General features: G+C 43.7%; 1 long non-coding RNA gene across 1 annotated transcript; it reads right to left on the reverse strand.

Moving 5' to 3' along the window:
* Window positions 1–35,533: 35,533 nt before the first annotated feature.
* On the reverse strand, window positions 35,534–100,789 carry LOC144772457 (uncharacterized). The gene is made up of 4 exons (XR_013599752.1): window positions 100,651–100,789; window positions 97,712–97,855; window positions 75,609–75,755; window positions 35,534–35,785 (listed from the first exon to the last, which is right to left on the reverse strand). It is a non-coding gene; the product is annotated as an uncharacterized LOC144772457 (long non-coding RNA).
* Window positions 100,790–144,179: the final 43,390 nt, after the last annotated feature.

Here is a 144,179-nt window from a genome sequence, read left to right on the forward strand (position 1 = left end):
CGTTGTTCGTTGTGTTGAATGCTGTATTTATCGACGTGAAATGAAAATGAGACAATAAAAGACAAAGACAAAACTGAAGAACTCTTTCTTCTGGATATGGACACTATCCTTGTTCTTATTGATAAAGTTCTTTTGAGTGGTGCACCTTTGCTTTTTTTGTCAATTGTTAAGTTCCTGTTGGGAACAAGTACTGTGACGGTGGGTACTAATCAGTGTGCACACAGCTCCCACTCAATACAGAAGGGACATTACTCAGAGTGTAAAAACGGGTAAGGTGCTGGAAGCCAGAAGGCTCCGCTGTCAGTTCTTTTTGCAGAAAACAAATAAAAGTTGATGCTAATATTTACACCGTTTTAAAATGCCCATGGTGTCCTTATTGAGTAAGGGATGGAATCTTGCTTACCCTTTGCCCATGTGGTTGGTGTTCTATGAGTGAGAGAAAAGCTTGCACTGCTGAACCTGATGCTGTGCCTGTTATATTTGGGAGGAAAGCTTGCAATACTGATAATGTGTTTCCTGACATGTAAGGCAGGTAAGTTTGGTAAGGCAGTGCTGTTCCTGTTCTAGGAGGGGAAAGCTGGTACTGCTGATGTCCATGATGTACTTGTTATGTGTGTGGAAATGAAACTTGCACTGCTGATTCCCATGCTTCCCCAAAGAGAACATGTACTCTGAGGGAGGGACACTCTAATAGGAGAGTCCCCATGTTGCATCTGTTCTCTGATATGATGAAGTCTATAGTGTTCATGCCATGCTGTACCTGTTCTGTAAGAGAAAGTCATCTTCACTGCTGATAGCCTACTGCATTTCTTCTGAGAACAGAGTCAATATGCACTTATAGCGGCCATGCAATGTCTGCTGTGTTAATGAGAAAAGTCTGCTCTACTGGTACCTGAAATGGTACTTGTTATATTAGAAAGTAAGGCCTGTGCTGCTATCAATGACGCACCTGTTCTATGCTTTTGAGTGACACTTGTGTTGCTGTGACCCCTTGTTCTCCTGCGCTGTGATAGATGGAAGTGTGCAGTACTGGTGCCCATGTGGTAAACTTTCTACGGGGTGAAGAATATTGCTTTGCTAATGTATTTGTTGTATCAGTTCTGTCAAAAAGGGAATCCTTCTCTCCTGATGTCCATTCTGCATTTGTTGTGATAGTAGGGGGAACATGCACTGGTGAAGCCCACGCTCTGTGTGTGTAAGAACAGTGTTGGAATGGGTAAATACAATGTGAATGAGTGCCATGATGTGTGCAGGTCATGGCAATACCAATAAATGCAATGCCAATGTATGCCATAACCTGTGCCCATATGATAATGTCAATGCTCATAAATTCAATGTCAATATATGTCATAATCTATGCCTGCACAACAGCGATGATACTGGCAGTAGCAATGTCAATGTATGACATAATCCATGCACAAACAACAATGTTGTTACCAGTATAAGCAATGCCATAGAATGTCATGACCTAGGAATGCCTAACTATGTCAATATCAGTAAAAATGATACCAATGTACACTATGATAACTGTTTCCAAGCTATTGCGAATGTCGATAGGAATGAAACCAGTGTCTACACTTGCACCATTGCTGTCGAATTTACCCAAGGTGGCCTCCCCATCAACCCAGAGTCAGAGATACGTGATCAGATAGTCCCGGCGACCCGCACCTACGCCTGTAGAGTAAAAGGTTATCGTGGAATCACTCTTAACCCAAAAATAAACGCACGCCAAGGGAATACCTTGAATCGATCCCACAGATAGCTAGTTGCACCACAAACAGTTCTGCAACAATTGGCCCCACTAAAACACATTTGGCCAAAGACTTTCATTCCACAAAAATACCACAAAGATAGATGCCACATGTAGATAGAGACACTCAGCCAATTAGGACACCACATGCACACCACACAAAGTTATCAAGTGTGCCTCATGTCGGACATATGGATACAAACACACTGGCCAACACTAGCTATACCTGAGGTCCTTATCAGATGACCAAACTTGTTAAAACTGTAATGCCTTTTAAAAATCTAGAAATCTTTTTATGGTACTTCACAAGATGTGTGTAAAACCAGCCAAAACTTTGTACACCAAGTGACTTTTCTCAGACACATTCTACTGAAACTCTCCTGGGCGCTGCGTTTAATTAAACCTACGTGTTCCTGTTTTGCCAAACACCTCTTGTTTTTTCATTTTTTTAAGGTAAATTCATATCCGAGCAACAACAGCATGGCACTGCTGATGCCACGGTGTGCCTGTTTTCTAAGGGATAGTAGCTTGCATTGGTTGTGGCTGAGTGCTATCCATGCGGTGTAGGGTGACTGCTGTCAAACAGTACAAACCACAGCCTGATTAGGGAAATTCATAGATGCATCGGGTCGCCCTCACAAATACAACCAAAGCCACCAGCAGCAATTAGCTGGCCATCTAGCCAGAATCACAGCAACTCCACGGCTTACACAACAAAGAAGAAAATACAATGAATCAGCTTAGAAGATCAATCATGCACGTTAGACCATCCAAATCCCTAGAACTGAGGTTAATATCCATAAACGCCGGCTTTTTCCATTGAACCCCTCATAATCGTAGGTTGGAAAAGTTAAAAGTGTGCATAAGAAGCGAACATTCATTCACCGCGTTAAAGGGCCTGTCCAAGTTATAAATGAACTATAGACGCAGTTGCTATTTCAATGCACTAACATTTCAGATCCAGCTTGGGCTGCTGTTTTAACGATTTTATACATTTTAGCTAATCCAGACATTTTAGGTAGAATCTGCATGATGGTTATGCATTTTACAACTTTAATGTTTATCCCTCATTCCTTTTTTACCCTCCTCTCCTCTTTCACTCTATATACGAAAATGCAGCAGATTGTAATAATGTTAATGAATTGAACAATAAAGAGTCTCTCTCTCTCATTAGTTGTTGACTGAACTTTTGTTGAATGCAAGGGGATCTTTGGGTGAGAGGCTGAGACCAGTTAGAATAATTATAAGTGAGGGAACCCTATCATGTTTTCTGTTTCCTTCCCTACAACCAACCACAGAGTGAGATGTGGGCTCAAAAACTGCAGACTGTTTTCTTATCACAGGAGTGTAGGTAAACTGTAAGGAATGGTAATAGGGAACGGACAATCTAAATGTAGCAAGCACCCCCAAAAGTGACTGTAGTCCATACTATGTACGAAAAATATGGTAAACACACATGCAAATATCTATGAAGAGTGAGTGGGGCTCATTAATGAGGAGTGGACGAAGCACTTTTTGGAATACGGTACCTTTGATATAGAAATATTAGCTAACTTAAAAAAAATCCTAAACATGGGATAAATGCTGATCAATGGCCACTCTTCATACAATGGAATGAGAAGGCACACAAAAGTAAACATGAATCCCACTCTGTAGCACTGTATTAGTGTACCACAAAAAAGGAGAAAGAGAGTGAAGAGGCGAGGGGGGAAAATTTATTGGAAGTGTTCCTTTTGTGGTCAATGGGGATGGGGGTACATCTGAAGATACGTCCAGAAATGGAGCAAAGCATTCAGGACTCACAGTGGTGGAGCCCAAGGAGGTAAGGAACAAGCAAGCTCAGCTATAAGTTTGGTTGGCAGTACAACAACCAGGGCAGAGGCTAATTTCACTGCTTTGAATTGGCGTACAGTATGCAGACGTTCTGCCTGGGATGTAGAGTCTGATGAGAGCAGTGTCCCACTATTACCGTAGAAAGCTTGAGATAGACTGAAGGATGGCTACCTAGAAGTTGCCCCTTCCCTTCATCTAGGTGATGCTGATAATAAAAAACCCTTCTATTTCCTTCATTCTCCCCTTGTGGGTCTACCCTGCCACCAGGGGTAAAGTTATGGTACATATTGCAGAGAAATGCAGAGTTTGTTTGAGGTATACAGACCTAACTAGGCAGATGGCAAAAATTGTCCTTTGGAAATAATGGGATATTGAATGCTGTGAAGTAGTAATTGTAAATAATGGTGAACTATAAATAAATACATGATAAAGCACCAGTTGAACATTTGGACAGCCTTAAGGAGGGTTTGAAAGGTGTTCAGGCATAGCTCTCCTGGCAGAGATGGCTCAGGAAGCTGTAGGTGCTGTTTTTGTGCAGGACATACAACAATATTTTAAAATTCAGTTAACAACAGTATGTATTGGAAGGCAGTAGAATTGGAAGATATTGGCAACCACAGTGTATCCTCGCAGGAGAGAAAGAAAGAAAATGCTGAATAAAAGGTAATGACTACAGGTGGCAGAATAATACGTGAGCAGTTAATGGGATTGGATGTAGAGCCCCACAAAAGGAGAGGTGGCAAAGGAGGGCACAAATGCATGAGAACTGCGAGAGGGAATGGCAGACACTAAGGGGAAGTCCCCATAATCGGGGGCTTTTTCTTCATGTGATCAGCTGGAGAATTAGAAAAAAGATTGTCCCAATACTACGCATAATGCATCAGGTCTCAATGACCAATCTGGGTATCATCAAGTTACTCAAAAATGTTACCCTGAATTCTAGGATAGGCCAAGAGGTTCTAACTGTGTTATCTTTATTCCAATCCCAAAGATTAGAAGGGCCCATATGTAAATTGTGAACTTAATCATAAACATACTACTTACCATATTGACACGAGCCCAGGTCACTCGGCTCTCAAAACCTCTGAATTTCCCTCTTTGCCTCCTTCAGGCATATCCATAGATGCAGGCAGGATTTCCAACCAGCACGTTCCCTGCCTAGTGATAAGAATTTGTTGCATATATTGGGTAAATTAAATTTATTGTGTTTTGTACCCTGTACTGTGTGTTATTAAATGTACTTCAGCAACAAGAGATTATGGTACTTGCACTATTATGTGAGAGCTTAAGTTGTCCACAAGAAGCCAACATGGTTGCCATGTCTCCTGAATTAGTTTTCACAGGTATCATCCATATTAGAGCTCACAGGGGCCATAGATGTGTGATTCATCTCCTAAATGGAACCCATGAAGGTATATCCTCCGAAGAACCTACTTAGAAAACCTCAGTACCCATTAAACCTGAGGGAGTGGAAGGGGTATGTTCTGTAATAGCAGGTGTATTTGAGCAAGGGGTTTTAGTACCTGTGTCCGTAAATGTAATACCCTAATTCTCCTAATACACAAGGAGGGGAAAGTCAGCTTATACTTCTTCACTCATAGGGCTGTGAATAAGGTGGTAATTTATTGCTTCTCTCTCATCCTCCAATCGCACCATTCTTTCTTGAACCCTGCTAATGTTTAATGGTTCACAGTGGTTGATCTCTGTTCTGCTTTCTTCTTTTTATTCCACGGGTCTCAACATTCTGCGACATGACTCCCTCAAATATTTACAGACTCTCCTTCAATCTGGTGAGATGAGTTGGCCTAACGGTTAGGGCGGTCAACTTCAAATCTGGGAAACCGGGTTCGAGTCTCAGCAAGGAAGCGCTACATCCAGTGATTCTGGGCAAATCACTTAATCTCACTGGGGCAGATTTACAAGCCCTTGCGCCGTCATTGCGTCATTTTTTGTGATGCAACGGTGGCGCAAACAATGAGCCCTATTTACAACGTGACGTATCTAGGGAGATGGGTCACGTTGTAAAGCCCTGTGTCACATTGTACCTGCGTCAGGTATAATGTATGAAGGGGGGCATTCCTACGCAGGAAAGCCTTGTAAATGTGACGCAGTGAAATCGACAAGATTTCACTGCATCACTTTTAGGACGCTACTGTGTCAAAACCTTACGCCTGCTTGCAGTAGGCGTAAGGAGTGATGCAGTGTAGTGGGAATAGGCCACAAAATGCATTGCTGGAGTTGGGTCGTGCTTGCGACACAACTTCAGCAATGCGTGACTTTTGCCCCAACAGATGCGTCAGAATTGCTGACGCATCTGTCAATCCTTCCGCCATGGTGCGCCGTATTGTAAATACGGCGCATCCATGGTGGCACAAGCATTTTTTAGGGTGCCAAAAGGAAAGTGACGCATCTCTATACATGTGTCACTTGCTTGTAAATCTGCCCCACTGTGCCTAACAAAAAATTAATGTGTCTTCATGTAACGCAACTGGTGCTTCTGTAAATAGCTCTTATACCTGATACCTTCAGGTTAAGTTCGCACTAAATAAAACTCTATAAAAAAAAATCTTTTCCTAATCCTTAAAACAGGATTTTGAAATGTTGCTTCCCTCGTGGCTCTACTGTAATCCAACATGTGGATAATTTTTTGTTGGAAACTGTTACTCTTAATTAGGGCAAGAAGGACTCAGTCTACCTTCTCAACAAATAGGCTAATAAGGCCCTAAAGGAAAAGATTGCAGTTCTGCTTTCACTGAGTGTGAGACTATGGCCATAAAATATCTGCTGGCAAGCACCAACTCTTTTCCGAAAAAGTTGAAACCATCCGTAAATTGCCCTAGCCCTTAAATGTGTTCCAAGTATATACATTTGTGTGAATGGCTGGGTACTGTGTACAGTTGATTCTGGGTTATGCTGAAATAGCCAAGCCTTTGCAAAAATAAACCCCTGAACCCTTGCAGTGGTCTAGTGAAACCGAAAATGCATTAGTAAAATGTAAATAATCACTGACCTTTGTGCTCTCCCCTAGGAACTCCTGATTATGCCAAACCTTTTACTTTGTATTGTTATGAACATAATGGATTTGCATTTGTAGCGTTGGTACAGAGTCATGTGGATCTGGAAAAGCCTATAACTTATTAATCTTCAGTTCTGGACCCTCTCGCTGTCGGGTTCCAACCGTGTTTATGGTTTGTGGTGGAGGTGCAAATCTTGTTGACACACTGAGAATATTGTGTTGAGTGTCACTTTAATTCTGTCTGTAGCCCATTCGGTGGGGGTCCTCCATCTTACTGCATAAACCCACCACCTCTCCTCTTCCTCACAGTCTCCATTCAAAATATCGCTGTTGTCAGCTTCCCATGTTAACTTGGATTATTTTCCCACTTTGAACCCTGCCTCGCTAATGCCCAAAAGTTCAGATAGAGATAACTATGAATGTATCCTGACCACTCCCTATGTTACTAAACCTTGCTTTGACTTGACTGGCGTGCCCATTATTAATTAGACGTTAACATATGTTGTGGATGTATTGCCCCTCAGAAACAATGAGTGTGTCCTAGGTGCTGACTATGCGGTATACACTATGTACCAAGTTGTGGAGAGATGGCATTTACCAACTGTGGATTTAGCTCAAGTTACAGAGCTTATTTCTTTCACTCAGGTTTGCATCCTAGCTAAGTAAAAGTCCGCTACTGTATACACAGACTCAAAGGATGCGTTTGGTGAGATTCATTTGCAAAGCCATCCCAACCAGCACCCCTGCTTATCTTGCACACAAGCTCACCATCTCTGGTGGTTCGCGGCACCCTTGGACCAGGACAACATCAGACTGCACACTAAGAAGTGAAAAAATAAAACAAGACAACAGGCCTTTTTTGTACCACTTTTGTACCAGGACTATGAAGAACATCCCCCTATCCGTGCCCAATGCTGCTCCAATTTTGGAAAGACTCACTTCTTTAAAGAACAATACATCACAATGTATCAACTGTCCATATTTCAGATTTACTTACAGTAGCTAAGCAGTTACTCAAGAGATTTTATTGGCCAAGATTTGCATACACATTGGGGCAGATTTATGAAGGCCTTGCGCCGCCGGTGCGTCATTTTTAACATGGGAAAAAGTGACGCACCGGCGGCGCAAGGCCTTCATAAATCTGCCCCATTGTGTCTGGTTTGCCTTACTTTTTTACTGCAAACCCAAAGCAAATTGTTGTAGTGGGATTTACAATCCAAAGCAAATCGTGATTTGCGTTGAATTGTAACCCAAAGTAACACAAAGCTGTGCAGTGCACTGCCTCGTGTTAGTTTGTATGAAGGGGGCATTCCATGGGTGGTGCATAAGCGTTCCCATGCAACCACACATGGGTTTTGTAGACAGCAATTTGAGTCAACATCCTGTGATTCCTTGAGGAAGGCATAATAAGGTGAAATATTTTAATTTCATCTTGTTTTTTCCACTTTGCATATGTGCTCCATTGAACACTAGACATGCAAACTTAGAATATGTGTTGGTGCATGGCAGCCAAAAGTGTGACAGTCAAGGGAGGGAGCAAAACTCTCTCCTTTTCTTTTTTAAGTTTGAAAAGTAAAGTTTATTAAGTAGGAAAAGTAGGAAATACGCAGCCGGTTCACAATGTAATATAATAATAATATGCTAAAAACATTTGAATAGTAATAAGGCAGAACAGGAAAATGTTTGCAATTATATGCAGAAACAGGATAAGAGGGGGAGGGAGAAAGAAAATAGAAAGGGCAAAAATAAAAGCACTTCTGACATAATGAAATTAGCATATTTTGAAACAGTAGTGTGATTACAAAAATCATAGAGTACATATTATCGGGGAAAGCAAAATCAAAACACATTACTATTAGAATAGAAGCTCTAATAAGATGTTCTCAAGGAGGTTTAGATACTTCATCAGGAAACACTCTAAAAAGGGTTTTTAGTGGCCAGGGAAATTTCTTGGCGCTCTGCTAATTAATGGAAATTTATTAAATGAAAAACAAATCTGTATGGTGCAACCAGGTGAGGGATAAGCCCTGTTACCCCTCAATTTCATGTGAGTAATTCCCTCACAATAACAAATCAAACCACAACCTAGGCACACATAATAGTAGATAAACAGTATGTAGGTAAATACTGCGTTGCGGGCGCCGTGAGGGAGACTCAATTATGAAACGAATAATTGCAAAACCATATGAGATCTTCAGCGTGTAAGCCAGGACTCCTCACGGCCGATCACTGTGTTCCGGGTTGTGGCCCGCTACACTGAATTACCGATACATGAATTCCTAATTAAGTTTACAAACAACTTTTGTCCATCAATCCAGGATGTGATCATAACGTGCCGGATGTTCATTTTCATACCAGATGGCCTCGCTTCCAGAGACACAGAGTTAGTGGCACCCATTGGACTAAGCGGCTGTGCTGACTGCGATATTTACGGGTGCCCTGGTATGTCCTATGCCATGGTGTAATCAAGACCCAGCACCAGCCGGGAGACCTGGTGGCCTGCGCCGCGTGGCTTCATGATCTTGAGGGTGCCATGTCTGCAGGCATGGGCCTGTGGCTTGCAGCGGCACTTGGTGGGACCTGCTGTCTACACACCGGTGGTGGTAGGTGAGCAGTGAGGCCCGTGTGTGCATGGGCGGGCATGCTCTGATGGATGGTGGGAGGGGCTGGGATGCCTCTACCTGGGGTGCATGGGCGGGCGGGTGACGTTGTCTTGTGCAGGTGTGTGTACTGTTCCAGTCATGTATCTGGACTCTGTTTCAGAGGATGGCTCTGACTCTGATGTGTGACCTCGTGTACTGCTGTACATACTGGCAAGTGGTTGGAGACACACCTGTGGCAGCAGGTGAGCCGTGTGGCCTGGGTGCGCCGTGGCGGCACTCTCTCTCTCTCCTCCTCTCTTCTTCTCTCTATCTCTCTTCTTCTCTCTCTCTCTCTACCCCTATCTTCTCCTCTCTCTCTCTCCCCCTCTCTTCTTCTCTCTCTCTCCTTTGCTCTCTCTCTCTGTCCTTTGATGTGTGCAGGACACACCTTCTCATCATGTTTTTTGTCTAGCAGGCTGTAACCTACGGATTGTCCCGAGGGGAGCCACCATGTGTCTTCATTGAATTTCTGTGTTAATTTCATTAAAGTTTCTTTGGTTGCTTCGAAAGTGAATATGTGATGCTAATGTCTGTGATGACACAGTTGTGATTGTGCGACATCAGGCAGAATATTTTGTACATGTTTAGGTGTAGCTGATGTGGCATGTCTTTTGTCGGGGAGCCACGGAGGGGTGGTCCTGGGTGTGGTGTCGGTGGGTGCTGTGGCCCTCTTGGGTGTCCGTGCTGCATGTTCGGTTGCTCCATGGCATCTGGTTGTCTTCAGGGGTGGCTGTGGGCTGGGCTCCCTTTTGTGGTGCAGGCTGTGGTCTGACTTTACACCAGGTCAGAACAGGTGTTAATTTCCAGCTGCTAACGCGCCTTATGGCGTGTTGTTTTCTTATTGCCGATCTGGCTGGTCATTGTGAATGTTGAGGTTTCGTGTTGTTGCTGCTTTATGCATGAGAACGCCTAATCTGCATCTCATTAGTGATAGTTGCAGGGGTACTCTGTGGCGTTATTTTTTGCGGCTGCTATCACAGGAAAACTGGTGCTGTGGGCTGTTAGCATCAACTTGTGAATGGGGGTAAATTTATCACGACTTTGGCTGCGATAAAGTGCTGTTAATTCGGCGATAGCTCCTTGTGAATATGCCCCTTAGACTTTTGTCTCAGTTAAACTTACGTTTTGGTCTTAAGTTTACCGGAGACCAAAAGTAAGGACTTTTGGTCTCAGTTAAACTTAAGACCAACACGTAAGTTTAACTGAGACAAAAGTCTAACTTTACTACTCGTAAATGCCCTTTGTGAAATACCGAAAGTTGTAAAGTTAGAACATTCGTCTCAGTCTACCCTTGTGAATTGGGCCCTAAGGACTTTTGGTCTCAGTTAAACTTAAGACCAAAATGTAAGTTTAGCTGAGGCAAAAGTCTAACTTTATTACTTGTAAATGCCCTTTGTAAATACCGAAAGTCATAAAGTTAGACTTTCGTATCAGTTTGCCTTTGTGAATCAGGCCCAATATTTGGAGCACATACCCAATTGGATCAAGTAATTGCCTCATATCATATTTCCTCGTATTGACCGAATTATTTGGAGCAGGAAGTCATTCTTACCAAGGGAGCTTGAAGAAATTATCGGGCCTGATTCACAAAGTAAACTGAGATGAAAGTCCAACTTTACAACTTTCAGTAGTCACAAAGGGAATTCACGAGTAGTAAAGGTAGACTTTTGACTCAGTTAAACTTAAGTTTTGGTCTTAAGTATAACTGAGACCAAAACTGAGACAAAAGTCTACCTTTACTACTCGTAAATGTCCTATGTGAATACCGAAAGTCGTAAAGATAGACATTTGTCTCATTTTACCTTTGTGAACCGGGCCCATCATTTATTGTGATTGTCTTAAGCTAGCACAGTTTAAGTGCATTACTATAATAGTGACACCTGTGTCTAGAGAAGCACACATTTCTTCACATCTCTTAATGACCCTCCTAAACTATCTACCAGCTGAGAGATTCAAAGAAGCTACACATAATTGTAAGCATATAAGTGATCAATTAATCTGGGCTTGCTGCCTTGTCTGCCCTGAGAACAAAACAGGCAACAAGACTTTCATGCCTACTCTTATGGAAAAACCACTGCCATAATTCTCGGCCCATGCTCTCCTCAATATGCCAGATGGGTCTGGGGAGTGCCATCTCTGAATTCCTGAGGTCCTCTATTGCAGTGTGTGTAGAGTGTGGGTACCGCTTGGAGTGATACTTTGTGGCTGCAAAGTGTGCACCACACAAAATGCACAATTGAAGTTAACAAACATTCTTCATAATTAAATGTTTTGCACACAGAAAGATATGAACATACTACACGCAAATATATTTACTGTACGCTTTTCATGTTTTTATTGACTGTAAATAACATAGACCACATATTAGAATGGCCAACGTTAGTCTGCCATGTTTTCCTTTTGTCATGCATCTTATTTTATTCAGTAGGAGAGATGCTGTACCAACAACTTTTGACAAAGTATAATTTATTATTATTTCATATTTGAATGTTTATCTTTATACAATCCTCACAGCACACAATAAAGATCACCTGCGTGAGAACATATTGGAAGAAATGTATCTTCTTATATTGTAGGCAGCTGAATTTTGAAGGACGCTGAGAGAGATTTCATTGTGCCATCATTTGTGAAAATAAGTCTGCCTTACCAACGTGTACTTTAACCTGATTAGTACCCTTCATAGAACCATGTGTAGGAGTATTGAAATGTATACAAATTATTATTTAAAGTAATACAAAGCAGAGTTAGTTCAGAGATGCCTTTCCATTATGCCCAAACAGCTTTGCTCGACTCTTAGAGAGAATTTCTTTTCCTGTTGCTTATGAACAGATGTAATTTACTTTATGCTAAAAGGAACTTTACCTGCCTTTCAGAAGTTTTTATGTTGACACCTTTATATTGGTTTCTTGTCAATGTTCCCTGACTTCTTCCCAGGTTTGCAGTGTAGTAGAGTGTTCCCTTCTTGGGAAATTGAGTTTGCTTTGTGTTATTTTGAGAGAACAATATAACAGTTTGTCTTTGCATTTATGATTTTAAATTGCTTTGAATTGCATTGACGAATGAATTAATTTATTGGCTATTGAATTACAACAAATTTGATGATTTCAGTTTGTAATCCTGCTAATCCTTTAATAAAGATTCAGTTTGCAAATCTAATATTCTCTGTCATCTTTGTTGGGCCTAATATGCTTCATGTTATAGAACTGTATTATATGTCATGCCAGCCTCAGCTGGAACTAAAGATATATCTATTCAGCTTGACTCAATCCTTCCCTGCGATTGGTCAGACCACCACATCATTGCTTTCTTTATCAGGGAAACCGTGAAACTCAAAGCAGCCCAATCCACTAAACCAAAGATATGGAAAAGAGACTTGAAAAAACTCAACCCCAACAGTTTGCCCGCCTACACCCATAAACTATTCCGGCCTCCGGCCGACCTTTCCAACATACATGACCTCACCAACCACTACCTTAACGCAATGTCTGCGGTTATCAATGAGGTTGCTCCTCTGAAACTAAAGAGAGTTTCCTCGAAAAACTCTAAACCTTGGTATAATGACCTGCTGAACGATGACAGACGCGCTCTTCGAACTTCTGAAAGCATTTGGAGATCAGTCCCATCTTCCAAGCACCTTAAATTTCTAAGGAATAAGAGAAATGATTATTATAGAAAGATCAAACAAGTTTTTCACCCACCAATTAGACAAGCAAGAAATCGTCCACAAAAACTTTTTGAATTAATCAAATCCCAATCTAAGGATGAACCCCAACAACTACAAGACATCTCTCGTACTCAACCCACGTGTGACAAATTCTCTGCTTTCTTTAATCTAAAGACCAAAAACATCAAGAAAGATCTCCTCAATGACCTTACAGTCTTACAGTCATGCCCTCATACCAAAATTCCTCCCACTCTTCCAATGTTGCCACAACAAGCCTCCCCGAAATTTGAACTAAAAAACAATGCAGCCTGGTCCTCCTTCTATACCTACACTGAAGAAGCAATAGGCAAGATTCTTAGCACCCTGAAGCTGGCCAATCATACCACCGATCCTCTCCCCGCTAACGCAGTTAAAGATCTAATCCCTCTGATTCTGCCGCTCTGGACCAAGATCATCAATAGTTCTCTGCATCAAGGCTGCATGCCTGACATCCTCAAAATTGGTCAAGTGTCACAATCATAAAAAAACCTACAGCTGACCCGATGGACCTTAACGACTATCACCCTATTTCTAAAAGCCCTACCCTAGCCAAACTCTTGGAAAAATGTGTACTCCAACAACTGACAAAACACATTGACCACTTCGACCTGCTTGACAATCACTAATCTGGCTTCAGAGCAGGGCACAGCACCAAATCAGCCATGACACACATTATCGACGGCGCTTTACAAATACTCGATCAGAATGGATCATGTCTACTCATCCTATTAGACCTCTCCTCAGCCTTCGATACGGTCAAACACGAGAACCTGATTGATCTGCTGAATCTCAGAATGGGCCTATCAGGCTCACTGATCAATTGGTTTACCTCCTTTCTTCAAAACGGGACTCAAAAATTCAAGGTCAATAACTCCATGCCCAAATCCAGTAACTGTGGGAGTCCCACAAGGGTCCGCACTATCCCCGACACTGTTCAATCTATTTATGGAACCTCTTAGTGTCCTGTTGCAAGCATCCACGTCCAATTTCACATGTACGCAGATGATACACAACTTTACCTTAAGATTTATACTCCAGAAGACATCAAATTACTTAACAAAATGCTGCTGAACACCCAATCATGGTTAGCTGAGAACCATCTCAAGCAAACACACTAAAAACTGAATTCCTACTTATAGCTCCACCCTCCAAAATACCCCTCCTGCAGGACTGGTTCAAACACCTCACGGCATTCAACGTTCAACCAACAATCATTGACTCAGCAAAATCATTGGGTATAACCCTTGACTGCAATCTCAACATGCAGAAACATATTGGCAACGCAACAAAGGGAGAACATTTCCAGATTAATATTCTAAGGAAGCTGAAACCCTTCAAGATGGCAGTTCAAGCTCTAGTTATCCCCAGGGTCGATTATGGAAGTGTCTCTCTTTGCGGCCTCCCCAAAGCAACAACAGCACCACTAAGAGCGACTATCAATGCTGCAGCCAGACTAATCACGGGCTCAAAAAAAAGGTCCCAAACCTCCCCTGACTTAAAAGCCTTGAATTGGCTACCATGGGAAGCCAGAATTCACCTAAAATGACTCACAAAGCCATTCACCATAAGACACCCAGCTATCTCTCTCAGAAACTGACTATCTCTGGGGGTAATAGATGCACAAGAAGTGCAGAAAACCTATTACTGAAGCCACACAGAATCAATATGGCGAAAACTTATAAACGTTCTTTCTCAGGGATGGTTCCTATGATCTGGAACGCAATACCCCCAGAAACCAGACTTATCACATCTACTGCATTTTTCAAAAAGAAAGTAAAGGCGATTCTCATGGAAAAATTCACATGATCATTATCTAAGGATACCATGACTTCTCTATTACCTCTACTGGTAGTTCTTTTAGTACACAGGTTCAAACAGACAACCTGCATTGCACAGGTGCTCTCTCGATCCGCACCCTTCTCTTTGTTTTATTTTGCACAACGTGTTACTCATATTTGATCTACTTCCTTTGTTTGATGTATGTTGCATATTATGTACACGTATATTTGTTTCGACTTGTCTCTATTTTGTTGTATAATTTTTCATCACTGCCTGTAAAGCGCTCTGATATCCGCAAGGGTCTGGTTCGCGCTCTATAATACTTTCAAAATAAATAAATAAACAAATAAATAGATGAATGCAGCCTCAACATGAGTTTACAAAATAATTTGTGCAGTGTAAAGTGGTGCATCAGTCAAAACAGACAACATTTCCCACAGTGTCATGCAAGTCTCAAAAGACTTGCAATGTTGGTGGTCATCTTGGAAACATATAGTATAAATTTCTCATGTTTCTGAGCGTTTCGTGCTATGCAATTGAGATACTTAATTGCTACTTCTGGTATCAGAATCATTGTTACCACTTTTGTCTGGTGTTATTAAAGATTACTTTTAAGAAATTGGGTTACTGTTTGAGGGAATAAATCCCTTCTCAAGCAGCAACCACAATTCTTTTCAGAGTGAAGTCATAAACAACCCTAAATTAACCCATGCTCAATCATTGGATAGCTTGGCACAGAGTAGTCAGGTTTAAAACAGAGGCAATGTGTAAAGTATTTGTTCAACTCTTTAAGCAGTATCATTATGAAAACACATCACAAAAAGATCCCACACCAGTTTGGAAAAATAGAGTACTTTTTAATAAATAAAACAAGACCAAAATGACAAAGATCTAATTAGTAGAATGAGAGATCTACAATTTTTAATTTTTTAGTAAAAATAGTGTAAAAAAGCACATAGCACAAGCTGTGGAAATCTGGTCACGCCAGACCAGGACAAAGTCACAAGTTCAGGTGGACGGTGTTAGAGCATGTGTCGACTACAGGGACCCAGGTAGGCCAGCTGAAAAAAGTAAATTAAATTCTGCAAGACAGTTGCGTGGCCCATAGTATAGCTCGTCAGAGTATGAGATCTGCAGCCTGGTAAATCAGTGTGATCAGCACTTCTCTGGAAAATGCTTCCTGAGTCCTCACCCACAGACCCCTACTCTGAGCTGCTTCATCATTGGATCCACACCCAATGCATCTAGTGTGAGTGGGCGGGCTCAACACATTTGTAAGAGGAGCCCTTAAGCTACGGCCTAGGGATTAAAAGTGATGTAAACTTGCCTGCCAGGATCTGGCAGGCAATTTTAATTCAAGAACACCAGCATAATGAAAAGCATTCATCTGGTCATGACAAGCTCTAAGCCCTCATCAGAACTTTGCCTCCCACAAACATTATTTACCTGAGTGTCTCGTCAAGTTATGCTGAGCTTGAGGAGCCCACTGTGGACAAAGCCTGAATTTTGTCCCGCAGGACCGCTTTCATTTAAAAAGATAGCAACTAAGTCCAAATGTGGATATCATCAGGAATACCTATTATTATTATTATTATTGCAAGACTCACTTTTTCCCCTGGTCCCACTCAGAGTGTTTTCCCCCAATTACTGATATTCACAGAGGGCTTTCACTTTTGTGTCCCTGAAGACTTGCCTCCCTTAACCAGGTGCAGGTTTCAGGTTGGTACTGTTTGCATTTTCATGCTCTAAAGTTTTCTGTAAGTGCAATAGTAGAACTCGGTCTGTGCCCAACTACCAAACTGAATCCAATCTCAAACCATTTGAGTCAGCCCCATGGGCTACCAAAGTCCTAGTAAAACTCCCGGGATATACTTGAATATTTGGTTATTTTCTAGGCTTACCCTGCTTGAAACCTCTTCTCCTTTATGAGGTAGTATAAACATCAAGCTGTAGCTCATTTTATCACCGTGGTCTCGCTCCCTCAAAAGGCCAAATGATTTGGTAAAGCTGGTAATATTAATCATTGCTGGTAAGTGGCTGCTCCTGCACTCACCCTTAACCCAGTCATGCAAGTAGCTAATATGAAGTATGGTTTGTTTCACGTCCTTTAATTTGTAAGAACATTTCATCTATGATTTTATTATCTGACCATAAACTCCCTGGATCAGTTGTTGGGACTTTTCTCAGTATTGTTATGCGCTATTCAGTGGCTTTAGACTAACCAATCAATCAGCACTTGTATGTAGAGTGCGGCACTGTAACTGCTAGTGGTATCTGTGTGCTGCAGTGCAAGGTCTCCATCTGCCAGCTCCCACTGAGATAGATCTTTAGGAAAAAGTGGCCAAAGGGAAGAAACAAGTAGAAAAAGTAAAAACAAAGGGCAGAAAAACGAGAGAGCACAAAAGGCAAAACAGAGGGCAGAAAAACAAGCAGGATAGGCAAAACAGGGCAAAAAATGAGCATAAAAGGCAAAACAGAGCATAAGAGCGCAAAACAGAGGGTAGAAATGGCCAAACAGAAGGCAGAAAAATGAGCAGAAAAAGGCAAAACAGAGGGCAGACAAAATTAGCAGAAAAGGCAAAACAGCAGAAGAGGGCAAAACTGAGGGCAGACACAATTAGCAGAAAAGGCAAAACAGAGGCAGAAAAATGAGTAGAAAAGACAAGACAAAGGGAAGGAAAAACAAGCAGAAAAGGCAAAACAGAAGGCCGAAAAACAAACAGATAAAGGCAAAACAAAGGGCAGAAAAATGAGCAGAAGAAGCAAAGAGAGCAAGAAAGAAGCAGAGGAGGCACAAACAGAGGGCAGCAGGTAAACAGGTAGCAGAGGTTAGCGGACTGCAGGCAAACTGGAGAGGAGAACTGTCGCAGGGGGAGACGGCAAAAGGACCCGGTCAATGGGATTGCGCTTTGGCCACCATTAAGTAGGCGCTGGGGGGAGGCCGGGGCATTCGGTGGCCGGAGAAAAGGGCAAAACAAAGGGCAAAATAACAAGAGAGTAGAAAAAGCAAGACAGAGGGCTGAAAAACAAGCAGAAAAGGCAAAACAGAGGGCAGAAAAGGCAAAACAGTGGCATTAGAAATGAGCAGAAAAGGCAAACCAGCAGAAGACAGCAAAACAGAATGCAGAAAAATGAGTACATGGTGCCTTTTCTGAGAGTAGTTAATTCTTTACTAACTGATAGTGACTGGTTGAGAAGGAATTGAACCAACTCAAACCTTAACAGAAATCCATGTATCGCAACAATGTTAATCCTAGCCTACAAAGATCAATTACATTAAAGAGTGAAAACGTTCTAGGAGTACTAATCATCCAGGGTGAGTGAACTCCATGCACCCTGAGCGGTTCTTTGTTGATGAATGAGACCAGTTGGTTTTAAAGACACATCCCAGTTGCATATCAGCATGAGCTGAAGAATGGGCCTTCTGCTTGTCAAATAATAATTATTATGCTGGACAACACCAGCCCCAGACCATAGGTTTTCTCTGTTAGAAACTGTTTATTCTTTGTAGGTGAATACCCTTTGCACACCATTCCATTGGCATGTGATAGCAGACTGGGTTTGTTTTATCTCTATCTTATCTTTGCACAATGTCGAGCCTGACTACACCAGCTTTATGAACTAATGTTTTAATCCCAATATTTCCGTTCACTGCAAAGCCTACAACTTGCTAGGAGCCTTTGCTTTTAGTACTTTAGACTACTGCAAGTAACGAATCCCATTGGACTTACGTTGTCATATTTGTATATATTTTGTCTGGAGTGGGCTCTTGTACGATCTGGGATACTGAATGGTTCTATTTTTGTCCTGTGCCATTTTCCTCTATGTAGTCTGCTAAGATCAGCTTTGCATGTTCTACAGACTTGGCCAAGCAACACAAGAGAGATGATTCACTTTATTTCACATTTTCAGATCTATGCAATGTAGGGTGCGTCCTACTACAAGCATTAAAATGTTATATTTTTCTAATATTCCTGGAATATAATAACATTTCCAGTAAGATGGGTTCTACAAAACAAAGGGATGTGCATGCATAAATGTAAGCAGAAAGAGGAGATATGTCCATCTAAGGTTCTATTTGATAATTTGGCAGGCTTACCACCTAAAGCAAGAAAGATGCTAGCTGATCATCCGTTCCCACTGCTTCTAACCATTTGTAATCAGTCCTTGGAGGAGGGTCAGGTCCCACGTCTATGGAAAAGGGCTGTAGTACTTCCACTCTTAAAAAAGTGATGGTGGACCTCTTAGTCCTCAGCAACTACCGTTTAATCTCTCAGCTGCCTTGGCCGCGGACCGTGGTCATGTAGCGGCCTTAGCATTACTCAATTCATCAGCCGCCTTTAAAACGGTATGTTAAAAATGGGGTTCCCTAGTTGGCTGAGGTATGCACCTTTTCCACGTAGGGACCCTTCCTTCTAGTCGGGGAAATGAGCATTACACTTTAAAATAACCCCTGGTAGCTTAGCATTAGAAGTCAAGCTTATCTCAGAAGCAGCGGGTAGAGCATTTGCACATAACAAACAGTAATACAGTGCAAATACTACAAAAGGACACCACACCAGCTCTAAAGATATCAATATTTATCTGACTAAAACAAGTCCAAAACAATAAAAATCCAACAAACAGTTGTTAATAAACAAATAATGCAAACAAAGACCTTAAATACTGTTCCTTGAAGTCAATAGCTTTGTCCGGGGCTATCACGACGTTGTGAATCCCAAAAAATCCAACAGTTCAGGCCACCCACGAGGTAGCTGGCCGGCTATGGTGTCAGGAAGACCCACAAACAGTACCTGTGGAAATGCAGGGCATTTTGAGCCTTGCAATGAGCTCTGATGATCCGGTGTCAGATCTGGAGGCCGGTGCAGGAGTCGTTGGGACCTTGAAGTCATACACGTTGCAGATCGAACTCCTTGAGGTTGAAGTCAGGTGCACAAACGTGAGGGCTGCAGTGTGAAGTGGAGTAGTGCAGTGCCCTCAGGTTGCAGTGCAGGCAGCGGCTCAGTGACGGCATCCAGTCATGCCAGTTAGAGCAGGGCTGTGGTGTGAAGTGGGCCAGTACTCGTTGCGGGGCAGAAAGGTCACTGTGCAAGCAGCTTTATCGTCGTTGCTGAAGTGATGTCATTGGTTGACCCAAAGTTGCAGTGTGAAGTGGGGCAATGCGATGTGTGGCGCCCACAGGTCATGGTGCAGGCATCAGCATTAGTTAACGATCTTGAGTCGATGGTGCTGGCTGCAGTGGGCCATGCTGCAGTGTGGGCCATGACAGTGCATCATATACCTTACGAGCTGTGCCCCCAGGCCACGGTGCAGGCAGCGGTGTTGATGCCAGCTTAGAGCATCGTCATCGGTGACATCAAGGTAGGTGTTGTGAAGTGTAGTGGTGTGGCATGCAGTGCCCACAGGTCACGGTGCAGGCAGCAGCTCAGTGTTGTGCCAAATGTAGTAAGTGGGACCAGGGTTGGAATGCAACAATAGTCATTGTGGTGCCAATTGGTCACGGAGCAGGCAGCGGCATCGTTGATGGCATCAGGTTGCTTTTTCCTCTGTGGCAGCTGAAACACACAGTTCCAGATGTAGGTACGCAGAGGATGGGGACGTCTTTGGTGTGCCTGAGATTCCAACAGGAGGTAAGTTCTGATTCAAGCCCTTGGAAATACTTTAACAGCAAATTCAAGTCAGTCCTTTCACTGTTCAAGACAGAAGCAGCAACTGCAAGCCAGCTCAATAAAGAAACAACAGCAAAGGAGCTGTACTCCTCCTGGCAGCTCTTTCAGCACTTCTTCTTGGCAGGGTCCTTAGTCTAAATGTGTTTTACAATTCTGGGGTCAATATTTAAACTCCTTTTCACTTTGAAGTCTTTGGCAGAAAGTATCTTGGCTCAGTAAAAAACAGGTCTGTCCTCCCTGGTCCAGATTCACTACAGGAGGTGGAGACAGCATTGTGGAAGGAAGCCAGAGCTTAATCAAGTGTTAGTACCAACTCCTACCACCACTCTAGGCAAGGATGCCTCATTAGCATATGCATGGCATAACTCAGCTTCCTTTGTGTGATTGTCTGTAGTAAATGCATAAACCAGCCCCTGTCGGTCTAAAACCAGACAGTGAATCCACAAACAGGCAGAGGCACACAGCACAAAAATCCCCACTTTCTAAAAGTAATACACAATAGGTATGTATAAAGGCAGGGCAAAACTAATGGTGCAATGCAATTGATTTATTCATTGCATAATATTGAGACATTTTTCTGTGTGCATCAGGATCTAGTGGTCACAAATAAGTAAAGCAAACATGCAGTGCTAAGTCAATATTTGAAACATGCAACAATTCAAAACAACAAGTTGCTAATTTTATGAGATTGAAACGCAGTCGGCCACAGATCAACTTGACTCCCTTTTAATTATACAAATAAGAGCATAAAAGAGTCTAGCATCTTGTTGTTTTGAATTGCTGCATGTCTTAAATATTCTCACTGGGGTACTGAAGGAAGTGACCCGATTAGTGTCACCCGGGTCACTCACGACCACCTCTCAGCCTTCCGTACCAAATGAAGAGTTGGTCAGACAGTAGAGAATACAAACCAATAACAGTTTATTCAAAGTACAGGAGTGCTGTGGAGGAAATGGCATCAGCAAGCATAACGATACATTATGTGCACTTCGAAACCAATGAAAGCATGCCCACCATGGATTTTTCCAGGGAGATGCAGCTGGACAGTAAATTGCAAAGGAGTAAGTTTTGATTCTGAGGTGGGCACACATTATCTACTATTCAAGGTCACTCTGCCTGTACCCACCACTAGACAAGTGGGAGAAGACCTATATCCAACAGGAAAGGTATGCGCTAATAAGAACAGTGCATTCATTATTGTAGCAGAACTCAGCTCCGCAGAAACATAACCTAGAGAACGCCATTTCTCGGTAATGGCAAAGGATTGGTTTCGATCATGATACAAAATGGCGCCCATACACAAAATGTCGTCGCAAATGCTAACTTACGTAAAAAAATACAGAAGCATAATTTTTTATTCCAACAGTACTTTGGGCCTACCTTGGGGGTGACTTACATATAAGAAAAGGGAAGGTTAGGGCCTGGCAAGTGGGTGCACTTGACAGGTTGACAGAGCAGTTAAAACTGTACGCGCAGACAGTGCAATGGCAGGTCTGAGACACCTTTGAAAGGCCACTTTTGTGGGTGGCACAATCAAAGCTGTAGGTCCACTAGTAGCACTTGATTTACAGGCCCTGGCACATTCGGTGCCTTTTTCCAGGGACCTACAAGTAAATCAAATATAGCAATCATGGAAAACCAATCATAACACAATTTACAGTAGGAGCACTTGCACTTTATCACTGAACAATTTGAGAATGTGAGCCACTAAACCAGCAAAAATGAAGGCCAGCATACCATAAAAACAGGAGTTCATAAAGCAAAAAGACAGGGGAAACACGCTAAAAGATGCCAGGTCTAACACTGTAAATCACCTGATCTTAGCCTCCATTTTATTGGAGACTGGAGTAGGCGGATGCACGCTTGAATGGATCCAATCTTATTTGGAAGACATAGTACAAGCTATTCAAATTTCTTGTTTTCATTCTGCTTTTAAAACTAGTGAACATGGAGAGCTGCCGGGGTCAGCGCCAAGTCCAGCACTGTTCAATGTCTATTTGAGCCCCCTGTCGACACTTATTATGTCAAATAGCATTAATTTAATTAATCAATGCTGATGACACTCAGCTGATTCTATCTCTGGATAGTGTTTGGCAGGTACTTTAGAGGTGTTTCATAACTGCTTGAGAGAAGTCTCAATGAGGCTGATTTATAATTTACTAACATTTTATGGCGATAACATGGATATTCTCTGCTGCACAATGGGGAAGCCATTGTCCGGGCTACCTCCCACTTTATGGCAATGGACAGGCAGCGCCTGTCCTGAAGAAACTTTAGCAGTGTGTAATATAGGTGTCAACTTTAACAGCAACATCGCTCTTGATGTCCATATCAACAAGACTGATGCCACCTGTTTTTCCTTGATCTGTATGCTCCTGAAGATTTTGTCATACCTTACCTTGCCCACTAAGGTACTTGTCCTGCAAAGTATGGTATTGAGCAGGCTTGATTATTGTAATGCTCTAATTTTAGTCTCTCCTAAATATTTATTCAAGAGCTTGCAGCAAGTTAAATCCTCTGGTGCCAAGCTGACTTTAAATATGTCTAGAAACCCATGAAACACTCGAGCCCTTGCAGAGTTGCACTGCCTCCCTGTTAAAGAAAGGATCAATTCTAAATCTCTTTGTATTACTTTTGAAGAAGAGCAGATGAATGGTGCCATTTTCCTGCAAAGGAAATGTAAATGCTATGTGCCTCTTAGAGCCCTGTGCTCCTCAAAGCAAATCTTTTTTGCATCACTAAATTTCGCAAAGTGAGGGCTTTTTCATTGAGAGCTGCACAACTTTGGAAAAGCCTTCCACCTTCAATGAGAGCATTCCAAGATATGCTCTTCTTTGTAAGGCTTTGAAAACATGTATGTTTTCAGTATAATGCATGCTAAAGCTTACTCTCTGCACCTGCTTTTCTAGTGGGCAAGTGCCAGGACACCTTTCAGGTCTTTGACGCACTTTATAAATATTATTTCAATTCAATTGAATTCTAAATCAACCATTGGGTGAAACATTGAGCAACATTCAGTAACATTAATATTATCGTAGCTGCATACATTTTTCCATCTAAAGCTACTGTAACAACTCACCCTTTTTTGGATTTGGGGAAAAGAGTTGTTAAGTGCACTGTTGGCACAACTTGGATTTTTGTAACTCATTGTTGTTTTGTATCACTAGCAAGAACATTACAAAGCACTCAGCGGTACAGAACTCAGCGGTATAAGCAGATACCGCTCTTGCTTAATACGACCATCTTACACCGGCTCTTGGAACTACACTTTGGTTGCCAGTCCATGTTAGATTTTTGATACACAAGGAAATGTATGACGATACACTTGGATATCTGAAGAACTCCATCAATAGTTACCAGCCATACTGGAACGTATGCTTTGGTCATAAGCTTAACCATTTTTTATTCCACAAACACAAGCCACCTAAGCTCCAGAGGGAGGGTTGTCCTGCTCAAGTCTATAATCTAGGGAACCACCTACTAAACCAGTTATACGCAACAGAGCAGCTAATGCCAATTTGAAAAGCAGTGAAATAGAAAGCACCTGGATTTCTTGGCTGCTCATTTTGTTTCTAACTTGTCATTGACCAAGCAAACGCTATGCTCAAGAATTGGATGTTGAGAAGTAGACCTGTTGAATGCGCTCCTAGAGTGCCCCATAAATGGTGACTGCTCCCAGTAGCCACGGTACCAGTCCGTACAGAATATTATACCTGAGATGTTATAAGGGTCTCCTTTAGCGGAACACAGCTTTAAGGAAAAACTCACAAAGAAGAAAAAGCTTCTTTGGTGATCTTAGTAAATTCTGACCTAAGATAGAGTTGGTGAAAAGATCAAGGTACCATATTCCCCCTGAACATCATACGTAGCCAAAGAATGATCCATGAAGAAAATGATTGAATCGACTAGAGGAAGAAATCAAGAACAAAAATGAATAGCAAATGGTGATTGAGTGCAAGGAAAAAGCACCAAACGAACTTTGCAATGCATCAGTACATTCCACGCTCTGCCTTCAATGTATGGTTGAAACAATAACTGGCATCACATTTAAAAGGACACGGCATTTTTTTAAATTCAAGGCATTCATTCCACCTCAAAGAAAAAGCTACAGAATTCTCTACCCCTATGGCTGCTGCCAGTTCCGCCACCACTTTGCAGGACTAAAGTAACCAAAGTGCACTTGAACCCATCAAAGCCTGTGCACAACTGTGGACTCCTCCGCGATCCTACGCTTCTGGGAAAATAACACACAATTAACTAAATAAAAGTGATTAAAGGATCGAATTAAATAGGGAGGTGCTGCAGCTCGCACATAAAGCTCAAATAACAATATTGATCATTAAAAAACACACCAAAAATAACAGAAGGATTTTTATTAGGGTCTGGCTGCCCAAACCTATAAAGATCATATATCAGCCAATGAGGGGTGCAGGAATGGTCACCAATATTTTTAGCATATTGAAAAAATGTTTTACTTGACATAGATTTTCCGCAGAAGTGAGGGGCATATAAAAACAAGCGCAGTGACATCTCACTAGTTTGATCTCTACAAATAAATCATTTATTATAACATTGTTTTCATTCCATTAAACCCTTTCCTACCTAAAACACCTGAAGATTTAGCTTTACTTTGGAATGTAGGTGTCTTTATCCCCTTTGTTATGTACTTACCATAGTTGCTTTCTATTGCTTCACATATATTCCATTAGCCAATCATACTCTTATCTTCCTGAGAACCTGCTCTCTCATTCATCGTTATCAAAGTACTTTATTCGATTTTGATAAACAATCATAAAAGTATGCAATAAATTATATTGTCAGAACTTTTAAAGTAAAGCAGAACAACATTGCTCAGGTGAGTTAAAAGTCATCCAAGGAGATTTAATAGCAATATTTTAAAAATACAGCATGGCAATATTGTACTTAAAAAGGGGTGCCACCACGCCATAGCCTGGTTAACACCCATAGACCAAAATTTTCCTAATGAAAATAATGGGCCATAGGTACCTAGATACATGCCGGCCAATTGGCAAGGATGTCAGTTGTTGCAGAAACAGTCAAGCAGGGCGACATTACTCGAATTTGTGGTCAAGTAGAATAAACAGAATAAAATGTACATTACATGCAACGTAATTGATCAGATAAGCCATCACATGGGCGTTTTGCTCAAGTGACAGATCAATCAATGGGTTTCGGGAAAACTTGCAAGTCGATGAAAGATATAAAGTCTGAATCTTGTCAGAACAAACATGTTGGTGATTGTAAACGTATTTGGAAATAGGATTGCATACCATCAATGATAAGCATCATTTCTTTGTTGATGACACTAGGTTTAGGTAATAAGTTATGACTTTAAACAGAGATAAACATCACTTTTTATAACTCCCTCCTGCCTATATGATAGAAAGAGCCAGGGTTATCAAAGTATTCAAGTCGTCCTAGTTCCAGACACGTTGTCTTATACATTTCAACCATGGCATTTGTGAAGACAGTGGCAACTTAAGAGAGGCATTATCAATCTTTCGATTTAGGACTGAACTTATGTCATAGCAAAATTGGTTGGACTCTAATTGTCTGGGGTGAAATGGAACACCAAGTTCATTGTGGCAAACAAAGGAGGAGGTACTTTTTAGGAATGGCAAAGAGTCTTTTAAAGAAGGTGTTCTCATCCAATTGGAGGGGTTTGATGTTACTGTACCCCCACATTCCCGCCACATACAATGCTACCAACACACCCTCATAAATAGTATCCACTTAATTCAGGGGTCTTTTGCCAAGTTTATAAAGTGCATTGTGCTTGTTTGCCTGTTTCCATGAGCTATGTTCCTCCATCCAAACTCCTACGTGAGAAAAAGTGGAAATAAAACACATCTTACCAACACCAACTTTAAAATCACAGCACTTCATAGCTTTAGTGTTTCATTATAAACGTTTTACACAAATTTATTTTTAAGCACTAATCCTGTAACAAAGTCGTTGCCATAGCGGAGGGCTGAAATCGGGCAATGTCCAATCTGAGGGAGGTCCACCCATCGTTCATTCAAGACTGAGTGAGAACTCAACCCTGCCTAAGCCCTCTCTCTGCCGCCATATTTGTGAGTAATTTCACCGCTGAGTCCATAGTATGCCCTAGCCCCGCTCTCTGTATACGTCTCTCAAGAAACAAATTATCGGCGGGTCAACCTCAACTCCGAAAATACTTTCCACAGTTTGTCGCGCACCACACAATCACACTCGCTCAATAGGTCAACAAATTCTAAAACCAATCGGCCCTGTTTGATTTGAAAGTATTTCCCAATTAGTGGGTTTAAGTTGAGGACCTGTACAATTGTCCCCATTCTACTATGTAAGCCATACTGCAGATCTGACAGAATATAGGGCCATATTATCAAGAAAGGGCGATACATTATCGCCGCTTTTATCGGCAGGAAACTGCCGCTAAAGTGGCGATAATGGGCTTGATAATATGTCCTTGGGAATTCCCATAGCAGCCCAGGTTCTGGTGTGAACCTGGGCTGCTATGGGAATTCACAAGGGCATATTATCAAGCCTATTATTGCAGCTTTAGCCCCAGTTTCCTGCTGATAAAAGCGGCGATAATGTATCGCCCTTTCTTGATAATATGGCCCATAGTTTTTTCCATCCATTCTTCGAGTCTTCCTAATAGTATTCTATTTGTGACTTTCACCAGAGAATCAAGTGGGAAATGGGGTGGAACAGGCTGGATTAGAACAGTTGGCAGGGTATGCCCAGACGTGGGTCCCTTGCTCACTTTGCCACTGGATTCAACCTAGCCTGGCTGATGAGGGCTGTTAGCCCGAAACCGGTCGCAGGATTCTTGCTTCCAGTCCAGGGAAGACATGGCTTGGCAGTTTGGGCTGGACTGTTCCCATGAGGCACAGGGTCAAGACGTATTTGCAAATAGCTGTGGTTGAACTGGGGTGGTAAAGTGAGCTAAAGAATGATGATGGATTGAACCTAGAACTGTGACTAGGGGTGAGTGTTTGAAAAGTTTCAGCACTTCGTCCATCATCTCCTTGTGTTTGCCTTGTTCAGCCTAAGTTGGCAGGGTATGCCCAGACATGTGTCCCTTGCTCACTTTGCCACTATATTCAAGCGAGCCTGGCTTATTAGGGCTGTTAGCCCGAAACCGGTCACAGGTCCCAGGATCCTTGTTCCCCGTCCAGGGAAGACATGGCAGTTCAGGCTGGACTGTTCCCATGAGGCACAGGGTCAAGATTGATTTGTATATAGCTGTGTCTGAACTGGGGTGGCAAAGTGAGCCAAAGAATGATGATGGATTCAACCAAGATCTGTGACTGGGGGTGAGTGTTTGAAAAGTTTCAGACCCCCAACCATCATCTCCTTGTGTTTGCTTTGTTCACCCCAAATTGCAGGGTATGCCAGACGTGGGTCCCTTGCTCACTTTGCAACTGGATTCAAGTTAGCCAAGCTGATGAGAGCTGTTAGCCTGAAACCAGACCCAGGATGCTTGTTTCCGATCCAGGGAAGACATGGCTTGGCAGTTCGGGCTGGACTGTTCCCATGAGGCACAGGGTCAAGACTGATTTGCATATAGCTGTGTCTGAACTGGGGTGCCAAAGTGAGCTAAAGAATGATGATGGATTCAACCAAGATCTGTGACTAGGGGTGAGTGTTTGAAAAGTTTCAGCACTCTATCATCTCCTTGTGTTTGGATTAGAACAGTCCCACTTCTTATAACCATGTGTTCAAAATACCTTATTTACTACAAGCCCCTAGTCTCTTGGTCAGTAATGGTCCTGAGAATGGTCGCCTTAAAAAGGTCAAGAGGAATACCGCCTGGACCTGGGGCTATGAGACATTGGGTTGTTGGTTGACTAGGGTGTGAGCCCTTGTGGAGCAGCAACTACAATCCTTTATCAGTGTAAGGCACAATCTGACCATATATTAACTTGTGCCTAACCATCTGATAGCTTGGCACAAAACAGTAAGACTTAACTTAGAGGCAATGTGTAAACTATTTGTGCCACCACTTAAAAAAGAAAAGTGAAAACACCACCCAAAAGGATCTGACAGCTTCCGGCCTACAGCACACACCACGCCAACCCGGCTAGAGTTCGTGTTGGAATGGACTATCGAACCTGTACGGTGCTAAGGAATTAGGATACACACTGACCCTGAAGTGATAAAACACAAAAATTACTCGAGAGCAATACAACATTTAACAGAAGCTATAGAGAGATGGATCTAGGTGCCCCTTTCACTAATAGATTGTTTTTCTCTCATGAAAATTGCTATTCTTCCACGATTCCTATTCCTGTTTACCTAAATAACTATATGACTGCCCAAAACAATGTTCTACAACATACACACCCTACTGACTCACCTGGCCTGGGCTGCAAAACATCCACGTGTTAGATGGGCTACGTTGATCCTACATTATACATCTGGTGGACTTGACACATCTGACCTCAAGATTTGTTATAGAGCAGCTCAGAGTATGCAGGTGCACCACTGGATTCATGGACCACCAGACCTCCCTCATCTATATTTTGAGAGAGAGGATGCTAAACCTTTATCACTCCTACGATACCTACTAAGTAACACCTGGCGCAAATATCAAGTAATTGATCCAATAGGCACCACAAGGTACCTTTTTAGGAAATCAGTAGATGGAACACTGTGGGATAGGCCTTAGTAAGCCCACTGGTGCAAGGGTTCGCCCTTCTTATTGCACTAGTCTTCCAGACTATCAAGGAAGAAGTTGGCACGGAAGCTGCAATAGTAAACAAAGTATTTATTAAACCTCATGAGGTGGAACTACATCTATACACAATCCTCAGGCACACGGAATACAAGAACCATGGCACCTTTATACAAAATATCTGCAGTGTAACCATTGAAGCTCAAAGGAGGTGGTACAAGTGTTCACAAGAATAGTTACGTGTGCATATATGGTCAAGATAGAATTGCTTGGTCAACAAGGTAGGAGGAGCTACAAGACTACTGACTTTAGCTGGAATAGTCTGACAGTCACAATTATAACGGGTTTATACTAGCAACTACACATTGTTTCGAGAATGCGCAAAACTCTAACTCAGTGCTGACTCTAGGGGAATACACGGGCAAACAACAGTGAAGACGGAAAAGTACGTGGCAAGCACATGGCTAACTAAAAGGGTTGCCAAGAACAAAATTGCTTCAGCTCATGCTAATGGCAGCCACTGCCAATTTTCCACAGACAACCCTTTTAGCATTAGCTGAAGACATTTATACATTGTAAGGAGTAGGGTATACATCTTGTACATCAATAAGCATCAAATTATTGGCTTCTTGATTCAATACATATTGAGTATTTACAGGCTTGATTTTACGTTTGGTAGGTATACAAGCAGTAATACAAAGAGAGCAAAGCATCAGACCACATTGCAAACTAATCAACATAATAATAGAACTGTACAGATTAACCCCTTCCATGCTGCAACGCTACCTCGCTGGTGCTGCCGTCGGCCAATGGCCAACGCAGCCCTGCCCGTTTTGCGGAAGTGCCGCACTTCCGCAAAATCACAGGCACATGGGAGGGGTTAAACATAATTCTGTAAAGAGCTTCTAGCCCCAAGTTACAAGCAATGACCATATCCAGCTGGATAAAGTCCATGTTCCAGTGTCCGGATGGATCTCAGCAGCAATTTTATGTAACTTACAAATTTCACTATAAACAGATGGAGCATGGTGAGGGATGAAGATGCAGCAACTGTTCCCGATGATGCAACATGCACCACCTCGGTCAGCCAAGACAACATCAAGAACCATTAGATTTTGGAACGCCACAATTCTTGCTATTTGTAGTTCTTCTGTAATGTTCCCAAGTGCCATAGCTGTCTGATTGGCTACAGCTTCTGCGACACACATTAAACGTCTGATTTTTCTGCTGTTTAAAGCGGCACCAACAAAGAAGAACAAACCCAAATTAAAGTCAATGTATTGCTGCAGTGCAGCGTCAGTTTGATCTACCTCATCATAATTTATTGTTGTTTTGTGTCTGTTCTTGGAAATGTCATTAAATAGTCGGTAATCCTTATGATATGATGCAGGAGCCGAAAAAGCAGGTGGCAATAAAAAGGACACGTATCAAATTCCAGACCATCCAATAGTTAGATGGTAATATCCCTTATTTCCGCAGATAAAATACGTGTTATGCGAGGACGTGAAGCTACTATTGTTGGCTCCAGCAATGTTCAAAACCAGAGCACAGTTGCTTCACCCCACAGGAATTTTCCCAACACTACTCACACACAAATCTGCTCAGGCTCTAGTGACAGCTATAACAGGAGGTCCATTACCCTTAGATGTTCAAGTATGTGAGTAAACATAATGCGTAGAAAGATTTCCTCATCGGTACTCCTCCATCTCCTATATAGTCCATTTAGCCTGCAGATCTCCTTCCTCATCATGATTACACGATTTATTAAGATAGTAGTTTAATATCATTACACCAAAATCAATAATATTAGCCACCTCAGTAGACAATAAGAGTACGAACCAGGCTTGACAAGAACCATTATGAGAGAATGGAAGAGGAATTAAAGGTGTTACACCCTTCTTCTGATGAGCAGGCATCATTCCACACACCCAACAATTGGTCATATTTGTAGCATTGTCGGTATGATGCAACATCTGAATGAAAGTATTGTTGAGATAGGACATTCTATGCTGCTGCTCATAATAGTAAAAACCACAGTTGATGGACAGAATGTAGAACAATGTCTTACATTCACCCCAGTACAAAGATCTGGGCCTAAATCCATCGTTTTTTGCACTCCACACCACCCTAGGTCAGACAATGGCTATATGCAAATCAGCCTTGACCCTGTGCCTCATGGGAACAGTCCAGCCCGAACTACCAAGCCATGTCTTTCCTAGACCGGAAACAAGCATCCAAGGACCGGTTTCTGGCTATCAGCCTTCTTCAGCCTGGATAGCTTGACTCCAGTGATCTGAGCTGCTCATAATAGGGAAGGGATAAATAATGGTGCTCAAGGAGGTGCTCAGTGAGGGCTAGAGTAGCGGCATTCAGCGTTTGTCGAGCAGGAACCACTTCCTCTACAACCCAGGTTATTACTGCTGCGATAATCACGAAAAAGATAATCCCAGCAATGAACATTTCTAGTGACATTTTAGGTCTTGTGTGACTTAAAACTCAGGACTGTTTTGTCAATGTGGGCATTGACATGTTTTCTCGGTGGCCTGACATCAAAATTGTTAATTGTTGATTTAGTTGAGTCTTCTGTGGTAATTGAGTTCCTAGAAGAACTATTTGAACGTGAAGGTTTTCCACTAACGCTTTTATCAGACAATGGAGTCCAATTCACGTCAAGGGTCATGGAAGAGTTTCTAAACTCCAAGGGAATTAGGCACAAGAGGCTTGCTCTTTATCACCCTGAATGCAATGGTGTTGTAGAGAGATTTATTAAAGTTCCCAAAGAGACCATGCAGCAAGCTGTTGACTGTGGTGAAAGCTGGGAGTGGGCTGTTAAAAAAAGTGCAAGAATATTGGTTCACTTCCCATTCTTGCACCAGAGATGCCCCCTTATGATTGTTTAAAGGAGGGGTTCCCAAAATAGAAGTTGCCTCGTTGTGGGTTACCTCAAAGAGGTTGCTGGTGGACAGTGCAGTAGGAAGAACTGAAGGCTGGAAGGAAAAAGAAAGAGAGGTGATGAATAAAAGGAAGGCTTGGTATGATGAAAGGAAGGATGTGAAGAGTACCTTTGTCAATGTGGGTGACTGGGTTAAGAATAAGTATCCCAGGACCAGTGGTGGTACTTCCAAATTCAGTAGGCCCTTTGAGGTGATTGGAGTTTTAAAAAATGCAATAAAGACCAGTGACCATAGAATGTGGAATTTGGGAAGAGTGGCAAAATGTCCGGTAAGATCCACTGCTGCTACTACCTCTACTTCTTGTGCTGCAGCTCAAAATCCTGTTGCAGAAGAGGCCATTGTGAATGAAAGAGGTGCTAGGCCTTGTCGTTTGAAGCGTACTTCTTGACACTTGCAAGATTACCTTTCCTAGTTTGTGTGCCCTATACACCATGTGGTCATGTGTATCAGATGCAATGTTTCGCTTATTTCTTTGGATTGTTTTTTTAAGTTATGTTTGTTCCTTGCCTCTAACCTCACTTACATGTAGTTTTGGTTTGGTAAAGCTTGTACAAAGTTTGTAACTTTATTTTGAATGGTGAAGGGGCGAGGAAGGGTGGAGTCCTGAATATTACGGTGCCTCACATTCTTCATGTTCTGAATTGTGGTTGTGTTGCCAGGCACTGGGTTGGAGCTGCTTGTGTGACAGTTAAGCTGGTTCTCTGACTGTCTGGGGTCTCTGCAACTTTGTGTCCTAATAAAGCTTCCTTCAAATCAACATTAGTGTCTCCTGCTGACCTACTTCCACATTTCTCTCCTAAGAGCAGATCTATTCTGGCTACACACTAAAAGAGTATCAATGCATGTGTGGCCAGAAACTAGTATAGGTGAAATAATGGTCTGGTCAATTAAATGCGTATATGAGCCTGATGTTAGAATGTAATCGAATCTTGTATACATGTTATTGGGCACAGAGAAAAATGTGTATTCCCTGGAGTTGGGGTGTTGAAGGCGCCAAGTGTCTTTAAATTTAAATTTGGAGCAGATCTTTCTTAGAATACTATGAGATTTAGTGGGGTGGTACTTGCAAGATGATTGACAATCTATTAAAGGGTCTAATGAGAGGGTAAAGTCACCCCCAACTATGAGTAGATCGTCTTGGGGTAATTCCTCCATGATTTTGGAAACGTTCTCCCAGAAGGGTTCATCATTGTTTGGGGCATAAATATTTACCACGTGGTTGAGGTTTTCACCTCAGCATAGATGTGTTATTAGGAGCCTACCCTAGTCGTCATGGGAGTAAGATTCGAAGGATATATTATCTCTTTTTGCTATTAAAGTGATCATCCCTCTCTTGTTTTTGTTGCGCCGGGGAGCATGAGACATGAGAAATCCCTTTGTGTTTAATGAATTCTGAGTCCTTACTGGAGAGTTTTGTCTCCTGCAAAAGAATGATGTCACTTTTGGTTTTGGCAAAGGAGTCTAAAATGTTTCTACATTGTTGGTATGGTTAAGGCCCTTTACATTTAAGGAGACAACATTTAGATAATCTGCAAGCTTATGAGTCATTGGGTGAGAGTGTTATAGCGGATGAATAAGTGGAACAGGGACCTTGGTATGTGGGTGATTTAAGATCGATCAAGAACCAAAATATGTTTAGGAAATGTTGAGTGGGAGTTTTGATGAGCGAGTATCTCCTCGAAGCTCAGCGTAAGCTCAAGGAGGAATAGGAGTTCGCACAGCAAGACCAACGTGTGGAAGATGTTGTAGTGCATAACAGGCCAAACATAAAAATACAGTAAGGAGGGAAAGATGAAAAGGCAGAAAAATACTGAATACAAATAGCAAACCCCGGGGAAACATCCCCACAATCCCCACTCTCCCCTCCCCAACCTGTATGCACTTGGTAGTGTTTTGAATGGCCAGGTAATAGACAGAAAAGCGTCCAGGCATGGGGGCCTTTATAGTCCCCGCTCAGGACATTTGCACATGTTTGATGGCCCTGAGGTTGTTACCAATGAATCTTGTATGAACTATGCCAATGTATATTCATATTTCTGTTTTAACATGATAGTGGTTAATTATTGTTGCACCTTGATAATCTAAATGCAGTTGATCATGTCTACAGTGAGAGTCCTGAAACGGAAAACGCCAAACACTGAAGAGTCCCTGAGCAATGTAAAATAAACAAACAAGCTTGAGATAAACTTATAAAGGCCAGAAATATGTATTCAAAGTGTCCGTAATTAAATATGTCACTGATGATGGACTACTTTCATAGGTCACTGATGGTGACATTGATAATGTGACACATGAGGTACACAGTTACATAACCAATGTTGTAATTTGTGATTCAAATAAATCACTTTTTGTTGAATGCAAATATGCAGTGTTTTTGAGAGATACATTTTCATAGCTTTTAAGCAATGCGTATAACTAATTCTGCGAGCTTTGAATCTTCCTTGCCCTCACTCCAGCCTTCGCAGAAATTAGGTATACAGAGAACTAACTTGTTTGACAAACAGTGCTCCCTACCTCACTTTTGCTGATTCTAACTGCAGTAAGCTAGCATGTGTTACTATTACCAAACTCAATGATATGCAGGGTCATGTTTATAAGCCTCTTTGAGTCGCTTTTGCACCAATCGTAGCAATTTAAACATGAAGGGCCTCATTTCCAATTTTTTGGCTTTCGGCAGCGTCGCAAGCCTTCCTGCTGTGTTGCCCTTCATCAAAAGAAAAGGGCAGGTATGCGCCATATCTATGAGATACAGTGCCTCCTTGTGGTTTCTGCCTGCATTGGCGCTCAAAGGGCTGCTTGTGCCAATTCAGGTACTCTTTCACCATGGTGCAGGAGTGTCTCAGTTGTAGAGCTAATTAGTTTTGTGCAAAAAAAGACACCTCCCAGCTCAAAAATAATCAATATAGGTGATTTTCTCTTTCTATGTGTGCTGCTGAATGCTTCATAAATCTCGAGTAATGCAACGCCATGCAAATCACTTTGTTGTATTGCTTTGCACCAGGGAGGCATCTCCATAGGTGTTGCGTGGGTGTTCTCATGCAGCATCCATGGATTTTGAAAATTCCCAGATTTACCCGAAGTTGTAGACCTGGGAATGCACCAAAAACTATTGCCACCCCAGGTGAGGCGTAACTAGGAAAAATATGTTTATTGCTCCTAGTTTCTTTCCTCTTTCAATGTGTGCTGCAAAAATGTTTCAATGTGAGCTGCAATGTGAGCTGCATTTTTCAGCAAACATCGAAAGAGGAAAACCCAATCGGCAGATTGTTTCTGTGCTGAGAAGCACTGCATGACTCTGCCGTAATATGGCCCTCGGTTTGTTGGGCTTTGACGTCATATCCTTTAGTTCACAGCAGGTGTCAGTAGCAAGTGTTTATCATCCTACAGTCTTGGAAAGAATATGAATCCACTGACAATTGTTACCTGACAAGTTGGTATTTCGTTGCGTGGATATGAACATATGAAATAGTAACATGCTTAATACAATGCAAAGCTGTTAAAAAGAAACTATTTCCAGAATATGATTTAAGAAATGAAACTACAATACAGAAACTCAGCACTGCCATTTTATTGCTGTAGACTGAAAACTAGCTATAAAATATGCATTATGGACAAATTGCAAGTAAGAAATATTATGTTAAATGTACATTTCTTAATTGATCCGAACACGCTCCAGCTGAACAAGGTGGCCACGATATTACATTCAATCGCTGAATCGTCATGACGAGGCAGCTGGGTAATAAAAGTTCATATCTAAAAAAAAGGTACAAAACAATATTTAGCAGTCATCTAAATTTTCACCTACCCAGTAAATCAAATTATGAACGCATGGTGCATATTTATGTTGTTTCTGTGAGTTATCAACATGCTTGGCAGAGGACTAAAGAAAAGAACATGAAATATGCATAATACTTTCATTTGTTAGAAAGACTTGTGGGCAATTTACAAATTCAATATAGCATTGCTGTCATCCTTCTGAGACTGGGATCACACGTGGAAGGAAAAAGGGAAATGTTGCATGCTAATATACATATATATATATGTGTAAAATTAAATATACAGGTTTAACAACTGGCATACCAAAGTAGAATCCAGTTGAATGCTACAGATGCCAAAGATAGATATATACATATATATATATATATATATATATATATATATATATATATATATATATATATATCAGCTCCGTTTTTCTGCCGAAGGCAGAATGTCTCGCGCACTCCCAGCTTTGAGCAGATAAGACCATAGATCCAAATCAATGTAGAAGTTGTTTTTATTCCATTACAGCTCGTTAACCAGCACACTGCTATACTGGTTATTTTTGATGGAAGAACTGGACATCAGTCTATTTTTGACATCTGTTTTTCTGATTCCAGTCGTGCCATCAGTATTTGCTTGTGTCCCCTCATCAAAGAATTTTTCAATTTCAGCATTCCTGACAGATTCCCTCTTATCCATCAGTGCGCTGGGATCTTTTACGGCTTTCAAGTTTAAAGATAGATAATGTTCAATTTCGGTCGTTTGCTCTTTGTAGCTGGTTCAATTGTGGGTCAATTATCAGTTATAACAGTGTCAGGGATTCGTTCCCCAGGTTCTATGACCCGTGTCTTTTTCGCTGACACCCACAATATGTGTGAAACAAAACTGGCTCGATTCAGTGTTGTCAATGTTTTCAAAAATGACAAAATGAATATAAAGGACATATGGAAAAAGAACACAACAGTAACTGGAAAGAGTTAAAGTTCTATGCCATTGAGACGGTGGCGAATCACCCGCGTGGAGGTGATCGTGAAAGAACTTTACGACAGAAGGAATCTAAGCACATTTTGAACTTTCGAACACTGAGCCCCTTCGGGCTTAACCAGGGTGAAGAACTTCATTACCACCTTTGATGTCCAGTTCTTCCATCAAAAATAACCCCTGAAATATACCAAAGTATATAGAGACATTTTTGAACTGTAAAAATTCCTGCCCTCAAAAGCATATATTTGAAATTTGCTTTTGCACATTTTGTTTTACTTTGACATTGCACAACAATTGCTAGAATGGATATACCGCTAACGTAACAAAGTGTCCTGTAAATAACCATATGGTGATGAATAACAAAAATGAATTGATAGATATCGCTTTATAAAATAAAGACCCACTGGAGGGGATAATAGAAAGGGATGATGATTGCAGCAAGACCCACTGGAGGGTTAAAGGGAAGTGATACAAAACACAATAATTAATTTGCAGATAATGATTGTAATTATCTAAATAAGAGAACGAAAGAAATTGAAATGTACAGATTTTTGCTCAAAAAGTGATGAAATTACAGTTTGGAACTACATATACCAGGATGCATAGCGGTTCTGGGGAAAGGAAGTCCTGAGACCTAGGGGCTTCCTGTGGTTGAAAACAGTCCCCTTTTACTTTCACTAAGTTTAGTTTCGCCCCTCCCTGTGTTTTTTTTTTTTGTGTTGCAACACTTTATTTAAACATGAACAGTAACATAAACCTATGTAACATTTAAGTCTCGTGAAAAAGCGGCTTGGTGCCGCGAAACGCATCGAGCAGTGTGCTGGTTAACGAGCTGTAATGGAATAAAAACAACTTCTACATTGATTTGGATTTATGGTCTTATCTGCTCAAAGCTGGGAGTGCGCGAGACATTCTGCCTTCGGCAGAAAAACGGAGCTGATTAATAGCGGCAGGGCCCTGCTGCACTCGTAACGCACCGCAAGGAGAGCACTCGGAAGCCCCTTCCCTGGGCCATCTCACTTGGATATATATATATATATATATATATATATTACCTACTGGCGGTCGCCAGTAGGTATATATAGTTAGGATTTTTTCTCTATGGGATTTTTGAAAATTCTATGTCTAATAACTTTGGCGTTTGTGGACGGAATTGGCTGAAATTTTCAGGAAAATGGAACATTTTGTTTCTGAGCAGCCCCTGAAAGTTTGGGGGGGGTTTCGTCAAGGGGGGGCCGAGAAAAAAGGGGGGTCCCAAAACGTGTTTTTAACATTGAGTTTTCCATAGGGCGGTTGGCCTCACTTTTAGCCCGAACGGCTGAATGGATTTGCACGAAACTTGGCAAAATTGTAGGGACTGGTAGCCCGATGTGCCTTTGCTAGGTCTCAATATATGTGCTCCAGTGGATTTTGAGAAATTAACGTTAAAAAAAAGATATATATCTGTAACAGCGGACCGGGCAGCGCTCCAGTTCGCGTACTTTTCGCGTTACGGAACTTTGTGAAGCGAAGCTGATTGGTTCTCCGGCGTCTGTAAACATTCCAAACAGTCCGTAGCGGCCGCCATCTTGTCTCTCGGTAGGATCGAGAGACAAGAGGAGGCCAAAGCGAAGGGGCAAATGACCATAAGGGGGCATAGTAGATCCTCCCTGACCCCCTAGGTTTGATGTGGAGGTTTTAAAAGGGCCCCGCGGGGCAAAAAAAAATAGAAATAATAATAATCGAACGGCTGAATGGATTTGCACGAAACTTGGCAAAATATTAGGGACTGGTAGGCCGATGTGCCTTTGCTAGGTCTCAATATATGTGCTCCAGTGGATTTTGAGAAATTAACGTTCAAAAAAAGATATATATCTGTAACAGCGGACCGGGCAGCGCTCCAGTTCGCGTACTTTTCGCGTTACGGAACTTTGTGAAGCGAAGCTGATTGGTTCTCCGGCGTCTGTAAACATTCCAAACAGTCCGTAGCGGCCGCCATCTTGTCTCTCGGTAGGATCGAGAGACAAGAGGAGGCCAAAGCGAAGGGGCAAATGACCATAAGGGGGCATAGTAGATCCTCCCTGACCCCCTAGGTTTGATGTGGAGGTTTTAAAAGGGCCCCGCGGGGCAAAAAAAAATAAAAATAATAATAATCGAACGGCTGAATGGATTTGCACGAAACTTGGCAAAATATTAGGGACTGGTAGGCCGATGTGCCTTTGCTAGGTCTCAATATATGTGCTCCAGTGGATTTTGAGAAATTAACGTTCAAAAAAAGATATATATCTGTAACAGCGCTCCGCTTCGCGTACTTTTCGCGTAACGGAGCTTTGCGAAGCTGATTGGTTCTCCGACGTCTGTAAACATTGCAAACAGTCCGTAGCGGCCGCCATCTTGTCTCTCGGTAGGATCGAGAGACAAGAGGAGGCCAAAGCGAAGGGGCAAATAACCATAAGGGGGCATAGTAGATCCTCCTTGACCTCTTAGGTTTGATGTGGAGGTTTTAAAAGGGCCCCGCGGGGCAAAAAATAAATAAATAATAATAATCGAACGGCTGAATGGATTTGCACGAAACTTGGCAAAATTGTAGGGACTGGTAGCCCGATGTGCCTTTGCTAGGTCTCAATATATGTACTTCAGTGGATTTTGAGAAATTAACGTTCAAAAAAAGATATATATCTGTAACAGCGCTCCGCTTCGCGGAGATAAAATTATCTCTGTATTACCTAGCTGTTGCTAACACCAGTTAGCGACCGCTAGTAGGAGATAGCGACCATCTTGGGCCCCACTTTGTATGTCAGTGATATTTATCACTAATGACATGCAAAGTGGGCATGCCAAGATGTTAGCGACTGGAAACAGTCGCTAACATCGCTATCTCCTATTACCAACTTTTGGAGATATTCGCGCTAAGCGCGAATATCTCCAAAAGCTACCACCTGCCCTGAGCAGTTCTTAGCCATGTTATCCAATGGGAGGTGGATAACATGGCTAAGAGCATTAGCTCGGTAATGCATGAATATCGCTGACTTTTCAGCGATATTAATGCATTGCGGTCGTTTTTTATCGCATTTGCGATAAACCTTGATAATAGCAAGGTTTATCTGCGATAATTTCTGACGATGCTTAGCGGTAAAAAATTCGTTGCTAAGCATCGTTAGGGATAAATATCGCTTAACTTTGGTAATATGCCCCAACGTCTGTTAACGTTCGATTCGAAGGAAATCAGGAAGTGTTGAAAAACATTGTCTGCGCCATCTTGCCTTTTTTCAAATGCCACACTTTTGTCGTGCACGGCAGTCATTTTAGATGCCTTGACAAGACCCACTCTCTGCACGCTGTCGATCCTTAGCATGGCTCCCCACCCTCGCAAGCATCTACCCCAGGCACTGGTCACCCCCGCTCTCTGTCTTATGCATGGGTAATAAACCTCCCCCCATCTGCGCTGCTCTTCCCTGAGAATCACACCATGTGCCCGCCCGACACCTCCCTTTCGCCCTATTCACTACCGCACCCTCTGACACTCCTTTTCCTCTGTGTCCGATTGTCCAGGCCGGTCCTAGGCTATCAGCTAGCCCTGCAGATGTAGTTTATGGCCCCAGCTGTAAAGAATCACCCCTCTTCAAAGGAGTTATAGTAGATCAAGGCCCACACTCGATGAGATCCGTCACAGCACACGCGTTCCTACTATCTGAAAACCATCCTGTATTGTGATTGGGGAGGGGACCGAGCCTGAAGCGGAAGATTCCAGGGATGACTCTTTGTACATCAAAGTTTTTACAATTATGTGTCACATTAAAAATATATAGCACTCCAACAAAGTAGTGGGATTATAAAACTTTAATAACTTATAAATATATACAACAAAACAAAAACAGTAAAAACATTTTCAGGGAAAAAGAAGGAAGTAGCCGTCGGTTGTGCGAATAGTCCCAACGCAGCACAACGTCCAGGTGATGTTGCCTGGGTGCCGCACTGATTTTGGTATCCGGCGTGGGGCATCGCGGGGGGTGGGTCATCAGTAGCGGTCTGTTGTGCGAATAGTTCCAAGGCAGCAGAACGATGGCACCAAGGTGATGTCCAGTAAGTTGCCGCCCTCCGAATAACGGCGTGGGGCGCCCCGGGGGGGGGGGGGATGCGGCGTGAACGGGCCTCTCCAGGTGGAGTCTCGTCTGTTGTAGTGGGGCGCCCCTTTACCGTTTCAGTTGCCATTCCGTCCGCTTTTGGTCCACTGTGTCAAAAGCCGCAATTCAGCTGAGTTGCGCCCACTCTTGCGGTGCAGCGATAGGCGGCTGTCACAGGACTCTCAAAATGGCGGCAGGCTCTTTCCTTTAAGGGGCCTGGTCCACTGAAATGGCCCTGGGACACCTTGGAAATCGGACGCTTGTCTGCTAGGTCTTGGACCCCATTCTCGAAAGCGTCCCCTCCGCCTTGAGGATTCAACAAAAGTTTTGGGGGCCCCCGACTCCTGCAGGCTTCTGGTGGGGAGCGGCTGCCATGATTACTCGCGGAATGACCACGACGGAGCCACGAGATGGTGGTGCTTTCATGCTGACGCCAGCTTCAGTCTGAAACATCCAGAAACAAGGTGGGGCTTTCATCGTTTGGGAAAAAAAAAAGTTTTCATCCAATGAAAAGTGTTATTTTTAGGTCATATGATCAAGCCTTCCATCATTAGGAAACCAAAAGTAAATGAACCAATGAAAAGTTTTATAAACAAGTCACATGACCTGTTATGCGGCATAGGGTATAAAATGCGGAGAAAATACATTGGCACGTGAGGCGGCGTCAGTAGCGGACCGATGTGCGAATAGGCCGAAGGCAACACAACGCGCCAAGATCCGGATGGCACCGAGGTGGTGTCCAGCAAGTTGCAGCACTGGTGTGGCCATCCTACAATGCTGAAAGTCGGCGTGGGGCGCCCCGTTGGCCTGTGAGTTCGCGTCAGTAGCGGACCGATGTGCGAATAGGCCGAAGGCAGCACAACGCGCCAAGATCCGGATGGCACCGAGGTGGTGTCTAGTAAGTTGCCGCACTGGTGTGGCCATCCTACAATGTTGAAAGTCGGCGTGGGGCGCCCCGTTGGCCTGTGAGATGGCATCAGTAGCGGACCGATGTGCGAATGGGGCCAAAGGCAGCGCAACAATATTTTCCGAATAGAAGACACCACTGGGCGCTGAGATGCCAAGATCCGGATGGCACCGAGGTGGTGTCTAGCAAGTTGTCGCACTGGTGTGGCCATTCTACAATGTTGAACGTCGGCGTGGGGCGCCCCGTTGGCCTGTCAGATGGCGTCAGTAGCGGACCGATGTGCGAATGGGGCCAAAGGCAGCGCAACAATATTTTCTGAATAGAAGACACCACAAGGCGTTGAGATGCCAAGATCCGGATGGCACCGAGGTGGTGTCCAGCAAGTTGAAGCACTGATGTGGCCATCCTACAATGCTGAAAGTCGGCGTGGGGCGCCCCGTTGGCCTGTGTGTTCGCGTCAGTAGCGGACCGATGTGCGAATAGGCCGAAGGCAGCACAACGCGCCAAGATCCGGATGCCACCGAGGTGGTGTCTAGTAAGTTGCCGCACTGGTGTGGCCATCCTACAATGTTGAAAGTCGGCGTGGGGCGCCCCGTTGGCCTGTGAGATGGCGTCAGTAGCGGACCGATGTGCGAATGGGGCCAAAGGCAGCGCAACAATATTTTCCGAATAGAAGACACCACTGGGCGCTGAGATGCCAAGATCCGGATGGCAGCGAGGTGGTGTCTAGCAAGTTGTCGCACTGGTGTGGCCATCCTACAATGTTGAAAGTCGGCGTGGGGCGCCCCGTTGGCCTGTGAGATGGCGTCAGTAGCGGACCGATGTGCGAATGGGGCCAAAGGCAGCGCAACAATATTTTCTGAATAGAAGACACCACAAGGCGCTGAGAAGCCAAGATCCGGATGGCACCGAGGTGGTGTCTAGCAAGTTGCCGCACTGGTGTGGCCATCCTACAATGGTAAAAGTCGTCGTGGGGCGCCCTGTTGGCCTGTGAGATGGTGTCAGTAGCGGACCGATGTGCGAATGGGGCCAAAGGCAGCGCAACAATATTTTCTGAATAGAAGACACCACTAGGCGCTGAGATGCCAAGATCCGGATGGCACCGAGGTGGTGTCTAGCAAGTTGCTGTACTGGTGTGGCCATCCTACAATGCTGAAAGTCGGCGTGGGGCGCCCCATTAGCCTGTGAGATGGCATCAGTAGCGGACCGATGTGCGAATGGGGCCAAAGGCAGCGCAACAATATTTTCTGAATAGAAGACACCACAAGGCGCTGAGATTCGGTTACCACCGAGGTGATGTCCAGCAAGTTGCCGCACTGGTGTGGCCATCCTACAATACTGCTCCGAATAACGGCGTGGGGTGCCCGAAGGGGGGGGGGAGGCGGCGTGAACGGGCCTTCCTAGGTGGAGGCTCGTCTGCTGTAGTGGGGCGCCCCTTTACCGTTTCAGTTGCCATTTAGCTGAGTTTCGGCCGCTCTTGATGCTACAGCGACAGGCGGCTGCAACAGGACTCTCAAAATGGCGGCCTGTTCTTTGGATTTGGGCCTGGTCCACTAAAATGGCCCTGGGACACCTTAGAACTCGGACGCTCGAATTTTTTTTCCTTTCCTCTACATGCAAAAAAAGGTAAATGCCCGGTACGTTACACGCTTCATCTGCCACGATGTACTCTCCAGAGGAACCGAAAAAAAATATAGTTATGGTAACTATACCATGCATCGTCATATGGAGAGGTGGCACCAATTAATTATAGTGCTGCATAAAAGAGAGATTTGGAGGAGAACCCCCGACCTGCCAGTACATTCATCAAAGAAGTGGCACTGACAGCATCAGAGGCAAGGGAAACGGTCCCAAATATTTAGAAGAACTTTGGAAAGATTAAAATGATATGTTTAGATTGTGGCAAATCAATTTCATGTGGACAGATGAGTGTTACTCTAATAAATACAGCATATGAACATCATCATAGTCGATGGTTGGTGGAGACATTTTGACTATATCCTGGACCTGCCCGTCCTCGCCCAAAATGGCGCCGGAATAAATGGGACTCGTAACTCCTTGTTGTGTACTGGTTGCACAACCTTGATATCACGAGATACGTATGCAGTTTTAAAGCACATGGCGGGCGGGGACGAGAATAGATTGAATATTTCGACATCTCTATTGATATTAAGTTCTGATGTGTTATTGATTACTGTACTATTGAAAGTTCGAATTAACGTCACCCATGGTACTTGCCCGCAAATGTATATCTAGATAATTTTATTGTAACTGGCCCTGTCGTATTTTACTTATAAAATGTACGTCCACCGATTCCGCAACTGTTAGACACCTTAGTTCTTGCAACCTAATGGCCCGCCCGTTACGTTCCTCTACAGTGTAAATGTCTACTCATCATATACGATTACAGTTTGCTCCGTGGCCGGCCCACGTGGTTATAGGCTCGTATTTGTATAATGAAATTTTCACAATAAAGGTTTTTAAAAGAAAACATGGTAGTAGTATATACATTGGTAAAGTTTTTAATAATAGTCACTGTTTTAGAATCATTAAAAGGCAAGTGAAATAAAGCAGACCAATTACATAAAGGGTAAAAGGTATAATACGCAGGTACGCAGTAAAGATAAATGGTCAAGGGCTGTTGTGTTTTCTACTCCTGCAACATAAAGTGATCGATAAGAATCTCATATTCAGGCGTATCGGCGACTAAGACAGCAGGTCGACCCTCTTTTGCTCAACGGCTCCGTCATGGGACGAAGAAACGCCCTTTTTCTCGAAAAAAGAATATATTTTACTTGCAGGACAGTTGTACATTTTCCGGGAAAGTACATTAGCCTGGAACATTATAACATATATTTAAGAAAAAATAATGTTCGGAAGTAATAAAAAGCGTAATTTTTAGGTCATATGACCAAGCCTTTCATCATTAGAATAAGAAAAGTAAAATGAACCAATGAAAAGTTTTATTAACAAGTCACATGACCTGTTATGCTTACGTTACGCGCTGCGCGTCGCGCCCCGGATGACTTCCGGATGCGCTAACGCGGCGCGTCATATGACGCATTACGCGACAACGCAGGTCCAGAATATAGTCAAAATGTCTCCACCAACCAGCGGTCGGAACACAACCCCTTTCAGCAGGCTAAATAGTTCTGTTAAATGACAACAGAAGGGACAGGCAACAAGAACCATCAGTCAAAGAGGGGAGGGCTAGTTCTTCTCTACCGGGTTACGTTGGGGCGCTACCGGAACTGATCGAATTGGTAGTCTACAGTGTTTCTGGATGTTTCAGACTGAAGCTGGGGTTAGCATGAGAGCACCACCATTTCGTAGCTCCGTCGTGGCCATTCCGCGAGCAATCATGGCTGCCGCTCTTTATCGTTATTTTGGGCGGGGTGGGTGGCGGAGCCGAGCTGTATTGCAGCCATCATGGTGTGGAGTTCAGTTCATCTCACTAGTTTCGTATTTGTCATGAGTGGTTGTTCCTAATGTTTCTATTTTAGCGAGGTCAAAAAGAGATCCCATTAGTGGCCTACTGATTTTGCTCGATTCCTTTTGTCGCGATGGGGGCCTGCTTCTCTCCCAGTTATGCCTGTTTGCACATGGGCTACTGGGAGGAGCTGGTCCTTTCGCTCAAATTTGCAGATACCAAAATTTTCTACTAAAATAGTCAAGTGGTTAAGGTACATAGATGAAATTTTTGTAATTTGGGATGGCTCTGCACAAGAGGCGGCAGATTTTATTGACAAACTAAATGACAACGGGTTGAATCTACAGTTCACCAGCCAGATAAGTGACACATCTATATGCTTCTTGGATGTAGAGGTTTTTGTAAGAGATGGCAGACTGGAAACCAAGCTGTACAGGAATTTAACAGCTGGCAATAGTGTTCTCCATCCAGGTAGCCATCATCCTGCCCATCTTATAAGGAGCATACCTTACGGTGAAATGCTCCGTATAAGACGGATCTGCAGCACGGAAGCAGACTGCAAAGCAGCTCAACTACAATGCAGTAACAGATTCAGACAGAGGGGTTATAACAGCGAGGTCATAAAGAGAGCCATGAACTGAGCCAATACACACGATAGGGCATCCCTTCTATCGATAACACCAATTGACTCAGACATCTTACAGCCAGCAACATGGATTGCCAAGAAGACAGATACGCGCAAAACTGAAAGCGAAACTCGATTGATTCTCACTTTTAGCAACCAACATCGTACCATAAGAAATATTGTTAAGCGCAACTGGTCACTGATTATGAGTGATCCAGTATTGGGCAAAGAGATCGTTGGGGCACCTAAGATAGCCTATAAACGCGCAAGAACACTAGGCAATTGCCTGGTATCAAGCAGCCCAGAGATGAGGACTAAGGGCGTGTGGTGATACACAAGTAAGGGATTCCTGCGTTGCTCATCTTGCAAAGCTTGCAAGAATGGAGTAAGCAGAACAGAGTATTCCACGCCATTTAACAGCATACCTACCACCATCAAGTACAAACTGACGTGCCGCACCGAGTACGCAGTGTACGTGCTGGAGTGTCCCTGTGGCCTACGCTATGTAGGCAGCACGAGGCCACAGGTGTACAAACGTATACTCCAGCACCTTAGGGCCATTACCAACGGCGACTCTGCGTACCTGGTGGTGAGGCACATGACAAAAAAGCGTCAGATTTGCGGTACTTTGTTATAGACACGGTCCCACCCCACTAGAAACACGACACATTATCCTACTCGATACCAAGAATCCCAATGGGCTGAATGCGGGGGAAGATTGCCACACTTACATATGAAATATAATATGCAAACAAATGGGTGTATATATACCAACATGGTAGCTGCCTCATTCACAAATTTTTAACCAAATCATATTCACATTTGAAGTAACACAGGGTTGCACGTAACTGTTTTTAGCCATTATTTATTTGCCGAATTTGCACATATGTCCGTTGGAATTATACTGCAATGTTTACAGCCCATTGGGGTACAACTATAGGAACTCAGGGTTAGTTATGAACTGCGATAAGAGAAAGCAGTACTAGATGACTTACACCATCTAGAGTACAGTATAGGATAAGCTATGAAAGAATGATAATATTTCTTAGTGCGATTGTATATTTATATTTTGATAATTTTTATATTCAACAAATTTTTAACAAATATTTATTTGAAGTATTTGTATAATTTGTATATTGCAATATTTGCACAGTGCTTTTCCGTTATCTGCTGCTTTAGGTGTATATAGATAAATTGAGTCTAATAGATGTATGTATTTATATTTATATTTATGTATTAATTTATACCTAATGTATATCACAATCTGGTTTGTTAAACATCGTACCGCAGTTCCTGAGATCTTTTTGACCATTAAGGGTTAATGAAAGACAACAGAACGTAACTGCATTTAAGCAGTTAGGCAACAATAACAGTATGTTTTTTATGTTCATTGTCATTTGGCACGTAATTACTGGCTGTGAGAACTTTAAAAGGAGCACGTCCGCCCCAAGACGTTGTCATGTGATCAAGGTGCTTCGGGCACTGAAACGCGCCGTGGTGGAGTGGTGGTGAGCTAAATAAATCACTGAACACTAAAAAACAAACAAAAAAAAAGGGTGTGCCTCGTCTTCTTCTGCTGCCGGACCGCTGCCGGACGTCTTTATGCTGAATATATATATATATATATATATATATATATATATATATATATATATATATATATATATATATTTATATATATATATATATATATATGTATGTATGTATGTATGTATGTATGTATGTATGTATGTATATATATATATATATATATATATATCTTTGAACTCCACAAACGCCCCTTCCAGATCCACACTGGAACGGCGAGGCAGGCAAGGTAGGAGAAGGACCACAGAATTCACAGGTTCCTATTTTATTGCAGTGTCAAGCTGGTAAAACAGGAGGGCAATACGCGTTTCGGGCTTCAAGAGCCCTTGTTCACATGCAACGAACTAGAGCAACTTTTTTGTTTTTATAATGCTTAGTGAGTAGCATAAGCTCCACCTTTCGAATAGTCACTTGCCTATAGACATAGTAAACATCTTGTATGTCTTGTGACAGTTAACAGTACAAATACGCAAAATGAGTTATACACTTTTATACATACGTTTGTTAAATATATATATATATATATATATTTTAAACCTTTATTGAAGCATTCAAAAGTATTACAAGCACAGGCCTACAACCACAGGGGCCGGCCGTAAACTCAGCAAATCAAATAGGAAATTTACTTATCAGTCAACAGCCCTGGCACCAGCTGTGATGCAAGTTACAGCGTATGGTAGAATGCGATATCAATAAACAGGATAATACAGAGGTTTCTTTTTTTCTTTTTTGAAGAAGCAGTAGTGGCATTACTATAAGAGGCGTCACACCATATAAGAAGGAGCAATTAGAAATGGGGGATATACCTCGCACTGCAGTCAATAGAAGGTAACGAATAATATAGCCGTAGTAACGCAACGCCTAGCAGAGGCAGACAAGGAGTAAAGGATAATCTATTAGCGAGCAATCTAGTGCGAGTACCATCCAGAAAACCCACTCTTAGGAGACAGTAAAGTAAAAGCTAGTATAGACGCCCAATAGAGTAAGAAGTAACTGAAGGATAAACAGTCAACCACCCTGAAAAGAAAGAAAGGAAAGAAAGGGACCATAGAACAAAACAAACTAAAATAACAAAAAACCCCTGTATCACCCCACCCTGCACCCCTGTAATGGCTACGTCCTACCCCACTAACAGCGTGCCTGTCGCCCCGGAACTCGCCCTAGAGGAAGGAAAAGAAAAGCGGAGGAGGAGAACAAAAAACACACTCCCGGGCTCCCTCACCCCCCCGCCATCAGCGACCTCCCCAAGACGTCTTATCCACTGTTTGAAGCAAAGTATTAAACCCCAGCCTGGGGAGGACATCAACAAAACCACCCGACTCCCGTTACACGATAAGGTACAATCCCGGCACATATCACGTAAATTAGCAAACCCTAAAAGTCAAAGTCAACCCTGGCCAGTACGGTTCTTTATGAGAGCCCTTGTGGCCCAGGCCACAGTCACCATGAGGAAATTGAAGCGTTCATAAAAGTTCAAGTCAATGAAATCGGATCGAAGACAGGATAGAAGTTCACAACATCCACAAAACCGGCAAGGAAGAGTGAAGAAGAATGGCAAACCTCTCCGATAGTCACTGAAGAACTGTTTGTGGTGATCAAGACCTTTAGCAACGATGTTCCGCCGAGCAGGGAAAGCTGACGATGATCATAGGTGCGCTATCTATGAAGCCAGAGTCATCAAAGCGGGCTGAATCAGGCTTCCACACGGGGACCTCAAAATGGTAGGCAGAGTACTCCACGGGAACCACAGTTTGCTGATAGCATGTCAGAGTGTCGTCGTCCGGTCTCAGACAGACGTTGCCCGGCGTTACAGACCACTGATGGTACATGACGGTGATTTGAGAGTGGAGTGCCCCAATGGCGGCCATTACGGACCTCAACGTTGGTGTGCCGTCCGTCCCCTCCATCACCTCCCGCGAAGCGACGAAGCAGGACTCGAACCCCGGAGAGGAACAACTCCGAGGCACCAGGCACACACGGAGCCGATGACAACAGTGGGCGCTCTCAAAACTGGAAATATCGACACCTTTGCCACTTGCGGGGCCCAAGCCCATCAACCCCGGCCCCCCCAGCAGGGTCTCCGGGCGTCGGACCCCCGACCGTGGCTACCGATGTGCACTTGCGTCACTGTACCGTGTCCTTAGCATAAGCCGGTTACTGAGTAGCCAATCGTAAATGCAAGTATGATCCGAGTTCAGAAGACCAGCCGCAACCCTGGTCTCACAGCCGATGTTGATCAACTCTAACCCGGATGGGCTAGAAATCAAGGCCCCGGCTTCAGCCCTGAAGTAGGCCGAGAAGAAAACACGACATATCTTCGTCACCCAGTAAGTTGGAAATTCCGGGATTGCACCGCAGGAGTCAGGAGCACTTCATGTGCACGGGAGTCCGGCGTGAGGAAAGGATAGAAAGCAGGATATCCGAGCTGCCGGTGGAGGTCGGCGGAGCTGGGAGCTTATGCGGCCATCTTGCTTCGCAGCGTAGCTCCTCCTCCTAAATATATATATATATATATATATATATATATATATTCACTGAAAAAACCATAGGTTATAGACCATATATAGTTAGGAATAAGCATTTAAAAAACCTTTTTTACTGACACAAAACCATTGAAATTCCATATATAGTTAGTTGTACTAACTATATATCGCGCACCCGCAATCCACTGCTGATCATGTCACATATTACATCATTCATGACATGGTCAGTAACATCACTGATGACATCACTGATGACATCTCAAATGACATCACTGATGACATCACTGATGACAACATCCAGTGACTGTATGTTTCTGTAAAGTTAAAATATGTCTTACATATTGAAGAATGAGTGGATTTATAAGTGTCTGGATGAAGGATTTATTAGGTGCATGACTGACTGTATGAGTGACTGATTAAATGTGTCTCACTGAGTGCATGGGTTAGTGACTAAACTGTCTTAATTTGTGCATCATTATGTCTGTTGTTCTGTAAACTGCTGCATGTGTTGATCAGTAGCTATATGAGTAACTATATGGGTTATTGGTTGATTGCCTAGGTATTTGTATGGGAGACTGAGTGTGTGTGTGGGTGGCTGGGAGGTGTATAACTCTGTGCATAGATGTGTGAGCAGTTGATTCACTAGATGTATGGGTTCAAAACTGCATGTGGAAACACCTGTATGGGCGGTTGACTGTGTGCATGAGTGTATTGGTGAGTGAATGGATATCTAAGTGCTACATGTCAAAGTAAGTACATATGTAAAACACAGTACATGTGAGAGTTGACATATATAAATAACTATGCATAAGAGCCAGTGAATGTGTGAGTGGCTGTATGGATCATTGTGAACTTGTATCAGGGATTGTATAAGAGAGTAAATATGTGTTAGTATATGTTCGAATAAGTAAGGTGTGTATAACTGTATAGTTGAGGAAATGGAGGTGTGATTGATTCTTTGCATGACTGACTAGGTGTGTGAGTAACTCCATGGATGAGTGACAGTCTGTGAGTGTCTGTTTACACTGAGTGTATCTAAGGTTATATTAGAGTCTGAAGAGGTTCATCGTATTATCACATGAATGATGTCATCAGTGATGTGATCAGTAATGTCAAATGAGATGTCATCAGTGATGTCATCAGTGATGTCATTTGTGATGTCATCAGTGATGTCATCAGTGATGTCACTGACCATGTCATGAATGATGTAATATGTGACATGATCAGCAGTGGATTGCGGGTGCGCGATATATAGTTAGTACAACTAACTATATATGGAATTTCAATGGTTTTGTGTCAGTAAAAAAAGGTTTTTTAAATGCTAATTCCTAACTATATATGGTCTATAACCTATGGTTTTTTCAGTGAATTTTCAAGGTTTTGTAAATGCTAATTCCTAACTATATATGGTCTATAACCTATGGTTTTTTCAGTGAATTTTCAAGGTTTTGTAAATGCTAATTCCTAACTATATATGGTCTCTAACCTATGGTTTTTTCAGTGAATTTCAATGTTTTTTTAATAGCAAATATCATAAGCTGTCGAATGTCAAGTACGTGGTAAGTAAAAACATTTTCGTGTTTATGCACACTGATCTGCTTTGAATGCTGCCCCCCCCCCCTCATTTCTATTAGGAGTACTCTCTCTTTGCAGATAGTGAAGGGTAGTGAACGCAGGCCTTTGCCCCCATTGTAATCCGTCGTGCCTGCTTCTCTCTCCATTTGATTGATTGTTATCCAAGCATTTACTGTTTTAGAATTGGTTCTCTTTGGTTCATTCTCTATTTACAAACAAGCACAGAGTCGCAATACTCTGTTTAGTCTTTGCAGATAGTGAAAAATCGTGTAAAAAAACAAAAGGAATCGAGCAAAATCAGTAGGCCACTAATGGGATCTCTTTTTGACCTCGCTAAAATAGAAACATTAGGAACAACCCCTCATGAGAAATACGAAACTAGTGAGATGAACTGAGCTCCACACCATGATGGCTGCAAGACAGCTCGGCTCCGCCACCCACCCCGCCCAAAATAACGATAAACTCTATGCAAATATTACAAATATATACAACACACCAGCAAAGTAACAGGGTAAAACATTTTATTAAATAACTATTTACATAACTATTTTATACTTTTTGTTGCCCGATCCGGCTAGCTCAATCGATCGAGCATGAAACTCATGCACTCTGATAGTTCAAAGTTTTGAGGAGTGCTTGTTAGACTGTCTGAAGCTTATTTGCACCTGCTACAGCTTCACTATTCTCAATGTAAGTGGGGGCTGTTTGAGGACGTGACTGCATTTGAAAACAATGTGATGCGGTGCCTCCCTGAACCGCTTGACGGAGGCCCCCGAGGGACGGTGTGATGGCGCGGACTCGGAGGGGGCGCTTGGCTCCGGCCCCCTCCCCAAGTCGTGTTGCCCTGGTGTGGCCTGAGATCGCCCCCGACATAGGTGGCCGGCTCCCGGGGTCAAGCGGAACTTTTTACCTTTTGGTGACTCTTCCATTCTTGACCTTGTCCCACAATCCGTTTGACCTAAAGACACGCTGTAGTGGGGCGCCCCTTTACCGTTTCAGTTGCCATTCCGCCCGCTTTTGCTACACTGTGCCTCTTCCGCTATTCAGCTGTTTACCGCCCGCTCTTGCGACTACAGCGTCTCGCTCACCATGTAGTTGAGTTGCTCCCGCTCTTGCGGTGCAGCGATAGGCGGCTGCCACAGGACTCTCAAAATGGAGGCCGGCTCTTCAGATTTGGGCGTGGTCCACTAAAATGGCCCTGCGACACCTTGGAACTCGGACGCTTGTCTGCTAGGGCTTGGGCTCCATTCTCGAAAGCGTCCCCTCTGCCTTGAAGATTCTACAAAAGTCTTGGGGGCCCCCGACTCCCGCAGGCTTCTGGTGGGGAGCGGCTGCCATGATTGCTCGTGGAATGGCCACGACGGAGCTACGAGATGGTGGTGCTCTCATGCTGACGCCAGCTTCAGTCTGAAACATCCAGAAACACTGTAGACTACCAATTCGATCAGTTCCGGTAGCGCCACAACGTGACCCGGTAGAGAAGAACTTGCCCTCCCCTCTTTGACTGATGGTTCTTGTTGCCTGTCCCTTCTGTTGTCATTTAACAGAACTATTTAGCCTGCTGAAAGGGGTTGTGTTCCGACCGCTGGTTGGTGGAGACATTTTGACTATATTCTGGACCTGCGTTGTCGCGTAATGCGTCATATGACGCGCCGCGTTAGCGCATCCGGAAGTGCTCCTGTGCGCAAAGCGCAGCTTCCCGGAAGCGATCCGGGGCGCGGCGCGCAGCGCGTAACGTAAGCATAACAGGTCATGTGACTTGTTAATAAAACTTTTCATTGGTTCATTTTACTTTTCTTATTCTAATGATGAAAGGCTTGGTCATATGACCTAAAAATTACATTTTTTATTACTTTCGAACATTATTTTTTCTTAAACATATATGTTATAATGTTCCAGGCTAATGTACTTTCCCGGAAAATTTACAACTGTCCTGCAAGTAAAATATATTCCTTTTTCGAGAAAAAGGGCGTTTCTTCGTCCCATGACGGAGCCGTTGAGCAAAAGAGGCTCGACCTGCTGTTTTAGTCGCCGATACGCCTGAATATCAGATTCTTATCGATCACTTTATGTTGCAGGAGTAGAAAACACAACAGCCCTTGACCATTTATCTTTACTGCGTTCCTGCGTATTATACCTTTTACCCTTCATGTAATTGGACTGCTTTATTTCACTTGCCTTTTACTGATTCAAAAACAGTGACTATTATTAAAAACTTTACCAATGTAAATACTACTACCATGTTTTCTTTTAAAAACCTTTATTGTGAAAATGTCAGTATACAAATACGGGCCTATAACCACGTGGGCCGGCCACGGAGCAAACTGTAATCGTATATGATGAGGAGACATTTACACTGTAGAGGAACGTAACGGGCGGGCCATTAGGTTGCAAGAACTAAGGTGTCTAACAGTTGCGGAATCGGTGGACGTACATTTTATAATTAAAATACGACAGGGCCAGTTACAATAAAATAATCTAGATATACATTTGCGGGCAAGTACCATGGGTGACGTTAATTCGAACTTTCAATAGTACAGTAATCAATAACACATCAGAACATAATATCAATAGGGATGTCGAAATATTCAATCAATTCTCGTCCCCGCCCGCCATGTGCTTCAAAACTGCATACGTATCTCGTGATATCAAGGTTGTGCAACCAGTACACAACAAGGAGTTACGAGTCCCATTTATTCCGGCGCCATTTTGGGCGAGGACGGGCAGGTCCAGGATATAGTCAAAATGTCTCCACCAACCATCGACTATGATGATGTTCATATGCTGTATTTATTAGAGTAACACTCATCTGTCCACATGAAATTAATTTGCCACAATCGAAACATGTCATTTTAATCTTTCCAAAGTTCTTCTGAATATTTGGGACCGTTTCCCTTGCCTCTGATGCTGTCAGTGCGACTTCTTTGGTGAATGTACTGGCAGGTCGGGGGTTGTCATCCAAATATCTCTTTTGTGCAGCACTATAATTAATCGGTGCCACCTCTCCATATGACGATGCATGGTATAGTTACCATAACTATGTTTGTTTTCGGTTCCTCTGGAGAGTACATCGTGGCAGATGAGGCAGGTAACGTACCGGGCATTTACCTTTTTTGCATGTAGAGGAAAGGAAAAAAAATTCGAGCGTCCGAGTTCTAAGGTGTCCCAGGGCCATTTTAGTGGACCAGGCCCAAATCCAAAGAACAGGCCGCCATTTTGAGAGTCCTGTTGCAGCCGCCTGTCGCTGTAGCAGCAAGAGCGGGCGAAACTCAGCTAGACGGCGCTCCACTGCAGATGAAGTAACTCAACCTGGAGAGGCGGGAGAGGCTCGTTTGCGCCGCCTCCCCCCCCCCTTCGGGCACCCCACGCCGTCTTTTGGCGCAGCATTGTCGGATGGCCACACCAGTGCGGCAACTTGCTAGACACGACCTCGGTGCCATCCGGATCTCGGCGCCCCACTGCAGATGAAGTGCCTCCACATGGAGAAGTGGGAGAGGCTCGTTTGCGCCGCCTCCCCCCCCCCCCTTCGGGCACCCCACGCCGACTTTCGGCGCAGCATTGTAGGATGGCCACACCAGTGCGGCAACTTGCTGGACACCACCTCGGTGCCAACCGAATCTCAGCGCCTTGTGGTGTCTTCCATTCCGAAAATATTGTTGGCAGCATTTTGAAAGGAAAGATAAACAGCCGTTTGTGGCCCTCACTACACCGTTCTCCTAGTGAGTCTCACATTGTTACATTTAGGAAGAATGTTGAAGAGTAGTATGTTGAAAATCTGAAGCCATTGTTCTACAAACTCTCAACCAGCCTTGGATGGAAAAATCCTGAAGAATGTACAAACTGAAAACCAGTTTTTGTCTGTATAGCATCAGCAGCAACGCTTGAGTCAGCTTTGTGTGAAGCCGCCATTTTGATTCAATCAATAGCGTCCCCCTGCACACATTCAGGGACCTGGTCGTGTCTTCAGGTCAAACGGATTGTGGGACAAGATGCACAAAGGAAAAGGAAAAAAGTTCCGCCGGACCCCGGGAGGCGGCCGCCTATGTCATGGGCGATCTTAGGCCACACCAGGGCAATAGTGAAGCTGCAGCAGGTGCAAATAAGCTTCAGACAGTGTTACAAGCGCTCCTCAGAACTCTCAACTATGACACCACCTCGGTGCCATCCGGATCTTGGCGCCTTGTGCTGGTTCCGGCCTATTCACACATCGGTCCGCTACTGACGCCACCTCACAGGCCAACGGGGCACCCCACGCCGACTTTCGGCGCAGCATTGTAGGATGGCCACACCAGTGCGGCAACTTGCTGGACACCACCTCGTGCCATCCAGATCTCGGCGCGTTGTGCTGCCTTCGGCCTATTCGCCACAAGTGCGCACGCAACTCAGCTGCATAGCGAGTGAAACACCAAGGGGCGCCCCACTGCAGCCGAGGAACCTCCATCTTGGGGGCGATGCACAGCATCACATTGCTTTCCAATGCAGTCAGATCCTCAAACAGCCCCCACTGACTGACGCGAACTCACAGGCCAACGGGGCGCCCCACGCCGACTTTCGGCGCAGCATTGTAGGATGGCCACACCAGTGCGGCAACTTGCTGGACACCACCTCGGTGCCATCCGGATCTTGGCGCGTTGGGCTGCCTTCGGCCTATTCGCACATCGGTCCGCTACTGACGCCGCCTCACGTGCCAACGGATTTTCTACGCTTTTTATAGCCCTATACCGCATAACAGGTCATGTGACTTGTTTATAAAACTTTTCATTGGTTCATTTTACTTTTGGTTTCCTAATGATGGAAGGCTTGATCATATGACCTAAAAATAACACTTTTCATTGGATTAAAACATTTTATTTTCCCAAACGATGAAAGCCCCACCTTGTTTCTGGATGTTTCAGACTGAAGCTGGCGTCAGCATGAAAGCACCACCATCTCGTGGCTCCGTCGTGGTCATTCCGCGAGCAATCATGGCAGCCGCTCCCCACCGGAAGCCTGCAGGAGTCGGGGGCCCCCAAGACTTTTGTAGAATCTTCAAGGCTGAGGGGACGCTTTCGAGAATGGGGTCCAATACCTAGCAGACAAGCGTCCGAGTTCCAAGGTGTCCCAGGGCCATTTCAGTTGACCAGGCCCAAAAAGGAAAGAGCCTGCCGCCATTTTGAGAGTCCTGTGGCAGCCGCCTATCGCTGCACCGCAAGAGTGGGCACAACTCAGCTGAATGGCGGATTTTGGCACAGTGTACCAAAAGCGGGCGGAATGGCAACTGAAACGGTAAAGGGGCGCCCCACTACAGCAGACGAGCCTCCACCTGGGGAGGCCCGTTCACGCCGCCTCACCCCCCCCCCGGGGCGCCCCACGCCGTTATTCGGAGCAGCATTGTAGGATACCAAAACCAGTGCGGCAACTTACTGGACCTCACCTGGGTGCCATCCACATCTCAGCGCGTTCTGCTGCCTTGGGACTATTCGCACAACAGACCGCTACTGACGAGGCCTCCCCCGCACATCACCTGGGTTCCGTCCAGAACTCAGCACGTTGTGTTGCCTTGGGACTATTCGCACAAAACACAGCTACTGACCATTGTTGCTTCTTTTTTCAAAAAATTGTTTAAATGTATTTACTGTTTTTGTTGCGTTGTATATATTTATAAGTTATTAAAGTTTTATAATCCTACTACTTTGTTGGAGTGCTATATATTTTTAATGTGACACATAATTGTAAAAACTTTGATGTACAAAGAGGCATCCCTGGAATCTTCCGCTTCAGGCTCGGTCCCCTACCCAATCACAATACAGGATGGTTTTCAGATAGTAGGAACGCGTGTGGTGTGACGGATCTCATCGGGTGGGGGCCTTGATCTACTGTAACTCCTTTGAAGAGGGGTGATTCTTTGCAGCTGGGGCCATAAACTACATCTGCAGGGCTAGGTGATAGCCTGGGACCGGCCTGGACAATCGGACACAGAGGAAGAGGAGTGTCAGAGGGTGCGGTAGTGAATAGGGCGAAAGGGAGGTGTCGGGCGGGCACAGGGTGTGATTCTCAAGAAAGAGCAGCGCAGATGGGGGGAGGTTTATTGCCCATGCATAAGACAGAGAGCGGGGGTGACCAGTGCCTGGGGGAGATGCTTGCGAGGGTGGGGAGCCATGCTAAGGATCGACAGCGTGCAGAGAGTGGGTCTGGTCAAGGCATCTAAAATGGCTGCCGTGCACGACAAAAGTGTGGCATTTGAAAAAAGGCAAGATGGCGCAGACAATGTTTATCAACACTTCCTGATTTCCTTCGAATCGAGCGTTAACAGACGTTATCTCTCCCACACTACCTGTCCCCCTGGGCTTAAACGTCGAGATGGTAGGGACTGCATCCCGTGGAGATAGGCCGAGACGTCACTCAGCAAAAAAAAAAAAAAAAAAGTCTATAAACATACAATAAGTTAAAAGTCAATCATTCTTGCTTCCTTGTAGTACGCTCCCCAGTCCGCTTTCCGTTACGCGTACCGGGCGCACCCAACGAAAATACTATGCCCCCTTATGGTCATTTGCCCCTTCGCTTTGGCCTCCTCTTGTCTCTCGATCCTACCGAGAGACAAGATGGCGGCCGCTCCGGACTGTTTAGAATGTTGACAGACACCGGAGAGCCAATCAGCTTCGCTTCGCGAAGTTCCGTTACGCGTCAAGTACGCGAACCGGGGCGCTGCCCGGAGTGCGCTTACAGATATATATCTTTTTTTGAACGTTAATTTCTCAAAATCCACTGGAGCACATATATTGAGACCTAGCAAAGGCACATCGGGCTAACAGTCCCTACAATTTTGCCAAGTTTCGTGCAAATCCATTCAGCCGTTCGGGCTAAAAGTGAGGCCAACCGCCCTATGGAAATTAACATGGGAAAAACGCGTTTTGGGACCCCCCTTTTTTCTCGCCCCCCCCTTGACAAACCCCCCCCAAATTTTCAGTGGCTGCTCAGAAACAAAATGTTCCATTTTCCTGAAAATTTCAGCCAATTCCGTCCACAAACGCCAAAGTTATTAGACATAGAATTTTCAAAAATCCCATAGAGAAAAAATCCTAACTATATATACCTACTGGCGACCGCCAGTAGGTAATATATATATATTTTTTTTTATTTTTTTTATTTTTTTTTAACTTAACAATCATAATTTCATGAATTAAAATGTATAAAGTGTCTCTTAGTGCGAATTTGTAAACAAGATAACAGGATAAATCCATTCAATACTATGTCTTAGAGTCTATAATAGGAGTATTCAAGTGTTTTCAAGGCAAGCTAGATATAAAGTGCTAATAACAGTGCTGAACTAGATCAATGTCTAGCTATGCATAAAGTGAAGTCACGCGTGCTACAGGGAGTAAACGTGTAAATTATTGAAAATACATGATAAAGTGACCTGTGTAAAAAATGCATAAATGCTTAATCCGACAATTAGGATACACTCACAATTTTGTCATTCTAAAAAGCAATTTTTAAAACATTTCATACAGGTATAAAAATATTATCATGTTAAAAAGTGATAAAAACACCCATAGATAAAAAGTGTTAAAATCCTGAATAGTGATAAATATAAATATGTGAAAGGGAGTGAAGAATAGTAGAATTATGTTGCCGTGGCTAACAAGGAACTTGACTAGCCACGGAGACCAAGATGTCAAAGAACAAATCTAATTGAAGAGATTGAAACAAAATCTATACGGGGGAGATCATCTCTAGGTAACAAGGAACCTGACTACCTGAGGAAATTAAATCATTCGAGCCCGGGGCTGAAAATAAGTTCAGAGAAAATTACGCAAATCCTCAGTATTATTTAGCCCATTAGGCCACTTGCTGTCGTATTCGAGGATGAATCGAGATTCTAGTTGCCTCAGTTTGAGCTCTCAATTACCGCCCCGCCTGAGTGTAGGGACTGAGGCTACAACATAATAAGTTCAGCAATTTACATCTTTATTATGCGTGCTCTGAAAGTGACGAGCCACCGGGTAAGATTGGTCACAGTGCAGAATGGCCCTGATATGCTGCAAGATCCTGACGTGCACTTGCTGCTTAGTGCTGCCTATATAATTAAGGCCGCAGGTGCACGTCAGGACATACACAGCATATTCAGTTTTACAAGTGTGGTTGCCAACAATAGGTGTATCCACTGGCTTAAATGGGCTGCTATAATGGGTTTTATTTACGCCAAATTGGCATGCTCTGCAATTGGAGCATTTGCGGAACCCAGATGCCGGTTGTAGCCAGACAGCTTTTTTGCTTTAATTCTGGACTACTTTGATCCAGCACTGTTCCCATGCTCTGCGCTTTCCGAAAAGTTACCAGTGGTTTGTTTGGCAACATACATCCTAACACGGTGTCCGTAAGAATAGTTGGCCAATTGCGGTTGATAATTTGTCTGATCTTTTTCTCTTGACTACTGAATGCAGTAATAAATCTCGGACAGTCATTAGAAACAGCAACTCCTGGAGTTGCTGCTGCCTGAACATTATCAGTAGCTTCTGGGAATAAGGAAGATCTGGGATGTTTGTCGGCTCTAGCCAGAGCACGGTCAAACACCTGATATGAATACCCTCGAGCTTTTACTCTTATCCTTAAATCCCTGACACATTTAAGGAAATCTTCTTGGGAGCTACAAATTCTTTTAATGCGAAGGATTTCACCTAATTGTATGCTTTCGATGGTGTGCATGGGATGGAGACTGTAGGCATGCAAAGTTGTACTGCCTGCAGTGGCTTTTCTGTGGAGGGTCGTTTGTAACCTGTGATCTATGTCTACATACACACTGACATCTAAAAATTCAATTTGTTTGGCGCTGATGTGGGACGTGAATTTTAAGTTAAGGGCATTGTTGTTAATTTCATCAATAAATTGACAGGCTTCCTTTTCGTCTCCCTGCCAAACTATAAAGATATTGTCTATATAGCGCAAAAATTGAAAAATAAATTCTCTGACCCAAACCTGGTGTGTAACATTGAGAACCTGCTCCTCCCACCAGCCCACGTGTAAACACGCGTAGCTGGGGGAGAAGCAGGCCGCCATCGCCACACCTCTGAGTTGCTTCCATACCTCTTTTCCGAAAGAAAAGTAATTGTTTTGTAAACACCACTCCATTAAGCTCAAAATCATTTTGTTAGGCTTATGAAATTCCAATGGCCTTTGCCCTAGAAAATGAGCTGTCGCATTTAGGCCACAGCTATGGGCTATGCTGTTATACAATTGCTCAACATCCAAAGTTATAAGTAACATATCTTCTTGCCATTCCAGGTTTTCTATCTTTTCCAAAAAGTCGCTGGTGTCACGAACATAGCTAATATAATAAAGAGAAAGACCAAACCTTTGAGGCGGTTAATCTCAGGAACCACAGCACCAATCACAACACCCAATACAGTGTTGGAAAGGGCAGTTGCAGCAGAAGGATATAGGCAATGCAGACGCCCACCATATACATTTAAAAGGTAAAAGAACCGTGCCAGCAAAGTAGTCCCTTGTGGGCGTGTCTGCGTTGTGCTGTGGGCGTGTGCTGGGGGCGTGACAAATGCTGGGGGCGAGTGGTACGTTCCGCCCTTCAAGCCATGTAACATATCGTGTGCTGTGGGCTTGTGCTGGGGGCGTGGGCGTGGGTGTGTGCGGGGCGCAGGATTACGGAAAAAAAAGCGAGCGTTGTGCCCAATATTTCGTTGTTTTCTCTTCCCAGGTTCTCTACATTCCAGCTCCGGGTGTCCACCCTGCTCCCTTTAAGTACCCCTGCACCCCATAATCATAACCCACCCTTACTCCTTAAAATACCACAACACCCTTTAACACTAACCCATCTTAACCCTATAAATATACCCTGTACCCCAAAACCCAAACCTATCCCTAAACCCTAAAAATACCCCTGTACCCCAAAACCGAAACCTAGCCCTGAACCCTATAAATACCCCTGTACCTCAAAACACAAACCTACCCCTGAACCCTAAAAATACCCCGGTACCCCAAAACCCAAACCTAGCCCTGAACCCTAAACATACCCCAAAACCCAAAACCCAAACCTACCCCTGAACCTTAAAATACCCCTGTACCTCAAAACCCAAACCTAGCCCTGAACCCTAAAAATACCCCTGTACCCCAAAACCCAAACCTAGCCCTGAACCATAAAAATAACCCTGTACCCCAAAACCCATACCTATCCCTAAACCCTAAAACTACCCCTGTACCCCATTACCCAAAACTATATCTGAACCCTTAAAATACCCAAGCACCCCAAAACATATACCTCAGTACCCCAAAACATATACCCCTATACCCATACTTACCTTATCCAAACATTTAAAAAAAACATGCTTTTACCATTCATGCATTAACAACGAATTTGGTTGTAAATGTATGCATGGTAATAGCATATAAAATGTAATACCATGCGTTATAATGGCATTGCGGAGTCATGGTACTTTCATAATGAAAGTATGCGGAGTGATGGTATGTGGAAAGAAAGTTGCAGAATAATGGGAGTTTACCCCGGTAAGTGCATTGGTGGCACGGCGGCCCACATCTCCAGCAACATACTCATATTTTTTCACCACCGATTTGAAAAATGCACAGGTCTCTCTCATTGATGGCCAGCACCGACATACACTTTTAGACACACCTCCCGCCACAAGTTCTAGAATTGCGAACTTTAGAGCAGTGGAGCTACGTTCGAATCTCGGCATCAGCTCAACATCCTGTGATTCCAGGCAAATCGCCTTGCCTTCACGTGCCTACCATAAATGAATGTGTTCTTCTGTAATGTAAATTGTGCTCATGCCATGTTGTCGAGTTCGCACTATATAATATTGCAAGGAAAAATAAAGTAGGGAAACTCGAGTTCACACACTACTGAACGCGCACTCTTAAGTGCATCAGAAGTGCACTGTGAATCGGAGTGTTTCACAGGCCTGTCACAGATAAGAAATGCTATCAAAACGAAATCCTACAAAACAATATACTACTGGCCGGCAGCAATTCATAGCCGGACAACGTCGGGACGGGCTGCTAGTATATATATATATCTATATATATATATATATATATATATATATAGATATATATATATACACACACACACGTGTAAGGAAAAAGGAAAAGAAGCATGCCTCCTCCATTAGCCCATCATGCCTTTCCTTTTTTCTTTAACATGCATATAGTGTATGTTGGACCTGGGGTCTCCAAGTTACATAGGGTAGCTTGGCACTAAATGGAAAGGCTTAACTCAAAGGTCCATGTGTTAAGTTTGCGTCACACCCTCACAATAACTCAGCGTCCATCCACCAAAAATAATGACACTACACCGTAATTTATAAAAGCAGGAAAAGCTTTAACTTTCCTTAAATTAGTTTAGCTGAAGCATGTATTCACTTCCATTTAGCATTTAGTTTACATTCCAGTTACACTTGATTTTGAGGATATATGAGAAAGCATAGAACAAGTTCCGAAGACAACCCTCCCTTATATCAAAATTATGCGGTCATGAATTAGACATATTTCTACAATCATTACATTTCCTAATAGAAAGGTAGGTAGTTTCTGAGGTTCTTTAGTTACACAAAAACTCTGAAAATAAAGAATGCTATCAGTTAATCGCCTAGCCTGCTAGCTGTGGATCAAGTGGAACATCATTACATTTCCTTGTCACATTCTCCACTCCTTTGCTTTTGGATATTGAACCATTTCCCCTCTTCTCTCAGGCTTTTGAAATTCTAGGGGAAGTCACTTGATGTGCAAAGACTTCTTATCTCTCCCAGCACAAGTCTCAACTCCCCTTTTTGGTGTATCACCCAGAACGCCAGATCAAGGACAACCCAGAATCCCCCGGTATGGCTCCTGAGCGTTCAGTACCGCTGGCTTCTCCCCTCCGGCTCTCCTGTGAGTTTCTTCGGTTTTAGCCAGAGGCGGGGAAGTACACAGGCTGCTAATCACCCGGCTCGACCAGGGACCCCAGAGCACTGTCGGGCCTCAGTCAAGCCCGATTCCCCACCTTACCTGCGTCAGTGAAGGACCGGTGAGCGCCGAAGGCGGTGTCTTTCAGCTCCGTCGTCCGCCTCCTCTGCTGCGGGGGCCCTTTGCGGCTGGTACACGGAAGAGGGTCGGCTTCCTTCACGCACGTCCCGCCTCCCTGCGCTCTTCCTTCACAGCGCTGGACTTCCCTCGACTACGCTGCAGTTCACCCCACAGAGAACGCGGCACTCCCGCTCTCCGTGCCGGTCCACCACAGCGAGGCAACCGCTCCAATGGTCAGCGACCCCCTCACCCACGTCCACCAGACTTCGCAACAGAACCTCAGCGGGTCCGACAACCGGTAGCACCACCAGGTACTCACTTAGCTAGCCGGGGGCGGTGGCAGTCCGAGTGGGGGGCAAAGACCCGCGCTGGAGGGCAAGTTCGGAGGGCAATGTTAAAAGAATGACTGGAGTCAGGTTTCCTGACGTCACCGGTGGCTGTTCCTCAGGTAACGGGGGTGACGAAGAAGGTTAGTCACAGTTCCCTTCAGGGAAAAAATAGTCCTCACCACCCCTCCTGTCAACTGGTATGCCCTGTCTCCCTAACACCAGATTCCCTCTCAGAAGGCGTTGGAGGAGGGTAGAGAGATTTACTCCCAGTCGATAGCAGTGGGGCTAGATCCACAAGTAGGGAACAATGTCAATCATGAGGGTTCAGCAGCCCCAGGGGGTAGTCAGAACTCTCCCACAAAGCACTAACCTCCCTGCCCAGTAGTCTAAACTCCTCTTTGCACTGACCTGGTTCTAAAATGGCTGCCCTAGTGCTGACCCTTTTATAGGCTAACCTCAGGTCTCCAGAACCAGCTGGAAGGTTCTGGAGTTCTCCTATAATACCATATGGGCCCCTTCTCCTAAAGTGTCAGTTATGGCAGTTAATGGCGACCATTTTGTGGGTCTTGTAAATCTAGTCAGGAAGGCACCTAGGCCTCAAGAAAAGTCTATGAGGGCAGAGAGCACCTAACCCCTAGATCAACACCTGAAAACCCAGTGGACATAAAAATTAAAGGTTTTGAGGGGCAAAAAGGGGACAATAACAAATAAATAATTAGGAGGGACTACCCAAAGGCAGACAGGTCTAACACGCGTCCCCCCAGCTGAAAGTGGGAAGAGCTACCCAACCCCTTGGGAGTCCTCATCACTAAGGCGGAAATACCTAGAGAGACCGTCTGCATTGGCGTGGTCCACTCCAGGCCGATGTTCCACCCGGAAGTCCATTCCCTGTAGGGAGATGGACCATCTCAACAACTTGGGATTCCCTCCCTTCATTTGCATCAGCCAACGAAGGGGCCGGTGGTCGGTCTGCACAAGGAAGTGCGAGCCAAACAAGTATGGCCGCAACATCTTCAGAGCCCATACCACCGCAAAAGCTTCCCGCTCAATTGCACTCCACTTCTGTTCCCGGGGAAGTAGTCTCCTGGACAGGAAGACTACAGGCTGATCCAGACCCTCTTCATTGAGTTGCGATAACACTGCCCCAATGCCATGCTCTGATGCATCTGTTTGGACAATAAACTCCTTGGAGAAGTCTGGGGCCCTCAGGACCGGTGCTGCACACATTGCCTGTTTCAATTTCACAAAGGCTTGCTAACAAGCCTCTGTCCAGACTACCCGTCGAGGTTGTTTCTTGGATGTGAGCTCTGTGAGGGGCGCTACAATAGTGCCATACCCCTTCACAAAGCGACGGTAGTAACCTGTGAGGCCCAGGAAAGCTCGGACCTCAGTCTGGGTCTTGGGGGGTTCCCAGGCCATGATTGCCTCAATCTTTGCCTGGAGGGGCTGCACTGTTCCCCTACCCACCAAGTGGCCTAGGTACACAACCAACCCCTGCCCAATCTGACATTTACTGGCCTTGATTGTCAAGCCAGCCTGTTTCAGGGCCTGGAGAACAGCTTGCAAGTGAAGCAAATGGTCCGCCCAACTGCTGCTGAAGACGGCAATGTCATCCAGGTAAGCAGCGGAGAAAGCCTCCATTCCAGAGAGGACCTGGTTCACCAGCCGCTGAAAAGTGGCAGGGGCATTCTTGAGCCCAAAGGGCATCACACAGAACTGGCAGTGGCCCTCAGGCGTGGAGAAGGCTGACCTTTCCTTCGCTCCATCTGTCAGGGAGATCTGCCAGTACCCTGAAGAAAGGTCAAAGGTACTCAGATATTGGGCAGCTCCCAGCCGGTCAATAAGTTCATCCGCCCTAGGGATCGGATGTGCATCAGTCTTGGTCACTGAGTTTAGTCCCCGGTAATCCACACAGAACCTCAGTTCTGGAGTGGTACCCGGTGGGGCAGCTTTTGGTACTAAAACCACCGGACTGGACCAGGGGCTACTGGAAGGTTCAATGACTCCTAGCTCCAGCATCTAGGTAACCTCACCATGGTTGCTGGCCTTCACCTTGTCTGACAGCCTGTAGGTTTTAGACTTCACTGGTGGGCTGTCTCCTGTGTCCACGTCATGGGTACACAGGTGGGTCCTTCCCGGGACAAGGGAGAACAACGAGGATTACTGCTCCAATACCTGGCGGCAGTCCTCTCGCTGCTCAGGAGTTAGGGATGGGGAAAGAATCACTCCCTCCACCGACCCATCCTTTTCTTGAGACTAGAAGAGATCAGGGAGAGGCTCGCTTTCCGCTTCCTCAGCACCATCAGTCACCATCATCAAGATGACCTCGGGCCTCTCATGGTGGGGTTTGAAGCGATTGGCATGCAGCACCCGTAGGGGCTGTCGAGGGGTCTTAAGATCCACCAGGTAGGTGGCCTTACCCTTCTTTTCCAACACCTCAAAGGGGCCTGTCTAGCGATCTTGAAGGGCACTTAGCTCTCCAGGTTCCATCACCCACACTTTCTGGCCAGGCTCCAACTCCACAGGGTGAGCGTTGTGGTCGTACCACTCTTTCATTACTGCCTGACTGGCTTCCAAGTTGTCAGAAGCTTGCTTCCACAACTTTGCCATTTGGCTCCGGAAGGCCAGCATGTAGCTCACCACATCCTGGGGAGGCTTTCTGGGAGACTTTTCCCATCCATCCTTCACCAGGCTGAGAGGTCCACGCACAGGGTGCCCGTACAGTAGCTCAAAGGGGCTGAAGCCCACTCCCTTCTGTGGCACTTCCTGGTAGGAGAACAGCAAACAGGGTAGGAGGACGTCCCACTTCCTCCACAGGCTTTCAGGCAGACTTCTTATCATGCCTTTCAAGGTCTTGTTGAACCTTTCTACCAGTCCGTTGGACTGGGGGTGATAGGGAGTGGTGAACCGGTAGGTCACTCCACACTCCTTCCACATGGCCCGCATATATGCTGACATGAAGTTGGTCGCCCTGTCGGACACAACTTCCTTGGGGAAACCCACTCGGGTAAAGATCCCCATCAGGGCCCTAGCCACAACAGGTGCAGTGACAGTCCTCAGAGGAATTACCTCTGGGTACCGCGTGGCGTGATCCACCAGAACCAGGATAAACCTGTGACCAACTGTAATTGGCGGATCCAATGGCCCCACAATGTCGATGCCCACCCTTTCAAAGGGGGTGCTGACGACAGGAAGTGGTTCCAGGGGAGCTTTCAGCTTCACCCCTGTTTTCCCACTTGCTTGGCAGGATACACATGTCCGGCAGTATGTGTTGGATGCCACTTTCATCTGAGGCCAGTAAAAGTGGGTGACAAGCCGGGCAAAGGTCTTGTCCTGTCCTAAGTGTCCTGCCAAGGGAATCTCATGAGCCAATTCTAGAAGAAAGGCTCAGTATCGTTGAGGGACTACCAAGGCCCGTGATGAACCGGGCAAAGGTACCTTGGGTTCACTGTAGAGGAGTCCGTCCTCCCAGTAAATGTGGTAGTGCCCTGCAACGTTCCCTGCTGCCTGGGCTTTGGCCTGTCGCCTCAGTCCCTCAAGGGTAGGGCACTCCTTCTGGCCCTTACAAAACTACTCCCTGGTAGGCCCTCCTTCCACATGCCACTCAGCAGGGATAGGTAAGTCCTCCAGGGAGACTACTTCCCCTCCACGGACTCCTGGCCCACCACCGCAGGTGGCCGATCTGTCTCATGGGGCGTGGAAGCCGAAGCAGGCTTCTCCTGTCTTCGGGTCTTTCCCTTTTTGGCAGCGGGCCGGGCCATTGTTCCAGGCTCCAGCCCAGGCGAACTCCCTCTTCGGGTAGTCGCAGACCTTGTGCTTGCACAGGCCCAGTCAGGTGTACCCAGCATCTCCGAATGAGTCCGGTATTCCACCTCCTTCCAAGCATTGTGTTCCATGTCATTTCCCAACAGACAATCGACTGGGACGGCAGGGCTTACGGCAACTCGAAGTGAACCTGCAACCCCTTCCCACTGAAAGGGAACCTCGGCCACAGGGTAGTGGCCCAATCTGCCGTCAGCCATCGCGGCGGGGTGGAGTACATGTGGAATCACCTGCTCTGGAGACACCAGTTGACTCCTTACCATAGTCATACTGGCTCCTGTGTCTCTCGGAGCCTCCCCTCTTTGGCCATTGATGGTGACCCATTGCCCATACTTTACAGTATTTGAGGGCACCTGGATCTTAGGAACCATCTCCCGATCTCCCAGGGACACTAGGGTGACACCCGCCCACTCACCCCCCTTATCTAAGGGCAACTCCTCCCCGAGCACTACACTAGCGACTCCCGGGGCTTTTCCTCCGGTGGGAGGGGGTGGTCTTTTTGGGCACTTGACATCTCCCTTATAATGTCCAACACCACCACACTCAAAGCAGTGGACAACCCTTGGCTGCTGACTTTGGCCAGGATGAGGGTTTCCGGGCGGGTTAGCCTTAGGGGTGAATCCTGTTCCCTTTCCCTGGAAACTATTTTGGGGACCTTTTGATAACTCCCGCTTTTTATCCCCCCCCTCCTTCTTCTGGGGGGCGCCCTGTCCGGCCCTTTGGGAATCCCCTCCAGTCCCCTTTGAGGACACCCGGGTACTTGCCCAGATGTCCGCCTCCTCTGCAAGCTTCCAGGGGTTGGTCAGCTTGCTGTCCACCAGGTGTTGACGCAGCTTGGGAAAACATTTCTCGAGTAGGTGCTCTCTGAGAATAAGGTCGTACAACCCCTCATAGTCCCTCACCTCGCTGACTTGTATCCAACCCTCTAGTGCCTTCCTTGCATAGTCCAGGAAATCCACCCAATTCTGTGTGCCTAACTTGTGACTTCCCCTGAACTTCTGCCTGTACTTCTCTGGGATTAGTCCAAATTTCTGAAGTAGTGCCACTTTCATGGTGGGGTAGTGGGTCTGCTCTTCCTGTTCCAGGGCCAATAGTGTGTCCCGTCCAGTAGGAGGCATGTATTTGTACAACCCATCCCCCAGTGTTTTTCCTGGATCCCATGGGCTCTTAAGGAGACCTCATAGGCAGCCAGCCACTTGGCGATGTCATCCCCTCGGCTGTAGCTGGCAACTATATCCTTAGGTAGGTAGGGTCTGGATTCCCTGGTCAGTTCTTTTGTTTCGCTGCCACCATTTGGAGGATTGGATGGTCCTATCTGTAGGGCCTTGAGTTCTAGCTCCCTAAGTTTCAACTCGTGAGCCATCCTCTGTTCCTCCCTCTCCTTTTCCAACCTGGCTAACTCCCACTTTAGCTGTCTTTTTTCCTCCTGTCCACTAATTCAGCTTCGGTTAAGCTTCTTCCGGAGACACTGCTGCCTTCCCTTGAAAAGGTCCTAGGTCCTGGTAGTAGGTTCCCCATCTCAGGTTGGAACAATCCATCTACCCCTATGACTGTGTCCCGGTCCGTCCCCTCTTCCTCCTCCTTTCCCTCTCCATGTGCTGCCACCCAAGCCCTCAAACTGGTCTGGAGTTCGCCCTTCTCGGCACCACGCTTAACAAAAACTCCCATCTTCTGGCAAAAGTCTCTAAGCTGGGCTGTAGTATAGGTCTCCAGTTCCTCCAGAGCAAATTCCATTTTGCTTATGAGAGATATAGGGACAACCACTCGGGAAGAATTGGTTTAAAAGGGGCAATTCGAAGCTACCTCCACCCACCACCAGGAGTAAATTTGGAAAACCAAAAATATAATTAGGGAGTCTGCCAGGAGAAAACTCCAGGTGTAGGCCTGTGGAGTACACTTTGTTACTTCAGAGTGGACGCAAACACAGTTCTGATCCCACCGCTAGGCACCAATTATGTTGGACCTGAGGTCTTCAAGTCACATAGGGTAGCTTGGCACTAAATGGAAAGGCTTAACTCAAAGGTCCATGTGTTAAGTTTGCGTCACACCCTCAAAATAAATCAGTGTCCTTCCACCAAAAATAATGACACTACACCGTAATGTATAAAAGCAGGAAAAAATGTAACTTTCCTTAAATTAGTTTAGCTGAAGCATGTATTCACTTCCATTTAGCATTTAGTTTACATTCCAGTTACACTTGTTTTTGAGGATATATGAGAAAGCATAGAACAAGTTCCGAAGACAACCCTCCCTTATATCAAAATTATGCGGTCATGAATTAGACATATTTCTACAATCATTACATTTCCTAATAGAAAGGTAGGTAGTTTCTGAGGTTCTTTAGTTACACAAAAACTCTGAAAATAAAGAATGCTATCAGTTAATCGCCTAGCCTGCTAGCTGTGGATCAAGTGGAACATCATTACATTTCCTTGTCACATTCTCCACTCCTTTGCTTTTGGATATTGAACCATTTCCCCTTTTCTCTCAGGCTTTTGAAATTCTAGGGGAAGCCACTCGATGTGCAAAGACTTCTTATCTCTCCCAGCACAAGTCTCAACTCCCCTTTTTGGTGTATCACCCAGAACGCCAGATCAAGGACAACCCAGAACCTCTTGGTATGGCTCCTGAACGTTCAGTACCGCTGGCTTCTCCCCTCCCGCTCTCCTGTGAGTTTCTTCGGTTTTAGCCAGAGGCGGGGAAGTACACAGGCTGCTAATCACCCGGCTCGACCAGGGACCCATAGAGCACTCTCGGGCCTCAGTCAAGCCCAATTCCCCACCTTACTTGTGTCAGTGGTGGCAGAGAAGGACCGGTGAGCGCCGAAGGCGGTGTCTTTCAGCTCCGTCGTCCGCCTCCTCTGCTGCGGGGGCCCTTTGCGGCTGGTACACGGAAGAGGGTCGGCTTCCTTCGCGCACGTCCCGCCTCCCTGCGCTCTTCCTTCACAGCGCTGGGCAGGACTTCCCTCGACTACGCTGCAGTTCACCCCACAGAGAGCGCGGCACTCTCGCACTCCGTGCCGGTCCACCACAGCGAGGCAACCGCTCCAATGGTCAGCGGCCCCCTCACCCACGTCCACCAGACCTCGCAACAGAACCTCAGCGGGTCCGACAACCGGTAGCACCACCAGGTACTCACTTAGCTAGCCGGGGGCGGTGGCAGATCGAGGGGGGGGCAAAGACCCGCGCTGGAGGGCAAGTTCGGAGGGCAATGTTAAAAGAATGACTGGAGTCAGGTTACCTGACGTCACCCGTGGCCGTTCCTCAGGTAACGGGGGGTGACGAAGAAGGTTAGTCACAGTTCCCTTCAGGGAAAAAATAGTCCTCACCACCCCTCCTGTCAACTGGTATGCCCTGTCTCCCTAACACCAGATTCCCTCTCAGAAGGCGTGGGAGGAGGGTAGAGAGATTTACTCCCAGTCGATAGCAGTGGGGCTAGATCCACAAGCACGGGACAATGTCAATCATGAGGTTTCAGCAGCCCCAGGGGGTAGTCTGAACTCTCCCACAAAGCACTAACCTCCCTGCCCAGTAGTCTAAACTCCTCAAAGCACTGACCTGGTTCTAAAATGGCCGCCCTAGTGCTGACCCTTTTATAGGCTAACCTCAGGCCTCCAGAACCAGCTGGAAGGTTCTGGAGTTCTCCTATAATACCCTATGGGCCCCTTCTCCTAAAGTGTCAGTTATGGCAGTTAAAGGCGACCATTTTGTGGGTCTTGTAAATCTAGTCAGGAAGGCACCTAGGCCTCAAGAAAAAGTCTATGAGGGCAGAGAGCACCTAACCCCTAGATCAACACCTGAAAACCCAGTGGACATAAAAATTAAAGGTTTTGAGGGGCAAAAAGGGGACAAAAACAAATAAATAATTAGGAGGGACTACCCAAAGGCAGACAGGTCTAACAGTGTATATATGTATATAAATATATAAATATATTCTTGAAGTGTTTCCCATAAGAGAACCCGGCCACATCCACCAATCGGGGCTGGTGCAGTCCAACGGATACAGGTCCCATAGTAAATTTGCCGACGGTAGTGCCTCATGGGTTAGAGGGGCACAGAAAACGGCACTCAGCGCTTCATTTCAAGATATTTTATTTCGGAAACACCTTTCAACCTAAGCAGGTCTTTGTCACCGCCAATTAATATACACACGCTAGCAACATCTTTGACATCAGTAGCATGAAACTGGAGACTACTTTGATATGCCAGATATTAAACCTGTCTCAAGCCCCCTAACTTGCCTTGATTTTTCTTCATCTGCTGTCCCTGGTCCTCTGACACTTGGCCTGGGTATATAAATAAAAACTCCCCTCAACAAGAGTCTGATCATTGTTTACCTGTTGATCTTATGGGAACTTCAATGTACTTCACTGACTTGGATCTGATAGCTTCAGGCCTTCTATCCAGAGGCATAATCGAATGTCAGCTCAGGCTCCATGGCAGGATGCACTCATAATCTCTGCCTCAACCTACAGCTTTTCCTGCCTAGAATTCTGACCTGGGTGTGTAACTTGGTCATGGTGACTACCCACTGCCCTCTCTCAGAATATCAACCTTGCAAAGAATGGGAGACATGAGGAATGAAAAATAGATTTCCCATCCATAAGGAGCATCGGACCTATATTATGTTAGCATGAGCATCTATACGTACCCTCTTTTGCTTAAAAAATATATATATCTATATGCACTTGCAGGGAGGAAAACGTTCATTCGCTCCTTGCGTATTTATTGCTAACAAGAGTAGGCCAAGAACCATACAGACACCATTTTCCGAACCTATGCTCGAACACAGGCTGTTATCACGTGTTAGTCTCCGGCAGTTGTCAAGCCCCAGTTCATCTGAATTACTGGGAGAAGCTGAACGTAGGCTGTCTACTCAACTGTCCTGAGATTCAAGGTCGCATCTGGCTTTGGGTGCGATAAGCGCATTCCTGGAGACGCCGAGCCTACACTCCCGGGCACCAACACGAAAGGGAGTCACCCCCCTGACCTTCTCAGTAATAAATAGTTAAGCTTTGAACTAATCTTGTGTGCCATGTATGGTCCTTCCCTAGAGCTTGAGGGTCACCTGGTGTTTTTCATTTTACAGTGATTATATGGGTTGAACTGAAAAGTATATAACCTCTTGTTTGAATGGGAGCCAACAGTCTTCTCCTCGCACCTGATGGGTGAGGGTTGGAGAGGCTCCTCTATTTTTTTTGGTTAATAAATGATTGAACTTTCTTCACTGCCAACTGACTGATTATTTGGTAATGGGATTGGGGCTATTGGTAGGTATAGCCATCAATGTTATTTTTATGGTACTTCAGACACACCCTCCTGGCTCAGCAAGGTGGAAATGTTTGGAACTACGAATTCTTCCTAGTTACTTGATAAATACGGGTGTGTGAAGTTGTAAATATAGGTGACTTGCAATTTTACAAGCGTTGCAAAGTTCAGTACTCGCAATCTTTGAAAAGGTCTCTGCCACAGTAAATCAATCCTGGGCAGCAAAGGGACAGCCAGAGCAATGTATGGTGTTAGAATTTTTAGTTCTGTCCCTGCATTGTTCCCTGTCTGCCCTTTAGTTCCCTGTCCCAGTTAGACAAGGAATACTTGGCATGGTTTCCCCTTACATTTTACCTTCTGACCTGTTTTTGACAGTTTTTGCTGGCTTCAGGAATCTGGACACTTTACCACTGCTAAGCAGTGATAAAGCGCCTATGGTTTTCAGTTAAAACATGGTTACATTGGTTTATCCACAATTGACATGTTTGATTTACTTATAAGTCCCTTGTAAAGTGCACTACATGTGCCCAGGGCCGGTAAATGCAATAGTACAAGTGGGTCTGCAGCACTGATTGTTCCACCCACTTGAGTAGCCTTTAAACCTTTAAAGTAGCCTTTAAATCTGTCTCAGGCCTGCCACTGCAGAGCCTGTGTGTGCAGTTTTAAATTGCGATATCAACCTGACAAGTTAACCTACTTGCCAGGCCCAAACCTTCCTTTTTATTATGTATAGGTCACCCCTAAGGTAAGCCCGGGACATCCCATGGGCTGGTCCAGTGTATTTTAAAAGTCGGCAATGTGCTTTTCAGGTTTAAATGTCCTGGTAGTGAAATACTCTTAAATTTGTTTTTCATTGCTGCGATAGGATAACATTGAAATTGCCTTATTTCATCTTATAAGTATAATTTCCAAAAGGGAAGAGATGGGACCCCTACATTTGGTGACTCTGGAATCACACTTAAAAAAATTAAATTTACAGTGAAGCTGGCTTTTAAATTGCAATTCTGAAAATGCCACTTTTGGCAACATGTTGGCATTTTCTTACTGTAACCATTTGGTGCCTTCTGCTTATCTCTGGAATACACGTCTGAGGTGAGGGACAGCTGAATTCCTGCCTTCCTTCCAGACCGCTACACACAAATAAAGGGTAGGTGTGACTGAATGGCCATCTTCATGCTGATTCACCATCCTGAGCTGAATGCTGTGGAGGAGCTGACACTTACACCAGCAAGGGCTGTCCTCTATCCCTACAAAAAGGGTTGCATATCCCCCTGTAATGAGTCTGGAGCCAGAGCAGGAAAGCATCTCTTCAAAAGCTCCCCCATTTCAAAGGTCCACCCGGGTATAAGTGCTGGACCTATGACACCACCAAATCCGAATACTTCTGGAACTGTTGACATTCTACCAGGAAGAGGGACTGCTGTGCTGCTCGAGGGACTGTCAATTAGCTGAACTGCTTTGTTGTGTTAGCCTACTGCTTGCTTCCCACTTTCCTGGGATTAAGAAGGACTGGACTTGCATTTCCATATCCCAGAGCCTAAGTATTCAAGGGCTTGTTGGCTTGCCTCCTGTTTCTGTAGTTTCAGGGATATCAAAGACTTCTCTCTTCAACCTGAAAGCATCACCTGGACTCTTTCTGCAGTGAGTTCTGCTCTGCCAAGCATTTGGAAGTGAGTAAAAAGTACTGCATCTGCCAGAACCAACACATCAACAATATTGTGCTGATTGGAACTGATGCATCCTCGTCGTTGCTGGAGCCAGATCGACGCATTGCATTTGGAATTATGGCTTCTGGAACCGCCACATTGGAACCACCACATCAGATCCGCTGCATCACCATCGCTGCGTTGAGAAGATCACTGCATTGCCTCTACAACGAGGGGAAACCCAGTACATCACATTCGGAACAGCGCAGCTCAGAACTGGTGCATCGTTTACATAACTGATGCATTAGCGCTGTTGCGTGTGGAAATATGCCCGATCATCCAAAACTGCATGGAGATATCAAAGCATCTTGTTGCTGGCAATGAGCATCAAGCTACATTTGCGTAGTTGGCCCTGCGAGGGGCCTGTATCCGGCCCACGCTACATCGCTGTTGGCCTGAACTCTTGACTTTATCCCGGTCTAGCATGACCGACCAAATAACACTTTTAAGTGCTTACTGCTGTTAAGCACAATTTTTGTATTTAATATTTAAACATTCATATCTCAACTTCTACAGATTGGGTTTTTTGTTTTTTTGGTCTTGTTTTATTTATACAATTGTTCTCTGTTTTCTAAACTGGTGTAGACTCATTTTGTGGTGTTTCCACTGTGTTATTCTCTTCTGTGTTGCACAAATACTTTATACATTGCCTCTTATGTATAATTTTATATATATGCATTTTATACTTACAGCTAACATTTACAGTAGAAACCCTATGCTACACATCACACACATACCCTTCCTGTACTGTGGACAGGAGACTACAATGGCCTGTGGCAGCCTAAGGCGTGCCAGTGCAGGAGGGGAGAGCAATAGTACCATTACTTAATAAAACTGTGCTTCACACTGCCTTTAATGCAACGTAGTACAGCAACTTTTGCTCCTGTGCTGTATTGAGTTAAAACTAGCTTACACAACATTGAAGGTGTGACAAACAGAAAACTAGTCCATTAAACTGATGCCAAATAAATGATACATTACCATATTATTTTTGGCGATAGAAACAGAATGGAACTTCAGGGATGCTTGAATCGAAGCAGCATCCTCTTTTATGACATTCCTGTAAGCTGATGGTTGGGAAGCCACAGTCCTTTCTCTCCTTTGGTTTCCCTAAACATTTATGCAAATCTGAAAAAAGAAAAGTATACATATATGTTCCATTATGTAATTTTCACCATCTCTGTGCAACTGCATTGTTCATTATTTACCACAGAATGCTTGTATTTATCACAATAGTTCTAGAAACATCTGCAAACAAAACGAAACTATGTAACACATCACTAAACATTTTCGTAAAGCACTAATACATATCCTTTGTGGGATGTAAGGTGGTGTTTGGTGCTAATCAATTTTACCATTGTGTTATGTAAGTAGATTTGTCAAACGGTGTCAGGAATATTGCTTCATCTTTGTTATATTTTATTTCAGCGTTTAGTGTAGTATTATTTTTATTTTGTGCTTTGCACTGCATTATTGCATTTTGTTATCATCGTGTTGTCCTCTGGGTGTTGTGTTTCATTGTATTTTGACTATTTTTTGTGTGATGCCCTGTGTTTATTTTGTATCGTTATTTTACTTTGTGTGACGCTATTGTGTTCCGTGATTTGCTATAGAGCTATCAAAACAATGGTGCTACATTTCTAGACAAAAACTTTGCATTCTTTTAAAGTTCTAGTAACAAACAACCATTTACACTGTCTTATATATTAAAATGGCTCTCATTCTATTTAAGACACCAGATGGCCCAAAACTGTGGCAGAGACCATGGGGTTTGCTAGTGTGACCTATTAGGCACCTATGGCCGTCCCCACTATTTAGAATGTCTTCACATGTACTCACCCTAAACAGGGTGCAATGGACATCCACCATCCAATCCTGAATCTATTCAACAATAGTTTTTTTAAAACAAGAACCAGGAATTGAGATGTAAAATGAATTTAGTTGGAAGGGTAGCACCTGACACCTTTCATAAAAATCAGTGTAACCTCTGACCATCTTGAAAGTAGCAGGAACATTTGTATGTCTTAGAATAAAAAAGCACCCCAATGGTGCATGAGCATTCCCCTGTAAATATCAACCAAATGGTGCCAAATGAAACCAAATTCAAGACAGCCCACAACCAATACCACCAACTCCTGAAAAAGATGAAAAGAAGTGTCCTGGCCGGTTGCATTGAAGCAGGCGCCCTCCACAGCGAAGAACGCTTCAACATCGTTGCAGAGTTCTCCAGCCCCTCAGCCACCACAAATGTCATCACCTCTTCACAGGAACTTTGTGACACCCTGGCAGACTTCTTCCACCACAAAATCTCCACCATCTACAGAAACTTCAAACACCAAGCCACCGACATCCTCAACCATCTTGCTGCCATGAATGAAGAACACTACGACCACCTGCTCAGCACCTGTGACCAGCTCACTAAGCAAGACACCACAGACGTTTAGAGCTCCGTCCACTCAGGAGTAACCATAGACCCCTGCCCTTACCACATCTTGCAAACTCAGAAGTAAGATGATCAGCAGCAAGCTCACCGCCATATTTAACACATCCATCACCACAGTTGCCGTCCCCAAAGAAATGAAACACACAGAAGTCACCCCTACTCAAGAAATTATCTGCCGACCCCAATAAACTCAAGAATTACTGCCCCATCTCTCAGCTGCCTTTTCCCACCAAAGTCCTGGAGGAGGATATCAACCACCAACTCACAGAACATCTGGAGAACAACAATGTTCTGGACACTTCCCAATCTGTATTCTGCACCAACCACAGCACCAAAACTGCCCTAATTAAAATCATAGGCAACATCAGATTCCAGAGAATCTGCCTTCCTCCCTTCAACATGAAATCAAAAAACACCATCTGCCGCATTCCTCAAAGTTTGGCCCTCAGCTTTACCCTGTCAAACACCTACATGACTTCCCTGGCTAAAGTTGTCACATCGCATGGACTAAACATCTTATCCTATGATGATGCTATCCAGCTCATCCTCTCGCTATCAGAAGACCCTCTGACACATTAACCAACTTCCGCAGGTGCATGAAGAGCATCGCCGACTGGACAAGAGACAACTGGCTAAAATTAAAACAGATAAGACAGAAGAGCTGACCTTCGGGCGCAACACCTCCCCATGGAGCAACGCCTGTTGGCCCCCCCAAAACTAGGACCCTCACCCACACCGACCAGCCACCCCTTCAACCTCTGCATCATCCTAGACAGCAATCTCTTATTGAAAAACAGATCAATGCTGTATCGTCCATCTGCTTACTCACTCTCCACATGCTACTCAAGATCTTCAAGTGGTTCCCCATCGACACCAGATGGAACATCACTCAAGCCCTTGTGAGCAGCCAACTGGACTACTGCAATGCGCTTTGTGTAGGAATCACCTCACACCTCCTCAAGAGACTGAAAAGTATCCAGAACACAGCAGCCAGACTCATCCTTGACCTCCTTAAAAGAACCCACACCACCCCCAACCTCAAGAAGCTCCACAGGCTCCCTATTCAGAAGTGATGCCAGTTCAAGATGCTGATCTACACCTTCAAAAGCCCTTGACCACTAAGAACCAGTTGACATCAACCACCGACTGATTTCCACCTTCCCTCCAGACACCTGTACTCCCCATCCCTCTGCCTTGCCTCATTCGCAGCAGCAACAGTGTGAAACGCTCCTTCTCCTACCTCACAGCAAAGTCCTGGAATGACCTTCTACTTCACCTACGGATCTCATCCTCCCTGCTGAAATTCAGAAAAGTACTCAAGACCTTGCTGTTCAACTGAGTCACTCCTGCAGCAGCACTTCCAACACCTGGATACCTTCACAGGTAATGAGCAACACTATATCAATGCAGAATGATTGATTGATTGAACTAATAACTTGTCTGAGTCTAGAGTTTTGCCTACTTTTTATGGTTTGATAGGAAGTATGACTTATCCTAGGGTGAACCTTTTTGAAGGCAAAATTAATGCTACTTCCCATATATTTTAAGTGCAAGTATACAAAAGACCAGTTGCCTCCCAGGCATATAATGTGTAGATGCTGTAGTGGTCAAATCAGGCAATCACATTCATATTTCAAATTAGGATGAAAATTACTTTTCCCATGGGCAAAAATCTGCTTTGACATTTGTGAATCTTGGTACCCTTTTCCAGAACAAAGTGCTTCCCATTTATTCCATTGATGGCCCCTTTTCCTTTCCAGGATGGGAGATACATATTCCTCCCCAAACCTGAACTTGGCACTTCAGTTATCCACATTACTGTCTTTCAACGTGTCTACTGTATTGATACGTCTTTTATCATGCCATTAATTTTTTCCCAAATAAACACCGACATAGGATTCCATTGCTGCTCCTGAACACATTACTCTCTACATTCTATAAAAGATGAGACTGTTACTCAGTAAATATGGATGCACAATGAGAATGGTTATGGGGCTGTAGTGTGTTTATCTAGGTACCTGAATCGATATTCCTATTCTTTGCCCTTGTCCGGTTATAAATCAATAATATCCCTACAACGGCATAGAAACCCTTTTCATAATTCAGTCATAGCGCATGCTGTCACATTAAGCAAGCCTATTCCTCCAGCCCCCTAGAAAGCACACCGAGTTCTTAAACAAATCCAAGCCTCCAGCAACCTGGGAAATCCCCGCTGCTTGTTTTGATTTCGTCCGAGAACTCCTGTAAAGCACTGTAAGAACGACCAGTTCTTAGTGACATCTTTATTGACGTCTTATGTCCAGCCATACGTCAAACCCGGCACCTTTCAGGTATAAATATACCAACGTTGCCTTAAGCAAACACACGGTGGTAATCCTGGAGCAGAGCAGCTATCTACTTCCGAAGAGCCCAGCCGATGCGAGAGCCCACGGACGCTGCCCCTCCCTTTTGATGCGCTGAGAAAGACGCTGTCTTTTCTCTTGCCCAGAAATCCAGCCTCCGGCGTTTCCAGCTTACCCTTGCGGGTGACTGGGATACCGAGTCCTGAGAGAGAGATACCAGCCCTCCTGCCTTCTAATACCCAGGTACTGAACTGACTAAACCCTTACAGAGAATTATTGAGTCAGATTCTTGGCAAAACAAACTTAACTTAAACTGCTACTTACTTACTCCCTCCCACATATTAGGCTTAGGTCAGGTACACCGGGGTAGGCGTAATTAGAAGAACCAGTTGAGTACGATTAGTCAATGTATATATGTATGTATCTATTTTATCCATTTTAAAGTATCATATGGCTAAGAAACCATATCCATGCTTTTACAGTATTATTTCATAATCCTGCTTTTACTGTATGCACTTTACTTAACTATAAGTATTGCAATTGTAGCAATTCATTTCTCTTGTATGAGGAAAGAGACTGCTCAATAAATAACACATTTTATTGAAAACGCCCGTCTCTCTTTTCTCTGCAATCTGGTGAAACTAAGTACGCACTTATTGACTGAGTGAAATAGCTGTCTTTTGTTTTCATACGGCTCTAGAGATACACTCTTATTTCAGGGAGAGCAAAGTTGTCATGTTTTATGGTTGTCAGAAACTAAATCCCTTCTTGTCTACCCAGGGAGGTTAAACTCCTCCTCGCTTATTCAAGAACGTTTCTAGTGAACTCTGAGCTAGCTGGCAAAAAACTTAAGTCTAATATAGTCAGTAGAGACCTAGTTAACCTCTGTCCTACGTCTACACTACTGAAGATATTATTCCAATGTGCAGAGCCTATTGGGACTATAGGAACTACACTACATGGCGCCCAACGTTTGGTAAGGCGATAAATCTAACGCAAGACATTAGAGTAACTCAGTCGTGCTTTTTCACACAGACCCTTTCTCCCGTAAATACTCCAAAGACGTCTGGAGTAGGTCAAAGGTTAAAATCCGCCGGAACTTAGTAGGAAGAGATTCCTATGTATGGTTTTTGGTTTATTCAACGTTGAAGGATACAGTGTTCCAAAATATTGTGCACCTAATCTTTGTTTCCTTGAAACTTGATCTGCAAAAAAAAACCTTCTGTCAGTAAAAATGTCAGACGGTGAAGAAGAAAGGGAGGCAGCTAGAATAGCAGCTCAACTCCTAGCGGATGACACAACTCTGCTACAGAATGACCCGGACGCAATACTCATCCCGGTCAACATAAGAAAAACTATAACTCTTAAACTTATAGAAAATGGACTAACACCGAGAGGTGGTACAGTCATATTCGTAATTGAGGCACATGAATATCGGCAGACAGAGGTATTCTATTCATGGATAAACTTTCCAGCAGCAAACGCTGTCACACGTGAGTTCCACTATTACAAAATAGAGGAACCTCCGGATGAGTACACTCCTTTCGAGGAGGTGGAAATCCCAATAAAATACCAAGAGCACCTGCTCTGGTTTAAAGGCGCCCTAAAACATAATGATCACATCACTAGGTAGACCAGGAGCAACGTGGCAGGTTCTAGCCAGCTATATATCACATCCAGACATTGAAAAAATTTTGATACCAGAACTTTTAGCACAGCTAAAACAACTGATTAAAATACATAGACAATTAGTCCAATATGTAATGCGGACTTCAACAGTCCAACCAGCTATTAACATTCCACAGCTGACCCCTCATGAGGGGAACACAAATAAAATGACACCACAGAACATACAGTCATGTCTGGGTAAAGTACCCATAAAACGGGAACAGATTCCATTCTGGTTAGCACAAAAAATAACTCAAATAGAGGCAGTATTTCCGGATACTACCCCTGTTGAGAAACACAGAATTCTGACTATCTGTCTTCCAATGGGGATCGCACCACATGTGGAGGACTGTGATACTTGGGGCACAGTCTTTGCTTCCATTTACACAAAAACACATGGTGTTCCGTCCATGGCGGTAATACCTGATGTGCTAAGACAGATTAAAAATGAATACGGTCCAGAACCTGCTTTAACTCTGGGTATGAAATTACTGAAAGACTTCAAGCAGGTCTCTGCTTTATTATTATCCAACATAAAAGGAGAAGCAGCATCTGTGGCGATCCGCCAGAAATTGAAAGAAACAGATATAGCAGAACAGCCATTTGAACTTGCCAGAATCATAGAAAGATCCTATGAAGAGCTAGGAAGAGATAGTTTGGGTGGGAAACCAGTGAGACCCCAACTAACTGAAAATCCTGAAAAGATATTTATTAAAAATAATCTAAACACTCCAAAAAAAGAGCGGGGATGGAAATAAACAATCCACTCCCAAAGAAAAAAGATTCCAGTCCAGAGGAAGGTCTCCTCGGCGGAGAGAAAGATCTCCGGACCAAGGACACAAGTCTCCCCAGAGGGAGCCCTCTGAGAAAAGATACAACCTTAGAAATAGGGATAATTTGAAAAAACCTGATAGATATCAAGATATTGATACACGTCCCTCTCGATCTTTTCAGACTTCCTCGCAGAAATCGGAAAGAAGAGGACGGTCAGAACACAGGGAAGAGCACGTCAAGTCCAAAGACAAGGAACCTGCTCATCAAAGTAAAACAATTACAATTTCCAAAAAAGAAGGTAGCCAGTATTAAAGTAATCAAACATGCCGAGGATCCTGAGGACACAGCTGAAAAACCGAGAGTGGGCTCAGACAATGCTAGACAGCGCAGCAGAAGTGAGCATAGCTCGCAAGATCCTGATGAATCATCTGGAGACAGTGGACACGAATGAATACATTCAGGTGGAAACTGCAGATACCAGAGTTAGCAAACCTCATAAAATATACAAAATAACATTACTTATAGAGGGAGATAAGACTAGGAAAATAAGGGGTCTATTTTGGCATAACCTCTCCAAAGGCTATGACATCCTTTTAGCTGAAAAAGACTGGCCCCCGGAGTTTGTCAGGGAGTGCCCTCATGGCGAAGAAATGATTATGCCTGCCTTCTCAAATCACATTTCAATTCATAAAAAAGCTTTATATGCAAGAAAGTGGGCAGTAGCCCAAGCTCCTGCATTATATAAAAAACATGTTGGATGGGATAAGGACTCTCCTCCTCACAAAATCCATTTAAAATCTCAACCAACTGCACAGAGGCAGTACCCAATTAAGCAAGAAGCTAAAAAAACAGGTCAGGGAGATCTTAGATCAACTTGAATACCAGGGGGTGATTGAAACTTGCACCTCACAAATGAACAATCCTTTGTTTCCTGTCTCCAAGCCAGACGATTCATATCGTCTAGTTTTGGACTACAGACATCTAAACTCATGTTGCAACACTTTTGCAGTACAAAACTCACACAGTGCAGCACTAATGAATAACATCGTGCGCAAAAAATACAAAACAACATTAGACATCTCTAATGGCTTCTTTTGTCAAAACATAGCACCTGAAAGCAGATATTTGACTGCTTTCTCAATAATGGGCTCACAGAAAATTCTGTCGACTCCCACAGGGGTTCAAGAACAGCCCGGGATTATTCTCAGCAAGAGTAACAGAGTTACTACAAATGTATGATGATGAGGCATTATCTTATGTCGATGACATCTATCTAACAGATGATGACTTGGATACTCACTTGAAGAGAGTGAACACCATAATACTTGGGTTCGCAGCAGAGGGTTACAAATTCAACTTTAAAAAATCAAGAATTGCCCATCTAACTGTCCTGTTTTTAGGATATGAATTATCAAGTGAAGGCAAAAGCCTGGCAGACAATTTTTTAGAGAAATGCGCTGTAATTCAAGCACCAAGAACGCTGAAAAACTTACAATCAATACTAGGTTTCCTGAATTTCGGAAGAACTTACATTCTAAATTATGCAGAGAGGGTTAAACCTCTCTATGAACTAATAAAACCAGATTTTAAAACAATCAATTGGACTCAAAAACACACAGAAATTTTGAGATCACTGCAAACAGACATGTTTGCTAAAACAAAATTGCAAACACGCGATAATACACGCAACCTTGTGATTCGAGTCATCCCAGGAAGATGCGGATTCACATACCTAATCTCTAATGAGGGAGAAACGGTACCAATAGCATACAAATCACATTTGTACACAGAAGCTGAAAAAACATTCAGTATTAGGGAAAACATTGTACATGCGGTTCAAACAGCTGTAGCAAAAGAAAGAGACCAAGCCCAAGGCAGACAGATTACTGTTATAACAGCAGAATCAGCCTTTGAAGCATTAACAAGCCCATGTAATTTAACTACCATGGCATTAAATCCAAAATGTATACAATGGGAAAATTCTCTTGCTACAGACAAAGTGAAATACTATTTTGGCCCGAACATGAAAAGATTAAAAAATCTAGAATATGAAAGAGAATATCCTCTGCCAATCGACATTCTGCCCATACAACAGTACGCCTGTGTAATATATACAGACGGATATGCACAACCCTCAGTTTGGGGAAAGCAAGCCTATAACGCCTCATGCGAGATTGTTAAAAACGTGTGGCGCGGAGGTAAATTGAGACCTCTGGTAACAATATCACACTCTGTAGAAAACAATTCAGAACAACAAACTGAAGTAATAGCGTTAAAAATGGCGCTAGATAATGCCGATCGTGAATTCCCGACACTAATAGTGTGCGATTCACATTACTGCGTCAAATCATACAATAACGACTTGCAGAAATGGGTTCAAAACGGTTACAAAGATGACAAAGGTGCCACAATCAAGCAAAAATCGCTTTGGGAACAAGTAGTTCTTTTACAGAAAGAACTACCAAAGACTCACGTGATCCATTCACTGAGTCATGAACGTGATGGCGTTCACGTTACAGGGAATTCATTGGCTGAGACAGCCACAGCGGAAGCAACTAAACCGGCTTCCGTAGCTACAAAAAAGCGTTCAGAAAAATACATAGACGGGGAAACCATGCTGGCGGTAAAAACGTCATCAAAAGGCGACTGTGCAGCGCTACCCGTCAACTATCCACTCAATTATACATACATAATCGATGCAAACTCCGTTCCTTTTGCTCAAATCCCTGGAGTGGGGGATAGGGTAATTCCAAACACGAACAGGAGAGTATTGTTAATAGCAGACGCACACATAGGTGAGGGTCTTAGACACCTTAAGATTAAGGAATCTCTGAAAGAATTACAATCAATATACTGGTGGCCAGGAATGAGCCTGCAACAGCACAAATTCGCAATAAACTGCCCAGACTGCAACAGAGATCGCAGTGGCGAACCGGCCGGTGTATTGCCATGGCCCTTCGCTTAGATAGGACAATGATATCTATATGCAAAACCCAGTAGGAATAATGCGTCATATTAACATATAGAGACTAGTTTAACTTAAAATGTAGACCCCAGCTCTCGGCTGACGTCTGAACTGTTATAAAAGATTTGCGAGTCTATAGCGAATAGACGCAATTGGCATGCTACATTCTGACCAGGGTCCTGCTTTTAGCTCTCGAGCTTATAAGGAGGCCATGACCAGCATGGGCATTGCATTGCGGTAATCTTATCACTTCCTTCCTGAGGGAAATGGGATGGTGGAAAGAAAAATGGAGACATATAGCAATCTATAACGGCAAAGGTATTAGGTTCGGGGGTTGGGTGGGTCAAACATTTAACAAGTGTCCAACGTAGTCTTAATAATCTGCCAAGAAATTCTCTAAAAGGTTTCAGTCCGTACGAACTATTGTTCAGGACTAGAATGCATATCCAGGACCTCGATAGTCAAACTTCTCTGGTAAAAGGAAAATGCTTTGATATCAAAGATCGTTTGGCTATTTTACAGGACTTAAATGAAAAAAGAAAAGACCTGAGCAACATAAAGTTGAAACAGCAGCCAACATCCACTGAAGAGAAACCACCTGTCCCAGCAAGGCCTGTCTGGATTCCAAAGATTGGGGATCTGGTCAGAGAGAAAATCGCGGTGAAGAAGGAATTTGGGCCTTCTTACAGAAAAGCAGTACCTGTCTTAGCTGTCAACGGAACAAGATCAGTTGTACTACCGCCCCTTGCTGGTAAAAAGGAGAACCGAGTTGTATCCATCGACCTGGTTAAACCACAATCATGTGGCCAATAATAAGTAGTAGGCCAAGTGGGCTCCCAAGAAATAGCAGAACACCAAAGTTTGCTACAAATGAAGAGGTTCAAACTGAGAGACTAATCACATTTGATAAACCTACAGTGAATCAACAAGGACTATGCAACAAGCCATGGAACTTATGCCTCTTAAAACCCAAATTGCAACAATTTGTCAAGAAACACCAGTCTACAACGATGTAGCCACAGACTATGCTAATGAAACAAAGAAAATTCCAATAGCAAAAGAAAATCCAGAAGCAATTCCAACAATTGACAGAACTGCATCAGGCCACTTCATCAATTTCGATGACTTTTCTGAGGATCCAAGCGAAGCTGAAGAACAGCCAACAACAACAAAAACTTTTAAAGACAAAGCAAAAGAACTCTTTCATCCACTCCAAGAAACCTATCTGATTTCTCCATGGATTGAATTTTGGGTGGTGCTAGGTGTATTTTTTCTCCTGCTTTGGCTCATCATGGTACTATGCTTGGGACATTTCATTGAGGGAAAATATATTACAATGGACACAGCAAGTCAGAACATCAACTTGGTCCTGAAGCCACACAAGTCTTCACACATCGAGAAAAGAGAACTTTCTTCAGTAAATTTCACAGCCAATCCGATACCTGGTGGGGTAGCATGGGACAAAACTGATTACGAAATCTATGGCCCGGTCGAGCTCTTGAAGTTTCCACATCAATTTAAGATTTCTTTAAGTGACTTTGTAAAACTGAGCACATTCTCTGATGATTGGGACTTTGAAAGTATTAATGATATGATGTCAGACTTAGTTATGTCAGCAAAATTTACAGAACATGATTATTTACAGGGTTTGTCTAATTAGGACCAGATGTACTGTTACAATCACTATGCTAACCATTATTTGCATAAATCTGCTCAACCTAGAAATGTTTTTAATTATAATCAATGGGAACATTGTGCAACTCCACCAAAAGGCAGTTCAAAAACATTTTATGATAAATTCCCATACTTCTCAGGGTTTAACAGAAGTGATGCAGAAACGTTTTATTTCAAACTGTTAAATAAGACAGGAATGAAAACTATGCTGACAAACACAAAATTAATCTATTCAGAAACATTTTTTGAAAAAATGAAGACATTTGGTTTTGATTTTTGGAAGAATAATATTGAAACGAAAACCATCTGGGGTACCAGAGATTGGCAGGTTCAAGGTATAGAATCATTATTCAGAGCCTGCATGATCCCAGAACAAATTATATTCTTGAATGACACAATTCAACAGACAACCTGTCTTGGCCTAGCCAAAATTAAAGAGTTAAACAAACCGTCTATTCCAAAGCCAACACCTGACAGTAATAGCACTACAGATGTTGAGATAGACGTATCCCATATTTTAAACCAAAACAGAACACATCCTGATTGGAAAAAATGGTTGATCTGGCCAACAGACACAAATAACTGTCAAGATAGATTCCTGAACAAAATACAGGGGTTCAAATTGACCAGGGCAGACCCTAGATACTCCCAGAGACAACATCCGGGGATAGTAACAACATACAGTGTAGGTAAACTCTGCCTCGAATGGCTACAGACATCCACACTGGCAGAAATTAAGCAACACTTGACTTTACTTAAAGAAGGTGCTGACTTGCGTGATTTCATAATGGGACCACGCAAACAGCGTCAAAAACGTTTCATAGCGGCCTCTATATATGCAGCTTACAACGAAGCTTGGAAAGAAACTCAAATTGAAACAGCAGAGAAAATACGGGAAATTGACTGTATTAATTTGGAAAAATCACTTTCTGTTGTGGACAATAGGTTAATGACTCTGTCTTCCAGAATATATTCACTGGACAGTATTGTATCATCTGCAATCGATATAATAGAGCAGGACTTACTAATGTTACAACACGGTCAGTCCCAATTGCGTTCTATTGTACAGCTTGGCTGGACGTTACAAAACCTGCGTTCAGGCTACGTGCCTTGGCATTTAATCAACACAACGTCATTATTCTCTATCTTTAACCTTACTGATACACAAATCAGCTTGGCACAAAAAGGAGCAGAATATACAATTCTGAGCATTGAAAAACTTGAGAGATTACCATTGACAATGTCAGACCGACCTGTCATTGAATGGATAATACACGGAATCCTAACTATTCCGATAACAACTTTCCAATTTTGATACTGCCAAAAGTATATACAGGCAGGCCAGTATGAAAGGTTGGGTAAAGGATACATTAAGTCAACATGGAAATTACCTTACACACACACATGTTACAGTGAAAAAGGACAGAATGTATTTCTTAGTGGTAATAATTGTGAAAAATCACTAAGTGGTATACTTCTGTGTCAGGGTATAAATTTACATGGGGCCTGTGAGGGGACTTGAAATAACCTTTCATGTCACCAGCTTGGCACACCTGCAACTCGAATAGAGCCATTCTTTAGACGGCTTTCTAACGGGAGCTACATTCTAATTGTGGACCATAGATGTTGTGGCTTGGTGCCAGGAAAAGCTTATCTCGTAAGCGTTTCGTCCATGGTCACTTGTTGTATGCAAGTATTGTATCCGAACGACACTCCAGGAAGGGAGGGAAGAATTTGGCCCAGTTTGAAAATCTCTTCTATTCGAATTGATACTTTAAGCAGAATGAAGTCTGTTCTTCTACAGACGCCTGTGCCCTTGACGTCATCGAAAGAAACGTATGATCTCCAAGTTGCAAGGACAACGACAGAGATACATGCATTATTATCAACAAATTGCCCCCTACATTTGGCAGAAATGCTAAACCAAATCTTAAACATTTCAGATACGAATGGTATCCCTAGTGTATTTAAGACAATTTTTTCGGGACTGTTGACACCATTCAAAGCAGTCCTGGGAATTTTTCCTAATTTTGTCCACTCGATCTTTGGCGGACTTCCACTCCTGTTGGAACTCGTAGCAGGCATTTTATTTTTGATACTCCTGCTTCGTTATGGCAAGCCATGTCACAGACAAGACTCCAGCAACAATGGAAGAAACGATCCTAGCTATACGCTATCGGGACCGCATAACTAAAGTCCTTGGATTAGCCCGGCTAAGAGATCTGAATATGACCTGGTTTCTTTCATTCAGACCCATCTGGCAGAATTGTATCTTACCTGTGTTAGGATGTATGCTGTGCGGAGAAGAATGCGTGTTGGACATCTGTCTTACACTACTATCAGAAGTATCATTGGATACAGATACTTTGCTAGGTCCAGTAATGGCTCATGCATCATGTTGTCCCCAGCGGTTACCTATCCTGATGACGGCATTCGTGGAAACTTCACCACTGCGATTAAAGGGTAGTGAAGTGCAAGATGAGAGCAGCATCAACCAGGTACGACCTTCTGTAAGCAATGCTGATCAATACATCGATGAAAGCGATCATGCTCACGACTGCATGGTAGCGACATTCTCCAACTTGGTCGAACTTTCACCTGAAGCGGTAAACTGCTTTTTTGAAAGTCTGTCTGAAATGATGTTCTCCCCCGAACAGAAAGAATAACTTTTAAGCATACGAGCACACAGCGTTCCCTGAACTCTGAATTTGGCCTTCAGCTTTGAAAAACAAAAGTTACTGGAAATATTTGGAACTGTTTTTTCTTCTTCCCCTGAAAAACGAAATTATTTTTTTCCCCGATTCCAAAATATTTACTTTTTTTTTGGCACTCATCCTCTGCTTAAAGTAGAACTATTCTTAGAGAACAGAGCTTCTATTTTTAGGAACTCTAGAGACAATATATTACCTCAGCCTCTAGCATATTTACGAATAACTGTATTTATATGTGATGAAGTGGTCTCACACTTTTTTTTCTGTATTAAGAGCCATTTCATGTGTAATTTCGCAAAATCATTCCGCTGATATATGCATCCTATTTAATGAATGATTACTCTGCTTGAAATACTGTACCTATACTAATTTTTCGTGTATTTCGCATATGCCATTTCAAATGCAAAAAATTTATTTTGGGGTGGATCGGTATACACATGCACCATTAGATATGTTTACTATTGCTTAGTTTTAGTAATTATGGACATGAATTCGTGGAGTGGGTGTAGTGTGTTTATCTAGGTACCTGAATCGATATTCCTATTCTTTGCCCTTGTCCGGTTATAAATCAATAATATCCCTACAACGGCATAGAAACCTTTTTCATAATTCAGTCATAGCGCGTGCTGTCACATTAAGCAAGCCTGTTCCTCCAGCCCCCTAGAAAGCACACCGAGTTCTTAAACAAATCCAAGCCTCCAGCAACCTGGGAAATCCCCGCTGCTTGTTTTGATTTCGTCCGAGAACTCCTGTATGAAACACTGTAAGAACGACCAGTTCTTAGTGACATCTTTATTGACGTCTTATGTCCAGCCTTACGTCAAACCCTTTTTGAATCGTTTTGGCCACCACAAGTGTGGAAGGGTATGCTCAGATGTGAGTCCCTTGCTCACTGCACCATCAGGATTCAAGCAAGCCGGGCCGAAGAAGGCTGTAATGCCAGAAACCGGTCCCCGGAAGCTTGTTTCCTTTCCAGTAAAGAATTGGCTTGGTAGTTTGGTCTGCCCTGTTCCCATGATGCACTGGGCCAGGGTCAGACTAATTTGCATGTAGCCAGGTTCTGAACTGGGATGGTGCAGTGAGCTAAAAAACGGTGTTGGATCAAGCCCTGATCTTTTGACTGCGTAGGAGTGTTCTGCTTAATTCAGATACTCTGTCCATCACCACCCCCCTTTTTGAATCGTTTTGGCCACCACAAGTGTGGAAGGGTATGCTCAGATGTGAGTCCCTTGCTCACTGCACCATCAGGATTCAAGACAGCCGGGCCGAAGACGGCTGTAATGCCAGAAACCGGTCCCCGGAAGCTTGTTTCCTTTCCAGTAAAGAATTGGCTTGGTAGTTTAGTCTGCCCTGTTCCCATGATGCACTCACCAGGGTCAGACTAATTTGCATGTAGCCAGGTTCTGAACTGGGATGGTGCAGTGAGCTAAAAAAACGGTGTTGGATCAAGCCCTGATCTTTTGACTGGGTAGGAGTGTTCTGCTTAATTCAGATACTCTGTCCATCACCACCCCCCTTTTTGAATCGTTACGTCAAACCCGGCACCTTTCAGGTATAAATATACCAACGTTGCCTTAAGCAAACACATGGTGGTAATCCTGGAGCAGAGCAGCCATCTACTTCCGAAGAGCCCAGCTGATGTGAGAGCCCACGGACGCTGCCCCTCCCTTTTGATGCGCTGAGAAAGACGCTGTCTTTTCTCTTGCCCAGAAATCCACCCTTGCGGGTGACTGGGATACCGAGTCCTGAGAGAGAGATACCAGCCCTCCTGCCTTCTAATACCCAGGTACTGAACTGACTAAACCCTTACAGAGAATTCTTGAGTCAGAGTCTTGGCAAAACAAACTTAACTTAAACTGCTACTTACTTACTCCCTCCCACGTATTAGGCTTAGGTCAGGTACGTGGTAGGCGTAGTTAGAAGCACCAGTTGAGTAGGATTAGTCAATGTATATATGTATGTGTCTATTTTATCCATTTTAAAGTATCATATGGCTAAGAAACCATATCCATGCTTTTACAGTATTATTTCACAATCCTGCTTTTACTGTATGCACTTTACTTAACTATAAGTATTGCAATTGTAGCAATTCATTTCTCTTGTATGAGGAAAGAGACTGCTCAATAAATAACACCTTTTATTGAAAACGCCCGTCTCTCTTTTCTCTGCAATCTGGTGAAACTAAGTACGCACTTAGTGACTGAGTGAAATAGCTGTCTTTTGTTTTCACACGACTCTAGAGATACACTCTTATTTCAGGGAGAGCAAAGTTGTCATGTTTTATGGTTGTCAGAAACTAAATCCCTTCTTGTCTACCCAGGGAGGTTAAACTCCTCCTCGCTTATTCGAGAAAGTTTCTAGTGAACTCTGAGCCAGCTGGCAAAAAACTTAAGTCTAATATAGTCAGTACAGACCTAGTTAACCTCTGTCCTATGTCTACACTACTGAAGATATTATTCCAATGCGCAGAGCCTATTGGGACTATAGGAACTACACTACAGGGCTATATGATTCACCAAACTCGAGCATACCACGATCAACATAGAAACTGAACTTATCTTCTATAACATTATTTCTCATAGATGATTCAGATCCAGAACATTGTTTACATGAACCTAATGTCTGCAACCAGACTTGACCAGACACATATATTCAATGGCTGCGCTGGCTCCAGTTGTAGCCAAATGACATCCAATGCAGCATCACAAACAAAGTGAGTTCAACGCCATTATACTAGAATGCACGGACACCAGTGACATCAGCTCCATCCAATTGTCATGCTCCCATCGAAGCTGAGATAGCAACGATGGAAATATAGCTATAAATGAGATTGAAAGCTATCCCAAATAGGGGGTAGTGCGGGCGCAGGTAGTGGTAGACAGAGATGAAACATATATCAGAAAGAACATATTTTAAGATAAATCACTAATTATCCAAAGGAACATCCACACATGAGAGTTGAGGATGCAGTCACATGTAAAGGATTAGAGAACTGTCCATCGGAGTTGGGTCTGCTCTCCCTAATTCAAATCAAACCAATATTGTTTGGTTATAGATTACTCAATTGACAAAGTAGCTGCCTCGCATATCTTCTGTAATGTCATAGCTCTTGACAAAGTCGGTGCTTTTTCAGAGTGGACTAACATAGCACACTCTGAAACGTTTCAGATGCATTTTGCTAGCATGCTTTTAAGTGATTAACCATAAGGGAAGACCAATTGTAGATGATTGCTTTTTAATGCCCCTTCCCAATGTATTGTCTTCATAGCTAATTAAAAGGTCATAACAGTTTGCTGAGGAAAGAAGCTTGATCAGGGTAAAGAAAGCAAATAGAGTTTTCATCTAAGTATGGTTTAATGGCATTGATATTTAGAACCTCTATTGCTAAAGAACCATAAGTCGTAGATTTAAAGGTCTGGCAGAATCTGATCTAAGGACTGAGAATACTACATAGATTAAAAAATTACTATTTGCTAGAGCCATCCACTCTCATAGAAGGGTATCTAGCTGCCAACAAAATATTCATTACCTATAAATGAAGTTCATATGATGAGAGAGCGGCAATTTACAGTAAATAAGCCTAGGCAACTGAAGGTATGAGTAGAGCAATTGTATTTGGGACAATGTAAATGTATTGCGACTTATATAGCGCACGTATCACCCGAAGGTATCAAGGCGCTTGCTTAGGGAACCCGTCCTGGTATTCCCCTGTGAGATACCCCGGCAGGGTATCCACAAGGTGAAAGCCAGGCATCCCACCGCGAGGGGCCGTAGTGGAGATTAAGCAAGCTATTGCCCAGAGTCGCAGAGTGTGACCCCGTGAGTCGAGTAGGCACCGGAGCGAGAATTGTCGAGTCCGTGGAATTGTATTTTTTTTTGAGCCCGAGACCCGCCGAGGCGGGGAATCAAACCCTGGTCCACAGCCGATCTCAGCTTCCGGGTCTGCCGCCTCTAACCACTGAGCCACGCTTCTCCACTATAGAATCTCTATTGCTGGAAGGAGGTGAGGGGTGTCAGAACTGGTTTGTAGCAGGTCAGAGCACCACAGTCTCTTGACCCAAGCCAGGGATATGAGAATGAAATTAGTAATGTGGACCCAGAACTTCTGAAGAACTCCCTGAACAAATGATGTTAGCAGAAAACATAATGTAGTTTGGACAGCCACAGAGGATGTAGTGAGCAGAGTATGTAGTACATTCCATTCTGTCTCCTAATGCAGTGGTCAGTCCTTGGCTTACCCATATGAGAACCCTTATAACCCACTAATTCATAGCCTAAGTCTCAGTCATGTCCATTAGGAAGGGGCCAGGTAGTCCTTATCCGTACATGCCTTCACAGAACCAGAAAGAAGTCCAATAACCTAGCTAAGGAACCTGCCACATTCAGATTAGTCAACATGCCCTGCTCTGACAGAGCCATTACATCCTGAATCAACTCCTTGAATCTTTTCTTGTATTGTTTAGGAAGATTCATGGTAACAAAGACTATGATTTCCCCCTAATGTGTGAGTATATCTGGCTAACAAAGATGTCATGCTTGAAGTCATCAAGGCAAGTCTAGCCAAAACAATTATTCAGTCATCTTAAACACTGGAACTGTAAGAGTCAGTGCTTAGATTGCCTTTGTTAATGGCTACACTGTTGGACTGAACGTTTTTGATGAAGAGGAAAAGCTGGAAAGAATGTCACCCACAACCATGACAGCTCTAAAAAAGTAATTGAGTCCTTGGGTGAAACTGTGGCCTGGTTTGGATCTGTCCCTGGACCTTTTAAGACCCACCCATTTGGCCTGAGTCATTTAATATCTGTGAGAAATAGGGTTGAAAGGACACAACACCACATTTTACAGGTGGGAGCCTCATCATTTTGCATTATGCCGCTAGATGTAGCAGAGAATTCAGTGGCTAATTTTACAAACATATAACTCTGGAAATCAGCTTGCTGAGCTGAGAGCCAGGTGGAGAAAAACTCATTTGCGGAATCAGTTTTGAAGACGACAATGAGTGTTCCTTCTTTCTCGTGACCTTTTTGTGAAAGGAAGAGTGATGTATGTTATCTCCATAAAAAATGAATGCACTCTCTCAGGTAGCCCAGGTTAGACATTGATTTAGGGCATGATTCACAAGGTCTAGAACTTAAAAATCCTGAAGAATACATTCTGAACAAAATAGAATACCTTGACAAACATGAAGAACAGGCTAAAACTGTCAGAGTTAAATTCTGTGTCAATGAGGGTGCAAACAGACAGGAACTGATGTCACTGGCTCTTGAGCCTCATGTTATAATGATGCTCATGTTCAATATGGTGCCCGGAGAATGCTGCAGACAGTATCATTTGGCATTGGTAACCACTTATTGAAATCGTTTTGCAGATCCTTTCAGACACCTTAGGCGTATGCTCATATCAAGCTTGTAAGAAGTTGGTAAAATGTAGATGTATAATTTGTAGGGGTCCACAATTTCCTTAAGGAAGGCAACTTAGGTTGATACTCTTGGGTACTCTCACAATATATGCATTTGTTTATGTGTTGTAACAAAAGTCTAAGAAGCAGTGGTCATTTGACCTGAGTAAGGGTATTGACATGAAGTAACTACTGTGAGCCTTGGAGTGGTAGCACCAAGTCACTTAGGGGATGCTTGAGTCAAAGCAGCAGCCTTTGGAGAGGCACTCCTTTTCTGAAATACCCAGATAGCCACAACCTGTCCGCTCTTTAGGTCTAAGGGCACATTGTTGTTTATCTCTTTAGTGCAGAGAAAACATAGGATGTGTCAGCACGATTAGGAGAATGGTTATGTGCTATATGATTCACCAAACTCTAGCATTCCACGATCAACATAGACACTGAACTTATCTTCTGTAACATTATTTCTCATGGATGATTTAGATCCAGGACATTGCTTACATGAACCTAATGTCTGCAACCAGACTGGACCAGACACATATTTTCAATGACTGTGCTGGCTCCAGTTGTAGCCAAATGACATTGAATGCAGCATCACAAACAAAGTGAGTTCAACACCATTATACTAGAATGCACGGACACCTGTGACATCAGCTCCATCCAATTGTCATGCTCCCATCAAAGCTGAGATGGCAACGATGAAAATATTGCTATAAATGAGATTGAAAGCTAGCCCAAATAGGCAGTAGTGCGAGCGCAGGTAGTGGTAGACAGAGATGAAACATCAGAAAGAACATTTTAGAAGATAAATCACTAACTCTCCTAAGGAACATCCACACATGAGAGTTGAGGATATAAATACTGCAATAACATGGAGAGAAATGGAGAACTGTCCTTCGAAGTTCCCTGCTCTCCCTAAGTCACATCAAACCAATATTGTTTGGTTGTAGAATACTCAAGTGCCAAAGAAGCTGCCTCGCATATCTTCTGTAATGTCATAGCTCTTGACGAAGTCGGTGCTGTTTCAGAGTGTACTAACATAGCACACTCTGAAACGTTTCAGAGGCATTTTGCTAGCATACATTTAAGTGATTAACCATAAGGGAAGACCAATTGTAGATAGATTGCTTTTTAATGCCCCTTTCCAATGAATTGTCTTTATAGCTAATTAAAAAGTCATAAGTTTGCTGAGGAAAGAAGGTTGATCAGGATAAAGAATGCAAATAGAGTTTGCATCTAAGTATGATTTATTGGCATTGATATTTAGACCCTCTATAAGTCGTAGATCTAAAGTTCTGGCAGAATCCCATCTAAGGACTGAGAATACTACATAGATAAAAAAATGACTATCTGCTAGAGTCATCCACTCTCATAGAAGGGTATCTAGCTGCCAATAAAATATCCATTACCTATAAAGGAAGTTCATATGATGAGAGAGCTGCAATTTACTGGAAATAAGCCTTGGCAAATGAAGGTCTGAGTAGAGTAATTAGTCTCTGGGACAAAAGAATCTCTATTGCTGGAAGGAGGTATGGGATTTCAGAACTGGTTTGTAGCAGGTCAGGGCACCACAGTCTCCTGACCCAAGCCAGGGATATCAGAATGAAATTAGTAATGTGGACCCAGAACGTCTGAAGAGCTCCCTGAGCAAATGATGATGTTAGCAGAAAACATAATGTAGTTTGTACATCCACAGAGGATGTAGTGAGCAGAGTATGTAGTACATTCCATTCTGTCTCCTAATGGACTGTTCAGTCTTCGGCTTACCCAAATGAGAACCCAATAACCCACTACTTCATAGCCTAAGTCTCAGTCATGTCCATTAGACAGGGGCCTGGTAGTCCTCATCCACACATGCCTTCGCAGAACCAGAAAGAAGTCCAATAACCTAGCTAAAGGACCAACCACATTCAGATTAGTTGACATGCCCTGCTCTGACAGAGCCATTACATCCTGCATTAACTCCTTGAATCTTTTCGTGTATGGTTTAGGAAGATTCATGTTAATAAAGACTATAATTTCCCCCTAATGTGTGAGTATATCTGGCTAACAAACATATCATGCTTGAAGTCTTCAAGTCAAGTCTAGCCGCAGCAATTATTCAGTCATCTTTAACACTGAACTGTAAGAGTCAGTGCTTAGATTGCCTTTGTTAATGGCTACACTGATGGGCTAAACGTTTTTGATGAAGAGGAAAAGCTGGAAAGAATGTCACCCACAACCCTGACAGCTCTGAAAAAGTAATTGAGTCCTTAGGTCAAAATGGGCCTGGTTTGGGTCAGTCCCTGGACCTTTTAAGACCCCCCCCCATTTGGCCCGAGTCATGTTAATATATGTGAGACATGGGGATCTCAGGGCACACCACCACATTCTACAGGTGGGAGCCTCATCATTTTGAATTATGCCGATAGGTGTAGCAGAGAATTCAGCTGCAAATATTGCTAATATATAACTCTGGAAATCAGCTTGCTGAGCTGAGAACCAGGTGGAGAAAAACTCATTTGCGGAATCAGTTTTGAAGACAACAATGAGTGTTCCTTCTTTCTCATGAGCTTTTTGTGAAAGGAAGAGTGATTTATGTGATCTCAATAAAAAATGCATGCAATCTCTCAGGTACCTCAGGTTAGACATTACAAGGTCTAGAACTTGAAAATACTGAGTAATACATCCTGAACAAAGTAGAATACCTAGACAAACATGAAAAACAGGCTAAAACTGTCAACTTTAAATCCTGTGTCAATGAGGGTGCCAACAGACAGGAACTGATGTCACTGGCTCTGGAGCCTCATGTTATAATGGGGCTCATGTTCAATATGGTGCCCGTAAAATGCTGCAGACAGTATCATTTGGCATTGGTGACCACAAATTGAAAGCATTTTGAAGATCCATTCAGACACCTTAGGAGAAGGCTCATATCATGCATGTAAGAAGTTGGCAAAATCTAGATCTATAATTTGTAGGGATTCACCATTTCCTTAAGAAAGACAAGGTAGGTTAGTACTCTTGGGTGCCATGACAATATCTGCATTTGTTAATGTGTTGCAACAAAAGTCTAGGAAGCAGTGGTCATATGACCTGAGTAAGGGTATTGGCATTAAGTAATTACCATGAGCCTTGGAGTGGTAGCACCAGATCACTTCGGGGATGCTTGAGTCGAAGCAGCAGCCTTTGGAGAGGCACTCCGTTTCTGGGATACCCAGATAGCCACATTCTGTACGCTCTTTAGGTCTAAGGCCACATTGTTGTTTATCTATTTAGTGCAGAGAAAACATAGCATGTGTCAGCATCATTAGGAGAATGGTTATGGGGCTATATGATTCACCAAACTCTAGCTTTCCACGATCAACATAGACACTGAACTTATCTTCTATAACAATTTTTCTCATGGATGATTCAGATCCAGGACATTGCTTACATGAACCTAATGTCTGCAACCAGACTGGACCAGACACATATTTTCAATGTCTGTGCTGGCTCCAGTTGTAGCCAAATGACATTGAATGCAGCATCACAAACGAAGTGAGTTTAACATCATTATACTAGAATGCACGGACACGAGTGACATCAGCTCCATCCAATTGTCATGCTCCCATCGAAGCTGAGATGGCAACGATGGAAATATAGCTATAAATGAGATTGAAAGCTAGCCCAAAAAGGCGGTAGTGTGAGCGCAGGTAGTTGTAAACAGATATGAAACATCTATCAGAAAGAACATTCTTGAGAGATAAATCAATAATTCTACTAAGGAACATCCACACATGAGAGTTGAGGATATAAATACTGCAGTAACACGTACATAATTGGAGAACTGTCCTTCGAAGATCCCTGCTCTCCCTAATTCAAATCAAACCAATATTGTTTGGTTATAGATTACTCAAGGGACAAAGTAGCTGCCTCGCATATCTTCTGTAATGTCATAGCTCTTGACAGAGTCGGTGCTGTTTCAGAGTGTACTAACATAGCACACTTTGAAACATTTCAGAGGCATTTTGCTAGCATGCTTTTAAGTGATTAGCCATAAGGGAAAACCAATTGTAGATAGATTGCTTTTTAATGCCCTTTCCCAATGAATTGTCTTCATAGCTAATTAAAAATTCATAAAAGTTTGCTAAGGAAAGAAGCTTGATCAGGATAAAGAATGCAAATAGAGTTTGCATCTAAGTATGATTTAATGGCATTGATATGTAGGCCCTCTATTGCTAAAGAGCAACAAGTCGTAGATCTAAAGGTCGGGCAGAATCTGATCTAAGGACTGAGAATAATACATAGATTAAAAAATGACTATCTGCTAGAGTCATCCACTCTCATAGAAGGGTATCTAGCTGCCAACAAAATATCAAATACCTATAAAGGAAGTTCATATGATGAGAGAGCTGCAATTTACTGGAAATAAGCCTTGGCAACTGAAGGTCTGAGTAGAGTAATTAGTCTCTGGGACAAAAGAATCTCTATTGCTGGAAGGAGGTGAGGGGTTTCAGAACTGGTTTGTAGCAGGTCAGGGCACCACAGTCTCCTGACCCAAGCCAGGGATATCAGAATGAAATTAGTAATGTGGACCCAGAACGTCTGAAGAGCTCCCTGAGCAAATGATGATGTTAGCAGAAAACATAATGTAGTTTGTACATCCACAGAGGATGTAGTGAGCAGAGTATGTAGTACATTCCATTCTGTCTCCTAATGGACTGTTCAGTCTTCGGCTTACCCAAATGAGAACCCAATAACCCACTACTTCATAGCCTAAGTCTCAGTCATGTCCATTAGACAGGGGCCTGGTAGTCCTCATCCACACATGCCTTCGCAGAACCAGAAAGAAGTCCAATAACCTAGCTAAAGGACCAACCACATTCAGATTAGTCTTCATGCCCTGCTCTGACAGAGCCATTACATCCTGCATTAACTCCTTGAATCTTTTCTTGCATGGTTTAGGAAGATTCATGGTAATAAAGACTATGATTTCCCCCTAATGTGTGAGTATGTATTCCTAACAAACATATCATGCATGAAGTCTTCAAGGCAAGTCTAGCCGCAGCAATTATCCAGTCATCTTAAACACTGGAACTGTAAGAGTCAGCGCTTAGATTGCCTTTGTTAATGGCTACACTGTTGGGCTAAACGCTTTTGATGTAGAGGAACAGCTCGAAAGAATGTCACCCACAACCATGACAGCTCTGAAAAAGTAATTGAGTCCTTGTGTCAAAATGGGGCCTGGTTGTGGTCAGTCCATGGACCTTTTAATACCCCCCTCCCCATTTGGCCTGAGTCATGTTAATATATGTGAGACATGGGGATCTCAGGGTACACCACCATATTCTACAGGTGGGAGCCTCATCATTTTGCATTATGCCGCTAGGTGTTGCAGAGAATTCAGCTGCAAATATTGCTAACATATAACTCTGGAAATCAGCTTGCTGAGCTGAGAGCCAGGTGGAGAAAAACTCATTTGCGGAATCAGTTTTGAAGACAACAATGAGTGTTCCTTCTTTCTCATGAGCATTTTGTGAAAGGAAGAGTGATGTATGTGATCTCCAAAAAAATGCATGCACTCTCTCAGGTACCCCAGGTTAGACATTTACAAGGTCTAGAACTTGGAAATACTGAGCAATACATCCTGAACAAAGTAGAATACCTAGACAAACATGAAGAACAGGCTAAAACTGTCAGCTTTAAATCCTGTGTCAATGAGGGTGCAAACAGACAGGAACTGATGTCACTGGCTCTTGAGCCTCATGTTATAATGGGGCTCGTGTTCAATATGGTGCCCGTAGAATGCTGCAGACAGTATCATTTGGCATTGGTGACCACTTATTGAAAGCATTTTGAAGATCCATTCAGACACCCTAGGAGAAGGCTCATATCATGCATGTAAGAAGTTGGCAAAATTTAGATCTATAATTTGTAGGGATTCACCATTTCCTTAAGAAAGACAAGGTAGGTTAGTACTCTTGGGTGCCATCACAATATCTGCATTTGTTAATGTGTTGTAACAAAAGTCTAAGAAGCAGTGGTCATATGACCTGAGTAAGGGTATTGCCATTAAGTAATTACCGTGAGCCTTGGAGTGGTAGCACCAGATCACTTCGGGGATGCTTGAGTCGAAGCAGCAGCCTTTGGAGAGGCACTCCTTTTCTGGGATACCCAGATAGCCACATTCTGTCCGCTCATTAGGTCTAAGGCCACATTGTTGTTTATCTATTTAGTGCAGAGAAAACATAGCATGTGTCAGTATCATTAGGAGAATGGTTATGGGGCTATATGATGCACCAAACTCTAGCATTCCACGAGCAACATAGACAGTGAACTTATCTTCTATAACAATTTTTCTCATGGATGATTCAGATCCAGGACATTGCTTACATGAACCTAATGTCTGCATCCAGACTGGACCAGACACATATTTTCAATGGCTGTGCTGGCTCCAGTTGTAGCCAAATGACATTGAATGCACCATCACAAACAAAGTGAGTTCGACGGCATTATACTAGAATGCACGGATACCACTGACATCAGCTCCATCCAATTGTCATGCTTCCATCGAAGCTGAGATGGCAATGATGGAAATGTAGCTATAAATGAGATTGAAAGCTAGCCCAAAAAGGCGGTAGTGCGAGCGCAGGTAAATGTAAATGTAAATGTACAGGAATTTATATAGCGCAAATCAGCGAGCGGTTTCTAAGCGCTTGCTTAGGGAACCCGTCCTGGTATTCCCCTGTGAGATAACCCCGGCAGGGTATCCGCAAGGTGAAAGCCAGGCATCCCGCCGCGAGGGGCCGTTGTGGAGATTAAGCAAGCTATTGCCCAGAGTCGCAGAGTGTGAACCCGTGAACCGAGAAGGCACCGGAGCGAGAATTGTTGAGTCCATGGACATTTTAGGACTCAAGACCCTGCCGAGCCGGGAATTGAACCCTGGTCCCGGGCTGACCTCTGCTTCCAGGTCTGCCTCCTCTAACCAGTGAGCCACACTTCTCCACTAACCAGTGAGCCACACTTCTCCACAGGTAGTGGTATACAGAGATGAAACATCTATCAGAAAAAACATTTTTGAAGATAAATCACTAATTCTGCTAAGGAACATCCACTCATGAGAGTTGAGGATATAAATACTGTAGTAACATGTAAAGAATTGGAGAACTGTCCTTCGAAGTTCCCTGCTCTCCCTAAGTCAAATCAAACCAATATTGTTTGGTTATAGATTACTTAAGGGACAAAGTAGTTGCCTCGCATATCTTCTGTAATGTCATAGCTCTTGACAAAGTCGGTGCTGTCTCAGAGTGTACCAACATAGCACACTCCGAAACATTTCAGAGGCATTTTTCTAGCATGCTTTTCAGTGATTAGCCGTAAGGGAAAGCCAATTGTAGATAGATTGCTTTTTAATGCCCCTTCCCAATGAATTGTCTTCATTGCTAATTAATAAGTCATAAAAGTTTGCTAAGGAAAGAAGCTTGATCAGGATAAAGAATGCAAATAGAGTTTGCATCTAAGTATGATTTAATGGCATTGATATTTAGACCCTCTATTGCTAAAGAACCATAAGTCATAGATCTAAAGGTCTGGCAGAATCTGATCTAAGGACTGAGAATAATACATAGATTAAAAAATGACTATCTGCTAGCGTCATCCACTCTCATAGAAGGGTATCTAGCTGCCAACAAAATATCCATTACCTATAAAGGAAGTTCATATGATGAGAGAGCTGCAATTTCCAGGAAATAAGCCTTGGCAACTGAAGGTCTGAGTAGAGCAATTAATCTCTGGGACAAAAGAATCTTTATTGCTGGAAGGAGGGGTTGCAAATGTTAAGGGAACTCATGCTGCTATTGGATGGATTGGTTGTTCCCTAAATTCCCTAAATTCACAGGTCCTTATTGTCAATAACTGCTTATTTACATAAGATTGTTGTTGCTGTTACCATTGCTTGTTTGCTCTCATAGTGGTTACAGTTAGCAATGCTTGTTGTTTATTGGCGTATAGGATCTCTGCTCAAACGTGTTATTCCACGTGAAAACCTGTTCCTTGAGTTCCTCGTGCAGCGCATGTAAATGAGGCTCGTGCAGCGCATGTAAATGAGAAACCGCTGCGCACTGAAAGCTATACATAGAGTGCTCAGAAAACGTGCCGATGCTTCGCTTCTTTGCATCGTATCACAACGAGTGCTCCGAAAGTCGATCCTGCCTCGAGAGTCCCCCTTTCCCTCCCAGTCTCCAGGTCACCGCGCCCATCCTTACCTCATTGTCTCTGCTTTCCTGATTCCTCCGCGACCCACGAGATTATGGACATCACAGGAACCAGTCTCCGTCTTCGACCGGAAACCCGAGCACATATAGAGCCACCCACACAGAGTCATTCACATAGAGCCACCCACACACACAGAGCCACCCTCACACAGACGGAGCCACCCACACATAGAGCCACCTACAAAACAAGAAAAACTAGTGCAAACTAGGCGGTGCAAACACAACACTCAAATGAAAGATGAAGGAGAGTGAAGCGGAGGAGGTGCGTGTAAGGGCACAGAGGAGCAAGGAGGGAGCAGCTGGGGGGGAGCAGCTGGGGGAGGGGGAGCAGCGGGGGGGAGTAGCGGGGGGAAGTAGCGGGGGGAGAAGCAGGGGGGGAGCAGCAGATCATGCGTTTAACCCTCACTCAAGATGAGCAGTAAATGTGCCACCACAGACGAGCAGGGGTGCCCCGGCCGAGTGCAGATTCAGCGCGCACAATCAGCGCACGCAGGGACCATTACTGAGGGACAAAGAGAGAGTCAGTCAGCAGCAGGCCCGGGCTCCGTAAATCCCTAGACTAGCTCTGTGTGGGTGTGGCATTTAATGCAAAAAAAAAAGACGCTACACAGCTCCCCATAGCGCCTCAGCTCTGTACACTAGGTGAGGAAGTAAGATTTGCGAAATGCCCCCTGTAAGCTGGCTCCGGTGCCAGACGCCTGTAATGGCGTGCATGTGAGCCGGCCAACCCAGCTCCCAAATCAGCAGGACACGGCCCACCGGCAGCGCTCCCCTCCGCAATGGTCTCAGGCTCAGGTTCCGACTTCAAGCCTGCTGAAGACAGTATTACAGGCTTAGTGCTGTCTGTGGACCGCATGAGACACTGAGGGTGCTGCATGGGAGCCCGGAGATGAGGGGGAGCTGAGCCAGGAGTGGAGGAGGTAGGCAGGGGGCAATGTATGTTGACAGAGCACCGGATACCAGCTGCTACCCGCATTCCAGTCTAGCGCCCCCCCTCCCCGACGCTGAGATCCTGTGCGTGCGGGCTGCAGACACCAGACTATCAGCAGTTCAGACTCGTATTCAAGAGCTCTATTGAGTGCCGGGAGGGGGGCGGGAAAAAGACACGGCGGGGAGGACAGCGAGACGATCTCATCAGCGGGAGGGGAACAAAGACACGGACAGCGGGAGGGGGCGGGAAAAAAGACGGCGGGAACGAGGAAAGCGAGAGCAGCCTACCTCAACCTTACCAGCAGCAAAATGGCGGCCTCAAGCTTCCGAAATCTTTGGGATTCAGGGGCGTGTTTTGCTGTCCTGAGTGACGGACGACGTCACGAGCTAAAGAACAGCGAAACTTACGCCCCCGAATCCGAAAAAGACGGGGCTAAATTGGAGTGACGCATCTCTCCTCCAATGGCTGGCCTCCGTTTAGGAAGCCAGCCAATGGAGGAGAGACGGGGCAGGGAGGCGGGTTAAACAGCACACTAAGAGACATTAAATCTCCGACCCCAGACTGCGCAAGCGCAGCCTTTAGGTCCTCGACCTAAAAAGGACAGTAAGCTTTTCGTTGCTTAGCAACAACCTAGTATTGAACATTTTCGTGAATAACTGCTAACAGTGTATTTCTTAGTTCCTGTAAGCCTTGGACAATGTAAATAGAGTATTTCAACAAGCCTTGGAAATTGCAAAATACGAGTCAATCAACAAGCATAAGGCAAAGCAAATTGAACTTGCTAAAACGAGTAGATCATCAAGCACAAGGCAAACCAAAGAGAACTTTGTTGAGTTTATTTAGATAAGACCTACAAACAAGCATTGGTCAATTGAAATGTGTAGAAGACTATAAACAAGCATTGGTCAATTGAAATGTGTATAAAACTATAAGACTGATAGTACTAAGTTGTTATAGGAGTGCTTGAACAGTCATTCCCAGCAAGAATACATTATTGTTATTTTCTTATTTTTTTAGTTGGTTCACTAGATCCTTACAGAGTATGTAGGTGGCTTTCTATGTGTTGTGTGTTTACTCTCTTGCAGAACAGAATCCCTACGAAGATCATTTTTCAGAGTCTACAGGAGCCCGAAATCAAATCAAGATTCAGGCTTACCTGAGACTCAAGATGTACTGAAGTGTGGGCATGGGCCTAAAGATTATTGAAGACGTAGACAGCTGCTGATTACAAAACTGACTAAGGCTCAGAACACTTCTCCAGAGAAACCGAACCTGGCTTCCCAGAGACGAGGACCAGTGTTTGTCTTGTCTTGTTTCTCTCTCCACTTCCCCTTTCTCTTGGGGACAAGTTGGCTCATCAAGATTTGATATCCTTGTTGAGGTAGCTGGTTCACAAGGGGGTTGGGACAAAGCTTCATCGAGAAGGAAACATCGGAGTGACTCGTGTGATTACGCAACAGAAAGCGAAGCCACTCTTGTTTCCTCTTGATTGCGTTTGTCCAATTCCCTGTAAAATGGATATACCTCAATTAACCCAACTTGTTCAAAAACTAAATGAGGAAATGGAAGAATTGCGTTTAGAAAATCAGTCTTTGCGACAGGAACTGGATAACACCAGAACAGGGTTTACCACATGGAGAGACTCCACTGAGTAAAGAAAGCCACTTTTAGCTCCTCCTAAGTTTGGTACTAATATGTTTCAGTCTCGGTCACATGTTAGTCAAGCAACAGAACAGCCTGTACAGGTTACAGTAGTTACTCCTAGTTCAGTCCCTCTAGCTAATCCTGAAAGGTTTACAGGTGAAAGTATTAAGTTCAATACTTTTATGAGTCAGTGCCAATTGCACTTTATGTGCATACCACAGATATTTGACTCTGATACTGCTAAGGTGGCTTTAATAATTTCCTATTTAGGAGGCATGGTTGCAAATTGGGCTATGCCTTTAGTCGATACAAATGATCCAATCCTTCATAATCTGCAAAATTTCAAAACGGCTATGTCAAACCTGTTTGCTAAACATGTGTTTATTCAAGCATCTGATAACAAACTCCTTGGCCTCCATCAAGGTTCAAAAGATCTTATCACTTATATCACTTCCTTTAATAGACTTTTGGCTGAAACTCATTGGCCTGAAGAGAAAAGAGTATCTCTCTTTTATCTGGGTCTAAAAGATGACCTGAAAGATTCATTGGCACATATAGTTAATTTACCTGTAGATTTTGCTGAATTTCAAGATTTAGTGGTCAAGTTAGATCATAGACTAGGGGAACAAAAAAATGAGAGGCACAGCAGGGACATACGAAATCTACATTTTAAAACAGACAGGAAGGAGTTAGAGGATAAACATTCAGTGTCAGAACGTATGCAAATTGGTGGCATTAAGGGCCTTTTAACCCCTGAAGAAAAAGAGAGGAGACGAAAAAGAAATGTATTTCTTTATTGCGGAAAGCCAGGTCATTTCACCAGAGATTGCTCAGTAAAACCAGTTAAGAAAAAAGCCTTAGTGATATTTAGACCCTCTATAAGTCGTAGATCTAAAGTTCTGGCAGAATCCGATCTAAGGACTGAGAATACTACATAGATAAAAAAATGACTATCTGCTAGAGTCATCCACTCTCAGAGAAGGGTATCTAGCTGCCAACAAAATAACCATTACATATAAAGGAAGTTCATATGATGAGAGAGCTGCAATTTCCAGTAAATAAGCCTTGGCAACTGAAGGTCTGAGTAGAGTAATTAGTCTCTGGGACAAAAGAATCTCTATTGCTGGAAGGAGGTGAGGGGTTTCAGAACTGGTTTGTAGCAGGTCAGGGCACCACAGTCTCCTGACCCAAGCCGGGGCTATCAGAATGAAATTAGTAATGTGGACCCAGAACTTCTGAAGAGCTCCCTGAGCAAATGATGATGTTAGCAGAAAACATAATGTACTTTGTACATCCACAGAGGATGTAGTGAGCAGAGTATGTAGTACATTCCATTCTGTCTCCTAATGGACTGGTCAGTCTTCGGCTTACACAAATGAGAACCCAAATAACCCACTACTTCATAGCCCAAGTCTCAGTCATGTCCATTAGACAGGGGCCAGGTAGTCCTCATCCAAACATGCCTTCGCAGAACCAGAAAGAAGTCCAATAACCTAGCTAAAGGACCAACCACATTCAGATTAGTCTTCATACCCTGCTCTGACAGAGCCATTACATCCTGCATTAACTCCTTGAATCTTTTCGTGTATGGTTTAGGAAGATTCATGGTAATAAAGACTATGATTTCCCCCTAATGTGTGAGTATATCTGGCTAACAAACATATCATGCTTGAAGTCTTCAAGTCAAGTCTAGCCGCAGCAATTATTCAGTCATCTTAAACACTGGAACTGTAAGAGTCAGTGCTTAGATTGCCTTTGTTAATGGCTACACTGTTGGGCTAAACGTTTTTATTGAAGAGGAAAAACTGAAAGAATGTCACCCACAACCATGACAGCTCTGAAAAAGTAATTGAGTCCTTGGGTCAAAATGGGGCTTGGTTTGGGTCAGTCCCTGGACCTTTTAAGACCCCCCCATTTGGCCCGAGTCATGTTAATATCTGTGAGATATAGGGGTGTCAGGGCACACCACCAAATTCTACAGGAGGGAGCCTTATCATTTTGCATTATGCCGCTAGATGCAGCAGAGAATTCAGTGGCAAATATTGCTAACATATAACTCTGGAAATCAGCTTGCTGAGCTGAGAGCCAGGTGGAGAAAAACTCATTTGCGTAATCAGTTTTGAAGACAACAATGAGTCTTCCTTCTTTCTCATGAGCTTTTTGAGAAAGAAAGAGTTATTTATGTGATCTCCATAAAAAATGCATGCAATCTCCCAGGTACCCCAGGTTAGACATTGATTTAGGGCATTATTCACAAGGTCTAGAACTTGAAAATCCTGAGTAATACATCCTGAACAAAGTAGAATACCTTGACAAACATGACGAACAGGCTAAAACTGTCAGCTTTAAATCCTGTGTCAATGAGGGTGCAAACAGACAGGAATTGATGTCACTGGCTCTTGAGCCTCATGTTATAATGGGGCTCATGTTCCATATGGTGCCCTAGAATGCTGCAGACAGTATCTTTTGGCATTGGTGACCACTGATTGAAAGCATTTTGAAGATCCATTCAGAAACCTTAGGAGAAGGCTCTTATCATGCATTTAAGAAGTTGCCAAAATCTAGATCTATAATTTCTAGGGATCCACAATTTCCTTAAGAAAGGCAAGGTAGGTTGATAATCTTGGGTACCGTCACAATATCTGCATTTGTTAATGTGTTGTAACAACAGTCTAAGTAGCAGTGGTCATATGACCTGACTGAGTAAGGGTATTGACATTAAGTAATTACCGTGAGCTTTGGAGTGGTAGCACCAGATCACTTCGGGGATACTTGAGTCAAAGCAGCAGCCTTTGGAGAGGCACTCCGTTTCTGGGATACCCAGATAGCCACATTCTGTCCGCTCTTTAGGTCTAAGGCCACATTGTTGTTTATCTATTTCGTGCAGAGAAAACATAGGATGTGTCAGCATCATTAGGAGAATGGTTATGGGGCTATATGATTCACCAAACTCTAGCTTTCCACGATCAACATAGACACTGAACTTATCTTCTATAACAATTTTTCTCATGGGTGATTCAGATCCAGGACATTGCTTACATGAACCTAATGTCTGCAACCAGACTGGACCAGACACATATTTTCAATGGCTGTGCTGGCTCCAGTTGTAGCCAAATGGCATTGAATGCAGCATCACAAACAAAGTGAGTTCAACTGCATTATACTAGAATGCACGGACACCAGTGACATCAGCTCCATCCAATTGTCATGCTCCCATCGAAGCTGAGATGGCAACGATGGAAATATAGCTATAAATGATATTGAAAGCTAGCCCAAAAAGGCGGTAGTGCGAGCGCAGGTAGTGGTAAACAGATATGAAACATCTATCAGAAAGAACATTCTTGAAGATAAATCAGTAATTCTCCTAAGGAACATCCACACATGAGAGTTGAGGATATAAATACTGCAGTAACACGTACATAATTGGAGAACTGTCCTTCGAAGATCCCTGCTCTCCCTAAGTCAAATGAAACCAATATTGTTTGGTGATAGATTACTCAAGGGACAAAGTAGCTGCCTCGCATATCTTCTGGAATGTCATAGCTCTTGACAGAGTCGGTGCTGTTTCAGAGTGTACTAACATAGCACACTCTGAAAAATTTCAGAGGCATTTTTCTAGCATGCTTTTAAGTGATTAGCCATAAGGGAAAACCAATTGTAGATAGATTTCTTTTTAATGCCCTTTCCCAATGAATTGTCTTCATAGCTAATTAAAAAGTCATAAAAGTTTGCTAAGGAAAGAAGCTTGATCAGGATAAAGAATGCAAATAGAGTTTGCATCTAAGTATGATTTAATGTCATTGATATGTAGACCCTCTATTGTAAAAAGAACCATAAGTCGTAGATCTAAAGGTCTGGCAGAATCTGATCTAAGGACTGAGAATAATACATAGATTAAAAACATGAATATCTGCTAGAGTCATCCACTCTCATAGAAGGGTATCTAGCTGCCAACAAAATATCCATTACCTATAAAGGAAGTTCATATGATAAGAGAGCTTCAATTTACAGGAAATAAGCCTTGGCAACTGAAGGTCTGAGTAGAGTAATTAGTCTCTGGGACAAAATAATCTCTATTGCTGGAAGGAGGTGAGGTATTTCAGAACTGGTTTGTAGCAGGTCAGGGCACCACAGTCTCCTGACCCAAGCCAGGGATATCAGAATGAAAATAGTAATGTGGACCCAGAACTTCTGAAGAGCTCCCTGAGCAAATGATGATGTTAGCAGAAAACATAATGTAGTTTGTACATCCACAGAGGATGTAGTGAGCAGAGTATGTAGTACATTCCATTCTGTCTCCTAATGAACTGGTCAGTCTTCGGCTTACCCAAATGAGAACCCAATAACCCACTACTTCATAGCCTAAGTCTCAGTCATGTCCATTAGACAGGGGCCAGGTAGTCCTCATCCACACATGCCTTCGCAGAACCAGAAAGAAGTCTAATAACCTAGCTAAAGGACCAACCACATTCAGATTAGTCTTCATGCCCTGCTCTGACAGAGCCATTACATCCTGCATTAACTCCTTGAATCTTTTCTTGTATGGTTTAGGAAGATTCATGGTAATAAAGACTATGATTTCCCCCTAATGTGTGAGTATGTCTGCCTAACAAACATATCATGCATGAAGTCTTCAAGGCAAGTCTAGCCGCATCAATTATTTAGTCATCTTAAACACTGGAACTGTAATAGTCAGTGCTTAGACAGCCTTTGTTAATGGCTACACTGTTGGGCTAAACGCTTTTGATGTAGAGGAACAGCTCGAAAGAATGTCACCCACAACCATGACAGCTCTGAAAAAGTAATTGAGTCCTTGTGTCAAAATGGGGCCTGGTTTGGGTCAGTCCCTGGACCTTTTAAGACCACCCTCCCCATTTGGACCGAGTCATGTTAATATATGTGAGACATGGGGATCTCAGGGCCCACCTCCACATTCTACAGGTGGGAGCATCATCATTTTGCATTATGCCGCTAGGTGTAGCAGAGAATTCAGCTGCGAATATTGCTAACATATAACTCTGGAAATCAGCTTGCTGAGCTGAGAGCCAGGTGGAGAAAAACTAATTTGCGGAATCAGTTTTGAAGACAACAATGAGTGTTCCTACTTTCTCATGAGCATTTTGTGAAAGGAAGAGTGATGTATGTGATCTCAATAAAAAATGCATGCAATCTCTCAGGTACCCCAGGTTAGACATTTACAAGGTCTAGAACTTGAAAATACTGAGTAATACATCCTGAACAAAGTAGAATACCTAGACAAACATGGAGAACAGGCTAAAACTGTCAGCTTTAAATCCTGTGTCAATGAGGGTGCAAACAGACAGGAACTGATGTCACTGGCTCTTGAGCCTCATGTTATAATGGGGCTCGTCTTCAATATGGTGCCCGTAGAATGCTGCAGACAGTATCATTTGGCATTGGTGACCACTTATTGAAAGCATTTTGAAGATCCATTCAGACACCCTAGGAGAAGGCTCATATCATGCATGTAAGAAGTTGGCAAAATCTAGATCAATAATGTGTAGGGATCCACAATTCCCTTAAGAAAGGCAAGGTAGGTTGATACTCTTGGGTACCATCACAATATCTGCATTTGTTAATGTGTTGTAACAAAAGTCTGAGAAGCAGTGGTCATATGACCTGAGTAAGGGTTTTGACATTAAGTAATTACCGAGAGCCTTGGAGTGGTAGCACCAGATCACTTCCGGGATGCTTGAGTCGAAGCAGCAGCCTTTGGAGAGGCACTCCTTTTCTGGGATACCCAGATAGCCACATTCTGTCCGCTCATTAGGTCTAAGGCCACATTGTTGTTTATCTATTTAGTGCAGAGAAAACATAGCATGTGTCAGCATCATTAGGAGAATGGTTATGGGGCTATATGATGCACCAAACTCTAGCATTCCACGATCAACATAGACAGTGAACTTATCTTCTATAACATTTTTTCTCATGGATGATTCAGATCCAGGACATTGCTTACATGAACCTAATGTCTGCAACCAGACTGGACCAGACACATATTTTCAATGGCTGTGCTGGCTCCAGTTGTAGCCAAATGACATTGAATGCACCATCACAAACAAAGTGAGTTCAACGGCATTATACTAGAATGCACGGACACCAGTGACATCAGCTCCATCCAATTGTCATGCTCCCATCGAAGCTGAGATGGCAATGATGGAAATATAGCTATAAATGAGATTGAAAGCTAGCCCAAAAAGGCGGTAGTGCGAGCTCAGGTAGTGGTATACAGAGATGAAACATCTATCAGAAAAAACATTTTTGAAGATAAATCACTAATTCTGCTAAGGAACATCCACTCATGAGAGTTGAGGATATAAATACTGCAGTAACATGTAAAGAATTGGAGAACTGTCCTTCGAAGTTCCCTGCTCTCCCTAAGTCAAATCAAACAAATATTGTTTGGTTATAGATTACTCAAGGGACAAAGTAGTTGCCTCGCATATCTTCTGTAATGTCATAGCTCTTGACAAAGTCGGTGCTGTCTCAGAGTGTACTAACATAGCACACTCCGAAACATTTCAGAGGCATTTTTCTAGCATGCTTTTAAGTGATTAGCCATAAGGGAAAGCCAATTGTAGATAGATTGCTTTTTAATGCCCCTTCCCAATGAATTGTCTTCATTGCTAATTAAAAAGTCATAAAAGTTTGCTAAGGAAAGAAGCTTGATCAGGATAAAGAATGCAAATAGAGTTTGCATCTAAGTATGATTTAATGGCATTGATATTTAGACCCTCTATTGCTAAAGAACCATAAGTCGTAGATCTAAAGGTCTGGCAGAATCTGATCTAAGTACTGAGAACAATACATAGATTAAAAAATGACTATCTGCTAGAGTCATCCACTCTCATAGAAGGGTATCTAGCTGTCAACAAAATATCCATTACCTATAAAGGAAGTTCATATGATGAGAGAGCTGCAATTTCCAGGAAATACGCCTTGGCAACTGAAGGTCTGAGTAGAGCAATTAGTCTCTGGGACAAAAGAATCTCTATTGCTGGAAAGAGGTGAGGGGTTTCAGATGTTAAGGGAACTCATGCTGCTATTGGATGGATTGGTTGTTCCCTAAATTCCCTAAATTCACAGGTCCTTATTGTCAATAACTGCTTATTTACATAAGATTGTTGTTGCTGTTACCATTGCTTGTTTGCCCCCATAGTGGTTACAGTTAGCAATGCTTGTTGTTTATTGGCGTATGGGATCTCTGCTCAAACGTGTTATTCCACGTGAAAACCTGTTCCTTGAGTTCCTCGTGCAGCGCATGTAAATGAGGCTCGTGCAGCGCATGTAAATGAGAAACCGCTGCGCACTGAAAGCTATAAATAGAGTGCTCAGAAACCTGCCGATGCTTCGCTTCTTTGCATCGTATCACAACGAGTGCTCCGAAAGCCGATCCTGCCTCAAGAGTCACCTTTCCCTCCCAGTCTCCAGGTCACCGCGCCCATCCTTACCTGATTGTCTCTGCTTTCCTGATTCCTCCGCGACCAACGAGTACATGGACATCACAGGAGCCAGTCTCCGTCTTCGACCGGAAACCCGAGCACCTTCTGGAAATCAGAAAAAAGGACAGTAAGCTTTTGGTTGCTTAGCAACAACCTAGTATTGAACATTTTCGTGAATAACGGCTAACAGTTTATTTCTTAGTTCCTGTAAGCCTTGGACAATGTAAATAGAGTATTTCAACAAGCCTTGGACATTGTAAAATACGAGTCAATCAACAAGCATAATGCAAAGCAAATTGAACTTGCTAAAACGAGTAGATCATCAAGCACAAGGCAAACTAAAGAGAACTTTGTTGAGTTTATTTAGATAAGACCTACAAACAAGCATTGGTCAGTTGAAATGTGTAGAAGACTATAAGACTGATAATACTAAGTTGTTATAGGAGTGCTTGAACAGTCATTCCCAGCAAAAATACATTATTGTTATTTTCTTATTTTTTTAGTTGGTTGACTAGATCCTTACAGAGTATGTAGGTGGCTTTCTATGCGTTGTGTGTTTACTCTCTTGCAGAACAGAATCCCTATGAAGATCATCTTTCAAAGTCTACAGGAGCCCGAACTCAAATCAAGATTCAGGCTTACCTGAGACTCAAGATGTACTGAAGTGTAGGCATGGGCCTAAAGATTATTGAAGACGTAGACAGCTGCTGATTACAAAACTAACTAAAGCTCAGAACACTTCTCCAGAGAAACCGAACCTGGCTTCCCAGAGTCGAGGACCAGTGATTGTCTTGTCTTGTTTCTCTCTCCACTTCCCCTTTCCCTTGGGGACAAGTTGGCTCATCAAGAGTTGATATCCTTGTTGAGGTAGCTGGTCCACAAGGGGGTTGGGACAAAGCGTCATCAAGAAGGAAACATCGGAGTGACTCGTGTGATTATGCAACAGAAAGCGAAGCCACTCTTGTTTCCTCTTGATTGCGTTTGTCCAATTCCCTGTAAAATGGATATACCTCAATGAACCCAACTTGTTCGAAAACTAAATGAGGAAATGGAAGAATTGCGTTTAGAAAATTAGTCTTTGCGACAGGAACTGGATAACACCAGAACAGGGTTTACCACATGGAGAGACTCCACTGAGGAAAGAAAGCCAGTTTTAGCTCCTCCTAAGTTTGGTACTAATATGTTTCAGTCTCGGTCACATGTTAGTCAAGCAACAGAACAGCCTGTACAGGTTACAGTTGTTACTCCTAGTTCAGTCCCTCTAGCTAATCCTGAAAGGTTTACAGGTGAAAGTATTAAGTTCAATACTTTTATGAGTCAGTGCCAATTGCACTTTATGTGCAAACCACAGATATTTAACTCTGATACTACTAAAGTGGCTTTTATAATTTCCTATTTAGGAGGCGTGGTTGCAAATTGGGCTATGCCTTTAGTCGATACAAACGATCCAATCCTTCATAATCTGCAAAATTTCAAAACGGTTATGTCAAACCTGTTTGCTAAACATGTGTTTATTCAAGCATCTGATAACAAACTCCTTGGCCTCCATCAAGGTTCAAAAGATCTTGGGCCCGATGTAGGTCGGTCGGTAACGGCCGAAAATCGGCATTTTCGGCCGTTACCGATCGGAATACAGACAACGGGATGTAGGAGGCCGAAATCCTGCGAAATCGGCGATTTTACCGATTCGGAAAATCACCGAGTCGATCGGATACCGATTCGGAAAAATGTAGGAATCGGAAAAAATCTCCGAATAGGTAATCTACCGAATCGGAGATTTTTTCCGATTACTACTTTTTCCCGATTCGGAATCCGACCGACTCGGTGACTTTCCGAATCGGTAAAATCGCCGAATTGGTATATATTACGATTCGGTGAAAATCCGATTCCATGCGAAAACCCTAAGATTGAGATGTAGGTAAGCACAGAAATACCGATTTTGCTCAAAAATCGGTATTTCGGACTCGGAATTTACCATGGATTGGAATCAGGTGGTAACCAGGTGCAACCTATAAAAAATGACCCAAAATGCAGTTCTACTTGCAACATGGCAGCTTTCTATGTCATAGCTAGACGGCTACGGCTACAGCAGGAAGGTGAGAGGGAATGGCTGAGACAGGAGCAGGTGTACAGGCAGAGGGTGACCCTGTGCATGCTGACAGATCCAGAGATCCTACAGAGGTACAGGCTGGAGGCAGACACCATCAGAGACCTCATCAGGGACCTCCAACCCCTGTTGCAGCACCCCACCCCAAGGGCACATGCAATCCCTGTGCAGGTGCAGGTGCTATGCTGCCTACATCTTCTGGCGTCTGGCAGCTATCAAAGTGTAGTTGCTGTGGCAGGAGGGGTGACCCAGAGCAGCCTGTCAAGGTTCTTCCACAAGTTCCTTGATGCCATGATCCAGAGGATGGCCCACTACATTTCCTTCCCTTCCACCCATGCAGAACTGACACAGACAAAAGCTGAATTCTATCAGATGGCAAGATTCCCCCACATCATTGGCTGCATAGATGGCACACACATACCGATTTGCCCCCCTGCTGACACCGAATACGTATACCGCAATCGGAAGTCACGGCACACCATAAATGTGCAAGTGATATGCAATGCCAAGTGTGTGATCACTGACCTGGTTGCAAAGTTTCCGGGGAGTACCCATGACTCCTATATCTTCCAGAGTAGCGGGATTTATGCACGGCTGATGGCAGGGGAATTTGGCGAAGGATACCTCCTAGGTAAGACACAGTGTCAGACCCCCATTACCAAAATTGCAGTGTGTAATACATGTATGCATGTGAGTAATGTTACCCCTTCTCCTTCCAGGCGACAGTGCATATGCCCTACGCTCGTTCATTCTCACACCTTACCTCAACCCCTCAACACCCAGCCAAAGGAGGTACAACCGTGCACACAAAAGCACGAGGAACGTAGTGGAAAGGACCTTTGGCATCTGGAAGAGCAGGTTCAGATGTCTGCACAAGAGCGGAGGTGCAGGGCAATATACCCCCATCACCTGCTGCAAGATTATTGCTGTCTGTGCAATGTTGCACAACCTTGCAGTCAGGAAAGGCACTGAGGTAGAGTTATCCGACTACGAGGACCCCGACGATGACAATGCTGTCCCACTACCACTACCTGCTGGAGTCTCTGCACCATCTGACGGCAGATACAGGCGTCAGGAGATCACAGACAACTATTTCTGAGTGAGTACAGATGCACAAACAGGTCAATGTATGTGTTCAGAAATTAAATTTAATAATGTTGCATCAACGTTACTGCACTGATGTGCAACAAAAGAAAAGTTTAACAACAAGGGGTAGGAATGTCCAATGTCCGGGTTGCCTCACCCGCAGTGGCAGTCCTATTTTTTGCTGCGCTTAGCAGGCCCACTGGGATGAACCTCACCCCCTTCAGAATGCCCTGCAGCCTCAGCTGAGCGCCTGGTGCTCCGGCGCGGCTCTGACGCAGCGCTGGCCGGGCTGCTGCGGCTGCTGCTGTCCCCAGCCTCGCCCAGGACGGGATTCACTGCGGTGTTGGAGATGAGTAGTGTCTCCATGGCTGTTGTTATACGGCCCATGCCCCTAGTGACCTCGGACATGGACTGTGTGAGGCTGGCCTCCATGTTTGCCCCACGTTGGCATGACTGGGCAGTCGCAGCCGCAAGGCGGGTGAGTGACCTGTTCGTGACTCTTGCATCCCTGCGACGACTCAGCTCATGGTCATCCAACCTGGTGCAGAGCTGGGTGATGGCAGTGGTCCTTCGGCCAATTGATGTTGCTATGTCCTTGTTGCTGTCAACGAAGGTCTTGAAGCCCTGTGTCATCTCACCCATCTGCAGGTTGTGCAGGCGCAACTGGCGATGGCAGGCCAGGATGGATTTCGCCTGCATCCTCTGTATTGTGACCATGCTGGTCTCCAGCCCAGCGAAGACGCTGCCTCCCGGTGCTGGTATTGGGCTGCTGGTAGCACGTGGCCTACGTGGAATTCTGCTGCCCTGCTGTGTGTGCTCTGGTGTCGCTGGTGTCACGGGGTCTTGTGCAGGAGCCTGACCCGCTGCCCCCTCCATGATGACTAATGGAGCCACTATTCTCCTCCGGGCCGGGGAAGTGGCAGGTGCAGGGTGGCTCTGTGGTGGTGTGTTGTCCGGGGAGAATACCAATGAGGGCGACTGAGACTGAGACAGTCGGGGGGAGTGTGGAGTTGTGAGGGAATGTCCTGTGTCCTCCTCATTTGCCAGGGCACAGCTGTTGTCCTCCTCCTCCTGTGCTGCTGCACTGGTGCTTGCCACTGCCGCACTGGCTGTTGGTGCTGGAGCTGGTGCTGGAGCTGATGCTGCTCCCCCGCCTGATGGTGCCCCTAGGTACAAAGAAGCATTTGTCAAGTGGGTGCTAATGTGTTCCAGTCACAACTATTAAAGCATTGCACATCTCATTACAAACACGTTGATGCTGTATTACAGTTATTTATCTAATGCTTCTGCTGTGGCATTATTGGTAACTTTTGCTGAGTACATTTAGCACGATGCATTGCTCATGTCTGTTGCTAGCTGTACTGGCCTGGGGTTTGGCTGTGCATTGGGTCTGTAGGGGAGGTGTCTGGTATGGTGTGTCAAGTTGCGCATGCTTCTTACCTGTAGCTGTAGCTCGGGATGAGCTATCCAGGTCCCCAATGCCCACGACACTGGCCCTCTCGATGGTCGTCGCCACTAGTTCCTCCAGCTGAGTGAGGGGTGGCGCACGGTTTGGTCCTCCTCCAGTGAGTCCAGCCTGCTTGTGCAGGTCGGCCAGTTTGCGCTTGGTCACGCCACGGATGTCATAAAACCTCTTCTTGAGGTCGTCTAGGCTCCTGTGGGTGACACCAACTGCATTGACTTTCTCCCCGATGTCGAGCCACAGCCTCCTCTTGGTGCTCTCCGGGACAGTCAGGGACTGCCTGCCATATAGCTGGGTGTGCACCCTCACCACCTCCTCCACCAAGGTTTGCAGCTCCATGGTGCTGAATTTAGGATTGCGCTTCCGCCCTGCCTTCTGGCTCTCTGTGCTGGTGTCCATGTCTCTCAGGGATCCTGCTCACAATGCTGCTCTCTCTGTGTCTGCTCAACTCATGCAGCTTTCCAGAAAGTTCTGATGAGTTGCACCTGCCTGGGTTGCCACACCCTGTGGGGGAGGGTGCTTACAGCTCATTGGCTGATGTCTTCAGTGTCACTCAACCAGCTCGGCAAAACGGCATTCTCCGAATCGGTAATTTCCGATTCGGTAATTTCCGAATGTGTTCGGTAAATACCGATTCGGAATGTATAATGCCTTCCTATTGGCCTTTCGGCCCATGGGGCGTATTTATTATTCCGATTCGGCGTTTACCGAATCGGTTGGTTCCGCATTTTTTTTTTTCCGATTCGGACTTGTCCGACCCGGCCTATACCGATTCGGTAGTTGGCGAATCGGTACGTATCGACTCTCGATACCGAATGCTACCGAATCGGTATTTTTCCGATGATTATTTCCTACATATCATTTTCCGATTTTGAAATACCGAATCGGTACGGATCGGTATTTTAAAATCGGTAAATGCGTTTTACCTACATCGGGCCCCTTATCCCTTATATCACTTCCTTTAATAGACTTTTGGCTGAAACTCATTGGCCTGAAGAGAAAAGAGTATCTCTCTTTTATCGGTGTCTAAAAGATGACCTGAAAGATTCATTGGCACATAAAGTTAATTTACCTGAAGATTTTGCTGAATTTCAAGATTCAGTGGTCAAGTTAGATCATAGACTAGGGGAAAAAAAAATGAGAGGCCCAGCAGGGACATACGAAATCTACATTTTAAAACAGACAGGAAGGAGTCAGAGGATAAACATTCAGTGTCAGAACCTATGCAAATTGGTGGCATTAAGGGCCTTTTAACCCCTGAAGAAAAAGAGTGGAGACGAAAAAGAAATGTATGTCTTTATTGCGGAAAGCCAGGTCATTTCACCACAGATTGCTCAGTAAAACCAGTTAAGAAAAAAGCCTTAGTGATATTTAGACCCTCTATAAGTCGTAGATCTAAAGTTCTGGCAGAATCCAATCTAAGGACTGAGAATAATACATAGATAAAAAAATGACTATCTGCTAGAGTCATCCACTCTCATAGAAGGGTATCTAGCTGCCAACAAAATATCCATTACCTATAAAGGAAGTTCATATGATGAGAGAGCTGCAATTTCCAGGAAATAAGCCTTGGCAACTGAAGGTCTGAGTAGAGTAATTAGTCTCTGGGACAAAATAATCTCTATTGCTGGAAGGAGGTGAGGGGTTTCAGAACTGGTTTGTAGCAGGTCAGGGCACCATAGTCTCCTGACCCAAGCCAGGGATATCAGAATGAAATTAGTAATGTGGACCCAGAACTTCTGAAGAGCTCCCTGAGCAAATGATGATGTTAGCAGAAAACACAATGTAGTTTGTACATCTACAGAGGATGTAGTGAGCAGAGTATGTAGTACATTCCATTCTGTCTTCTAATGGACTGGTCAGTCCTTGGCTTACTCAAATGAGAACCCAAATAACCCACTACTTCACAGCCTAAGTCTCAGTCATGTCCATTAGACAGGGGCCAGGTAGTCCTCATCCACACATGCCTTCGCAGAACCAGAAAGAAGTCCAATAACCTTTCTAAAGAACCAACCACATTCAGATTAGTCTACATGCCCTGCTCTGACAGAGCCATTACATCCTGCATTAACTCCTTGAATCTTTTCGTGTATGGTTTAGGAAGATTCATGGTAATAAAGATTATGAATTCCCCCTAATGTGTGAGTATATCTGGCTAACAAACATATCATGCTTGAAGTCTTCAAGTCAAGTCTAGCCGCAGCAATTATCCAGTAATCTTAAACACTGGAACTGTAAGAGTTAGTGCTTAGATTGCCTTTGTTAATGGCTACACTGTTGGGCTAAACGTTTTTATTGAAGAGGAAAAACTGAAAGAATGTCACCCACAACCATGACAGCTCTGAAAAAGTAATTGAGTCCTTGGGTCAAAATGGGGCTTGGTTTGGGTCAGTCCCTGGACCTTTTAAGACCCCCCCATTTGGCCCGAGTCATGTTAATATCTGTGAGATATAGGGGTGTCAGGGCACACCACCAAATTCTACAGGAGGGAGCCTTATCATTTTGCATTATGCCGCTAGATGCAGCAGAGAATTCAGTGGCAAATATTGCTAACATATAACTCTGGAAATCAGCTTGTTGAGCTGAGAGCCAGGTGGAGAAAAACTCATTTGCGGAATCAGTTTTGAAGACAACAATGAGTGTTCCTTCTTTCTCATGAGCTTTTTGTGAAAGGAAGAGTTATTTATGTGATCTCCATAAAAAATGCATGCAATCTCTCAGGTACCCCAGGTTATACATTGATTTAGGGCATTATTCACAAGCTCTAGAACTTGAAATTCCTGAGTAATACATCCTGAACAAAGTAGAATACCTTGACAAACATGAAGAACAGGCTAAAACTGTCAGCTTTAAATCCTGTGTCAATAAGGGTGCAAACAGACAGCAATTGATGTCACTGCCTCTTGAGCCTCATGTTATAATGGGGCTCATGTTCAATATGGTGCCCATAGAATGCTGCAGACGGTATCATTTGGCATTGGTGACCACTTATTGAAAGCATTTTGAAGATCCATTCGGACACCTTAGGAGAAGGCTCTTATCATGCATGTAAGAAGTTGCCAAAATCTAGATCTATAATTTCTAGGGATCCACAATTTCCTTAAGAAAGGCAAGGTAGGTTGATAATCTTGGGTACCGTCACAATATCTGCATTTGTTAATGTGTTGTAACAAAAGTCTAAGAAGCAGTGGTCATATGACCTGAGTAAAGGTATTGACATTAAGTAATTACCGTGAGCCTTGGAGTGGTAGCACCAGATCACTTCGGGGATGCTTGAGTCGAAGCAGCAGCCTTTGGAGAGGCACTCCATTTCTGGGATACCCAGATAGCCACATTCTGTCCGCTCTTTAGGTCTAAGGCCACATTGTTGTTTATCTATTTAGTTCAGAGAAAACATAGCATGTGTCAGCATCATTAGGAGAATGGTTATGGGGCTATATGATTCACCAAACTCTAGCATTCCACGATCAACATAGACACTGAACTTATCTTCTATAACAATTTTTCTCATGGATGATTCAGATCCAGGACATTGCTTACATGAACCTAATGTCTGCAACCAGACTGGACCAGACACATATTTTCAATGGCTGTGCTGGCTCCAGTTGTAGCCAAATGACATTGAATGCACCATCACAAACAAAGTGAGTTCAACGGCATTATACTAGAATGCACGGACAACAGTGACATAAGCTCCATCCAATTGTCATGCTCCCATTGAACCTGAGATGGCAATGATGGAAATATAGCTATATATGAGATTGAAAGCTAGCCCAAAAAGGCGGTAGTGTGAGCGCAGGTAGTGGTATACAGATATAAAACATCTATCAGATAGAACATTCTTGAAGACAAATCAGTAATTCTCCTGAGGAACATCCACACATGAGAGTTGAGGATATAAATACTGCAGTAACACGTAAATAATTGGAGAACTGTCCTTCGAAGATCCCTGCTCTCCCTAAGTCAAGTCAAACCAATACTGTTTGGTTATAGATTACTCAAGGGACAAAGTAGCTGCCTCGCATATCTTCTGTAATGTCATAGCTCTTGACAGAGTCGTTGCTGTTTCAGAGTGTACTAACATAGCACACTCTGAAACATTTCAGAGGCATTTTTCTAGCATGCTTTTAAGTGATTAGCCATAAGAGAAAACCAATTGTAGATAGATTGCTTTTTAATGCCCTTTCCCAATGAATTGTCTTCATATAGCTAATTAAAAAGTCATAAAAGTTTGCTAAGGAAAGAAGCTTGATCAGGATAAAGAATGCAAATAGAGTTTGCATCTAAGTATGATTTAATGGCATTGATATTTAGACCCTCTATTGCTAAAGAGCAATAAGTCATAGATCTAAAGGTCTGGCAGAATCTGATCTAAGGACTGAGAATAATACATGGATTAAAAAATGACTATCTGCTAGAGTCATCCACTCTCATAGAAGTGTATCTAGCTGCCAACAAAATATCCATTACCTATAAAGGAAGTTCATATGATAAGAGAGCTTCAATTTACAGGAAATAAGCCTTGGCAACTGAAGGTCTGAGTAGAGTAATTAGTCTCTGGGAAAAAAGAATCTCTATTGCTGGAAGGAGGTGAGGGATTTCAGAACTGGTTTGTGGCAGGTCAGGGCACCACAGTCTCCTGACCCAAGCCAGGGATATCAGAATGAAATTAGTAATGTGGACCCAGAACTTCTGAAGATCTCCCTGAGCAAATGATGATGTTAGCAGAAAACATAATGTAGTTTGTACATCCACAGAGGATGTAGTGAGCAGAGTATGTAGTACATTCCATTTTCTCCTAATGAACTGGTCAGTCTTCGGCTTACCCAAATGAGAACCCAATAACCCACTACTTCATAGCCTAAATCTCAGTCATGTCAGACAGGGGCCAGGTAGTCCTCATCCACACATGCCTTCGCAGAACCAGAAAGAAGTCCAATAACCTAGCTAAAGAACCAACCACATTCAGATTAGTCTTCATGCCCTGCTCTGACAGAGCCATTACATCCTGCATTATCTCATTGAATCTTTTCTTGTATGGTTTAGGAAGATTCATGGTAATAAAGACTATGATTTCCCCCTAATGTGTGAGTATGTCTGCCTAACAAACATATCATGCATGAAGTCTTCAAGGCAAGTCTAGCCGCAGCAATTATTCAGTCATCTTAAACACTGGAACTGTAAGAGTCAGTGCTTAGATTGCCTTTGTTAATGGCTACACTGTTGGGCTAAACGCTTTTGATGTAGAGGAACAGCTCGAAAGAATGTCACCCACAACCATGACAGCTCTGAAAAAGTAATTGAGTCCTTGTGTCAAAATGGGGCCTGTATTGGGTCAGTCCCTGGACCTTTTAAGACCCCCCACCCATTTGGCCCGAGTCATTGTAATATATGTGAGACATGGGGAGCTCAGGGCACACCACCACATTCTACAGGTGGGAGCCTCATCATTTTGCATTATGCCGCTAGGTGTAGCAGAGAATTCAGCTGTGAATATTGCTTACATATAACTCTGGAAATCTGCTTGCTGAGCTGAGAGCCAGGTGGAGAAAAACTCATTTGCGGAATCAGTTTTGAAGACAACAATGAGTGTTCCTTCTTTCTCATGAGCATTTTGTGAAAGGAAGAGTGGTGTATGTGATCTCCATAAAAAATGCATGCAATCTCTCAGGTACCCCAGGTTAGACATTTACAAGGTCTAAAACATGATAATACTGAGTAATACATCCTGAACAAAGTAGAATACCTAGACAAACATGAAGAACAGGCTAAAACTGTCAGCTTTAAATCCTGTGTCAATGAGGGTGCAAACAGACAGGAACTGATGTCACTGGCTCTTGAGCCTCATGTTATAATGGGGCTCGTGTTCAATATGGTGCCCGTAGAATGCTGCAGACAGTATAATTTGGCATTGGTGACCACTTATTGAAAGCATTTTTAAGATCCATTCATACACCCTGGGAGAAGGCTCATATCATGCATGTAAGAAGTTGGCAAAATCTAGATCTATAATGTGTAGGGATCCACAATTCCCTTAAGAAAGGCAAGGAAGGTTGATACTCTTGGGTACCATTACAATATCTGCATTTGTTAATGTGTTGTAACAAAACTCTAAGAAGCAGTGGCCATATTACCTGAGTAAGGGTATTGACATTAACTAATTACCGTGAGCCTTGGAGTGGTAGCACCAGATCACTTCGGGGATGCTTGAGTCGAAGCAGCAGCCTTTGGAGAGGCACTCCTTTTCTGGGATACCCAGATAGCCACATTCTGTCCGCTCATTAGGTCTAAGGCCACATTGTTGTTTATCTATTTAGTGCAGAGAAAACATAGCATGTGTCAGCATCATTAGGAGAATGGTAATGGGGCTATATAATGCACCAAACTCTAGCATTCCACGATCAACATAGACACTGAACTTATCTTCTATAACGATTTTTCTCATGGATGATTCAGATCCAGGACATTGCTTATATGAACCTAATGTGTGCATCCAGTCTGGACCAGACACATATTTCCAATGGCTGTGCTGGCTCCAGTTGTAGCCAAATGATATTGAATGCAGAATCACAAACGCAGTGAGTTCAATGTCATTATACTAGAATGCACGGACAGCAGTGACATCAGCTCCATCCAATTGTCATGCTCCCATCGAAGCTGAGATGGCAACGATGGAAATATAGCTATAAATGAGATTGAAAGCTAGCCCAAAAAGGCGGTAGTGCGAGCGCAGGTAGTGGTAGACAGAGATGAAACATCAATCAGAAAGAACATTTTTGAAGATAAATCACTAATTATCCTAAGGAACATCCACACATGAGAGTTGAGGATATAAATACTGCAGTAACATGTAAAGAATTGGAGAACTGTCCTTCGAAGTTCCCTGCTCTCCCTAAGTCAAATCAAACCAATATTGTTTGGTTATAGATTACTCAAGGGACAAAGTAGTTGCCTCGCATATCTTCTGTAATGTCATAGCTCTTGACAAAGTCGGTGCTGTCCCAGAGTGTACTAACATAGCACACTCTGAAACATTTCAGAGTCATTTTTCTAGCATGCTTTTAAGGGATTAGCCATAAGGGAAAGCCAATTGTAGATAGATTGCTTTTTAATGCCCCTTCCCAATGAATTGTCTTCATTGCTAATTAAAAAGTCATAAAAGTTTGCTAAGGAAAGAAGCTTGATCAGGATAAAGAATGCAAATAGAGTTTGCATCTAAGTATGATTTAATGGCATTGATATTTAGACCCTCTATTGCTAAAGAACCATAAGTCGTAGATCTAAAGGTCTGGCAGAATCTGATCTAAGGACTGAGAATAATACATAGATTAAAAAATGACTATCTGCTAGAGTCATCCACTCTCATAGAAGGGTATCTAGCTGCCAACAAAATATCCATTACCTATAAAGGAAGTTCATATGATGAGATAGCTGCAATTTCCAGGAAATAAGCCTTGGCAACTGAAGGTCTGAGTAGAGCAATTAGTCTCTGGGACAAAAGAATCTCTATTGCTGGAAGGAGGTGAGGGGTTTCAGATGTTAAGGGAACTCATGCTGCTATTGAATGGATTGGTTGTTCCCTAAATTCCCTAAATTCACAGGTCCTTATTGTCAAGAACTGCTTATTTACATAAGATTGTGGTTGCTGTTACCATTGCTTGTTTGCACTCATAGTGGTTACAGTTAGCAATGCTTGTTGTTTATTGGCGTATAGGATCTTTGCTCAAACGTGTTATTCCATGTGAAAACCTGTTTCTTGAGTTCCTCGTGCAGCGCATGTAAATGAGGCTCGTGCAGCGCATGTAAATGAGAAACCGCTGCGCACTGAAAGCTATAAATAGAGTGCTCAGAAAACGTGCCGATGCATCGTGGAGTGGTGTGGCTCACTGGTTAGAGGCGGCAGACCCGGAAGCAGAGGATGGCCCGGGACCAGGGTTCAATTCCCGAAGCGGCAGGGTCATGGACCAAGGTCAGCGGACTCGATAATTCTCGCCTCGGTGCCTACTCTAACCAGGGATCACACTCTGCAACTCTGGGCATTAGCTTGCCTCATCTCCACAACGGCCCCCCACAAACGCTGGGGATGCCTGGTTTCACCTTGGAGATACCCAGTAGGGACCATCTCACAGGGAAAGCCAGGACGGGTTCCCCAGTGGTCTATAGCGCAGAGATACTCCTTCGGGAGTCGATTCTAGCGCTTTAGAAACCCACAATTAATTAATTAATTAATCGCTTCTTTGCATCGTATCACAACGAGTGCTCCGACAGCCGATCCTGCCTCGAGAGTCCCCCTTTCCCTCCCAGTCTCCAGGTCACCGCGCCCATCCTTACCTGATTTTCTCTGCTTTCCTGATTCCTCCGCGACCACCGAGTACATAGACATCACAGGAACCAGTCTCTGTCTTCGACCGGACACCCGAGCACCTTCTGGAAATCAGAAAAAAAGGACAGTAAGCTTTTGGTTGCTTAGCAACAACCTAGTATTGAACATTTTCGTGAATAACTGCTAACAGTTTATTTCTTAGTTCCTGTAAGCCTTGGACAATGTAAATAGAGTATTTCAACAAGCCTTGGACATTGCAAAATACGAGTCAATCAACAAACATAAGGCAAAGCAAATTGAACTTGCTAAAACGAGTAGATCATGAAGCACAAGGCAAACCAAAGAGAACTTTGTTGAGTTTATTTAGATAAGACCTTCAAACAAGCATTGGTCAATTGAAATGTGTAGAAGACTATAAACAAGCATTAGTCAATTGAAATGTGTATAAAACTATAAGACTGATAGTACTAAGTTTTAATAGGAGTGCTTGAACAGTCATTCCCAGCAAGAATACATTATTGTATTTTCTTAATTTTTTTAGTTGGTTCACTAGATCCTTACAGAGTATGTAGGTTGCTTTCTATGCGCTGTGTGTTCACTCTCTTGCAGAACAGAATCCCTATGAAGATCATCTTTCACAGTCTACAGGAGCCCGAACTCAAATCAAGATTCAGGCTTACCTGAGACTCAAGATGTACTGAAGTTTGGGCATGGGCCTAAAGATTATTGAAGACGTAGACAGCTGCTGATTACAAAACTGACTTAGGCTCAGAACACTTCTCCAGAGAAACCGAACCTGGCTTCCCAGAGACGAGGACCAGTGTTTGTCTTGTCTTGTTTCTCTCTCCACTTCCCCTTTCCCTTGAGGACAAGTTGGCTCATCAAGAGTTGATATCCTTGTTGAGGTAGCTGGTTCACAAGGGGGTTAGGACAAAGCGTCATCAAGAAGGAAACATCGGAGTGACTCGTGTGATTACGCAACAGAAAGCGAAGCCACTTGTAGCAATTGAAAGAGACACCGGTATCTTTAAGTAATCAGGTTCTTTATTTAAACCCCCAGTACAGGAGACATCAAAAGTACAGCAGTAAGTATTCAGGATCCTCTCATAACTGACTCCCAAGAACCCCATACACAAGTCAACAATTCAAGAACACGGTAAACATTCCACACATACTTCCTAGCTCTTAAAGCGACATACTACACAATCCCCCTTCTTAATGAAACAGTAAAAAAAACAACAAAAAAACAAAAAAAATAGTTAAGTACAATCAAACAATTCCAAATTTTTTGGTTTCTTAACAATTCTCCCACTTGAAGTTTTAACAATAGTATCCTTAGGAACACTGGATGTACTTGGTGACGAAATTTTGTCAGTCAAATCACCAGGATACACGTTGGATGTACCAGGAATTACATGGGAAGTACCAGGTAACACATTCTCTTCAACTTGTAAATTACACTCAGAAAAGGAAATACTGTCATGAATATCAGAATCCAAACACTCATTCCTAGGTTGTCGAAGATTACACAAGACATCCCCGTACTGAGAACTCTCAGCACTAATGTCCCACCAACATGGTGCACAATTTTTTTCCTCCATTTTGTTTTCCCCCTTAGATACAGGAGCGAGACGACTAAAATGCCACACTTCTCCATTTTGTAATAAAGCTGTGTTATTCATAACTTTGACTACTAATCTGGGTTCACTGTACCTACTCTCACCTTTGATGATTTTCCTAGCACTTTTTACACGAACCCATTGGCCCTTAGACAAATTAACTTCTTTAACCCCATGCTTAGAATCATAGTAGATTTTATTCTTCATCTGAGAATTTTTAATGTCTTCTCTCACCTTAGACAAATCACAATTAGTCATACCACCTTTATCCATCCACACTGGATTGACCTTTGTATGTGGAATTCTGCCTCTCATTAACGAAAATGGACTTTGATTCGTAGAACCATGAATAGTGTTCCTATAAGCCTAAAGCAATTTGTTTTACTCAAAATTCCATGACAAACTGCCTTTGTTTGCCAATTGTAGCATACCTTTAATACTGCGGTTGGCCCTTTCTCCAATACCAATTCCAGCCGGAGGATAAAGAGCTGTGAATCTCTGTTGTATACCAGAAGACAATAAGTAATTTTTAATTTCTTGGGATTTAAACTGTACCCCATTATCCGACAAAATGTACCTAGGAAAACCTTCCCTTAAGAAAATCTCATCCACGAAATTAACTACGGTCCTGGTATTGATAACATTGACAACACTAATTTCTAACCACCTTGAAAATGTGTCAATCAAGACTAAAATGTATTTCTGTACACCATCTTGCCACACAACTGGGCCCATAAAATCAATAGCTAAAACCGCCCAAGGAAGCTTTGGACAATCCGGTGACGCCAATGGCGGATTAAAAGTTTTAAAAGTCTTATCAGAAACCTCACATTGAACACAAGACCTAACACACCTCTCAACTTCAACATCCATCCTTGGCCACCTATACAGTTCCTTTACACGAAGTTTAGTACGAGTAATCCCAGAGTGACCCTCATGACACAGATCAGTAATTTTTTTCCTCAAGCCTTTTGGTGGAACAACTCTATTACCACGAACAACCAACATATCTGAGATACTAAGTTCATCCCGAACTTCCCAGAATCCTCTTAAATCATCATTAACAATTTTTTATCGATTCCTTTCCAGCCTTTAGCAACTAGCTGTTTCACCACACTCAAAATCTGATCAGAGTTTTCTGCATCACGCCGCTATTCCTTGCTGAAACTACTCTGAGCATTGTCAAAAGATACATGAGCAACAGAAAATCATTCCACTGATTTTTATCCAACTCAATCAATGGCAAAGACATACGACTTAAAAAATCAGCAGTGAAATTCCTTGCACCAGGAACATAACGAATGTCATAAATGAAATCCTGGAGTCTCATCGATAATCTAGCTATCCTAGCTGTGGCATTGGTGAGACCATTAGTCGTTAACAACTTAATCAAAGGTTTATGATCACACCGAACTACAAACTTCCTTCCCCATAAGAATTTACGGAAATGTTCTAAAGCCCAGACGACAGCAAGTGTTTCCCTCTCAACAGCAGAATAACGTTCTTCAGTAGGAGTAAGAGAGCACGAGGCAAATGCAATGATGACCTCTTCATTGTGTTCATTAATCTGGGTAAGAACACTGCCTAAACCCTTGCTGCTGGCGTCAGTCGTAACAATGGTATCAGCTGCAGGATCAAAACCTTGTAAACTAGGCGCTTGGGCAATAGCTATTTTTATCTCCTCAAAAGATTTCTGACAAACATTGCACCAATGAAATTGTACTTTGTTTTTCAAAAGAGACCTCATGGTGTGAGTTTTTTCTGAAAATTTGTCAACAAATTTTGCATAAAATTCTGCAAGACCTAAGAATGATCTCAGGTCTTCTTTTGACTTTGTTGCCGGGCCATCCCGGATAGCACTTACCAAACTAGACTTAGGCTTTATCCCTGAGGCACCAACTTTGTGCCCAAGGTAAGTGACACTCTTCCCAGCAAACTTACACTTTGATGGTTCTGCTGTGACACCTTTACTTTGGAGAATACTCATCACTTCTCTCAAACGCTCATCATGCACACTCTTGATACACCCCATAATCAAGATGTCATCTTGAAAAAATATCACCCCTTTGAGGTTGCCAAACAATTCATACATCAACCGATGAAAAACTGCAGCCGCGGACGCAAGTCCGAATGGCATGCGGCAAAATTGATAGCACCCAAAAGGGGTACAGAATGCAGTAAGATGTTTACTTATGGGATGTAGAGAGACCTGATGATAAGCACAGGTGTAAGTCAATGGTTGAGAACCATTTAGCTCCTCGGGTCAACGTCAGCATCTCATCAATCCTGGGAAGAGGAAATTGATCAACAATGATGTTATTTAAATACCTTAAATCTATACACATGCGGATTTTTCCATTGGAACGCCTGGCGATCACGATCGGAGAAATCCAATCGGACGCTTCGACAGGTTCAAATATACCAGCATTTAGCAATTTGTCAATTTCCAATTTTACTTCATCACGGGCAATTAGAGGTATGTGACGCACCTTATGGATTTTTGCAACAGAATTAGGTTTGACCCTGATCTTATGAGAAAAGCCTTGGAGATTTCCAATACTCCCATTGAAAACTTCAGGAAATTCCTTCATAACCCAAACTTTTGTATTTTCAGATTCACACATAACCAGAACTTTCTCAGGGCTATTAGGGTTTAGGATTATGTCCAGTGACCGTTGATCTCTCCTGCCTAAAACGGGTGGTCCATCTTCCGCTACATAAAGTTTGCATACAGCTCTTCTACCTTTGAATTCAAACATTAGGGTTCTAAAACCTAACATGACAATATTCTGCCCAGTGTAGGAAGGAATTACATCTGAAGGTTGCAATTGTGTTCCAATCTCACACACAAATTTTTTAACCCAAATAGATTTAGGTATAATAGTAAACGGCGAGCCAGAATCAGCTGCCACCTGTATATTTATGCCACCAAAAGAAACAATACAAAATGGTTTGTTAGTGTCATCACATGTAATGTTCACAACTACGTGCCTAACTTTGCTGCTGGGGGTATTTGAATTTTCTTCACAAAAACTCTCATCATCATAGGATAAATCAAAATCATCACTTGTTACACAAGCAACTTTAGTTTTCTTTTGAGAACCCCTTCTGCATTGCTTAGAAAAAATGACCAATGAGGCCACAAACTGCACATTTAGATGATACAGCAGGACATTTATCAAACCTAGCAGTATGCGATGTACTGCCACACCTGTAACAAGCAAAAAATTGAGAAGGCTTATCTTCTTTCTTAAAATTCTGGCGTAGTTTCCAATTTTGATATTGTTTCGACTGCATAAAAATAGGATTTTTATCTCTCCTTGTATCAATGATCTTACTAACAGTCATTTGATCACTGGAACTGGAACTAGAAACAGCCTTCGCACACCTGTCTGAAAGTTCTGCCTTCTTAACTAGAGTAATTATGTCCTTAAGACATGCATCTCCTTCTATCCACAATTTATCTTGAACATTCTTATTCTTGTTGCACATAACTATTTGATCCCTAATCATATCATCATGAAGTGACCCAAATCTGCATTTAATGGCTACATTTTTAAGCGCAGAGACGTAATCCTCAATGGTCTCATTCGCATCTTGTTTACGTTTGTAAAAAGTACGTCTGGAGACTGCCACACAAACAATCGGGGAATAATGTTCATCAAGGTCTGAAATAGCGCTTTTAAATACATCAACATCCCCACTCCTCTCAGCTTTCTGCATTTGTAAATATACTCTGAGACCTTCAGGTCCTAAGCAGTGCATAAGAATTCTTTTTTTTTTTCAGGAGACATAATGTTGCCATTATCTTCTAGAGTAGCTACATAGTTTAAAAAGTATTCTTTCCAATCTAGCCACTTAATGATTGGTTCTCCTGGATTGATTAAAAACTCTTTAGGATCACTCAAGTTAATACCTATGTTGCCAGAAGGAGTAGAGATTGGAACTGAATTGTCACCTTGCGCTGCAGTGGTTGTTCCTGAATCTTGACTCATTGTAAATGATAAGAATAGGAATACAAAAGAAAATGAATAATCAAAATCTGTAGTCTTACTTAACAAGAGATTGATAAAATCGCTCCAGTGGAAACATTATGTTGTTAATATTCAAGCTGATGACTGCGTTGTTAACCGCTTGTTAATCGCGCTGAATAAAGCCAAATTTTGATGATTGCGCTGTTAATCGCTTGTTAATCGCGCTGAATAAAGCCGGTTTTGAAGAGATAAAAACAAAACCAATATGGCCGACATGTTGCGTGATCCCAGCGTGACCTATGACATGAATACGTAGAGTCTCCGGTGAGAGGAACTGTGATGAAAGACGTGAAGAGCGTCCTCGTCGAATTCTCAAAGAAGACTGCATGCGCTGGAGACATGCACACACGCGCTGGCAACTTTGAAAAAGAACATGGCACGCTCTTGCAACGGTAAACGGCTCTCTGCTCCCTCGCTGATTTTAAGAGTAGAGCGATACTATTTCATTTTAAAATTGAAATATAAAAGTCAAATCGCTTGAAATCTGCTTGCGCTGTAATGTCTACGCATAAGGCTTAAGTAACAACGATGAAGCCTTAAAGTTTTAAGTTCAAGAAAATAATCAAAGTTTTTTTTTTTTTTAAACTCACGAACCACAGGAATCCAGATAATTCTTCTTACCTTCGATAGTTACTGTTCTTTAGGTCCATATTGAGGAATTTGAAACGTTTCTCCAGAAGTCGTTTCTTTTAACTTACTTTAAAAATAAGTCAATAAAATTCTCCTTTGAAGATTGTACTGGGGGCTCCTGGTCCTCATCGCCAAATCGGTGTAGCAATTGAAAGAGACACCGGTATCTTTAAGTAATCAGGTTCTTTATTTAAACCCCCAGTACAGGAGACATCAAAAGTACAGCAGTAAGTATTCAGGGTCCTCTCATAACTGACTCCCAAGAACCCCATACACAAGTCAACAATTCCAGAACACGGTAAACATTCCACACATACTTTCTAGCTCTTAAAGCGACATACTACACCACTCTTGTTTCCTCTTGATTGCGTTTGTCCAATTCCCTGTAAAATGGATATACCTCAATTAACCCAACTTGTTCAAAAACTAAATGAGGAAATGGAAGAATTGCGTTTAGAAAATCAGTCTTTGTGACAGGAACTGGATAACACCAGAACAGGGTTTACCACATGGAGAGACTCCACTGAGGAAAGAAAGCCAGTTTTAGCTCCTCCTAAGTTTGGTACTAATATGTTTCAGTCTCGGTCACATGTTAGTTAGCCCTGGGACGCTCACGGGCAGCCATGCGCTCTACAAATCAGTAAAATAAAATAAAATAAATAACAGAACAGCCTGTACAGTTTACAGTTGTTACTCCTAGTTCAGTCCCTCTAGCTAATCCTGAAAGGTTTACAGTTGAAAGTATTAAGTTCAATACTTTTATGAGTCAGTGCCAATTGCACTTTATGTGCAAACCACAGATATTTGACTCTGATACTACCAAGGTGGCTTTTATGATTTCCTAATTAGGAGGCGTGGTTGCAAATTGGGCTATGCCTTTAGTTGATACAAACGATCCAATCCTTCATAATCTGCAAAATTTCTAAACGGCTATGTCAAACCTGTTTGCTAAACATGTGTTTATTCAAACATCTGATAACGAACTCCTTGGCCTCCATCAAGGTTCAAAAGATCTCATCACTTATATCACTTCCTTTAATAGACTTTTGGCTGAAACTCATTAGCCTGAAGAGAAAAGAGTATCTCTCTTTTATCGGGGTCTAAAAGATGACGTGAAAGATTCATTGGCACATATAGTTAATTTACCTGAAGATTTTGCTGAATTTCAAGATTTAGTGGTCAAGTTAGATCATAGACTAGGGGAACAAAACAAAAAATGAGAGGCCCAGCAGGGACATACGAAATCTACATTTTAAAACAGACAGGAAGGAGTCAGATGATAAACATTCAGTGTCAGAACCTATGCAAATTGGTGGGATTAAGGGCCTTTGAACCCCTGAAGAAAAAGAGAGGAGACGAAAAAGAAATTGATGTCTTTATTGCGGAAAGCCAGGTCATTTCATCAGAGATTGCTCAGTAAAACCAGTTAAGAAAAAAACCTTAGTGATATTTAGACCCTCGATAAGTCGTAGATCTAAAGTTCTGGCAGAATCCGATCTAAGGACTGAGAATACTACATAGATAAAAAAAATGACTATCTGCTAGAGTCATCCACTCTCAGAGAAGGGTATCTAGCTGCCAACAAAATATCCATTACCTATAAAGGAAGTTCATATGATGAGAGAGCTGCAATTTCCAGGAAATAAGTCTTGGCAACTGAAGGTCCGAGTAGAGTAATTAGTCTCTGGGACAAAAGAATCTCTATTGCTGGAAGGAGGTGAGGGATTTCAGAACTGGTTTGTAGCAGGTCAGGGCACCACAGTCTCCTGACCCAAGCCAGGGATATCAGAATAAAATTAGTAATGTGGACCCAGAACTTCTGAAGAGCTCCCTGAGCAAATGATGATGTTAGCAGAAAACATAATGTAGTTTGAACATCCACAGGGGATGTAGTGAGCAGAGGAGGTAGTACATTCAATTCTGTCTTCTAATGGACTGGTCAGTCCTTGGCTTACCAAAATGAGACCCCAAATAACCCACTACTTCATAGCCTAAGTCTCAGTCATGTCCATTAGACAGGTGCCAGGTAGTCCTCATCCACACATGCCTTCGCAGAACCAGAAAGAAGTCCAATAACCTAGCTAAAGGACCAACCACATTCAGATTAGTCTTCATGCCCTGCTCTGACAGAGCCATTACATCCTGCATTAACTCCTTGAATCTTTTCTTGTATGGCTTAGGAAGATTCATGATTCAGCGCCCAAGTCCTACTCAGTCTGGAGGTCTGCAAAGGACAAGAGTGCTCCCTCACTCCAAACGTGCTCTAATCGGTCAATTCCAATCAGTCCCCATCTAAAGAGGCCCCTTAGTTTCTTTACCTCCTTAAGTAGCTCAGTGTCCCACAGTGGAGTTGTGGCAGTCAATTTATTTTCCTAACCCAGATGCCTGTTGGCTTCATGCCAAGTCCTAGCAACCACCTGAGTGTGGTTTTGCAGTGAGCCCATTTGCTTCTTGTCAAAAAGGATGGAAGAATAACCCCGGTCACACAGAAACTCACTATCAACCATGTAGGCCAGTTCCTACTTGTCTCCAAATACTCATTCTTCAATAACCGTCCGTTGGGCGGCTCAGTAATAGGCCGGGATTACAGGGACTGCCAGTCTACCCTTGAACATCCTACTGTAGCTTGCTGAGGGACATCCGCGTGCTACCTCCATTCCAGAGGAGTTTGCGCAATTAACTATTGACCTAATAGAAAAACTGCTGCAGCACCGTATACAGGGTGTTTTGGAGGGCAAACAACATGCAGGGGAGGGTCATCATCTTAAAGAGCACAGCCCTGCCCATCAAGGAGATTGGCAGTGCCCTCCAATGAGGCACAACCTCCCTAAGGCACTCAAGCTGAGAAAACAGATTCTGTCTTGTGAATTCCTCGATGTCCCTTGTCACAAAGATACACAGGTATCGAAAACACTGTGGTACCACTGGAACCAAGCATGTTGATGGAAGAACCAGGTGAAACCCTGTCAGTGGAAAGATGAGGGGCTTGTCCCAGTTGATTTGATAGCCTGAAGAACTCTCAAAGAGGCAGACAATGAGCAGAATCCTATCCACGAGAAGAGGCCACAAGACATATAGCAAAATGCAATTGGAGCTCCTTTCCTCTGACACATCATCTTTCTGAATTCCCCACAGGAGAGAAGCCTGCCGGTTCCCAGGCAGCCAGAGGCACCAGAGCCAGAGCGAAGATCATCGACAACTGGGTACACCCCCGACGTGTGCCCCTGTGGAGAGTAAGAAGTGAGAAACAACACTGTTTACGCATACCCATGCCACGGTATACCAGTATAGGAGCTAGACCCAGAAGCTGCATTTAGTGCAGAAGCCCAACCTGGGTAGAGCTGGAAACTTATAGTACCATTCTATGCAATCAAAAGCCATTCTCACATTCAGGAAGAGTACTATGGTCTCCACCATTGCTGGTGTCGCCCTTGTGTGCATCACCCAAATAGACGCCTCAAATCAAGTTGGTTACCCATAGACTGCTTGAACCTGGGTTGATACAGAGGTATCACGAAGGTTGTGACCCTCATTAGTCTATTGGGCAATGCCTTGGACAGAACCTTTGCCTCCATATGAACCAATGATGGTTTGCAGCCATTATCCCGCATTTTTTATCCCGCGGACTTTCAGGCCGCATACCATTTACGCATGTGCATTTATCAAACATGCCTTTACAACGAATTACGTTGTAAAGGCATGTATGGTAAATGCATTTGCGTTTTGAAAACCACGGTGACGAGAGAGGTAAGGGGGTTTGGGTTAATTTTTCAGGGGTGGGGGTTGTGCTGGGGTAGTTATTGTGTAGTGTAGTGTTGTGTTAGTGTAGTGTAGAGTTGTGGTGGTTGTTTAGTGTAGGGTCGTGCTGGGGAAAGTGTTATAGGGGTTAGGGTAGTGTTGTAGTTTTTGTGTAGTGTAGGGTCATGCTGGGGGTAGTGTTTAGGGTTTAGGGTAGTGTTGTAGTGTTTGTGTAGTGTAGGGTCATGCTGGGGGTAGTGTTTTAGGGCCCGATTCACAGAACTAACTTAAGCCAAATTTCTAAACTTACTACTTTTGGTATTCACAGAAGTTAGGATTTTGTCTTAAGTTTGTCTTAAGACAGACTTAAGACAGACTTAAGTTAGAATTTTGTCTTAAGTCTGTCTTAAGTCTGTCTTAAGACAAACTTAAGACAAAATCCTAACTTCTGTTAATACCAAAAGTAGTAAGTTTAGGAATTTGTCTTAAGTTAGTTTTGTGAATCGGGCCCTTAGGGTTTAGGGTAGTGTTGTAGTGTTTGTGTAGTGTAGGGTTATGCTGGGGGTAGTGTTTTAGGGTTTAGGGTAGTGTTGTAGTGTTTGTGTAGTGTAGGGTCATGCTGGGGGTAGTGTTTTAGGGTTTAGGGTAGCGTTGTAGTGTTTGTGTTGTGTAGTGTAGGGTCATGCAGGGGTAGTGTTTTAGGGTTTAGGGTAGTGTTGTAGTGTTTGTGTAGTGTAGGGTCATGCTGGGGGTAGTGTTTTAGGGTTAAGGGAAGCTTTGTAGTGTTTGTGTAGTGTAGGGTCATGTTGGGGTTAGTGTTTTAGGGTTTAGGGTAGTGTTGTAGTGTTTGTGTAGTGTAGGGTTATGCTGGGGGTAGTGTTTTAGGTTTTCGGGTAGTGCTGTAGTGTTTGTGTAGTGTAGGGTCATGCTGGGGGTAGTGTTTTAGGGTTTTGGGTAGTGTTGTAGTGTAGGGTCATGCTGGGGGAAGTGTTATAGGGTTTAGGGTAGTGTTGTAGTGTAGGGTCATGCAGGGATAGTGTTTTAGGGTTTAGGGTAGTGTTGTAGTGTTTGTGTAGTGTAGGGTCATGCTGGGGTGTAGTGTTTTAGGGTTTAGGGTAGTGTTGTAGTGTTTGTGTAGTGTAGGGTCATGCTGGGGGTAGTGTTTTAGGGTTTAGGGTAGTGTTGTAGTTTTTGTGTAGTGTAGGGTCATGTAGGGGTAGTGTTTTAGTGTTTAGGGTAGTGTTGTAGTGTTTGTGTAGTGTAGGGTCATGCTGGGGTGTAGTGTTTTAGGGTAGTGTTGTAGTGTTTTTGTAGTATAGGGTCATGCTGGGGTGTAGTGGTTTAGGGTAGTATTGTAGTGTTTTTGTAGGGTCATGCTGGGGTAGTGTATTAAGGTAGTGTTGTAGTGTATGTGTAGGGAAGTAAAGTGCTTTATGGTAGTGTTGGGGGGTCGTGCTGGGTTGTGTAAATGTAGGAAAAGGACTGTGTGTCAAGGGCGGGTGGTGCAGGGGTACTACATTACAGTGTAGTGTAGATTTGGGTAGGGTACTCTTACTTGCCTTAACTACTTTAACAACGAGTATACCTTTAATATGCATGCCTTTTCGTTTTAAAAGTATTCGTTCTCTTTATTTGCGGCCTAATAGTACTTGCGGGATCAAATTTGCGGTATGCGGGATGTTTGTCTGCGGTCTGACATCATATATTCACCAATGATATAGGCCTATATGAGTTGCAGGCCTTTGGAGGCCTGCTTTTCTTGGGGAGAACCAAGATCATGGCCATCCTTTGATCGATCAGAAGAGCTCCATCTATCTTTGCAGTTTGAAACATGCTGAGCATGTGAGGCACAACCTTATTTGCAAAGCATTTGAACAGTTCTATGGGCAGTCTGTGAGGCCCCCTCATTTTCTTCCACTGTCAAGTCCTGCTCCAATGCCTCCTTTTCTTTTTAGGGAGAGGCCATATTTTCATGGTACTTTGCGAAACTCTTCTGCTATATCGGCTCCCATGGAATGAACCCACCCCTATTAGCCAGAATTTCGATGACCCAGTTTCTGTCTCTCTTGTCCAACCAGGTTATAGGTTGTGTGTCTTTTTTGTCTACATCATGCAACCATCTCTGAGTTGCCAAGGCATCTGCCTGATAAGCATTTTCCGCCAGGTCCTTCAGTTCCCACTGTTTTAGTCAGAAGTGATGGACCTGTCCAGTGTCAGGGACCTCCTCCTCCGTTACCTCCAACACCAAAGATTTGATCTCCTGCACGTGCCCAACCCTCCAAGCAGCCTGGTATTTCCATTTCATCCCAATAAAAGGCCTGAGAATGTCCATGCAACACAGTCTTAAAAGCCTCCCACAAAATGCATGTAGAGTCAACTGACCCCGCATTTACTTGGAAGTATTGATCTGTGTACTTGTTTATCTGGTCTTGGAATTTCTTGTCCTTTAAATGCTAAGACGCTATTCTTGGTGGCAGTACTGGCTCCCTGACGGGACCTGTCAAGGAGATCATCCCCGGGGCGTGGTCGGAAATGCAGTGTACCAGTTGTAATGTATTATTCAAGCAGCTCACGCTTTTGTGATGTGTAAAATTGTAGTGCAGTTGGTTAAGGCTACTGTGTCTGGCCCATAGATGGGTGAACACTTAGGTGGTGTGCCCACCAAAGGACCACCAGTCTTATGGTGCTCGTAAAGGATTGGAGCTAGCTCCCGCACCTCGTATCTTCCTTTTCTGGCCAACTGTCTCACTCTGATGTCATCACATTGTTCAACTTGACGTCCATTATCAAGGTGCCCAATGGCATTTCCAAAAGAGAAGCACCAAGTGGAGACAGTGTCCCCCTGTAGTTTGGGCGGTGGGTATTCAGATCACAGGTTGACTGTTTGACTCTCCCAAATGCCTGTTTGCAGCACAAATTTGCTCAGTGAGCCGTTCCAAGTCCAACCAGGTGTGTATGGTGCAGAGGATTTCAGGAGGATGTCTGTATCCCTGGACCCGGTGTTGAAGCCTGCATGCGCATCTGTCCTGGGTCTTGCAGTGATGGCCTTTTAAGTGGGTCTCCTGTAAGAGATCGAGGCCTGGGGCATGTTGTCAGACATATTGCAGTACTAGGGTGCTTTTAACCTTAGAACTCAGACTGTTCACGTTCCAGGACAGGAATTTTTGGTCAGTGTGAGCCTGTGTACCTATGTAATGTGATAAAATCGGGCCTGAACTGAGCTCACCCCCATTCCATGACTGCGCCACCTACCCACCCTCATCTCGCCATGCAACAACAAGTATACTTGATGCACTGTGCAAAACCTAGAATGTAAAACAAGAGCATAACATTCCCATTACCTTCCCCCTCCCTGCTACCTTGGCCCGTGGGTTGAGGATTGCCCACCACCCCAATTTACAAAGGGCCTGTTGCCCTAAAATGACAATGAACATTTCAAGGCTTGGCTACTCTACCAATACATTATCAACTACTCATGCCCTCAGATACCCTTGTGAGACTGATTGTGCTATCTTTTCCCATGTATTACCCATAGATTGATCAAGTGCACAGTTCCTCATGCACCCGCATGCCAGCCCAAGTGCACAAGGGTGAACATTTTTCATTAAGCTTCACCAAGTTCACCCGCACCAACCAAGGGAGGATAGCAGAACCTCTTGCCCTTGGTGCAGGCTCATGAGATAATAAAAGATCAAAGTCTGATTATGGTCCCCAGTAGTGGAATCCCACAGCCTGTCTGGACATTAGCCACTGGGACAGCCATTAATGTAATGCAATTGGATGCTCATCCTGCATCAGCAGTGTCTCTCATGAAACCTCTTCTTCTGCGCCATTGGTTTGCTGGCTATTTCTGAATGCTGGGGGATCTGTGCCTTGTTGGCCCGAGGGGTGCCCACTTCAATTCCCTCAAGGCTGCCACCTCGCCGAGGTATGTCAGCCTTCCAGGCTGTCCCACGCTTCTGCTGGCGATGTAAAGAACCAAGATTTTTCCCTCTGCCATGACACACAGCTTGACCTGAAGAGCAATATGTACTTCAATTCTTTGGCACAAAGAATCCAGAAAAAAGCACACATTCGTGTTTTCATCTTTCAAGTTCACAATTGAGCGACCTGCCTAGGTTATACAGTCCCTCTCTCAGTATTTGAAAATGCTGGCAATAACAGTGTGTGGGGGTGCCACCAGCATTTGCGGCGGGATTGGCACCCTCTGCGCCCATTCGGTCGAGAAGAATTTTGAGAAGCGCTTAGGGTGAAGAAAGTTAACTATTAGGTCTTCCACAAAGGGGTCAGTACTAGGTCTCTCCGAACACTCCACAACCCCAACTACTCAGAGGTTGTTTCATCTGGTCCTGCCCTCCTGATCCTTGATTTTAGTGGCCAAAATCTCCAGCTGTTTCATTAGGCTGCGAACCTGTTCTTCCAATGACTTGGATGTGGATTGTAAGGGGTGGACATTGGACTCAGCAGCCGTTACTTTTCTGGACATTTTCTGAAGGTCTGCCTGCAGAAGGCTGACATCTAATGTGATTGTGTCTATTTTGGGTTCCAGTGAGGTCTTGATGTTCTCAATAGCTGCCATAATGGCCCCTAAAGAGGGCCCAGTCAGCTCTAGTGATTCCCCAGCTGGCCCGGCACCCTTCACGGACTGCCTGGGAACTGCATACTTGTTCGGTTTGTTCAATTGTGGCTGTAATTGTCCCTTAGGTTTCATCATGACCCCAGGAAGCAGCAACAGGTGTGACAATTTGTCGAAGGGGCCCGAGCACACCTCTGTGTTCTACTTGCTGGGTGGCCCCCCGCAGCAGGTGCCAACCTGTCCCCCCCGGCCAGTCATTGACAGGGCCTCCTCACTCTTGCACACTAGTTCCGTCCTGTGATGCAGGAAGGCCTGGCAGAGGCACTATTCAGGGCGGCGACACCCCGCCTGCCAAGTTCACCAGTCTCCGAGGACCACCGCACCACTCTCTAGTCATCTCAGGGGAAAATAAATCACCTCACCACCATCACCTCTCCAGTTTCCCTCTAGCCTCATTGATTTGCTGTCAGCTCAGCACTTCACCACTACTAAGCTAATGGCTGGTTTGGCCTCTGCTCTACTCCAGTCTCCACAGGCAATTTCTTTCGACCAGACACTCGTGGAGGCCAGTGAATGCCCTGAGGGTGTAATCCATGACAATACAATATCAATTGGGCCAGATTCTGTGTGGCATGGTGGGTCTAGAGTTTCTGGCATGCGGGAGCTGCTCTAAGTTGCAGCCATCTCAGCTGGAGCCAAGCTACGCCTCTGCGTAGCATTTAGATTTATCCTACTGGCGGGTGATTCTTGTTTGAGTTCCTCTGGGTGTGGCCACAGCATTAGGGTGACGCTCGCACTTTTATTAAAGATTTGCAAGTCTTTATCAGAACACATGTATGCACTACATTACACTCGGGTCATGGCCTACTTTAGCCTCTAAGGCTTACATGGATACTGTGGCTTCCCTGATTGGAGAGGTGTATTACTCTTCCCCCTATCATCCTGAGAAAAATTTGGTTGTGGAGAAGATGAACTGTGACTTAAAGCAAGCCTTAACAGCTAGAGTATTAGGTACAGGGCTTAGCTGAATCAATCACCTATGTGGGATACAAAGAACACTTAATAATTTACCTACACAATACAGGGTAATTTTTTGCACCAAAATGTACATTCCAGACATGTTGGCGGAAGCCGTGGTCATTGAAGTAAATGATTGTTGTGCTGTCTTACAAGATTTTAATTTTTTTTGCATCAGCTGATCTAATGAACAATTGAAGTTGTATGCCTCTACTGGAATCAAGGAGCAGCCAGTACCTTCTGGCTGGATTGCATAAATTAGGAATCTCATTCAAGAAAAGCTTGTGGTGTAAGGGAATTTGGCCCATGATGCGCCACATCAGTGCAATTCCTTGGCATTCAAGGTACAAGTACCGTAATATTACCATCGCTTGCTGACTCTAAAGACAATCATTTTGTCTTTATTGATCACATCAAGTTGCATCATGTGACTGATTCCAAACAGTAGGCCTTGAGGAGTCCTTGGTACTTACCTAACTCCTATTGTTACCATACAGGCCATTTCTCTACAGTTAGTGAGCAAAATCAAAGCTATTTTTCCCCAGCATGTGGTGAGGTGGGGCAGACAATAAACTTCAGTTAATTCCTCATGCCACTACAAATGGCAGCCATACGATGTGAGTGAGCATTTTTCTTACTACCACGTCTACTACAGATGATGGCATTTAAACTGCTTCAGGTTATTATGTGGGAACAGATTTTTTTATCTGACTCTTTTGACAATCCCACCATCCTAGACCCTCCACCTACAAAGGGCTGTGTTTTCTTTTCAGCTGAAACACACTTATCGGATCCCTCCTTAGATATATGTATGATAATACTTTCCTCATTCTTTCTATTTCTTGGGATTGGATTTGAGATTGTTTTCTTCTAGCTAATAAATTGTCATTACCTTCCAGAGTGCTCTGCCACAGAACTTGGCGATGGAGTGTTACCATCTAACTTATCTTCACATAAACTGAAAGAGTCCTGTCCCTTGTGAACATTTCAGCTGTTCCAGTAATGGATAAAGTCTCCTATGTTATCTTCAGCCCTTCTGAAATACTTCATATCCCTTAAGCTTTCAAAGTTTTTATGGGTGATGCCATTGGGCCTGGGTAATATTCTTATGACTGGGATGCTGACCCTGTAAACTCCATGCTTTAGGAGCTGGAATATTATATTGCTTTTGAAAATAAAGACCTGTATCTAAATTATGCTAATAATGTTGACATATTTTGTTATCATTATTATGGGCATCATTATTTACATAGACCTGGTGTTCAATGTACAATTTTTCATTTCACACAATCGGAACATTGTCCAACTCCTCCACATGGGAGGTAAACTCATATAGGGATACATTACATTTTCTTGAGACATGATTCATTAGATCCAAACGTTCTTTCATTTAAACGTATCCCTACACCAGCAAAAAAATATATGTTCACTCAAACAAAGCTAATATATATAGATTTGTTTGTCAAACAATTAGTCTTGAAAGGCAATGAGTACTGGAAAGATGCCATTGAAATGAAATCAATTTGGGGAACCAAACATTGGCAGGTTCAGGGAATGGACACCTTATTCAGAGTCTGCTTAATACCAACACAAATGATGTTTCCAAATGACACAGTCCAACTTACTTCTTGTCTAGGATTGGCTCAAATTAAAGATATGAATTCACCAAATATTTCTTCGATTGCCTGATTTACCAATTGGCAACATTTGGAGGAGTGTGGCTCACTGATTAGAGCGGCAGACCCTGATGCAGAGCTCTGGCCCGGGACCAGGGTTCAATTCCCGACGCGGCAGGGTCCTGAGCCCAAAAATGGCCACGGACTCGATAATTCTCGCCTCGGTGCCTATTCTAATCATGGGGTCCCACGCTGCAACTCTGGGCAATACTATACTATACTATACTAAGGTTTGGTAAAGCGCAACAGCTGCCCCGGCAAAGAGGCGTCCCGGCGCTGAGAAGAGTCACAGAACCCTACAAGGGGGGGGGAAGGGGGAGGGAAGAGCTAACCAGAGGGGAACAAGAGGGTTTTGATAGCTTTTCGGAAGGTAGCAAGGCTTTCTAGGGAGCGGATGTTGGGAGGCAGAGCATTCCAAAGCTTGGGTCCTAAGACCCTAAAGGAGCGACCTCCGATGCGGCAAAGCTTTATGCGGGGAACGCTCAAGAGATGTTGGTTAGAGGAGCGCAGGTCACGACCAGGGACGTAGGGAATGAGGAGGTTTTGAAGGAGAGTAGGACTTCCAAGTTTGAAAATTTTGAAGATCATGATGAGGGCTTTGAATTGAATTCTGGAATCAACGGGCAGCCAGTGAAGCTTGCGGATGGTGGCTCTGGCTGAGCATCTGCGGGGAAGGCCGACCAAAGCTCTTGCCGCCGCATTTTGCACGAGTTGGAGTCTGGTAATTTCTCCTTTGTTTGCGCCTAGGAGGAGAACATTCGCGTAGTCCAGGCGAGAAAGGATAGTCGCCTGGACGATCAACTGGCGGACCTTCGGGTCAAAAAAGCCAAGTATAGAGCTGAGACTTCTTAATAGGCCTATACAAGTGGCGGCCACCTTCTTGGTGTGAGTTTGGTAGCTAAGTGAGGCGTCCATCCAGACTCCTAGATTTTTTACAAGGGACTTAGGGGAGGGAGTGGAGCCAAGGGAAGACGCCCACCAGTGCTCATTCCAAAGGCCGGTGTTTTTGCCAAGTAGTATCACTTCTGTTTTTC

The sequence above is a fragment of the Lissotriton helveticus genome, chromosome 8, assembly GCF_964261635.1.
Source record: "Lissotriton helveticus chromosome 8, aLisHel1.1, whole genome shotgun sequence".
Classification (NCBI taxonomy): Eukaryota; Metazoa; Chordata; class Amphibia; order Caudata; family Salamandridae; genus Lissotriton; species Lissotriton helveticus.